General features: G+C 38.9%; 9 protein-coding genes and 1 long non-coding RNA gene across 13 annotated transcripts; 5 read left to right on the plus strand and 5 right to left on the minus strand.

Moving 5' to 3' along the window:
* Window positions 1-1,761: 1,761 nt before the first annotated feature.
* Window positions 1,762-6,881, minus strand: LOC110058392 (uncharacterized). The gene is made up of 3 exons (XM_020765043.2): window positions 6,061-6,881; window positions 4,037-4,641; window positions 1,762-2,217 (listed from the first exon to the last, which is right to left on the minus strand). Exons 1-3 carry the CDS (start codon window positions 6,119-6,121, stop codon window positions 2,131-2,133), a joined length of 753 nt encoding a protein of 250 aa, XP_020620702.2. The 5' UTR covers window positions 6,122-6,881; the 3' UTR covers window positions 1,762-2,130.
* Window positions 6,882-12,096: 5,215 nt separating this feature from the next.
* On the plus strand, window positions 12,097-19,522 carry LOC149111563 (uncharacterized). Its single transcript, XM_089289069.1, has 3 exons — window positions 12,097-12,271; window positions 13,766-14,193; window positions 16,992-19,522. Exons 1-3 carry the CDS (start codon window positions 12,196-12,198, stop codon window positions 17,160-17,162), a joined length of 675 nt encoding a protein of 224 aa, XP_089145195.1. The 5' UTR covers window positions 12,097-12,195; the 3' UTR covers window positions 17,163-19,522.
* Window positions 19,523-20,411: 889 nt separating this feature from the next.
* On the minus strand, window positions 20,412-27,488 carry LOC110058508 (uncharacterized). Its single transcript, XM_089288823.1, has 7 exons — window positions 27,443-27,488; window positions 25,698-26,017; window positions 24,991-25,161; window positions 24,318-24,458; window positions 23,927-23,995; window positions 23,289-23,420; window positions 20,412-20,959 (listed from the first exon to the last, which is right to left on the minus strand). Exons 1-7 carry the CDS (start codon window positions 27,486-27,488, stop codon window positions 20,645-20,647), a joined length of 1,194 nt encoding a protein of 397 aa, XP_089144949.1. The 3' UTR covers window positions 20,412-20,644.
* A 1,009-nt stretch (window positions 27,489-28,497) lies between these two features.
* LOC110058354 (uncharacterized) lies at window positions 28,498-36,572 on the minus strand. Its single transcript, XM_089289035.1, has 7 exons — window positions 35,701-36,572; window positions 34,454-34,618; window positions 32,649-33,872; window positions 31,875-32,514; window positions 31,245-31,596; window positions 30,713-30,761; window positions 28,498-30,490 (listed from the first exon to the last, which is right to left on the minus strand). Exons 1-7 carry the CDS (start codon window positions 36,317-36,319, stop codon window positions 30,192-30,194), a joined length of 3,348 nt encoding a protein of 1,115 aa, XP_089145161.1. The 5' UTR covers window positions 36,320-36,572; the 3' UTR covers window positions 28,498-30,191.
* Window positions 36,573-37,451: 879 nt separating this feature from the next.
* Window positions 37,452-62,348, plus strand: LOC110058334 (uncharacterized). Of its 4 annotated transcripts, none has more exons than XM_089289042.1 (8): window positions 37,452-38,051; window positions 40,958-41,257; window positions 43,739-43,936; window positions 49,578-49,952; window positions 51,242-52,363; window positions 58,721-59,169; window positions 60,417-60,599; window positions 60,928-62,348. In XM_089289042.1, exons 1-8 carry the CDS (start codon window positions 37,961-37,963, stop codon window positions 61,090-61,092), a joined length of 2,883 nt encoding a protein of 960 aa, XP_089145168.1. In that variant the 5' UTR covers window positions 37,452-37,960; the 3' UTR covers window positions 61,093-62,348. The 4 variants fall into 4 exon arrangements, with proteins under 4 accessions (XP_089145168.1, XP_089145169.1, XP_089145170.1 ...); XM_089289043.1 differs by having other exon boundaries at window positions 51,254-52,363; XM_089289044.1 differs by lacking the exon at window positions 43,739-43,936 and having other exon boundaries at window positions 37,453-38,051.
* On the plus strand, window positions 53,091-58,411 carry LOC149111564 (uncharacterized). The gene is made up of 2 exons (XR_016207064.1): window positions 53,091-56,575; window positions 57,026-58,411. It is a non-coding gene; the product is annotated as an uncharacterized LOC149111564 (long non-coding RNA).
* A 921-nt stretch (window positions 62,349-63,269) lies between the features above and the next one.
* Window positions 63,270-77,363, minus strand: LOC110058335 (fatty acyl-CoA reductase 1-like). Its single transcript, XM_020764976.2, has 15 exons — window positions 77,079-77,363; window positions 74,291-74,577; window positions 73,562-73,737; window positions 73,030-73,102; window positions 72,297-72,403; window positions 71,759-71,936; window positions 71,141-71,185; window positions 68,037-68,155; window positions 67,458-67,525; window positions 66,985-67,066; window positions 66,339-66,428; window positions 66,155-66,227; window positions 65,654-65,710; window positions 65,410-65,537; window positions 63,270-64,702 (listed from the first exon to the last, which is right to left on the minus strand). Exons 2-15 carry the CDS (start codon window positions 74,495-74,497, stop codon window positions 64,543-64,545), a joined length of 1,563 nt encoding a protein of 520 aa, XP_020620635.2. The 5' UTR covers window positions 74,498-74,577; window positions 77,079-77,363; the 3' UTR covers window positions 63,270-64,542.
* Window positions 77,364-77,421: 58 nt separating this feature from the next.
* On the plus strand, window positions 77,422-84,582 carry LOC110058336 (MOB kinase activator 2-like). The gene is made up of 5 exons (XM_020764977.2): window positions 77,422-77,628; window positions 80,361-80,518; window positions 81,161-81,257; window positions 81,797-81,930; window positions 82,417-84,582. Exons 1-5 carry the CDS (start codon window positions 77,612-77,614, stop codon window positions 82,659-82,661), a joined length of 651 nt encoding a protein of 216 aa, XP_020620636.1. The 5' UTR covers window positions 77,422-77,611; the 3' UTR covers window positions 82,662-84,582.
* Window positions 84,583-89,047: 4,465 nt separating this feature from the next.
* On the minus strand, window positions 89,048-100,297 carry LOC110058333 (general transcription factor IIH subunit 1-like). The gene is made up of 16 exons (XM_020764973.2): window positions 99,844-100,297; window positions 97,903-98,101; window positions 97,395-97,491; window positions 96,892-96,951; window positions 96,277-96,370; window positions 96,019-96,053; window positions 95,630-95,750; window positions 94,842-94,918; window positions 94,556-94,668; window positions 93,839-93,914; window positions 93,029-93,151; window positions 92,734-92,835; window positions 92,511-92,601; window positions 91,923-92,038; window positions 90,705-90,791; window positions 89,048-89,686 (listed from the first exon to the last, which is right to left on the minus strand). The coding sequence occupies exons 1-16, from the start codon at window positions 99,986-99,988 to the stop codon at window positions 89,594-89,596; spliced, it is 1,629 nt and encodes a 542-aa protein (XP_020620632.2). The 5' UTR covers window positions 99,989-100,297; the 3' UTR covers window positions 89,048-89,593.
* Window positions 100,298-101,623: 1,326 nt separating this feature from the next.
* LOC110058330 (serine/threonine-protein kinase BRSK2-like) lies at window positions 101,624-120,522 on the plus strand. Its single transcript, XM_020764968.2, has 24 exons — window positions 101,624-101,978; window positions 102,068-102,162; window positions 106,402-106,487; window positions 107,498-107,576; window positions 107,703-107,764; window positions 108,150-108,234; window positions 108,555-108,589; window positions 108,677-108,710; window positions 108,853-108,921; window positions 110,164-110,211; window positions 110,325-110,423; window positions 110,620-110,654; window positions 110,816-110,864; window positions 111,268-111,380; window positions 111,734-111,840; window positions 112,325-112,385; window positions 112,806-112,877; window positions 113,806-113,999; window positions 114,390-114,438; window positions 114,707-114,770; window positions 115,026-115,097; window positions 115,511-115,577; window positions 115,849-115,959; window positions 117,923-120,522. The coding sequence occupies exons 1-24, from the start codon at window positions 101,909-101,911 to the stop codon at window positions 118,195-118,197; spliced, it is 2,031 nt and encodes a 676-aa protein (XP_020620627.2). The 5' UTR covers window positions 101,624-101,908; the 3' UTR covers window positions 118,198-120,522.
* The last annotated feature ends 1,123 nt before the right edge of the window (window positions 120,523-121,645 follow it).

Below are 121,645 nucleotides of genomic sequence, written 5' to 3' on the forward strand. Positions count from 1 at the left end.
TTTAGGGAGCTTAAGCAATGACGACGGCGCGCCTAGGACGACGCCCCTTTAAAAATGGATTTGCATTTTACCTTCGAATTTTGCAATTATCTAGATCTGTTCAGTGCGCCACGCCGATAGGTCTTTTTTGCAGAGGAGGGCTATGAAATGCACAAAGATTTATAACGCACGTGCATAGCCATAGTCCTGTAAAATAGACTCTTTGTTTGATGACGTTCTAGGCCCCTTCCCATTTTTCGAAAACGATGGCGCCAGGATAACCAAGTGATCTTCCTGACCGAGTTTTTCTCAAACACAAATCCAAAATGACCGGTGATTGTGGGGCGTTTTCAAATTCCTCCGGCGTAGTGTGGACGGAAAACATTTGATGCTTTTTCAGAATGAATCCTCCAATTTCAAATTATTCCAGCTAAGTGTGAACGGTGCCCTAGTTGGCGTCGCCTTCGTACTTTGCTTAAGCTCCCCTTAAAATCAGCCGTAGTCACTCGATATACCGATTATCGATTGCAATCGATTGCCGTAAGAATCGATGAGAATCGATTGCCGATGGTAAATTGGTAACGATTGATTACATTGATAACGGAGCTCCGGCGGCCCGAATTCGAATGGCCACCAAGCGACGCACCATAAATTGATTTTTTCATGGTTATTATGGCTAGTGGCATTGCTCGTGGGCGCGTGCGCACGACGACGACGGCAGCGCCGGCGACGGAGGCGGCCAAACTCCAGCTAACAGGTTGACAGTGACATGCAGCCCTGGTTTACACCGTACATCTTTGATAGTGGACATCCCTGGTATGGTCGATTGACACCTGTCAAAAGAGGGTATCCGCTGACCAGTATCACGTGACCATATCGTGGGCTCAAGTCTAGAGCTCATTGAGCTTACGTGTTTCTTGAAGTTGACCGTTGACCAAGTGCTGCTTTTCGATTTGATCGCGTGCTCACGTCAGGTTAACTTGTTGTAATCAGGGCCGGTTTGTTCGGAAACCGGTTAACGCTAACCCGGGATTAAAAGGTAACAGAGGAATAAAATTTTCCTTTATAGAAATGTTTTTCACTGCTTTTATTTTGTGTATTTTGAGATTATTCAAGCTCAAAACAGAAAGCCAAACAATATAGACAGAAAAACTCACCGCACAGTTACAAAACTCAAATCAAAATTCTCTCTTATCCTGGGTTAGATTAAGATCATTCCCCAGTATTGCATTGCACATCCCTACTGCGCATAATCTCACGTGTGATTAGCGCGCGCGCATTAAATAAATGGCGGCTTTTTCTTTACGGCTGGACCTCGCCATAGAGATAAATCGTCATTTTCTCGCAAACGAGTATGGTGACCTATCATTTTTTTCTCTTGTTTTGAATTGAGTAATAAATGTCTCTGTGTAAAATAAATATGGACCAATTCTCAGTGTAGAACAAAAAACAATCGTCGGAAACGTGAATTTAGCAAGCAATCGTGACTACAATCATGGTGCTATTATAATGATTTATTTGGTATAAACAAGGTGCTGTTGCTCCTAAACAAACATGGGGACCCCTCATTTTTATTTCAAAATTTAAGTTCCTATAATATAAGCAATCAATACGCAGATTCACAAAAATCTCAGTGCAGATTCTATTTCAGTGGAATGACCTTAATCGAGCTTTGAACAACCCCACCCCGGGAATTCCACTTTTAGGCTTGACTAAATCTACATATTATTGATAACCTTTTCAAGTTACACTGATAAAATCATTTAAAAAATTTGTCTGCAATGGTTTTATGGATTCATTTAATCTCCATAGCCTGCGTATCTTTTACAATCATCATCAAAATAATAAGAACAGAAACAACTAACAGAAACTTTTTGGGATTTGCATCTTTCCTCGCTGGTTTACGACAGCAGAAGAACGTCAGGCCACATTGTAAGATCGGCATTTAGATGAAACAAAATAGGCAGTTACAGTCAGTGTTCTAGTGATTTCAATTATTTGCGTTAGAAAACAAACGTAAGGCTCGATCTCAACAGCAAAAATCGATAACAATCGATATTTCTGAAGACGGGAATTATCGGTTGTTAACAATTTGTGTCAAACGATAGTAATCGATAAATGTTTTTCCAACTCGAGAGAGTCAGCGGCCAATTAAGCAATTGAATATCCCATGTTTTTCTCTCCAATGTTGGATGGCGCTTTTCCAGCTTCCCTGTTCCTCTTCTTGGCACGTAGGAGCTGGCAAAATCAAAGAAACTTAATAATTTAGTCCTTACGTGAGAAAATGTTTGTACGAATACCTTTAACACTTGTCCCCAAGTTATCAACCTTCATAACATTGTCAATTAGTGCGAAGCAAACAGGTGAGGAGAATGAAGAAATCATCAGCTGAAGAATTTTCCACTACTACTGATCTGCTACTTAATTCTTAGCACTAACAGTTAAAGCTTAGTAAACAGAAGTAACAACTTGAACTTGATACATAACAGGATAGTTCTACTGCCCTGAAGGGTGTGAGGTACTTTCTTAGCTTGGGGACGTTCGAACTGTTAAGGCGGGGGTGGGGGAGGGGGGGGGGGGGCGCAGTTCTGACATGAGAAACTGAGGGAAGCCGGTTACCTAATGGTAAGTGTGCAGGAGTGGTCTGGGTTCCAGGGCTGGCCAAGGCCATTGTCTTGTGTTCAAAGGGACACGTACTTTACTCTCGCAGTGCTTCTCTTATCTCCACCTAAGCGAAGAAGTGGGTACCAGCGAATTAAACGCTGAGGGTAACCTTGCAATGGACTAGCATTCCATCTAACGAGGACTAGAAATACTCTTTTTCTCTCAATTCTTTTGAAATTGGGATAAGCGTCGCCTGTATGGACCAGTAGGCTCGACGCACACTTTATCTTTTTCCATAACATAAGGGTAAATGACCTGGTGGTCATCTCGCTTAGCAATAAGAGGCGTAGCGTGATTAACATTTGAGATTTTGAAGCCCTTTTCAGGCTAAAATGAGAATATTTTTTGGGGGGACTGGTCTTAAATACAGAAAAAAAATCACATGTTTTGGCCTGAAACAATGAAACTGGGTAACCAAAATAACAGCTTAAATAAGCGAGCCGTGTGTCGCCAACAAAACTTTTGGAGAGCACCCCTTAAGAGTACAATCAAATATGCATATTAAGGACGTTCGCGCGAAAATGTTCTACCCGGGATAGATTTTCTTCAAACTTCTACTGCGGACAGGTAATGAATTAATTGTTTCAGAAGTGAAAAAAAATTGGGGTCACGAACTTCGTTTCAGAGATAAAGCGTGTGGAAGACTAGTCTGATTTTGACAAACTGGCGCGCGTAAAGCAGTATGATCTCCAGGGTATTAAGCTTAAAATAGCAACGATGAATCAAAGATGAATCAAATGAGACAATCCATCCTAGTAATATTTTGTATAAGTGAATCTGTTACCTTGATAACTCCAAAATGTTGCCAAAGTTTTCACAAAACTTACCCCTTCAAGAGGCATTTGAAACCACCGCACAGATAAACGAAGAGCTAAACAGAACGGGAATTGGATGGTGCATTTTGCGAAAAATTCCAACTTCTAATCGATAGATTTTCTTCACTTTTTTTCGCTAAACGTAGAAAATCGGTAGAGAAAATGATCCATGAAAAGAAAAACAGGGGTCACCGAACGCCCAAGACCGTTAAATCCAGGCAAAACTATAGCAGCTGCCATCTGCCCTATCATTATTCCTTTTATTACTTAGCGCACGCTCAATGCATGACGTGCGTGTGAATTTGTGTGCGCAGTAACAATTAGCGCGAACGTCCTTAAAAGCTGATTGGCGTTGAGCTCTATTTGGTAAGGAAATGCTGGATAAAAGTCTGAAAGTCTTTACCACGAGAAGCAGCCACACAAGAAAACATTTCGCACCTAGGGTAAACAACTTGATTACGCTGGGTAGCACGCCTTTACGTTCTGCTGAAATAAGTGTAGTGGAAAACGTTACCTTATTTTTTTCTTTGGGAAATCGTTTTATGTGCAGGAAATGTAGGTACAACGTGACAACTTACTTGTTTTATGACAATCGCGGCAATTATCGTGATCAAGGAAGCCACTGAAACAGCGACAGTCGTCGGTATCGCCCAACGAGGCAGGGAATCTTTCTGTTCATCTTCTTTTCGAGCTTCGACTGTTGCCATTTTTGGGAAATTTGCCATTAAATTTTGAGAAGATGTGTTTGATCGAGCACCTGGTGTCGACGATCTTCGATTTGACAATTCGATGGTTGTCCCGGATGTCGACGATCCTGTGTTTGACATTGTCCCGGAAGTTGGTGATCCTGTGGTTGACATTGTCCCGGAAGTTGGCGATCCTGTGGTTGACATTGTGCCGTATGTTGGCGATCCTGTGGTTGACATTGTGCCGGAGGCTGGTGATGCTGTGTTTGACATTATGCCGGAGGTTGGTGATCGTGTGGTTGACATTGTGGCGGATGATGGTGATCCTGTGGTTGACATTGTGCCGTATGTTGGCGATCCTGTGGTTGACGTTGTCTCGGAAGTTGGTGATCCTGTGTTCGACATTATGCCGGAGGTTGGCGATCCTGTGGTTGACATTGTCCCGGATGCTGAAGATCCTGTGGTTGACAGTGATCCTGAAGTTGGCGGCTGGATTTCTAACAATAAACGCAATGGAATGATTTTGTTAGCTTTATAACCTTCTTCGATAATAAGATAAATTGCTCTGATATAGGTACGAAAACTGGAGAACAAAAATATCACATACTAAATTGATATTCTTCTAAAATATCATTTTCTTTTCATTTGCACTACACCTTAATTGACCTGCGCGCAAAGACAGCAGCTACGTGTTGGCGAAAACGATTAATTCGACCAACATTTGAAAAAGAGGAGCAGTGCTCTCTTAAAATGTCACGTTTCTTTCTTTTGAGTCGAGTTGATCTCAGTGGTGCTCGATTATATTTGATAGCTTTCAGTGTACGATGAATCTAAGAGGGCAAGAAACAGCGATAACTCGAATGAACACGTCTGTAGTAAGTTTTGTATGTGCATAAACGTAGCATTGTTTTATAAACATTTCAGATATAACGTGATGTAGAAGGAATAAAGTTGCAACTTTTTCATTCCTTAAACTATTTTTCATTGTGCTAATGCTACCGGTATCCATCTTAATTCTTAGGCGGCTTGCGAACTTACAAGTATGTTCGATCAAGACGAAATGAACTAATTGTAAAGTCGAAATATAAATGACGAAAATCTTTCTAAGCTTGTACTCACCAGCTGCAAAGGCAGTGTTGAGTGTGATTCCACACTAGAAAATAACAATAGCTGTAGCCATGCTAAACCAACAGTTAATATTCTCTTCCCTAACTTGGAACGTTCGTATCCGTGATCAGTTAAAAGGGAGGGGAATTGAAATTGTATTAGCATTGATTTCAATGGCGCTAGATTAAAGCAAAAGCTTTGAATGTGCGATGAATCTAAGAGTAAAAAAACAAAGCGATAACTCGAATGAACAAGCCCTGTAGCAAATTCTGTATATGTAAGAAATTTGGCGTCGTTTTATTTACAGCTTAAATATGACAAGTCATCTTATATTTCTTGGGAGGGAACCTAGTTTCACAAGCCTCGTGGTTTTTATTCCGTTTCCTCGCCATTTTTGTTTCTATTTTTTCATACTAATAATTGCAATTTCTTTGTATCTCTTTATGTGATAAATGAAATAAAATAAAATAAAGTAAAAAATAAAAGTGATGTAGATTTAAAGCTAGGAGCTTTTATAGCTAACATTCACAGTTTTGTTTAGTTTTGCTTTTTTTGTAATTAAACAAAGACCAAACAGTTCGTAAGTATTAGTAAGTAGGCATTTAGTTTGATCCAAATTGAAACATTCCCTCTTAAAACTTACAACCTTTTTCTTCCCCAGAACTATTTTTTACCGTGTTAATGCTACAGGTATTCATCTCAGTTCTCAGGCTTGCTAAATAAGAACAATGTTCGATCATGACGAAATGAACTAATTGTAAAGTTAACACATTGATGACGAAAAATCTGAAAAAAGAGCTGATACTCACTAACTTCAAAGGCAGTGTTCAGTGTGATCCCACACCAGAAAATTACAAAAGCTGTAGTCATGCTAAACCAACAGTCAAATATTCTCTTCGCTTACTTCGGAAGTTCGCCCCCTTGATCAGCTGAGCATGTGGTGAATTGAAATTGTATGAGCTTTCTTGGGGTAAAACTTGATTTTCTTAAGACTGATTGTCTGCATTACCTGCGGATAAGATAATTTAACTTTTGCTTTGCTCAGCGGATCACTAATGACTTTGAGTCCTGTTGTGTTTTGTTTTCAAAAACTGACCTGTTTTGCATGTTTATTGTCTATATTCAGGAGTACCCGACGGAGCCGCTCGACAGAAAACCCGCTCGACAGGCTGCAATTACGCTGGCTGGGAAATATTAGCATTAGATTATTTACTGGCTGGGATTTTCTTTCAGCGTCTGGCTTGCTAAAAACTTATTTAAAACACTGTCCCTAGCTGGTAAAAAAGTGACTTTTTTGTTTTTTTTGGCTGTGACTTTTTCGAAAAAGCAATCAATCCCGCCCTGGGACGTAAAAAACGCGAGACGATAAACCGCAAGCGGTCGTACTTACTCCCAGCGCCACGCTCTGCAAAAAAAAAATAAAAAATAAAAAAAAAATGCAAATCAACGCGCGCGTGATACCATGCCCGAAAATGATGGCTCCACTGTCAGATTGTTGCGGTTTATCTTTTTCATCAACCAGTAAAAATTGCATAACACCAGCAGCTGTCATTTTCAATGACGTAATAACACTAGTATCTCGAATGGCCGAATCCGTTAAAAACGTTTTTTTCAATGGAACACGGCCGATCTCCAGGATCTCTGCTCGTTTGTCGTTCCAAAGGCCTTAAGAAGCCGTCACTTCAGAAAACCGCTACTGGCGCTATTGTGCCGCAAGCAGTCAGCAGTTATAAAGAAACAGTGGAAAGCAACTTAAAGGTTGGTAAATTCATTCCTATAATTCTCTTGCTTGCACACGGGGCAGTGATGGTACATTGTGCTGGAATCAGTGACACTGTTCGCTGTCTGTTTTGCATTAATTCTTTCATTTATAGACAACTAAATTTAAAAAGGTATCGGAGGCATAAGAACCTAGACTCTAAGGTATCCATTTACATTCCTATTTTGCAGTCATTCTGAGTTATTTCGAGGGCTCCGCAGGTAAAGGAAAGAAACGAGATCTGCCAAATCTGAGATCTGCTGTGAAAGGGACTTGGCGCAGACAAGCAAAGCAGCTGGATAAAGGGTAGGCAAAATGTTCTGTTTATATGCGCTAGTCGTCTGCATCGGTGGTCAACTTTCCTCTCTTGATGCTAAAGTAATCAAGTAAAGTAATCTCATTGTACCATACACTCATCGTTTCGCTCATAGCATTTTTGGGTTGCTATAAATCTGCAAATTTGCTTAATCGAAAATTTCCCGAAGGTTGCTGGAAGACGAAGGACAATGGTTTGCCCTCTTTTCAGTCTTATTGGGTACATTAAATGCCTTAATCGTGGTTCAGTACCAGCATAACGAGTTAATGTTTGTCCTCTGGAAAACAAGGGACTATCGCGCGTTGCTCACCGGAAATGGCCGTCGGGTGAATTCATTCCACACTGTTTGCTGTCTCTTTGAGAGAAATGCTTTTATTTTGAGACCCTAAACTTATTAATGTATCGGCGATTCAAGATTGCCGGGAGTTAATTTACATTTGCAGTCATTCTGAGTCATTTCAAAGGTGATAACAATGGGGTGACAGGCCTACACAACTCCTATCCACGTGTAATAGCCGCTTTGAGAGTTTTGCTCGAACTAGTATATCTTTGAGGATCTGCCCCTTTTGTATTGTACGATAGGGGGATCTTTGAATATTTCGCTAAGCAATAATCCTGTTTTTAGGAGGACATTTCACCAGAGTAGAGCCGTTAGAGGTCATAGGTCTGCGTGGTTTCCGCTGCTATCCGCGTGTAATTTGTTGAGTTTGACACCTCTGTTTTTGGCCACGTGCTATTTTTTTTTAGCTCATTTGATTGCAAGATATGTTTTAAGCTCTCTAAATATTAGCTCTGGAGGGACAAAGTTTGAAATATTCCGTGAGCATGTTGGTTACTTGCATTTTGTATTATTTCGCCGGGCCCGGCTGTTTGATTTACTGTTGCAAGTTATGCTGCTTGTTATCACGGGTGTCATATTTATCTTTGTCCGGCTTCGCCAGAGATAGCTGTAGCTTTCCTTGTTGAAAGCTATGAGTCTGTCTTAGAGAGACGTTCTTATGCTTCTTGCATCAATTTCATCGAGCTTTTTGTCCTTCCAGTTTGTTCGTTCTGGAACTGCAAATGTAGGTGTTCACGCGCAAGTCTGTGGACTTTTTTGCGTGTTGTTTACGATATTGTGTGGTTTTATTCAGGCAAAAGCTCTGAATTTAGGAGTTCTTCCTATGATTGTTCATCCAGCTCCACGTTGTGGTTGTCATTGCTCTTATTTGCGATGCTGTCAGGTTTTCTTGAGACTGTTAATAGTCTCTATTTTGTTAGGAGGCTCGAAGCCTTGTAGATCAGGCAAGACCGCGGTTTCGATCCTTCTGGATCTCATCAGTTGCCGATAAAATGGAGTGGTAGAGACCAATACTCGGTAACACTCCGCACCTGGCATATTTTTTTGGTATTATATACTCGTTCGGCGGATCGAGAATTCTTGATTGTGATTGGTAGTTTTGCCACTAGCGAATGGTGGGCATAAAGTCTTCGATCCTATTGTACACAGCTTGACACTGTGTTTTCTATGATGGCTATAACGCTTATTTTCTCCAGCGTACGGTGGATTTTCTTCAAAACTGTCGTTGGGTACTCCTGTATATTCTTTTCCACGACAAAAAAATAAGACGACTTGCTTGTAGTAAAGACTAGAGAAGATGCATGGAGTGCCAGCTTGCAAGTTTAAGAGTCGTCTTTAAGTAAACTCAACGTCCTTTTATTTGTTTTTGGACAGGCTGCGTTTAATAAAGGTGTCACGTTCACTGGTTACAAGATTCCTGTTGGTGTCGCAACTTGATCTATCACTTTTTTGAAACAAAAGATAATTTCAATGGTTTGAACAAATACTCCACTCGTTTATGTACCATCTGTTTTCTTCATATTTAGCTGAACAATATCTGTCACTGCAGTGTTCTCGCTATGTGTGATTACGTGTAGGTAAATGCAATGTCAGTTTCGCGGGAAAATCATTGTCCTGCAATGGGCTGCGTTATTCACACTCATGCTCCTAGCCGGTAATATCCGTTCATTTGATATTCTTCCCGGAATTTCCCAAAAATCCGCTTCGGGAATTTTCGCATCTAACGATTTAGGGATTTGCCCGAAAATTTCCCGAGGAAATTTCCGTTCCATTTGTAGTTCCGGATTTTTTGGTTCAATGCGCGCTATATGATACTCTAAATGAAACAGAGTGCGTGGTAACTAAATCATCATGAACTGGGATCAAAAGTTTCTGAAAACAGCCTGATCACAATACTAAATAATGCTGAATCTATTTTCATTTGGCTTTGTCCGCAAATACACTTGTCATAAGATCTTTTGCGTGAAATTTAACAAGATCTCGAACTCTCACAGTTTTGTCAAACGACAGGTTTTTTAATCGGCAAATGTTTAAAACTTCCTGTTTTGTGTATGTGTTGCGACATCCACCGTTATAAAATATTGTAATTTCATTTTCATAAGCTAAACCTGAAGAATGTTGGCCTCTGGTCAGCCGAAATATTGCGTTAAATATACTTAGTTGTATCAAGCTTGCAGTAGTCTTTGACTTATTATCATTCAGTTACTATTCAAGTTTGGCTCATTAGATCTCCTGCGAGATCCAAGATAATCGTTCACGGCTTTCCAGTTAATTTAGTGGTTTTGTTTTTGTTTAGCATGGATTGTAGGGTGCAACGGCTCAGCCCAGGGTCGGCAGAAGCTCGATTTATGCTTATGGCAAGCCCATTTTTTGTGTGTTTTTTTTTAAGATTCAATGGCAGTTCTTTTTAATAGTCGGGTAATTTTTGCGAATGCTTTAGGCTTCCTTTAATTTGAGGAACAAGTCGCAGGGACTTGTCCCAAAAATTCAGACCAGTTTGAATTCGTGGGACTAGCCGCAGGGACCAAAGTTTAGTCCCTGCGACTAGATTTTGTGGCAAAAATGGTTAGTTCACACGATGGGACTTGTCCCCGCCACTTGTTGCAGGAATGTACGGAAAATTAGAAAAATTAACTGAGCGTCTTCTAGCTAGGCTATATCCTTCAAACTTGGCGAATACAGTCTTCCAACTTGTATTTTAACATTGCAATTCACAAATTGTACAAAATTCGATTTTGCAAAAAGGTTATTTGCCATGGGATTCCCATACAAACACTGTCACGAAATAAATTTCGGACCGCTTTGCCTACCCATTAAGATGGCGTCGAAAATCCTGATAAGGTCACTAGTAGTGCAGTGGAAGCTATCATTAAACCTGATTATTATATGGCTAGCTCCGCGAGCGGGCAAGATGAAACAAATCCTGCGCCGTGATTGGCTACCCGAGCGGGCAAGATGGAGCTATCTTGCCCGCTCGGGACTACCCGCCGTGTCCCGCAAGAAAAATTTCCCCGAAATCCATATAATAAATCCTTTATTGAACAAGCTTGTTCGGTCAAGATGGCTGGATATTGGCCTCGTTCTTTTTTTGCGAGTTTATGGACCTCGACTCCGTCTCGGTCCATAAACTCGCAAGAAAAAAACTTGGCCAATATCCAGCCATCTTGACCTCACACTTGGTCAATGACCCATACATATAGCTTTAATTACAGCTTCCTCTAAAAGCTATAATTATAAAATACAGCTTTCCTCTCAAGCCTGAAATTTGCATTCAACTTGCAGCTGTTTTGTTTCGGAGAATTTGCCAACACATCAGGACAACACTTGAACAGTAACGAGATGGTCTTTATTATTTCTCTGTTCGACAATGACTACACAATGCACGTGATCCAAGCGTGATATAAAGCATAGTTGTATTGTCGAAATGTTCCAATTTGGATACATGAAACTTGACTCCGAGGTTTGAAGCAATACAGCAAAGCGCGTGGTTTAGTTAGAAGTATTTTAGGGTGACTCAATCTCAAAAGATAAAAAGAACTCTCCGAACCGAAATTGGGATCCATAACCTAAAGGCTTGTTTTCACTGAGGACGAAGCGAGTCGCATTCAAGATTAGAGCGATACGATCTTGTGAAAATCATACCGACGAGTCGGAGGTATAATAAAGCTGATTGGCTGGTTCTTAGCTTCCGCTTCTGCCTGGGACTCCGACAATCTGTTGTCACTGAAAAATAAGCAACGGAGTCATTAGCGGAATCGGAAAAAATGGAAACGTTCTAATTCTTTGCTTTATGGCTACACTTTGGACTCTGGTTTTCGATTTTTACTAGCTCGTTAGCGCTCTTCTGACTCCGACCGCGACTCCGACTCCGACTCTGACGTCGACTTCGACCGTAACTCCGATTCCGACTTCGACTCCGACTCCGACTCCGACTCAGACAGACTCCGTTGCTCGTGAAAACCAGCATTAAAAGATTCAGTTGCGAAAAACAACATCAAACACTCCTTCATTTCTTTAATAGATTCATGGCGTTTGTTTCTGTGGCTAAGGTAGGGTTAGCAGAGGAAACCTTTGTTACCACGTACACTGACTGAACAAAGTATGTTAAGCGAAGCAACAATAGATCTTTACGATTAAAATATTAATGGCTAAGAAATTATTAATGTCCATGGTTTCAGTACCTTCAAAGGGCAGAGTAAAATTATTGCAGCAAGAAAGTCGAAAACACTTTTTCGAGAACGCTTATATCTATATTCCAATCGAAATAAAGCTTTTATATTCTAATTGAAATAAGGCCATAAAACCCCTACGTGAGATGCAAAGAAATAACTCTTCAAAACAAAACTCCCAATTAATTTTATTAGTTAAGAAAAACATCTGCAGGCCAAAAGTATTTTGAAACAACCAACCCTTATAGCTCTCCCACAGGGAAAACATGTTTTTAACATAGCCAGGTGCATATTTAACGAGCTGAATTAAGCTCGACCAAAATCGTTGCTCAAATCAAGACATTTTTGCATTGATGAAACATGTTTTTCGAAGGGATATCACCACACCTCGTCAGCTTGCTTGTTTTGACAACACTGACTGTGTCAGCATGGGCGGGTAAGTTTTGGATCCTTGTCAGTATTTGGATGAAAAAAGCAACATTTCGTAAGTGAACTCAAAACATTCTTCGTGACTTAGTTACTTGACTCCAAAATATTATAAAAAGTTTTCTCTCTGACCAGACCTTATTGGTTCGTGAAAGTCTCTGGGCGAATTCTCCTTGTAGTTTCTATTGATACCTAAATCTTGCAGACGTACTAAATATTTTGAAGCCAAACAGCGTACGGGACGTGACTTTAGAGATGTTTCAGTGCGAATTTTAAAATATAAGATAAGCTCAAAATTGTCGAATTTAAGTAAACGTTGCGGAAGAACATACAAAGTAACTGACTTTATTTCTAAGCATAAAAATTTCTAGAAAACGACCTGAAAGGCAAACATTTTTTGATTACTAAAGTAATCCTTTTTAAATGCTTCATTCTTTTTGCTATGACTAGAAAATGTTTTTCTTAAAAACTGTTGAAAACTGACGCATACTCTGTTTGGAACGTTTGACTGTTTCTTTCTTTGTTTCTTTCTTTGTTTGTTTCTTTCTTTTCACCTGCAAGTCTGTATGGAGCTGAATGTTTTACTCTTATTCGGTGTTTAATCTACAAGTTTTCTTTATCATCGGTCGATATCTTTGGGCTTGGGTTTATAAATTATGAAAACCTTCAGTGTCATAACACGTTATGAACTATTTCAGACAGTTATTAATAATAAAGACGAGGCTTTTACCATAGTTCGTGCCGTCACTGTTTCAGTCATTTCATTAGCTGACAAATCATTCATGAGACAATCCTTAAAATAAACGTTTACTAAGACAGAAAAACATAACGTGTTTTTTCATCTTTTATAAGAAAGTCACGGTCTTTATAGAACGTCAAGGCTTAACGTTAATTTTTTTCAACGATTCGAGGCAGAAAATGTTCGTAAAATGTTCTTTATAATTCTTTTTTGTCAGGCTTAAAAAGATGGCATTAAGTAAATCTCTTAAACTGGTGGAATCCACTTGAACAAAAATGCTGATTCATGCTGTACATAATTGAATATTCTAGGGCTTTCAGGCAGGGCGAGCAATTAAAAGTCCCTCTATTTTTCAACTTAAAGAATGTCTAAAAAAGTGAAGCGAGCGTAAACGCAGATCAAGAGACTGGTCGCCCCAATCCTTTGGCGCTTCCGCTGTCATGTTTGTGGCCTGAACGATCCAAAAACATAGGATGTCATGAACAATAATTCGAACGAGGATGATATGAGGGAACTTTTAGACGAGCTTAAAAAAATTCGGCTACATTTCTCAAATATCAATACAGAGGTAAACGTACAGGTTTTTGTAACAAAAACTTGTCACCGAGCGAAGATTTTTAATTTAATTTTCTTCAACACTCCGACAAAAACTCTTACAAATGTTTTGCTAAACGAAAACCGTCGATGTGAGTCAGGAGAGTGAGTATGCTGGACAAATGACAATACTGTAAGTGCTCTCTTTTTTTCATTTTCCTGGTCTCTTAGATGATGTCGGAGTTAAATTCAACATTACAGTGGAGGTTAAACGAAATAACATGTCGATCGCATGGGACAAAGAGCTGTCAGACGAGAAAAGCAAGAAATTCCAGGAAGTGTCACTGGCTGTGAAAACTCAGTTGGAAAAGGATCTTAAAGACCTACCAAGTGTAAGTCAGATCAAAGTAAAATCATTCATGGAGAAGCAAGGAAACACGTTCTGCGAGTTTGAATGCAGGGTGAACTCCACGAATGTTACCAAATATGTCATCGAAAAGACCCTAAACATGACGATCGACATTGGTGCTGCTAAAGGGACTGGTGTGGAAAAAAGTCAGCCCCAGCAATCCCAAGACCAGAAGGATGAGCCTCCAGTAGGAGTGATCGTGTTTGCAGCGCTGATAATGGGTGCCGTGACACTAGCTTTCCTTGTTCTGGTAAGTGCATTCATATAAATTGCAAATGAATATTATTTAATAAGCAATAGGGCACTTTTCCCTTGTTTACATAGCCTCATCCAAACACGATGGGGGCTTGGGGAATTCGAGACAGTTATGCAAACCAGAAACTTACTCGAGGTTTTGCATAACTTTCGAGAATTCTGCAACCCCCCAAGTGTTTAGATGAGACTATGTAAACAAAGGAAAGTATTCCATTGCTTTTATGAAATAATTCTCAAAAATACGCGCGAATCTGAAACGTCACAACTGTGTCTACATACTCTCATTTAAACACACCTATCGACCAATGAGAACAGGCGCAGTATCTCAGTTATCGCTCAGTAAGATATTAATTGTGAAACCCCATCAAGACTGATTGTATTTGGTTTTACTTTGTGAAGTGGGAGTTGATGGTAACCTTGTTGTATTACGTAGATGTATATTTATGTGAAATGCAAATTGAAAATTATGACTGTTTCTGAAACTCCTCATAGTTTGCATTTACTTGCAGAGGATTTTGTACTGGTTGATGCCATTAGGTTTAGTTTTCTTTATCAGCAAATGCGGAATATACAACTATTTCGGATATTGCGATATGAACGCCTCCAGGTTTATGACATACTAGGTATAAAAAGGGTAAAGTCTGCATACGAACCAAGTGGCTCATCAGGCCGGAGCTTATCCCGGTTTCAGTAGCATGAAGCGACCAGGAGTAATTGTACTAACCCCTGAACGGGATACTAGTCCTATGAAAAAATGCGTCGCACTTAAGAAAATGCGGCACACTTGGAAAAATGCGCCACACTTAAGAAAATGCGGCACACTTGGAAAAATGCGCCACACTTAAGAAAATGCGGCACACTTGGAAAAATGCGCCACACTTAAGAAAATGCGGCACACTTGGAAAAATGCGCCACACTTAAGAAAATGCGGCACACTTAGAAAAATGCGCCACCCTTGGATAAATGCGCCTCACTTAGACAAATGGGGCACACTTAAATAAATGCGCAACACTTAAAAAGATGCATCACACTTGGAAAAATGCGCCACACTTAAGAAAATGCGGCACACTTAAGAAAATAAGGCACACTTGGAAAAATGCGCCACACTTAAGAAAATGTTGCACACTTGGAAAAGTGCTTCAACCTTGGATAAATGCGCCTCACTTGGAAAAATGGAGCACACTTGGAAAAATGCGCCACACTTAAGAAAGTGCGGCACACTTGAAAAGATGCGCCACACTTAAGAAAATAAGGCACACCTGGAAAAATGTGCCACACTTAAGAAAATCCGGGACACTTGGAAAAATGTGCCACACTTAAGAAAATACGGAACACTTGGAAAAATGCGCCACCCTTGGATAAATGCGCCTCACTTGGAAAAATGGGACACACTTGGAAAAATGCGCCACACTTAAGAAAATGCGGCACACTTGGAAAAATGCGCCACACTTAAGAAAATGCGGCACACTTAGAAAAATGCGCCACCCTTGGATAAATGCGCCTCACTTAGACAAATGGGGCACACTTAAATAAATGCGCAACACTTAAAAAGATGCATCACACTTGGAAAAATGCGCCACACTTAAGAAAATAAGGCACACTTGGAAAAATGCGCCACACTTAAGAAAATGTTGCACACTTGGAAAAGTGCTTCAACCTTGGATAAATGCGCCTCACTTGGAAAAATGGAGCACACTTGGAAAAATGCGCCACACTTAAGAAAGTGCGGCACACTTGAAAAGATGCGCCACACTTAAGAAAATAAGGCACACCTGGAAAAATGTGCCACACTTAAGAAAATCCGGGACACTTGGAAAAATGTGCCACACTTAAGAAAATGCGGAACACTTGGAAAAATGCGCCACCCTTGGATAAATGCGCCTCACTTGGAAAAATGGGACACATTTGGAAAAATGCGCCACACTTAAGAAAATGCGGCACACTTGGAAAAATGCGCCACACTTAAGAAAATGCGGCACACTTTAAAAAATGTGCCACACTTAAGAAAACGTGGCACACTTGGGAAAATGTGCCACACTTAAGAAAATCCGGCAAACTTGGAAAAATGTGCCACAGTTAAGAAAATGCGGAACACTTGGAAAAATGCGCCACCCTTGGATAAATGCGCCTCACTTGGAAAAATGGGGCACACTTGGAAAAACGCGCCACACTTAAGAAAATGAGGCACACTTGGAAAAATGTGCCACACTTAAGAAAATGCGGAACACTTGGAAAAATGCGCCACCCTTGGATAAAAACGCCTCACTTGGAAAAATGGGGCACACTTGGAAAAGTGCGCCACACTAAAGAAAATGCGACACACTTGGAAAAATGCGCCACACTTAAGAAAATTCAGCACACTTGGAAAATGCGCCACACTTACGAAAATGCGGCACACTTGGAAAAATGCGCCACACTTAAGAAAATGCACACACTTGGAAAAATGCGCCACGCTTAAGAAAATGCGGCACACTTGGAGAAATGCGCGAAACTTAAGAAAATGCGGCACACTTGTCCATAGTCCATACCAAAGGTAATTTTGTCTGTGGCCAAAATAACCAGAATTTAATGCTAGGGGTAACCCTGCGATGGACAAGCATCCCATCCAGGGGGGAGTAGAAATACTCCTAGTCGCTTCATGCTACAGAAATCGGAGAGAAGCGTCGGCCTGATTGGCCCTTAGTAGGTATGCAGACTTTACCTCTTACCCCAGTGCTGTAGCCATTTGTTTACCGTGTCTTGCTCGCTCTCTAGAGTATTGCACGATGCATAATCTCTTGGCTGTCTTGACAGGTGCTCTATCGGAACTGGAAGTCTGCTAAAGAACACGCACCGGAAGCAAGTTTTGAATCGTACCGGGAAAAGAAACATCGTATCCCCCCTACTCTCGTTACAGAACAGCCCGACACTACCCCTCCTAGTTATAGGCGCACGGATAGCATCATTTTGGAAGTAGATGAATGACCAGTATCCGATTTGTAACGTGTCTTAAAACGAATGAACATTGTTTGAGTTTACAATTCTCCATACCGAGGGGGTCATTGGGATTTGCAGTATTGCGTACTGAACAATTTCTCTCACGGAATTTCGGTAATTTTAGCCTTGAAATGCGCTACTGCGGTATTTTCCGAACTGGCGGGTTGCGGCTTTTAGCATATTGGATGGTATTAATAATTATCCCTTAAGTACACTAGTCCTCCAACGTTTTCCGAGCCTTTTCCAATTTCCGATCGGAATAGGGTAAGTTATTTTTTGTTAATTATTAGCCAACACGCCAATGGATGTTACCTATTTTGTTTATTTTTTTCTAAATCGAAACTTATCTTACTTAACGTTCATTAGCAGATTCCTAATTGTTATTCCCGTGTCATTTGCTCTAAACTTCAGATCAACTCGGTATTGAAGTGTTGCGGTATTTGGCGATTCTTTTTGCGGTATTGCGGTATTTGTCAATTTTTTTTTTTGCGGTGCGGTGTTCAGAACACACCCGCCCCCCAATGTCCATATCCCCCTCCATACCCCCACTCCACAATAGACGAAAGTGCTCCGGATTCCAATTTTGATATGTTAGCCGGATTTGGAATAAATCCAAGTATGAATCTGTACTAACTATATATCGTACATGAACACTTTTCTCTTGATATATGTAGCTACTATTTGTTTATTCGCATAAACAAGCATGTATTTCTACAGAAATATTCAACTGCTGTAACTTAGTGTCGCTGTGGCTTATATTGCAATTTGTACATAATAGAATTCGTTGCGAGAATCAGAGCTGTAGCCAGAACAAAATTATGACTGAGGCAGTGACCATGGCTAAATTAAATTCTCTCCCTTGGTATTTAGGGAGTTTATGATGAGTACATTTTACACCCACTTTCAGTGTTACGTGCGTAGGCGACATCTTTCGACCATCTTTCGACATGCTATGTAAACGGCTGAAAGACCGTTTAACTGTGAAACTGGCAATTTTTCTAGTTATAAGCAAAAGAAATGGCAAATGAATGATAATTACTGACCTCAAATGGCTGAAGAAGGTGGTGGAGTTTGCATGTTTCCCGATTTATGGGAAAATTCAAACGATTTTAGTGTAGTCGATCGATTCTAATAGTGACTTCCAGAAGAATTGGACCGCTGCCGCTTTTAATATTCGCAAGGTGTAAACATTCAAAACGGTCGATTTATTTCTCCCGGAATGACTTCCTGATACTCCTAACTTTAGTTTGATGTCAAACAAATCGATCTTTCATCACTAAAATTCGAGTTCGACCGTAAAAAAGTCAGTTGTGCTGCCGTAGCCCAGGTTACATGAAATGTGGAAAGATGTCACCTATCCATGTAACACTGAAAGCGGGTGTAAAACACAACCCTGGCATTACGACAAAAATGACTAAGGCACGTGCCTCGGTTTGCCTCATACTAGCTATGGCCCTGATAATATTTCAAAGAGCTTTCCCCTGTGAGAAGATCGGAATTACAGTGCGTTTACAAAACGTTTGCGTTTCTGTCGGTGCCGGTTTTCCTACTTGAAGTTTGCTTGCATCCCCTTTCATCCCAGGTTTCACTTACATCGAAAATAATCCCTTTGCAATTCGTACATTTCGAACCTGAACACACGTGAAACTGCTCAGAGGCATTTTAAGGGCTTTTTTTAAAGACGAGACAATATTCAAACCTTGCACTAGGCAGTTTGTTTTACACAGCTTTTGCTTTCATTTATTTTCTAAATCAGACGACGACCCCATAATGACTGAGTGCAGCATATAATTTTTCTTAAACCCACAAGCACACCAAAGAACTAACGGTTTAAGGTCGACATTTAAGCGACACCGTAGTCGCGTAAGCATCACAACGAACAAGTTGAGATTTCTGTTTTGTACCGGACACTTGATCCGCTGGATTTGAAAATGTTGGAATCTATTGTTTCAGTTCTTCCTTCTGATTGGAATTCATTGTCTGGGTGACCCCGGTTTTGGTAAACGCACTGTAAGATAAAAAGTTACTTCTCGTGTTAAGCAAGCTCGATTCTATACTTAATATCTTAGCTGGTGTTATATAATTCAAAGGAAAGTGCTTTTATGAAAGAAAATAAAAATAAACGGCCACGTTAAGTTTCAGATTAACTTCATTTTAAATGCATCGTTTGCGCTCATTAATTGCCTTAATTACAGCAATTATCAGTGTAATCAAGCAGTGTACACTACAGTAAATATTACCCTAATACGTGTATTTATCGTAACAAACGGTGGTAGAAACAGTTAATTTCCAAATTGACGTTTCTTCCTCCGTAACGCATTTGTTAAATAAAAAACATCTAAAGCTGAGTTCTGATGAATCATTCGTCAGTTAGCCCATGACACTTTTACACTTCTTCTAGAACAATTGCCCTCGACCTTTTTAGAATATTTGAAAATATGCTAAAGGCTTTTTGCAGCAGTATGAGACCCCGCCTCCACACTACGCCAGAGAATTTTGAAAACGGCGTTTTCACTCTGAAAACGCATCAAATGTTCTCCGTCCACACTGAGCCAGTGAAATTTGAAAACGCAACAATCACCGGTCATTTTGGATTTGTGTTTTAGGAAAACTCGGGCACAGAAATCACATAATTTATCGTGACGCCATCGTTTACGAAAATCTCCGCTTTCAAAATGTTTTCCGTTCACACTAAAACGCTAAGCCGGCCTTTTCAAATTCCTCCAGTTTGAAGAGCATTTTCGAAAAGCTCCGTTTTCGAGACGGATTATTCTGGCTCAATATTCAAGTCAAGTAAACATCTAAACTAGCAATGTGCCAAGATCCTCGAAATGCTTGGAGATCTCATATTTGGTTTTTAGTAAGTGCCATTGCATGCCTTTTTATAATTATAGTGCTTGTTTGAATCAGAGTTGGTCAGTCTCTACTTTCATGTCGCCGAGGTTTTTGGAGACCGAGTGACCATGTTATTTAAACTGCTCAGTCATTGTTAATCTCCAGTAGTCTCGGATGCAGGCGGGCGAAACGGATTCACAGTAAATCTCTGTAACAGAAGTGAAACAAAATCAAAATATCGATAACACCATGATAATGCGAACAAACCAGTTTCGAACATTTTTTGTCGTTGATTTTGTAGTTGGGAGAAGTGTAATATACGTATATTTTGTTTAAAAACCTTTTTGGAAAAAAATCGTTTTTAAGATAAAATTCTGAAAAATCTTTATCTTTGACAGCTTAAATCGTGTTTTGTGATTTTCTTTAATCCCATCTCCGAGTTTTTGCTAATAATAGATTAGTATTGAAATGAGAAATCAGGGTTTGATCGCCCCTGGGTTTTCATGTTAAGGGCTCCTAGTTAAAGGAGCTACGTCACGGTTCGTTGTTTGTAATCCGTGTCAATCTTCTCCATCCTTAACCATCCTTGTTCCTTGCTCAAAGTAACGTGACTTAGCCCCTTTAAATACTCATCGCTATTTGGGAATGCCCTGAATACCAACCCTAACAACGCCACCAAGAGGTCTGATCTCCTCCTCGCGTCTTTTACGCGCTGCTATGCTTTCAAGTTGTGATGAAGCATTGTGAAACGAGATGTGTTTTAATTTCTTTGGTTCTTTTCTCGTTTCTTTCCTTGTATCGCTGGCTCGTTCCTCGTCGTTTCCAGTGGTGGCTGCTTGCTCAAAAACTTGCACTTGAGAAAGTATCTTCTTCGATTCATTCAGCTGGTTCTCAGATTTATCATGGGATGTGAGGTCTTCATCATTTCTCCCTTCTGGAAGTCCGCGATCCTAAAAGAGAATTATACATAGAGTAAATTTTATTTATGACAAGGCATGTTGCCTACAAATTATTTCATGATGGAGTCTCTCTACCAGGTAAATATCTTTATAGTGCACTTTCAGAAGCGGATCTAGGAGAGGGGTTTAGGGGATTACAACTCCTCCCCCTCCACTTTGAGTGGCATTTTATTTGTTATTTCATTGACTCACCATAGAAATAATAGAATAAAATATTTTTACGAAATTTGTTTCACTTCCACCGATTGACTGATTGTCAAGTTAGAAAAAAACAGATAATGTACATTTGGCAACTACAGTATTATGATTACACTATTATTCATTTTCTGGCTGATAAAAGGGAAAGTCCAGATCTTATATCATGCCATCACAAACTTTTTTCAAGTGTCAGAGATGCTGGAAATAGTGTTTTAAAGAGTAAAATCGGAATTTTTTTCGAGCACTAGATCCCGGACCCTACTGTGGTGGTCGCCATCCACGCAGTGGCGTCGAAAGTGAAAGTGTATAACCCACACCTCTTCCCCCCGCCCCCCCCCCCCCCCCCCCGTTTCAGGAATTCCTGGATCCACTCCTGGACTTCTTGTTCGTGGAACAGTAACAATATTCGGCGATAGCCTGATTGCTCACAAGACTATAGACTGCAAAACAGTCGTTTTCGGACGTTTGCGCCGTAAGCGCGATCCTTGCGTGTGAGGCGCGCGAGCCTCATGCGTGTGAGGTGAGAAAACGACTGTCGGCTTTTCATACTATGAATTCGTTCTAAGCGGGGGTCGTATAATGTCACTGAGGTGACAGAAATTCCTTGACAGCTCCACCCACATCTTCCAGCGGTTATCAATCACACGCGGCCTTCGGAGCAAAAGCGTCTTGACAAAACCAAGACAAAACCTAAGTTTTGGTGGACGTCTTGTTGCCGACTGTGTGCAAAATTTACCTGAAAAAGTGAAACCTTAGCGGTCCACTCGTAAAAATTATCATTTTACTTTTGGTATATACAGCTAGCTCACTAAATACATTGGCACTAAATATTCCTTGAAATCTGTAAATGAAGACCTTTGTCGGGGTTTTCAATGGCCATTCGCATGCATGAATGACCCCGAGAGCAAGCAAATCTACACGCAAACAAATTATTTCTGCACGTATTTTTCTTGTTTTTCTTGGGGCTACAGACTGAACAATACTTAATCCTATAAAACTTATAACTTTACAAAATTATAAGGTTTATAAGATGTTTAAGTCTTCTTCAGTCCATTGCCCCAACACAAATACAGTAAATAAGTACAGAAATAATTTGTTTGCGTGTATACATTTGCTTGCTCTCGGGGTCATTTATGCATGCGAATGGCCGTTGAGAAACCCGACCTGCCCGTCTTCAGTTATAAATTTCAAGGAATATTTCCAATGTATTTAGTGAGCTAGCCGTTCTTACTGAAAGTAAAATGATAATTTTTACGAGTGGACCGCTGCTTAATCGCTCGCAAGCGCATCCAAGTCAACGTCGTCCGTTTTCCCGCGAGAATTACTGTCTTTACTGTAAAACTGATACGGCGTCTATATCTTTTTGATGAGGTCTGAGTGACATTTGATGACAGGTTGCGTCAGAATTAAGCCAATGGGAATTTCCCGTTGCTGGAAGAACGGGTAATTTTGAACGAATTTAACATATGCAGGGCGGACAGTCGTAGTTTTTAGCGTCTCGCCCCATTCTCCCTCGCCGTTTTCACAATCGCTTCAGACCTTTCGTTCGAATATTGACCGTCGCTCGCGTTCGCAAAAAATACGACTGTTTTGCAGTCTAACAAGACTATTGAAACAAGCTTTTTCCGAGTTACCTTTTTTCGGGTGCTTGGTCCTGGACCCCTACTACGGTGGTCGCCATCCACGCAGTCGCGTCGAAAGTGAAGGTGTACAACCCCCCCCCCTTTCAGGAATTCCTGGATCCGCCCCTGGATTTCTTCTTCGTGGAACAGTAACGATATTCGGCGATAGCCTGATTGCTCACAAGACTATTAAAACAAGCTTTTTCCGAGTTACCTTGTGCCTCCGTTTCAAAACGAATCCTCGTGCACTGATTTGCGTGAAATGAGTTTGATTTGCATGAAAATGAAATATAGGCGGAACACATTTCCATATGAATGGTTTCGCGCGAAGACTCGTTTTGACACTGAGGCAAAAGGCAACTCGAAAATGCACGTATTTAAGTCCATTTCTCTTCGTCCTTCTCACAATTGTCTCCTCCCCGCTCTCCTACTTTTGAGGAGAAGTGATTCAGGCCCTAGCTAATACTTGCTACACTGACTAACGTTTCCCTGTTACACACCTTTTGTTTTTCCTCTCGGGTTGGTAACGGTGTTTCCTGCAATGGTTCAGCAAAAGAGACTTTAGTTTTTGATTGGGGATCGTTTCTTGGCTTAATGTAGTCATCCCTGGAGCCGGAGGTAATAAAATTGTCCTGAAGAAAGAGTGACACAAACAAGTGTGTGAATCGTATAAGTTTAACAAGCATTTTATCTGTCAATCAATTATCAAGAGTGACCAGAATTAAATTTCTCCTTACAACATCCCTAATTTGTCAAGCAAATAGGTGAGCTATAGAGAAAACCATCATTGAAAGGATCTAACTTGACAATAGAAAAACTGCCTAAAAAAATTGTCGGTGTGAGCAGTTTTCGATACCTTGACGTTAAAAACTCTCAAGTTCTTTCACTGCCTGTAAACGCGCGCGAATAGCCCCTAGGGCTGGGTACGAGCGCAAAGTGTTAGTAGTAAAGTGCAACACCTTACGGCTTTTCACCAGCTCCTGTGAGCGGGGAAAGAATTGAAGACGAACTATTGATACAGCTTAAAACAAGGTCGAGGCTACAAGAGAAAAGACAAAGGTTTAGTTCGATATATAAAGATTTTGCATAAATTAATTGTGATCAGCTTCACAGAGGAAACGTTTACACATGCACGCACCTGACGTGTTGACTTTGCCTGATTTTCGTTCTTCGTGTCTTCAGCTTGTCTTGATCTTGACGGCTGAAACTGTACAGGATAGTGTCCAGCATTAGATAACATACTGAAATCTACCAGAATCAACTACGCGCAGCGGGGCCACCTGTCTTAGCGCAATTTCCATCGCAGCTGTTATTTTTGATCGTCACGCAGCAATGTTATAATGAAGCGTTGGGTGACAATCGAAATAACGGTTGCAAAAGTAAGTGCTCGCGGATCAAACGTGCAAGACACCTCGTGTTTTGCCATGCTGTCCAATGTTACTGACCTGTTACTCACTTATTGTTAAGTAGTATTTCAGTACATTTTGAAAAGCTCAAACACTTGTTTGATGATTGATTGAGGCACTAACCTGCATCTCGTCATGAACCCCCAGTGTGTCTGTGCTTCTGTGATGTCGTTGTATCTGTTCAGAATTTCTCAACAGATCCGCAAGCCTATCCACTGACCTTGAGGTTCCCATGGAAAATGTGCGACTGTGGAACTTCTGGCGCTACAACAAAACATATCATAGCGTAACAATGGAAAAAAAAAATTGAAGTCATTTCACCTCGTTGTTCGAAAGCCAGTTAACGTTAACCCTGGATTAAAAGTTAATCGAAGTATTTATTTTCCTTGTATACAAATGTTTTTCAAATTCAAAACTGCAAAGACAAAAAACGTAGACAGAAAACCTCAGCGAAAGGTTACAAAAATTACATCAAAATGTTCTCCAGGTCTAAACTTTTCACGTTACTGATGTTGTTCGTTCTCGATCTAGAATATTTACGAGTAAACCATCAAGGCAAAGTTGGCGTCAAGTTCCAATTCAGCTTCATTTATATTATGCTGTTATAAGCTTACTAACCGTATCACAACAATTTCTATATGCTTTTTCCCTTATGTAGTTCAATTTCAAATCGTAGCAGTAAATATAGGTCTAAGCAATAAAAAAAAATCCTGCCTGATTTTTTTCTGATTTGCGTCAATAGGCCGGCTTGCAAACCTTAAAATTAGTTAATTTCCAATTTGTATGTTAACAATACCTTCGCTCCGTGTTCATCGTGAAGAAAAGTTGACAGTTCATTTGTAGATGACGCTGCTGCTATGATAGAAAGTGCTTCTCTTGTCTCCACCTGCCTCCGCTGGCGTTGGTGCCGTTCTTCAGTGTTACGTCTCTCTCGAGTTAAAGCGTTTTTCAACAGTCTGTTTCTCATCTGAAATTTTAAATTTATTAGTGTCATTAGTATGGGTATCCAAATGGTGACGAGTGAAATTAGTAAATAATTTCACGCGCGTTTTGTCAAATTCTTAAAATTTCCCGAGCCTCCAGGACAGGGAAATTATTTGAATCTTGACGAAACGTAAGTGAAATTATTTCCTAATTTCGCGAGTACATAGTTACGCTTACAATTGCGGGCTTTTGACTTGTTTATTGAAACCAGAAATTTCGCGCCAACGTTGCCGTGGCAATTTTGTAATTTCACATGTGGAATTATAAATTAACGCTGAAATTTCGTGCTAAAATGAAGGAGTCACCCATGATATTATTTGCAGTATTGACTGCTGGTGAAATGACGTGCTACGTAATAACATATCACGTGATTCACATGAAACAACTTGGCGTACCATCATCAAATGAAAAAGAGTTTTTGTAGACGAAATGCTGAAAAATGCCGTTGTGGGCCTTCATGTAGAAAATGATTTACTAGTTTGTTTGTTTGTTTGTTGTTGTTTTTTATATATGACTTACCAGCAGACCTAGAATGAAGATCAAAAGAATGAAAACAATTAACAAGCCACCGATCGAAATTATCTTCCACAGTTCAATCAAGAGGGGAGCTTCAGTTTCTTCTGTTTCTTGGTTGTCTTGGTCACCAGCCTCCTTGTTTTCTGTGGGGGATTCAGATGATAATGACGATGATGATGATGATGGTGACGATGATGGTGATGATGATGATGATGACATCGTCACGAGCGTTTGCTGAGATAATGTCACCGACGGTGCTATAGTGCTTTCATTTTGCACGCCTTGTAATAGCGTCGTTAAGACTGGAATATGAAGGAGAAAAACTCATGTCAGACTGAATGGCTAGTTATGGGGAAATGTCACATGAAACTGACTGTGTTACAAATGGTCCTTTTAACCGATGTCACACATTTCTGATTTTTTATTAAAACAAAAAAAAATAATTCTAGGGTTATCCAATATTTGTGACGTTTTTAGTCAAATATCCAAGAAAATGGGTTTTTCGTACAGCTCTTACGACTTCAGTTCCACACACCTGGCAACTTTGTTCAGCCGAAACAAAAGAAAACATTATGTCGGCATTTTCATTGTTAACACCTGTTTTATGAGACTCGAAAGCAGTCACCAATTTTAAAGGTGACCAATTACTTAGTCACTCAGCTTATCGATGATTTTGTGATTGTAGCATTAAAAGCCACGGCTTTGAGGAATCGTGTCCATTATTTCGCTTGTATTACTTCCTTTTTTCATGATTTTCACCTGCAAACTTTTACCTCAAGTAACGACTAATCAGTGTTGTTGTTCAAGCATGTTGTTTACTTGAGATATCATTATTGAAGCCTTTGAACTATTTTAAGAGGGAAGCGGATTAAAATTAACAAAAACAAATGTGTTAAATGACTTCCCCAAACACCTCACAAAAATTAGGGCGTTGATTTATTAGTCTATGTTACTTGGTTGGTTATTCTCTTTGTTGACGATTTAAAAATTACTGTTTTATTTCCTTTCATATCTGGCGTTTTGAGCTCGACAGTAAAAGAAGAAGCAGGAAAATACCAAAATTCCACGACCAAAAAGCTGTCCGCTCCATATTTCATGCATTGGTACTATGTCGAATATTCGTCAAGAGGCTTGTTAACTTAGAATTTACCGGGACTTCTTGAAAGTAACAAAAAAATTGATATCGAACACAAAAAAGTTGTTTTCGAATGGCATCTGTTGTGCCGTAGGAAAACAACACAAATGCCTTGTGTTCTAAACGTCCATTCCATAATTAATGAATTCCGATTCTAAAAACTCATAACATAGTTCAATCAACTTCCTTTTCTGGTAAATCATTTCAGCTAGAGTAAAGCAAAACTAAAACGTCGCTGGACCGAGTATATGGACTGACAAATTTACATCGAGTAGTTATTTTTTTAACCACTCCCTTTTAAATAACGTGATATCTTGCAGGCAGTTACAATAGTGATCACTAGCCCCCATCAGAGACGGACTTTGAATACGTGTTCTAGAATTAAAGATAAAATCGGCTTTGTACTGTTCGAGATTCCTTTTTCATGTTATAAAATCTCAGTTGTTATCGGAAGGCGCAAAAAATCCTGCTGAATTATATTGTTTTCTAGGAATCTATATACGTGAGTCAACCGAACTCATCACAGCAAGGACACAATTTCGAAGACAGCTTCTTGGGATCAACACTCGTAAAATTACTTGAAAAGTCGAATACAAACTGGTTTGTCACCTACCTCCGATTGACAGAAATAGCTGCCAATACATGCGAAATTTCATCATGGCGGTCAGTGTTTTGGAACTGAGTCGAGGTAACTATCCAGTCAAAACATCATGCTCAATGGCCTAAGAATCACTGACTGGGGACACGATGTTGGGTTCTCCCCGCCCGAGTCCTGGGGTCTAGACAAGGAAAGAATTAAAATTTTATAAGGGTTGGCTCTCCCGACCCTTACCTAGAAATTTGATGGTTAGGAGTGACGAAAGAAATCAAATTGCGTCCCATATGAATTCTTGGCGACCTGTAACCGAACCATGAAATCTGCACTGCTATCTTTAAAGCGAAACTAGAGGGGAGGCGGGTGGGCTCATGGTTAGTGCGCTCGACTCCAGATCCAGTGGTAAGGGTTCAAGCCCTGGCCGGGGACACTGCGTTGTGTTCTTGGGCAAGACACTTACTCTCAGTGCCTCTCTTCTCCGAGGTGTACAGATGGGTACCGGCGAATTAATGCTGGGGTAACCCTGCGATGGACTAACGTCTCATCCGGGGGAGAGTTGAGATACTCCTGGTCGCTTCATGCTACGGAACTCCAGCCTGATGGGCCACTTGGCTCGTTCAGACTTTATATTTACTTAAGGGGGGGGGGGGGGGGGAGGGGGGCGGAGAGAAGAGAGGGGAGTGCGAAAGGACGACATTTTACAATTACTAATCACTAAGAGGCCAGTTATCAGTCCCGAAATTATTGACAGTAAAATAATATGAATAAAATCCCTATTGACCGGCCACCTCTATTAAGCGGCCGCGGTCACCTTTTGGTCGTCCCGATGAGGGTTTTTCTATTGTCTTTACCTTTTTTAAACGTCCACCCAAAATTTAATACAAGTAAATTGACTTTGTTTTGAAAAAGGCGATGGCAGATAAGAGGATGACGAGTGATAAAAACATTCAAACACACGTTTATCATGATTGTCTTGAAGTGACTCCACGTTCACTAAGAAATTAACCCGATGGTGAAAAAAACAAAAACAACATCAACAACAACAACAACAACAACAAAATACACAATACTAATGCTGGACATTTTCGTGGTTTTATTGAAAAAAATATTAACTACTATTACATGACTACTGTGAAGCGTACACAATGATCCAAATGATCTGTGATTGGAGAGACAAGGAAACCAAAATGACAAGAAACAAGCTCAGCGATATGTAGGAAAACACCAAACAATTTTAAAAAGGCGAGGGGTGGGGGAGGGCAACTAAATGACATTTCTGACTGCTCACAGTACTTCTATTTTATGGAGTACAATCAGTTAGTGCTGAATACACCCTGAAGGTGAACACGATAGAAACAATCATTTAGACGTAATTCATTTGAAATTAAAATCGCTTTAGATTCTATAATAAAAAATTTAAAACATGCCTCTCTCTTACGAGAAATTGAACAATTCTGGCCTGAATTATATTAACGTTTTATAGTCATAAATTGCCTGAATTAGATAATCACTACACTATCTCTATTTCAAAAAACATACTATCATAATATACGTCTAAAGGTACTAATCGTATCTAACATAAGGTCTTTGAATGGCCGTGTGGGGGCCGGAATTGACTAAAAGATTTTCCTCATTAGCATAAGACGCATAAGCCCTTTGGTTTCCTATATTAAAAACTAAAAAAAATATCAACTATCAAGATTGAAAGGGCTTGGCATGACTAACTTTTCCAAGTTATTTGAGCCCGTTGTATTAACCCTTTTTGTGTGACGCGGGTTTAAAACTATTGAAAATATTATAATGATTGCATGGGCTTATCAGCGCTTCTTCCACCCCAAACTTTTGTAGTTTTAGAAAGCTAGTATTTCCTTCAATACTAAAACGTTCAGCAATAACTAGATTTCACCGTTTTTTTTTTTTTTTTTGTAGTATTTTGGGTCACTTTCTCGCATTAAGTAAGAACTGTGATACTGTATATAAGAACTGTGATATATGGTGCTAGGCCGCTTGAAATTTTACATTTTACATATATTTGATATATTTTAAGCTTTTTATGTCTTACTTAGCTCATATATTTCATTTACTTATTTAGTTACTTATTTATTTATTTACCGTCAATCAAATGTTCGGCGGTTCCTCCCAGCTTCCGACTACTGCCGAGCGCGCTGTAATCAAAGCAAATCGTTGAGCACAGTTCAGACAACACAGTCGGAAGCTGGGAGGAGCAGCCGAACATTTGATTGACGGCAGCGAAAAACGCATTTGTCGGTTGAGCTTTGAATTTTAGAGTCCGCATGCTATTGAAAGGCGCAGTAATGATGCCTTCTCTACGCAATGTAGTACGCTAATGGGTGAATCCATGGCAACAGTGACGTCGGCTACGATGCCCTTGACTTCATGTTATATATTGTGCGATACATGCTACATATTACATACTGCACACTTCCCTAGTTCCTAGGCATAGATATTTCGCCGCGAAATCAATTGACCGTCAAGGCCCAGGAGAAAATTGTGCAAGGAACAAGACAAACTGCATACTACATGGTATCAGTTGTATGCTTCTGAAACTCTGGAACAAACTGCACCAGGGAGGGACTTCCAACTGAAAAGATCGGGGATGCGCGTAGCCTTGCTTAGGGGTATAAATCATGGATTTTGGTCTGACTCAGTGTTCAGGATGAAACGGAACTTATTTTTCTTTGGGTTGATAGCAACCCCCAAATTTACGAAACAGTAAACATGGTGACGAGTTATATGAGGTTCATCTTCACTCTGAGGTTGCTGTTCCTTCGACATGGCGTTCGCCTAGGTGTCCATCAAATCTCTCCATAACATTTACATCACCAACCTCTTGAACTGCTTTCATGAGCGAGTGCGCTGTAGCTTTAGAGCCCTTTGATCGGCCCCAGCTATCAAGGACTTGATACGACCTCTCTTCTTGAGACTCGTTCTCTGTCTGGATGTTGCGGATGGTTGTTTCTGGGACAGCCAGAGATCTGCCAAGCCACTTCCATTTGTTTGCCATGGCTTTAGCAACTAAAGCAAGACAACAAGCCTCGACTGGCCCTGGTCAAAACAGCCATAAGGAATGAAGCATCAAAATGAAGGAAGAGCTACTGAACATATTTTTGTTAACTTGAAACATGACGTTTTTATTTATGGGCCGTATTTCGCCACAGTGCGTCGTAAAATGGAACTGTCGGGTAGCTAGCAAACACTAGTTGCAACAAAGGTAAATGCATATTATTCTATCATAATTAAGGAACTTCTTAAAAGCTGTCTACTTACTAGAAAAACATGGAGAATCCTCCGGGACTTTTGAGACAGCATTCTGGGGCTGCACAAAACAAAAAATAACAGTAACTGAGTGAGAGTACATGTATCCATGTCTCTGTGCTGCGCTTGTTAGAGAAGAAAATATTGTAAATGTTTTGGCATAGAAACCCCTAGGAGCTGACAGAACAACTGCTAGTTGCTTGTTTGTCTGGCAACTGTCTTGGAAGTCTTCCCAAGGTTCCTCCACATCGGACTTCAGCATCTACAGTAAAAACGTCTGCTCCTCGACACTACTGGTGTTGCCCCCTTCCCAACTCTATCACTCCCAACCCCTCACCGTTTCACCGTGGTTGGGTGCTAGTCCACTTATTTGAAAGCTTCCGTACTGTGCAAACTACGCCCACAAGGAAAACGTTTTTTTCTAGTCGTCGGGGAAGAAAGAAAAAGTTCGTATAGCCCAGTCCTAACTGCCAAACTCCATTTGGGAATCTTTGGAAGATGAAAGTATGAAGTAAAGAGCATTTCTAGAGGCATGGTCCCTTACCTTAACAAGCCACTGCTTGATTTCTTCAAACTCATGAACTGGCGTACTATTGCACCATAATGGCCTTGTTGGCACCGCTGGATCAATGCATATCACGTGGTGACGACGCTCCCCTGGGGGGCCAGCACAGTCTTCATCACATGTGGAGTTACCGTCATTGTCCTCATCACTTTCATCAGAGGATGGGTCCAGAGAAAGAACCTTGCCATCGGACGAGGATCCAGGGCATCTTGGGTTTGGGCAGACAGGTCCAAAACTGAACTTAAGAAACCGGAACTGGCGCTGACAAATGTCTGTCATGATTGACATTAAGATGTTGAACAACTCATGGAGCTTTTTCCCATTTTTGTACCTAACGACGAAATAAACGAGGATTCTACTTTACAAAGGCCACAATTTGCTTTAATTAACTTGTAACTATTTACTTAGTTCAAACTTAGATATAATTAAAATCGTAAAACTTCTTTATATTTTCCGGTTCTGAGAGAACAAACTTGGCATAACCTGCCATCATTATTTTAATAGCCTCGTTTACAATGCCACCGTCTCCTCGATCATTTTGTGTAATAATACTTAAAACAAACAAACAGATAAGATGGCTGGCAGAGGTCAAAATTGACATGGACTTACCTGGCACTTATTCGAATCTGACTGTATTTCTGGCATTCCTCTGCAAGAATGAAGTAGCTGTCTCCAAAGGAGAAAATGGCCATATCTTTAGCAATGACCGGCCTCATACCACCGCTGGATTTGCTCTTTGCTCCTGTGCGAACAATAAAGTAGTGGAACAAAGCAGGAGGCCGAAAGCTGTGGAAATCAAACATTAACACTTTATCTGAATTGCAGATTCCATTCCAGATTTTTCGACAAAGCCTTTGCCACTTTCCTTTCAAACATTTCTTTTTTAGGTGAAAAGGAACGATGTACTGGCTAACTGGATCAGATCCTTCACTTTGATCTTGCTCACCACAGTGTTCAGGGTCTTCAACGTCTACCAAGTTCAAGATGGGACATAGCATTCCCGAAGCTTCCAAGATACCAACTAGTTCTGTGGCAGGGCTATCAAAGCCTTTCCATAAATGCTCCAGAATATTCATGTCTGCTCTTCCTTGTTCTTGCAATGTCTTCCATTGACCACGATGCTCACGGACAACATCCAAGTGCGTGGGAATGTCATGAAGGCAGGTCATGACATCAACCAGAAATTGCGGGTTGATGACTACCAAGTCCTGTAACTCTGAGCTTTGGATCTTTGGTCCGATTAATTCTTCTAAAAAAAGATAATAACAGGATTTATAAATATCTATCGATATTTTCAATCCGGTAGACTATCACCTCAAGCTGTACAATCTGTATATTATCAAAACAAAGGATAAATAGAAAAGGACAGAAGACCGCGATTACCTGGCAGGATGATGACACCACTGTCATGGTAAAAGTGCAGCATACTTTGGAACTCTTCTTCTTCCACGACACGACAGCTTCCCTCCATCATTTCTTTCAGGAAGGCCTTACTAACACAGGATGGGCAATCTGGCTTCTCCCTACGTCTGAGGATTTCTTCTTCAAAATGAAGCCACAGGACGGGAAGTTCCTCATCCGTTAGCATCAGGCGAGAAGCCTCGTCTTCGATGGCGTTCTTCAATTCCACAGCACCATCGTCATCACCGCCAAGGGAGTTTTCTACGGCGAACAAAAAGCTATTTACTTTGCTTTTCACTAGCTGTTGCCCAAACTTCTCAATTAAATCATTGTGCAGAATTTCCTCTGCACGAGGAATATCTTCCTCGCCAACTTCATTACGACGGGTTCCCACCAGGAACACAGGTGTCGTTTGAGGAGTGTGGACACGTATGGAGTTCAGCCAGAAGTGAATTTCTGTTAGTGCCTTCTGGGTAGTCTCAGGGTTGCAGAGCTCAACCAGGTTAAAAACCACCAGATAGAAGGAGCGTCTGTTGAGGAAAACATGGTGCATTGCTTGATACAATGGATGACCAGCAAAGTCCCAGATGCTGATTTTGGCGTACTTGTTTGCCTTCTCACCCAGCGAAGCTTCACTCATTCTTCTCACAATTTGCTCGACTGGTATGTCTCGTGGAGGAGTCTCTTCACATGTCCTGATACATCTGGTAGAACGCATTGAAACCATGCTTGTACCCTCACCTGAAGTATCATTGCTTTCTGATATGGGTGGACTCTCGATGCTTAAAGGACGTCTTAGAAGAAGCCTTTCGGTTAAAAATGACGGACCCGGGTCTGAGGAACTCAACAGTTTCCCCTGGCTATTGCATGACTGGTCACCACCTGGGGAATACTTAATTCCTTGGAATACTTTATCTGCCAAAATCTCATCGACGTAGGACTTGCTCAGGTCAGCAGTATGCCATGAGTCATCTAACTCCGTCTTCTCAACCATAGATGTATCAATTCCATGCGTCTCTTTTCGTTCCTCTATAAATTCCTCTCCACTGAGAGTGCGTACAAGGCTTGTTTTGCCTGCACCCACTTCTCCAATCACAGTAAGCTGCATGCGAGACACACAGGCTTTGCCTTCACGTAGGGCTTGATTGAATATTTCAACTGCCACTTCTCCTCTAGCAAGTACTTCATAGGGTTCACTGCAAGGTTCTGGGTACAGAAAAAAAGGTACTTTATGGGTACAATTAAATGTCTTCGGATAAAAACGAACCCCTATTAAGCGGCCACTTTCAGGGAAATGGGAAGTACCTTTTTAAAATAGGGATTCGTCACGAATTAGCAGGAGGCGTGGTAAGAAAGTCAATTTATTCAAATACAAACATGCGTTAAGGCAACATGGCATCACGTGAAGAAAATAATAAAAAGTACGTTTTTATCAGTTGTCACTTTGAACTCTCTACCGCCATCGCCTTTTCCATAACAAAGCCAACCAATGTGTATTAAATATTGGGTGGCCGCTTAATAGAGGTAAGGATAGTAATCGGGACGACCAATAGGTGGCAACGGCCGTGTAATAGGGATGGCTGGATGATATGAAACCATTTTCCAGTGCATTGTTGCAGCTGACAGCTTATGATGCAGTTTCCCATTAAAATTCCAGGGTGGTAGGAGGTACTGTGGGAGGTTAGTGTCCTGGCCAGAGCAAGGACCTGGACTGCTAGATCAGAAGTTCACTGTTTCCTAACCATTGGGCCAACCCATTTGCAAAAGATGTGAATTCATGCTTTTACCTCCACTTCCTGTACTGATCCCCTCAACACAAGAAGATTCTTGAAGACCACTCAACTGCACAGGATTCCCAGAATGACTCTCACTGGAAAGACTGCTCAATACAAGTTCCATCGACTTTGCTACTGCCTGGTAATAAGGTGCTTTGAACTGACGTGATTCTATCTCTATGAACAACATTCATTTAAAACTGCAAATTAAATGGTGTACACTAATATTATGCAAGAAATTACTTTTTAAAATAAAATAGATTATTTAGCGATCCTTGCTTTGATCATTGGCACCCAAAATAGACAAGAGTGTAATTCAGCAGTCAGGCCTGTAAAATTTACAATTTTGCTTCAACTTGAATATGATACGTTGCCTGCCTCAATGCATTTATACAATTTACAGATCATGTGTACTAAAGGCATCCATAGTCAAGTGTTGATTAATAGCCTCGATTGACCCATGATCAAAATTCAATCAACATCTCAATCAACACTCAATCCCCATCTTAATCGATACTCTGTCTACACTAGATTGACACTTGATCAACATCTCGATTGACACTTGATTGACAGTTGATGGACTGTCAGTCAATAGCTGGCATGGTGTTGACCGACTCATGTATCGATCAACACTCAATGGCCTGTCTGCGAAGATTAGTCGACGGTGGACCAAGATGTCCACTGACAGTTCACCGAGTAGCAATGGAGATGTGGATTGAGTGTTGATCGAGATGTCGATCTAGTGTCAATCGAGGCTTGGTAAAGGGTATGGATTAACACTCAACCATGGATGCCTTTAATTCACATGATCCCAATTTACTTATTGGCAAAAACAGCTGAATTAATTAACTACGCAATTATGAGTTCTGCACCAGTAAACCAGTGCCACTTGGAGAAATTTTAAATAATTAGAGTATGTGCTTTTGTAAGATTGCAAAATCTCTTTACCTAGTACTGTTGTAATGATGTCATCAATACCCTCACTAGTGAGGATATGGAAGTCCTAGATGTAGTTTCTTAAGAATTTTACAAGTGGTGTATTTTCCAATAAAAGCTTGTGTCTATATAATAAATATAGTTATCACCTTCCCAAAAAGTCAGAGATACGTATGCTTAAGTCCAAATCACATGAACAGCTCAGAGCAATTTTGTACCCTTTCTGACTACATTGAGAAAATATTTAATAATATTGCCACCCTCCCCCACCCTTCCCTCACAAAGGCATCTTTGCTCGTTGTCAACAAACAGACTGAACTCACCAGCGAAGTAGTATATAATAACTAACAAGCATGACTCTGTTGCTAAAGATATCGGAGTGTTCCCTTTGTGGTCACGTAGAAGCGAGTCACCTCCTTTTCGCAGTAACAGTTTGAGACATTTGCCATGTCCCTTCCACGCCGCAAGATGAACTGGCGTTCGCCCGTCGTTCGGATCAACAACATTTGGATCACCATCCGGCCAACTGAGCATGATCTTCAAACACTCGTCATGACCACCAAATGCGGCACAGTGCATCGGTGTATAGCCCGTCTGTGACTTTGACGAGGGCACGTGTGAATCTCCCGGGACGTTTGCAAACTCGTTCCTCATGAGTTGATCTACAAGCTGAAACTTTCCCGAACATGCGGCGTGGTGAAGATCCTTCAGATGATGTCGGCTATTTTGAAGATGTTGAATTAAAGCTCTTGTACCTGAAAAGGACCTTCCGCAATGACCGCAGCTTTCGGGTACGCTACATCTAAAGATCTGATGTTTTGTGCTCTTCTGTAAATGTTGTATCAAGCTCTCTTTGGAATCTCTTCCCGTAAATCTTCGATTGCATTTAGAGCAGTTGTGAATGGCCCTTACGCAGGGCTCCTCCTTCTTGATGAACGGCATTTTCTTCCAAATAAAAAATACGAAGCGAATAAAATCACACGGCAAAATTAAAAAACAACGTGTAAATAATTATCTAAATTTAACACCAAACCAGACGGCCCGGCGACGGGAAGCTAACTTTCCATGAATCCTGGCAAAATAATGCAGGCGGAAGCTATTGTTGTTACCATTCCCTCGCGTTTCTGAATTTCAAGTAAAGAATGGAACGAGCGGTTTGTCCCAGGTTTCAGAGAGTTTTCCACAGTGGCAGTCCGGGGGGCCTGCCCCCCCCCCCTCCCTTATTTTTGGCAAAAAACGAAAAAAACACAGAAGGAAGAAAACCCGGCAGGGCAAGCAAACAAAACCGCCCCCGTCCCCGCACTGCTCCAGTTCTTCTTTCATTCGTTGTCTGCGGATCGAATCATGAGAAACGAGAAGAAATTAAGAGGATAGAAACTTCTACTGCAAATCACAAAGTTACTTCCTGTCATCATGTGATTTCGTAGATTTCGATCCTTCTGACATCGATGACATGTGCTCACGCTTCCCGTCTTAATATTTCCGTTTTACTCTTCTCTCGCGACATTTTCACCCAGCACATAATAATCGGTAAATAGTTAAAGCAATAACATTTGATGCTCCGCGGGACGCCCCACCCCAAAGCCAGGGAAGAGACCCTGGGAACGAGGTTGAACTAATGGTAATTTGGCACTGCAAATTAATTAATACACCCAATTTCCATTACCACTGAGCTTGTTAGTAAAATAGCTGTCACTCACGCGAATCACGCTTGAACGGCTCTGGTCAAAAGAGTTTGATCCGACGTTTAATACATTAGACAGAGTTTTCTTTCTCATAACTGAGTGATCGTTGATTCGACATGATAAAGTGTCCTTTGTTTTTTTTTTGTTTTTTTTTTTTCTGTATTTGGGTAGCTGCACTATTGTAAACAACGCATTGTATATTCTTTAGGTATAATTAGGCTACGATTAGTAATTATAATTTGTTGTATGTAATCTATTGTAGTTATGACGTATTGTAAGTATTGTAACTAGTGTTATGTCTTGTGTTGTATTGTATGTATTATAACCCAAAATGTTGAAAAAAAAATAAAAATTACAAAAAAAAAAAAAAAAAAAAAATGATAAAGTGTCCTATAGCTAAATGTAGCCTTTTCCTCGGTCAGCCAAAATTTTGTCGACCTGGTCCTATGGAATGCGTTCAGTGTAGTCGCCAACTGCAGACGCCATTGTGCAGTTTGTTTATATGCGGCTATGTAGACGTATTCAACAAAACAAAGCAGTCCTTAATCATGTTATCAGCCGCACCAATCAATGCAATCACGCACCAGACACAAGATAAATATACATGATTTTTTCTGTTTCTGGTTTCAATTTTCATGACTCATTTCCGTACCAGGTCTCCTGAAGTGGCAAGAGAAGGAATCCACGGGGGATAACTCGAGCTCGTACAACAGTTATATGTTATTTGCTTTTTACCGGCTGGAAAAGTTTGCGACAACTCCAGTGATCCGCTTCGGGAATTTGCTCATCGCTTATTGAAGACTGTTAAGCTTCCTGTTTCAGCCCCGAGGGTACCTGGGAACTGCGCTGCGACGAGGAAAGAACTTCAAAGGACGTGAAGTCTTCTCAGCAACGTAAAATGGATCCGATCAAGCTTTGCTCCATTCTTTCCGTGATGTTTGGGGCCACATCTTTCTTGGTTGTCGTTGTAGCTTCTCAAGTATCGGAAGGTAAACTAAGTTAACGTCTGTTTCCGCAGGAAGTTGCTTGCGAGCACGGAGTATGCTTGTGCTCCATTGCTCACACTTTCAACTAGTTTCGTTCCTGTAATCTCGATGCTTTGCCTTTCCTTTTCTGGCTAACGTAGCTAGTAAGGAGTTTCGTCGTCTTTTCAATTTGCTGATCAGATGTTCAGATGTTCCATTAAGGTTTCAGCAAAAGCTTGCACAAAATCTCAAACTGTAATTAGATTCTGATCAATGAACACAACAGGGCAGAAGCTGGCCTCTATGGCGCATCAAAACAAGCGTCAAAGGTCAATTCCAAATTATTTATCGTGGTGAAATGATAGCTGTGTGAAGAGAATAGATCAAATGACTATTTATCCGTGATTTGTTTCCTTAAAGTTATTAACCGATTGGACAATACCGAGAATGAGGGATGATTTGAACTGACTGTTTAAAGATAAAGACATGTTATTAGAAATACCAGGCAGGCTGGCAGAGTATCTTTAACATAGTCGCCAAATATATGAATTATTTGATATATGTAAGTATTACTTCCCACATTCTCGAATCCTTCACTAAGGCCAAATTACACAATTAGCATAACTTACTGCCAATAAGGAAGTGAAATAACCATTTCAGCAAAGAAGAATGCGTCGCCGAGGTCGTTCACTTAACTTCACAGCGCAAGAACAGCAACGACAAGGTCGCTAATGAAAACAAAAGATTTAAAGAACACTTTAAAATGAGTTGGAACATTTCTATGCCGGCCGTTCTCCGCAAAATTCCAGCGACGAGTAAGGACCAAAATCTGCGATAGGTTGCGATACGCGAGAACGCGAACCTCAAAGACGAAGTTAAATTCCTTTTACGACTAGACCTCTCTCTTATATAGATACTTCGGTATTGGAATAGCTCTGGCCGTAATGACCCAGTGATAAAAAACTAAATGAATCTTCATTATCACGAGACTCATACGAAAACTATAATTTTCTTTTTTTAAAAATAGACATTACCGTCGACGTGACCATTTTGGTTGTTTGAAACTCCTTACTAATACAATGAACAAAACTTATGCACCTCACGGTGCTGTGTCCATTCATGTCTAGCAGTGACTGCTTTCTCGAGTGTTTATTTTGGCTGAAAACCACCTTACCGTGAATGAATTAATTTCCTTTGTATTTTATTCTAATTAACTGCCCGCTGACTGTCGCAGACTGAAAGTATGGGAATATAGCCTGCAGGTGTATTCTGTTGTATTGGAAAGAATATTATCACTTCTGTATTAGATCACTTTACGATTTTCTTTTTTCTACCATTGTATGATCCTTCACCTTGAGCCGGTAACATCCGGTATTACAAGCAAATTGATCACTGAACCAAAGACTGTTAAGATGACGTTTGCTAAGAAACCGAAAACGAATAAACACTGGCTCAAGGAAGGTACACTATCACAAATCTCTATTTTAGCATTCAAATTTTACACACGCGTTTTGTGACTGGCGACGAAGGACAATTTTGCGAAACATGTCTTCAGTGTAAACTAAAAAGCGGTGTACTTCATCTGAACGTCAAATCAACCAACCAAAACACACACTCAATCTGTGCTTGTTGGATCAAATCTTAAACGAGCCAATTGTATAATTTCAATAGTTTATTCAGGAATTTCAACCCAAAACGGTTACAAAACATCTTTGTCCATTCGGGAACTAGCTTAAGAGACTATATGATCAAGATAATAGTGTCATTGTCAGAGAAAATCGGGCAGTACCAAAAGATCAAGGGCGGCCGTTTACCTTTATCTTTCCACAGTGTTAAAGTTATCCGAAAAGATTAACAACCATGACATTTGCCGAAGTAGGCGTTCGTTTTTCTTCGAAACATTACCACATCATTATTTTGGACTCTCTGAGCGGTCGAAAATGGCCGAAATTTCGGGCAACTTTAGGTGAGCCTAAAAGATACTTCGTACAAATTTTATATACTCTCATTTTCGCGCGATAATATTTGTCCCTTTATTAGTTGACTTTCCGACCGCGGTGTATTTTTTACGATTTTTTCTCTATTACAGTAACGCTACTGTTGTCTTCACCATCTCTATCTTTATTACCATCAGCGTCAGTATCTGTATCTCCATCTCTATCTTAATTTCTATTTCTACATCAAGGAGGCAGATGGATTTGAAATCTGGAGGTCCCTGGTTCAAATCCTTTACCCTACCGCTATCTGGATTTCTTCTTAGTAGTCCCGAGTTCAACTCTTCCACGGTGCGATCTGTGTAAAAAGTCAACTGATCAACCTTCCCCCAGTTGGGATTCTATATAATTTCTGTTCTATTTCCAATATGTACTTTTTACTTTCAGTGCTTCCTATTAGTAAAAAGTGCTAAATACATTTAACACTTTAATATAAACGATACTTGCTGACACCTACACCAACGAATTAAAGAACACAAAGGATCGGCAGTTGAAAACCGCCTAAGAGAGCAACATGATAGGAAAGAGCAAAGTTTTAAAATTTTAAGGAAGTTTCAGAACAAATTGGACTGTCTTATTATTTTTTCTCTTTATCAAAGAACTAAAACCAACACTGAACAGACAGTGTGATTCAATTCGCGCTAAATTTTTTGTTTAGTCCTCTTGTTAACTTCGTAAATACTTTTACCACTTATCTTACGCATTTTATTGCATTCTACCGTTCGTGATATTCTTAACTATATTTTTATTGTTAGAACCATATTTACGGTTATTTTATTTATTTTTATTCGCACTTGAAAATGACCTCGGAGAGGTCGAAACGTGGTTTTTTATCGTTAGTTTTTATTGCAAAATCGATCTCAAAGAAATTACTCATCAACACTTAAGATAAAGTTATTTATTTATTATTTATTTATTTATTTATTTTTCCATCAGCATCAGTGGTATCATCAGTGTCGGCGTCCGCGCCACCATCATCTTCACCACCACCTACATCTTCGTCCCCAGTAGGATTAGGATCAGCACCACCATCTACATCTCCAACTCCATCCCCACCAGCATCGTCAACATCATCACCATCATCTTTTCCATCTTCGTCACTATCAGCATCACCATCTGCAGCTCCTTCTTTAACATCATCACCGTCACCATCTCCATCATCAAAAATTTTGTTGCCATCCTCGACTACAAATCCTGTGCAATCAACGACGGGACCGTCCACAACACCGTCAACAGGTAATAATAATTAATGAACATATAGCAAACTCTAGAAAACAGCAATATATATGTTACGTCAGGAATGTTACATGAGGAAGTACCTTACACCGACCACCACTGAACTACTCGTTCATATTTTTGTATCTTCAAAGTTGGATCACTACTGCAATGCCCTACTGTTTGACCTACCAAACTGTACTATAAAAAGGTTACAACGCGTCCAGAATGCCGCTGCTTGCCTAATCACACTTACAGCAAAGCATGATCACATTACTCCCGTTCTTTTTAATCTTCATTGGCTTCGGGTGAATCAACGTATTATTTTCAAGATTTTACTTATAAGAAACACTATGGAATGCTCCACCATTTGAAATTTTAGACTAATGTTTTTAATTTTTAGATACTTTTTAGATTTTCTCTGTATTGTAAAGCGCCTTTGAACTTTAGGATACTGGCGCTATGAAATCTTTACTATTATTATTATTGTTATTATTTGTGAGTTTGCGGAGACATGACATCCATGCATACCTCGGATGTGTAACGTATACATCCAACATGATTCAAATCTGTGGTATTAATATCATCCTGTTGCATTGAGGGAAAAATTAACTGAATATTTTTTAAGCCAGTTGGCCTTTTTCTATCATTGTATGATCCTTCACCTTGAGCCGGTAGCAACCCGTATTACAAGCAAATTGATCACTGAACCAAAGATTGTTAAGATGACGTTTGCTAAGAAACCGAAAAAGAATAAAGACAAGTTCAAGAAAAAAAATCAAATGTTATTCCATTTTAAATGTAACGCCCACTATCACAAATCTTTATTTTAGCATTCAAACTTTACAGACGCGTTTTGTGACTGGCGACGAAGGACAATTTTCCGAAACATGTCTTGTAAACTAGAAAGCGTTGTTCTGTATCTTTACCTGTGCTTGTTGAATCAAATCGCAAACAAGCCAACTGTGTTATTTCAATAGTTTATTCAGGAATGTCAACCCAAAACGGTTACAAAACATCTTTGGCCATTCGGAAACTAGCTTAAGAGACTATATGATCTAGATAATAGTCTTTTGATGATACAATGTTGGGTGTTATAATTAACTATTATTCCACGAGGGCGCGTTGAATATGAGATGGTAGATTGTTACAGGTATCAATAGCGTCCAAGTTGGCCTTACTGCTATTTTTACATTTTAGTTTTTCTCGATGGCCTTTAATCAAGATCGATCTGTTAACACGATAAGACGTAAGAATCTCTGTCATAACATCCTGGTAGAATTTGTTGTAGAACGTCATAGACTGAAAAGTTGTCTGGGTTGAGGTTGTTTTTGTGTAGGCTCCTGCCGCTTGTTGCATTTTTTACATCTCAGTGCCACATACTGCTCTACTTCGGCTGAATCTGGGAACTGGCCTCTTCCCTCCCCTCTCAAACCCTTGTCCCCTCCCCACTTCCGTGTCCATGCTCCCCTGCAATTTGTAACTTCTTCAGGTAGAAAGCACAATACGCGCTACAACTTAGACAGGTGATGCAACCCACCCTTTCCGACCGCGGTGTATGTTTTACGATTTTATCTCTATTACAGTAACGCTACTGTTGTCTCCACCATCTCTATCTTTATTACCATTAGCGTCAGTATCTCTATCTCCATCTCTATCTCAATTTCTATTGCTACATCAAGGAGGCGGCGTGGCAGAGTGGCTTAGGGTAGTGGATTTGGGTAGTGGATTTGAAATCCGGCATGGAGGTCCCTGGTTCAAATCCTTCACCCTACCGCTATCTGGATTTCTTCTCAGTAGTCCCGAGTTCAACTCCTCGACCGCGCGATCTGTAAAAAGTCAACTGATCAACCTTCCCCTAAATAATTTCTGTTCTATTTCCAATGTTTACTTTTTTACTTACAGTGCTTCCTATTAGTAAAAAGTGCTAAATACATTTGACACTTTAATATAAACAATATTTGGTGACACCACCAACGAATTAAAGAACACAAAGGATCGGCCGTTGGAAACTGCCCAAGGAAGTTTCAGAACAAATGGAACTGTCTTATTATTTCTTTTTTTTTTTTATCAATGAATTAAAACCAACACTGAACAGTGTGATTCAATTCGAGCCAAATTTTTTGTTTAGTCTCCTTTTCGACTTCGTAAATATTTTTACTACTTATCTTACACATTGTATTGCATTTTACCGTTTGTGATATTCTTAACTATATTTTTAATGTTAGAAACACATTTACTACTAATTCCTAGCTCTCCTCTGGGAGAACAGGAAAACACATTTACGCTTATTTTATTTAATTTTACTCGCACTTGAAAGTGACCTCGGAGAGGTCGAAACATGATTTGTTGTCGTTAGCTTTTATTGCATAGTCGATCTCAGAGAAATTACTCATCAAGACTTAAAATAAAGTTATTTATCATTTATTTATTTATTTATTCTTTTATTATTTATTTATTTGTTTATTTATTTATTTATTTATTTATTTATTTTTCCATCAGCATCAATGTCAAAATCCGCGCCACCATCATCTTCACCACCACCTCCATCTTCGTCCCCAGCAGGATCAGGATCAACACCACCATCTACATCTCCATCTCTATGCCCACCAGCATCGTCAACATCATCCCCATCATCGTTTCCATCTTCGTCACTATCAGCATCACCAACTACGGGACCGCCCACGACACCGTCAACAGGTAATGATAATTAATGAACATATAACCAACGCTAGAAAACAGCAATATATATGTTACGTCAGGAAGTACCTTACACCGACCACCACTGAACTACTCGTTCATATTTTTGTATCTTCAAAGCTGGATCACTGTAATGCCCTACTGTTTGGCCTACCAAACTGTACTATAAAAAGGTTACAACGCATCCAGAATGCCGCTGCTTGCCTAATCACACTTACATGTACAACAAAGCATGATCACATTACTCCCGTTCTTTTTAATCTTCATTGGCTTCGGGTGAATCAACGTATTATTTTCAAGATTTTATTTATAAGAAACATTATGGAATGCTCCACCACTTGAAATAAGAAATAGTTCGCCTCTGTGTCCGTCTTCAAAAATAGACTCAAAACTTTCTTTTCAAAAAAGCCTTTTTGCAATTTATTTTAGACTAATGTTTTTAATTTTCGGATATTGTTTTAGATTTTCTCTGTATTGTAAAGCGCCTTTGAACTTCAGGAGACTGGCGCTATGAAATCTTAATTGACATCATTATTGATATGTTTATTATTACTATTACTATTATTATTATTATTATTATTATTATTATTATTATTATTATCAGGAGCCATAATCAGGGACGGAGACCGTAAGCGCGCGCCATTTCTAGTATTGGGGTTGTCCCCATGATATGGGACAATAATTCTATTTTTAGAACAAATTGCGCCATCACCTGCGGCACACGCGCGTACATGCTGCGAGGATTTTTGCGGATGTCGCGCGGGGGAAATGGCGTCCGAAATTCCCGAAATGTTTCATGTTTTTGCCCCACAACTCAACGCGTTTACGTCTGTTGGAATTTTGCTTCAGTATTTTCGTCGTAAGCTGCTCCAGTTTGAGTGAAGTAAGACAGTGTCGAATTTAGGTATGTTCCGCTGTAAGCTTATATATATCGCTGACCAAGTTGTGTTCCGACTGATGCTTCTTTTACATGAGTTGTACATTACTCCACTTTAAATTTCACTTATGTTGAAGATTAACAGCTTTTCCATTACACAGCAAAAAACTAGGTGGATATATTTAGATATAGCAGAGCTTCAGGACTTCATAGTTTCATAGCTCCTCTTGCCACACGCTTGCGAGGAATTTGTCAGTCTCTCGCGACCGAAAAGTAAAACACAATAATTGCTAGTTTGAGTTTCGCTTGAATTGTAAGCAACGCTTGATGTTTCATCGAGGCTTAATAACTGTACGTCCGTAGATAGTGCTCAGTTTTATTCGTGTAAAAATCCAGTAAATTCTCTGTTGTCGATGAATGAGAGCGCCCGCCGATGCGTGTTTTGTACAGTCACTAAACATGACAAATTGTACTTCCGCCGCACTTTCGTGTGAAAGCGTACATCGAACTCAAACAATAGCTCTATGGTTTTTAAATACGTTTAAGATTGATAAATGTTTCAGAACATATTAAAAGCTAAGCTGAAAATCTGTGAATAAAGCAGAAACAATCAGCAAAGTTACGATGACGCTTTCTTTAATCAACTTGGAATAACGATTTCGATTTTGTTGATCGAGTTATCAAAACTCCTTGTCTATTTTCATTTTCGCAGTGTAAAACTTCACTATGCTTATGTTGAAGAAACACACATGATGTTAGTAGCCTTTTTTGCATTCGTGAAATTTGTTGCAGCATCTCAGCGCAAAAGATAACGAAAGAAATCTTTGTCAAGATTTGTTGACAATTGAAAACACCGACTCGGACTTGAAAGTGCACGAGCTGCACTATGCAAATGAGCTAATTGTACGCGTCAGACTTTCCTTTCAAAAACTTTTGCAAACTCACCAAACAAGCAGAGACAATAAGAAACCATCAAAACAGGTTTTGGTTATGATTAAACATTGTCTGAGAAACTCACAAATTAACTCGATACCAGAGTAGAGAGTTTTCTTGCTATATTCTTAAGCATACGCGTAAGCTTACAACTAGCGAGAGCAGATCTTATTATTCATTCCCAGCGCGAGATTGAAGTCTTGTTTTCGACCTTGAAAAACCCACCTTTTCCGTTAGCTCAGAGCATAAAACTACATATAAGCGCCCTGGTTCGTATTCCCTGCCTTATTCCCTGCCATCGCTGTGAAAAATACGCAAGAGAATCTCTCAACTCTCACCATTTGATCACGCAACGTGACAACATCCACGCGAGAGCTCCTGACATGTGCGTGAATCCGCGCGGATATATGACGTCAGGATGGCGCAATTTGTTCTAAAAATAGAAAAATTGTCCCATATCATAGGTGCGCGCGAATCCCGAGACTTACGGTCTCCGTCCCTGATTATGGCTCCTGTTATTATTTGTTAGTTTGCGGAGATATGACATCCATGCATACCTCGGATGTGTAACGTATACAACCAACATGATTCGAATCTGTGGTATTAATATCATGTTGTTGAGGGAAAAATTAACTGAATATTCTTTAAGCCATATGGCCTTTTTCTACCATCGCATGATCCTTCACCTTGAGCCGGTAGCAACTGGTATTACAAGCAAATTGATCACTGAACCAAAGATTGTTAAGATAACATTTGCCAAGAAACCGAAAAAGAATAAGGACAACTTCAAGAAAAAAATTAAACGTTATTCCATTTTAAATGTAACGCCTTCTATCACAAATCTTCATTTTAGCATTCAAATTTTACACACGCGTTTTGTGACTGGTGACGAAACAAAACATGTCTTGTAAATTAAAAAGCGTTGTTCTGTATCTTTACCTGTGCTTGTTGGATCAAATCTCAAACAAGCCAACCGTTATATTTCAATAGTTTATTCAGGAATGTCAACCCAAAACGGTTACAAAACATCTTTGGCCATTCGGAAACTAGCTTAAGAGACTATATGATCTAGATAATAGTCTTTCGATGATACAATGTTGGGTGTTATAATTAACTATTATTCCACGAGCGCGCGTTGAATATGAGATGGTAGATAACCAGCGCTTTAACCATCTCATATCCAACAAACGCGAGTGGAATAATTGTTCAGTATTAAAAACGCCCCTAAAATATAGAAAACTAAACTAAAACAAAACTGAGTACGAACCAAAAAAAAAGGTTCGCAATGCGAACTTGTGTGGGATTTCTGTCAAATAAAAGTTGATGCGCTATGGATAAATCAGAGAAATTGTAGCTTTACAGTAAACATCTATACATTTTGTCGTGTTGTAGTGATGAACGTCGAGTAAAGATACTGTAGAGGCCTGGTTATAAGATCCCAAGCTGCAGACGAAAAACGGTTACATGAGAAACATGTTTGGACTTTAGTTTCTAGGAAATTCGCTCGCTTAGGGTTCGGTTACATGGAACTCTTTACCGTGGAAAAAGGCCCTTTTACCACAGGAAACTGCATTTAGTGAGTATGACCAATATTTCCGGAGGTAAATTTCCCGTGGTTAATACCCATGGATACATAAAAAAGATCACATGCAGCGCCCTTGACATTTAATGTGGTAAGTTGCATTGGTGTTTTGATGTCCAAGGTATTACGAGCAAATCACGTTTCTCCGTTTGTCATTAATATGTAACCGAAAAGGAAAAATGGTTTTCCTCCGTGTGCCATTTTTGTTACCTTGGTAAAATCCCGTATAACCGTTGTTTCACAACGTATACTAAAACCCAGCCAAAAACAAAAAAAAAAACAACAACAACAAAAAGGTCAGCAGACATATATTTAGCCCCAAGTTATTGGGGGGGGGGGGGGGTGGAGTTTCATGGAAAGAGTCATTGAAGTAAACACAGTTTGTGCATGTTAGGCAGCAGCAGGGGCGAAAACAAATGACATCATCGAAAAGCAAGTGCAGACGAGACGGTTTAGTTTTTGGTTGTGACTCTGGGCCGTACAATAAACAATAACGTGGCCTGTTTCGTCGGGATACCAGATGACCTGCTACATAACTGGGACAATTAATGTTCCCGAACACAACTTTTGAATGGCGTTGGCTTGGGGATGTTTACTGTGGGAACAGTTTTATTTCATTGACTACATTTGTCCTGGGATTCGTTGATTAGTTCCAGTGGAGACAAATAGTTCAGGTAGCCGTAGCTCCCCCTTCTCCCTCATGAATAGTTCAGTCTGTATCCAGTCGAAATTGTTCGGAAAAGTACTCTAAAGCCATAAGAGTAAGCCTGAACCAAGGAACGGTAATAGAAATGTTGTCTACTTTTATTCATCAGCGGAAATATTCGAATCGGTCGCTGGTTGCACGGAGTTTGTTTACGATAAATCAGCTCCGGTTGCAAATGTCAGCTAATATTCGTGCTTCCAGCTGAGAAAACTGTTTGTAAATTATACTTCTAGAAATGAGCTTTTGTGGTTAATCATGACCAATAAATGTGAAAATGTTTAGCGTGAAGTTTGAAGGCCACTGCAAATATTTAGTCCTTTTAAACTTGTGAGTCTACGGAAACAGCACCGTCACGCAACGTATCAAGAAATCACGGTTTATCACTCAGTCGAGAGGACCTCAACTTGCTAACCATAAATACACAGGAAAATACTGGGCTTTGTCGTTATGTTATATCTGTCCGTAAAACTGCAGTTGTTGATATAAATGTGCTGATTTTAGCAACAGACGGGAGTTGAAAGTAATGAAGTCAATCAACTGTAAATTTTCTTCCGACAGTTGCAGACTGCGCGGCGCGACATGTACAATGTTTAAATTTATTGTTTACTAGAATTCATTTTCCGCAGAAATTGTCGGCATTTTCAGCTGATCGAAAGAATTTCAATGTCGCATAATTTAAATATGTAATTGCAGAAAGTTCTGTCCGAGAACTGGAACTTTGTATGATTGTTGTATGATTGATTGATTGTCCTATTCATCCAAGAATTTCGCGCGTATACAGAAAGCGAATGTTTACCCACCTTATAATAAATGGCGCGTCAAAAATAAATATGGCAGCGACTGTCTAAAAACACTAAGACCTAAGGTCTAGGACTCCCTTCGAATCTCAGAAACAAGTCAAAATTCGCCAAAAAACAACACCCGGTAAGAGTAATCACACTGATGGCCGCCGCACAAAAACACTCAACCTTTTCCTAGTGGAACCCAGTCTACACGCCAAGTAGAAACCACGTGACAAACGCTTTGCTCTCGTGGACAAATAAATGAATAAATAACTAAATGTCGCTGGCGTTGACAAAGTGTGGGAAATCCCACACAAATATCACACGTACCGGCGGAACGCTAATACCTTCATGATTGTACCATCATTGTAGAGCATGGTTTATTTTATGGCTAGCTCCGCGAGCGGGCAAGATGAGTCAAATCCTGCGCTGTTATTTGCTACCCGAGCGGGCAAGATGGAGCTATCTTGCCCGCTCGGGACTACCCGCCGTGTCCTGCAAGAAAAATTTCCCAAGATTTCCAAATTTCCAAATTTTTATTGACCAAGCTTGTTCGGTCAAGATGGCTGGATATTGGCCAAATTCTTTTTTTGCGAGTTTATAGACTGAGACGGAGTCAATATCCAGCCATCTTGACCGAACAAGCTTGGTCAATAACCCATATATAATGGCGCGTACTATGATGGTTTAGCCAATGAAAACTCTTGCATTGCATTATCCAGTGATCCAGGTTTTAATAATGACTGTTATCGCTCTTTTAGGACCATCGACTACAAAGAAATTCGAAGCAAGGATGACGGTGAACGAAACGTATGAACCTTGTTACAGCGACTCCAGTTCAGCAGAATTCCAAAGATTTGCAACAAATTTTAGCCAAACAGTAGGGGAATTCTTAAGTAAGAAGCTGTTTGGTTTTGAACGTGTTGAGGTTAAAAAGCTAGCAAATGGAAGCGTGGTCGTGGATTTTGATATCGTGGTACAGGAATCGTCGAATGCGACAGTGGATGATATAGTTCAGGCTCTGGAAGCTGGTAATGGATCAGAACTGGGATACACTATTCTTGGAAACGTCAGCATCAATGCAACTGATCAGCAATCCACTTCAAGTACTCCATCTCCAACGGCTACTGTTACAGGTATCAATAGCGTCCAAGGTGGCCTTACTGCTATTTTTACATTTTAGCTTTTCTCTATGGCCTTTAATCAAGATCGATCTGTTACTACGGTACAATTTGTTGTAGAACGTCATAGACTGAAAAGTTGTCTGGGTTGAGGTTGTTTTTGTGTAGGCTCCAGCCACTTGTTGAATTTTTTACATCTCAGTGCCAGATACTGCTCTACTTCGGCTGAATCTGGGAACTGGTCTCTTCCCTCCCCTCTCAAACCCTCGCGCCCTCCCCACTTCCGTGTCCATGCTCCCCTGCAATTTTTAACTTCTTCAGGTAGAAAGCACAATACGTGCTACAACTTAGTCAGGTGATGCAACCCACCCTTTCCGACCGCGGTGTATTTTTTTTTTATTTTTTTTACGCTGCTGCTGTTTTCACCATCTCTATCTTTATTACCATCAGTGTCAGTATCTCTATCTCCATCTCTATCTTAATTTCTATAGATCAAGGAGGCGGCTTGGCAGAGCGGCTTAGGGCAGTGGATTTGAAATCCGGTATGGAGGTCCCTGGTTCAAATCCTTTACCCTACCGCTATCTGGATTTCTTCTCAGTAGTCCCGAGTTCAACTCCTCGACCGCGTGATCTGTAAAAAGTCAACTGATCAACCTTCCCCAGTTGGGATTCTAAATAATTTATGTTCTATTTCTAATATTTACTTTTTTTACTTACAGTGCTTCCTATTAGAAAAAAGTGCAAATACATTTGACACTTTAGTATAAACAATACTTGGTGACACCTACACCAACGAATTAAGGAACACAAAGGATCGGCCGTTGGAAACTGCCTAATAGAGCAACATGATAGGAAGGAGCAAAGTTTTGAAATTTAAGGAAGTTTCAGAACAAATTGGACTGTCTTATTATTTTTTCTCTTTATCAAAGAACTAAAACAAACACTGAACTGACAGTGTGATTCAATTCGCGCTTAATTTTTTGTTTAGTCCCCTTTTTAACTTCATAAATATTTTACCACTTATCTTACACATTTTATTGCATTCTACCGTTCGTGATATTCTTAAGTATATTTTTATTGTCAGAAACATATTTGCGCCTATTTTATTTATTTTTACTCGCACTTGAAAATGACCTCGGAGAGGTCGAAACGTGATTTTTCATCGCTAGGTTTTATTACAAAATCGATCTCAAAGATATTACTCATCAAAACTTAAAATAAAGTTATTTATTATGTATTCATTTATTTATTCTTTTGTTATTTACTTATTTATTTATTTATTTATTTATTTATTTTTCCATCAGCATCAGTGTTATCATCAGTATCAGCATCCGCGCCACCATCATCTTCATCTCCATCTCCATCTACATCTCCGTCACCGTCAACACCTCCTCCTGAATCAACATCAATATCACCATCTCCATCTCCATCAACGTCAATACCTCCTCCTCAATCTGCATCAACATCACCATCTCTGTCACCGTCAACACCTCCTCCTCAATCAACATCAACATTACCATCTCCATCAACGTCAACACCTCCTCCTCAATCAACATCAACATTACAATCTCCATCAACGACAACACCTCCTCCTCAATCAACATCAACATTACCATCTCCATCAACGTCAACACCTCCTCCTCAATCAACATCAACATTACAATCTCCATCAACGACAACACCTCCTCCTCAATCAACATCAACATTACCATCTCCATCAACGTCAACACCTCCTCCTCAATCAACATCAACATTACAATCTCCATCAACGACAACACCTCCTCCTCAATCAACATCAACATTACCATCTCCATCAACGTCAACACCTCCTCCTCAATCAACATCAACATTACCATCTCCATCTACATCTCCATCTCCATCTCCATCACTGTCAACACCTCCTCAGTCGACATCAGCATTACTATCTTTATCTCCATCACTTCCAACACCTCCTCCTCAATCAACATCAGCATTACGATCTCCACCTCCATCACCGTCAGTGGCTCCCTCTCAATCACCAACAGCATTACCATCTCCACCTTCATCTCCTTCAACGTCCGTACCTCCCCCTCAAGCAACATCTGCATTACCATCATCACAGTCAGTATCATCAATATCACCTCTACCTCCATCCCCTTCACCATCTTCATCACCGTCAGCACCTTCTCAATCAACAGCATTAGCATCTCCATCACCATCCCCACGAGCATCGTCAACGTCATCACCATCATCTTTTCCATCTTCGTCACTATCAGCATTATTATCTGCAGCTCCGTCTTTAACATCATCACCGTCACCATCTCAATCTTTATCTCTTTCTCCATCAGTATCATTATCACGATCTCCATCATCAAAAATTTTGTTGCCATCCTCGACTACAACTCCTGCGCAATCAACGACGGGACCGTCCACAACACCGTCAACAGGTAAGGATAATTAATGAACATATAGCAAACTCTAGAAAACAGCACCATATATGTTACATGAGGAAGACTAACACGTTCTAAAAACAAACGGGATATTATAAAACGCAATTTCTGAAACAAATAAAGGAAATCGGCTTTTTTCCCGATAAAATTAACAAATCTGGTATAATATGCCCTTTTTGGCTATTTTTTTTTGCCAGAGTGGTAAATATTTTGGCACTATTTTGCCATGAGAATTGAAAATGTTAGCTGGTAAGAAATGGGTAAATAACTGAAAACTTTACCAGGACCGGAGCTTTGAAGACAGCTATGGTAAAAATGTCACGAAAAGTTAAGATTTTTGCCAAGATATAGTTGCAAGAATCAGCTTAAAAGAGGAGTTTTCTGCAAGGAAGGCAACAAATATGGTAAAAAGTAAGCCTAAATGTTTATTTTTGGTAAAAAGGTTGTAAGAGGCAGCTTTCTCTTGGCATAAAAAAACGCGTATTTTGTTAATTTTGCCAGTTTTAAAAAACGATTGGCAAATTTATCGGTAATTGAGGTAATCTCTGCCAATTTTCTTCTTCTACGAAACATCTGGCAAGGTACATGGAAATTTCCATGTACCTTTTACAAAACATAAGGCAACGAACATGGAAATTTCCATGTACCTTGCAACGAAACACATGGCGACGTACATGTAAATTTCCATGTACCTTTTCATGTGTTTCGTTGCAAGGTACACGGAAATTTCCATGTACCTTGCAACGAAACACATGGCAAGGTACATGGAAATTTACATGTACCTTGCAACGAAACACATGACAAGGTACATGGAAATTTCCATGTACCTTGCAACGAAACACATGACAAGGTACATGGAAATTTACATGTACCCTACAACGAAACACATGGCAAGGTACATGGAAATTTCCACCTACCTTATGACTACACATAGCAAAACGTACATGGAAATTTCCGTGTACCTTGTGGTACACATAAACAAGCATTTCCCCATCTGATAATCAATTGCTCAAGTAAATCTTGGGAAATATAAAATCTAACTACAGCTTGAAAATTACTGAAAAATTAAATAGTTTTAATTAACCAACGGAAAGATGCGTCGTGATCAATATAGAACAATAGTACTCTTCTCTCTTTGAACGAGACATGGACCTGGAAATTAAAGAAACAAAATACATCCACGCAGATGGTTATACATACACTTAACTCTAGTTCCCTAGCTCTTGAGCATTATTTTGGTTCAAGTAACAATTAATCTAATGATCTATTCACTATCGAAATATTTCAGTTACCATTTCAAAATGAGGTAAAGCCATCTCCTTCGAAAGGTTAAAAAGACTAGTTCTGTTGGAAAAAGTTCAGATTCGCTAACAAAAATAAAGTCAAACTGGAAGATACCACTTCCCGGGTGCCACTTCCTTTGAACGACCTTTTAACCAGAGCTAGTCACCTTCGGAGCCGTTTGGGGCTGCGAAGGAGACTAGAAGCAGTACTAAAATATTATAGTTTTTTTTAAAAATTGATCTACAGCGTAGTGATTACTTAAATTATATCGAGTCCTACTGTTAAAATGACCAATACGCGTAGCAGAAAGATTAATTAATATATTATGCTTTTCGACAATATTGACCGTTGAAACCCTTTTAGGAGACCTCACCGCGGCCCCAGGTAACTACAATTCGACGTTTACGGCAAACGGCAAAAAAATTGCCTCTTTGATTTTGCAGATTTTGTAATCTTTTCTTTAAATATATCACACAAAAATAGCAAAACGACTTCTAATTTTCACCTCAAATACAAATCTATATATCCTCAAATACAAATCTATAAAAAGCACAAACAGCCAAGACAGACGGCAAAAGTTTCACCTTTGCCGTTCGCCGCGTAAACGCCATGCTTTATCTCACTGATAATCTCGGTCAATAATAGATTTCAGGAGATCGGGCGCGATTCATTCCACTTACTTATACACAAATGTTTTGTCTCCTAAACTCGGCAGTACGTCTGCGTAGGTCCCATTGTAAAAACCAAAATAGAGCAGACCTTCTTCCTCGAAGCTCCCGCTCTAGTCGTTCTTTGCCCTTTTGACCCTTTTGGCGGATTGCAATACGTGATTCCGTTAAACCGCAGTAACATTATCTCACTGACATTTTGGGCGTGCTATTGTTCAGGTTTCCGTAAAGGCTTAGTAATTAGGAGCAGCTTCATTCATTTACATGTGTCGGTGTGCTTTGAATAACGAGGCATATATCATTAGTTCTTATTCAATGGGATGCAAATAAGTGCCCGGTTTATTTGAGCGCAAGTTGCGTATGTGTTAAAAATAACTAATTTTTATTTTACATTTCTCCAAAAACAGAGAAAAGCAAAACGCTACACTTTAGAGAAAGTGTTATTTTGAGAAAAGTGTTGGTTTTGTTCGGATTCGCAGAGTTCTAAATTAGAATCAGCGGGATCCGGGTGGATGTTACTAAAACTGGGAACGGGGAACGGGGAACGGGGAACGGGGAACGGGGAACGGAGAACCGGGAACGGGAGTCTGGGAACGAGTGTACAGCGGTAACCCGCCTAAGAATTCAACATGGAGGACAAAGGAAAAGAAAAGGGAACAGAAATGTGAGGAAGTCTTACGGTTGTAAACGTGGGTTTCTACCGGATATGCCCTAGAGTCCAATATAGTACTGGGCTAAACAAAGCATAAAATAGCGCCTGGGCAGAAAATCGAATCGGTATTATCACGTGCTTTCACAATAGGTCAGCATAAAATACAGACTGCAGACTGCAGACCGGGTACAAAATGCACACTGTTTTTCGTCTGATACGTGACAACATGTCATCTGAAAACATACCGAGTGTCACGCAGTCGCTTTTCCGCGGTCATCTTTTACCAACATTAGCATTATTGTGGAATGTTCCTTGCTCATTTCTTCGTATATTTTGTCTTGAACAAAGCGGCCAGGCCCCAGGGCATTTATCTGCTGCTCACCTGATTTGCCAGCTGACTTGCCGATCTCCGAAAGGCCGCCATGCTAGTTGCCGAATGCGAAGACAGCGGTCGATCCACGTTAAAAGATGGTCATGTGTTATGTCACTTGTCCTCGATATCCTATTGCGTGTTGCTATTTTAAATATTGACATGAGAACTCGCGCACAGAGTGAGAAGATATGAGAAGACTATGAAGGCTTGAAATTCTATTTAAGAACGACTGTGGCCTGACCGAATGGGGACGTAGCTTGTGATAATACCGATTCGATTTCCCCCCCGGGCGCCATTTCATCCTTTGTTTATCAGAGTGCCAATCGGACTCTGCTCTTACAAGAACGTACTGGGCACATGATCTGGGGGCACAGCCTGTGATAATGTGCTAATTTATGTATAAAATGTACAAGAATGCACGTACAAGAATGTGCATGAGTGAATAAAAGCATGAATAAGTATGTCGTAATTTATGCGTCCTTAGTCAGTTGTATCATGTAACGCGACGGTTAGGATCTCTTTAGCATTAAAGCGTTTCTTCTTCAAATGCTCTTCTCATGCTGTTAAAGATCTATTAAAACACAGACGGTAGAAACTCACATTTACAGCCATAAAAAAACTTCCTCGCATTTCCCCAAATTGTTCCCTTTTCTTTTCCTTCGTCCGCCATGTCGAATTCTTAGGCGGATCACCGCTGTACACTCGTTCCCAAACTCCCGTTCCCGGTTCCCCGTTCCCCGTTCCCCGTTCCCCGTTCCCCGTTCCCCGTTCCCCGTTCCCCGTTCCCCGTTCCCCGTTCCCCGTTCCCAGTTTTAGTAACATCCGATCCGGGTCAGCCGGATGCTTTTCAGTAATAACCGCAGAAATTAACCTATCATTGCGGTTTCGGAAACGAAACTGTCAGACAAGCTGCTTTCATTTCCGCTGTGCTGTTTAACGGTCGAATTTCATCTTATGAGCTATATTTTTGAGAATCGTAGTGCTGTCCCGGCTAAATATTGAACTGGCTTATTAGTATGACGAAACAAACGTATTCTTGCGGTGAAAATAGACGTGAGCTGGTAGCCTTATAAGCTGTAAGGAAGCAGGTCAGGGCAAACGGCAGAAGCGGTACACCATTAATTGTTGTGGGACTGCCAGCAAGTGAGGTTGTATCCCGGGGGTTGTATATCGAAACTCGGCGTTAGGACAGTCCGTGAACATGCTACAGTTCACAGTTCATCAATTTACAGGTAAAAAAAAAATATTCATTTTGCCTTGTTAAGTGTTATATGACTAGAATTAAAATAGTCGCGGAATGAGCCCATGAACGTGTCAAGTATCTTTGTGGGTCAGTACTCGGGTCATTTATTATCCAAAAGTGCGCTATTTCTGTAATTTTCGAAAACGTACATGTTGCATTGAAAACCTAATCATTCCCTTCATATCAAGCTAAAAAAATATCTTAAAGTGAAAAAACGTTTTGAGACCGATTACATGTAAATATATAAAGGAGATGGCGTATTCTGAGTAAGCAGTTTACAAATATTGAGTCGTTGAATGCTGAAATCCAGACATGCAGCCCAAGATAAACACAGTGAACACGAAGCAAACAGAGACTAAATCGAACTCTTCGAAACGTTAAAAGATTTCAGAACATTGTTTTACGATATATTGACATGTGTTGTTTCTTTAATTTCTAGGTCCATGAATCTTCCAAAAAAAGCTGTCTTGCTAAGACCGTGACAGGGTGTTGTGTATCTTACAATAAATTTTGTGTGATATCGTATATTTTCGAAGCATCTGCCTCTTCTCACTCACTAAATTTCGTTTAAGGGCTATCTGACACGTTCATAACAGGGAACGATTTAAGAGCTGTATAAATATGCCTCATACATTTTATGTGTCATCTTAAGGTAGAATGAAATTTCCATGTACCTTTACAGAGTAATGCACAAAGGTACAGGGATTGGGTGAACGTACAAGGAAATTTCCATGTACCTTAACATGTGTGGTGTAGGAAGGTACATGGAAATTTCCATGTACCTTAACATGTGTGGTGTAGGAAGGTACATGGAAATTTCCATGTGCCGTAGCATGTGTAGTGCAAGTTTTTCTTTTCACCTGCGTTTGAAAGAAATCATGCTCTCTTGAGGTAAATTTTACCATAGGAAGTGACTTTGTTGCAAAATTTAACTTCTTCTTTAGAAATATTGCCAGCCTTACTTCGCTTTCGACCGCACCTGGTAAAAATTTCACTGAAGTGGCTGATTATTGCCAAAAAATCGGCGTTTTAGAATATCCCATTTGCTTTTAGAACGTGTAGTACTTACACCAACCACCACTGAACTACTTGTTTATATTTTTGTATCTTCAAAGTTGGAGCACTGCAATGCCCTTCTGTTTGGCCTACCAAACTGCACTATAAAAAGGTTACAACGCGTCCAGAATGCCGCTGCTTGCCTCATGACACTTACAACAAAGCATGATCACATTACTCCCGTTCCTTTTCAGTTAATCTTCATTGGCTTCGGGTGAATCAACGTATTATTTTCAAGATTTTACTTATGGGAAATACCATGGAATGCTCTACCATGTGAAATAAGAAATAGTTCGTCTGTGTGCGTCTTTAAAAATAGACTCAAAACTTTTCTTTTTAAAAAAGCCTTTTTGCAATCTATTTTAGACTAATGTTTTTAATTTTTAGATATTTTTTAGAAGTTCCCTGTATTGTAACTTTAGGAAAACAGCGTTATGAAATCTTTATTATTATCATTATTGATATTATTATTATTATTATTATTATTATTAGTATTAGTATTAGTATTAGTATTAGTATTATTATTAGTATTAATTATTATATGCGAGTTTGATCTTATCGAGACATGACATCCATCCATCCATACCTCGGATGTGTAACGTAATATATCAAACACGAGAGACAGTGTTTCATCGGGACATCCAAACACCGAGAAGAGAGTTGTAAATACGACGCGCAGCGGAGTATTTTTGACGAAATTCGAAGTGTTTGGATAGCCGTTGAAACACTGCCTCGAGTGTTTGATATGTCTTCTCAATCGAAACAAAAACTAAGGAGTAAACGGAGAAGTAAAATCGTCAAAATCTATGCTAATTAAGACCGGGTATCCAAACCTCCTTCACGGTTGTGATTTTCTTTGTTTTAACTTGCTGAATTTTTAATGAGTTTGAGAAGTATATATCCAACATGATTCAAATCTGTGGTATTAATATGATCCTGTTAAGGGAAAAATTAACTGAATATTTTTTAAGCTATATGGCCCTCTTGAGGGCGAATCAGAGAATCCCTGACCTGCACTAAGTTCCTCAAGAGTCTCTTATTGATGAGAGTTTCTTTTTCCTTTCACATGCTCTAACAGAGGACTCCAAGGAATTTAAAGGAAGTGGGTCAATAGATAGACCATGGGACAATGACTATACCAACAGCAGTACAACTGCGTACAAACGACTCTCCAGCGATCTGGAAAACCATTTAACGTTAGTCCTCAAGAAATCATATAAAGAAAACTTCATTAAAGTAGAAGTGAGTAACTTTACGGAGGGAAGCGTAAAATTCGATTTTACAGTTTACCTAAAGGCAACAACGAATGTTGACGAGGACACACTGAAAGATGCAATACAGAAGGGAGAAGGAGGTTCAAATTTCACTATCACTGGAGTTAGTGTGAGACAGATCGCTGGTCCCACGCCAACTACGAGCACAACAGAGAAGCCTGAGGCAGAGTCCGGGTTAGAGAAATGGAAAATTGTCCTTATTGCAACCATGCCTGTGATTGTAATTTTACTGATCGCATTATTAGTCGTCGTGGTAAGTCTTTAGTTTAAGGCTTTGGTCATCATAACCTTAAAAAAAACAAATATAACCCATTATCTTTTTCCCAAGCATCTCAGCGGTCCGGAATCCGGAATCCTGAATCCTAGTATTTGATTGGCTTATTACGTGGGCAGTTTTTCACGATACAGACCCCGAGTTACCGACCTCTCACATTCCCTTGCTAGAAACTAAAGGTTTAGGTTCACTCTAGACTTGGCTGTGTAAACGTTAAAAAAATAATAACAACGCAAGAGTAAACGAAAACAAAATCGTTATATGCTGGCTTGGTCGGTCCTTATCAAAAAAGAAAACTTTGCCTTTGGCCCCTTAAAACGGCCCTCGCCTACGGCCTCCTCGTGGCCGCAACTAAGGTGTTGTTACGAATAAGTAAACAGCACGTCAGGTGTAACACTGGTCTCGCTCGCGTTTGATTTGCTACTTCCTCATGGTACTGGCTAGCTTGAGGTGGAGTCTACAAACGATTTCACACGCGCGTTTGATTTCTCTTTCTTTTATTCAACCCGAAACATTCCATATTGAAGAGATCTGTGTGGTGTTTCTTATTGGTTGTTCCTTGGTTAACAATTTTCGCGCACAAGTAAAGCCCCGGACGAACGATCGCAACATTTCAACGTAACATATCGCAACATTGCTGGACGCAACATGTTGCGTGCGTTTGGCCACATTATTGCGAAGTGTTGCGACATGTTGGGTGTTGCTGGCTCAATTTTACCCATTTTCAAACTTGAGCCAACAACACACCAGGTCGCAACAAGGAAGCCAATTACACGCGACATGTTGCGACATGTTGCGGTGAAATGCTGCGATAGTTTGCCCGGAGTTTAATAATAATAATAATAATAATAATAATAATAATAATTTATAACTAATTTATAACTAATTTAATAACTAATCAGAGGACACGTAATCAGTTTGATTGGTATTTTTCTGGACTGGACTCTGATTTCTCCCTTGAGGGAATTGATTGTAACAAGCACAACTGATTTCATTCCATTTTGAAGTTCCATTTTATTAAACTTTGTTTCGGCACTCATTAGAAATTTACACGAAACCTTTTATTAAATAAGATGGTATCAATCAGCCAGTGAACAAACGTTAGGAAATTGAAAGATTACTCTGATTTTCCTTGTGATCATCTTTGTCTCTTGTTTTTTTTTTCTTGTTAGTGCTTGATTACTAGCAGTACTAATTTCATATTTCATCTGCTTTTCAACTCAAAGTACCAAAACAGAAGATTAAGAAGTGTGCAGAGAAACTTTCCTGTGTTGCATGTTGACAGTGGTCACTCTAGATCTGTGCAGCCCCGTATGTACACGTACAGTGTGTCCTCGAACACAAAGGAAATGTTCCAGTTAACTGGCCCTGGAGAGAACGCAGGCAGCAAAAATAGTCATGGATTGACGGTGGGTTCGCTATTATATGTAATGTGTGTTTCAAATAGTGGACCTGAGAGAAGGCATTTTTTTCACTTTAGATTCGCCTTTGGGAGGCAGCTTTAGCGACCTTCAAAATAGGCAGCTAATGGAAGAAGTATTCACACAGTTTTACACTTCTTATCGTCATTATCGTTATGCATGACAGCCTGATAATCACGTTACTTGAACTCGTCAGAAGGGGGAAACCTGAGATTAGACCGTCAGATGACTGACATTTCAGGGCTGGTTTTTTTTTTCCATACTAAGCTGTTAATCATTGCTGCTTCATTATTTGCCTTTTTTTTTCTTTAAACAGACATTTAGTCCGGATAATCACGGCCTCAGTGGCGCCAGTAACTCAGGTTACCTTACACTGGAAGGTGACAAGTCAGAGCGAGACTCTCAGTGGCTAGACTGGAACAAAAGTGATGCTTCAGATGAAGACAGCGTGCGCCACTCACCTGGAGTGGGCTTCATTTAGCAATTGTGCAATTTACGTTTTTAAGGAACAAGAGACAGGAATCGCAATCACTCAGATACCCCCAAGTGATAGGAAAAGAACTGGACAGAAAAACCCGAGAATAATTAGACCGACAAATAGTTTCTACCTACAATGTCTACAGTGTATAAATTTGTTGCTCTATGTAAATTAGCGAGAAATAGTGTGAGCTAAAAGATGCTGTCTTGATCGGCACCCAAATCTCCAAACTAACTTAAATTATAGACGTTTATTGCAGCCAGTAGAAAGAATATCAAGCTTGCGTTACTCCAACCAATCAACTGACATTTAAGGACTAAAGTACGTTTAAGAGAAAAGAGACATCCTTATATATATGTTCGAGCATAGCAAACTTTACAGAAGTTCGACAGCACAGCTAGGGAGCGGTAGAGACGAAGACAGCTACAGACAGGGAGGGATTGTACCATACTGTCTTCGAAAAGCCCCCATGGGGAAAGATAATAAAGGATGTAAGTATGTATGAATCACGCTTGGCTGTTCTAGGTTTTAGGTCTGACCTTAGCTATATTGTGAGATTATCAATTATTTTCGTATTTTCTTTGCCGGTACTTCAAATTGAGAGGCTTTAAAAATCGTCATGTTGAAAATGAGATTTTCTTCACGTGATCATGTCGTGGTGCAAACACTTTGCATAAGTGAGGCCCAACGCCAAGCTCGAATAAAGCCATAAGAACAAAGGCAACAAACAAACAAACAAACAAACAAACAAGCAAACAAACAAACAAATTAGCAAACAAAAACACAAACACAAGCAAATAACCTGCAACAAAAAACAAAGATAATCACAGGTAAAAATCGAACGTAAAAGGTTAATTCAGTATAATTCCAGTAGGCTCATTTATTTATGGTGGACGTATTAAACAAAATGCCGATCGTAAAGACTTTTGTCGTTAACGGCAAAAAATTTCGGAAACGTTCACGTCAATTTTTTTTCTGCTGTATTCAAGTAACCCAGTGTATTTATTTTTGATATCAACTCGGAAGAACATTTGGCCCACGACCCATGACCTCGACCCTAATCTCATCTGGATCTCGGATTTTTTTCCGAGTTGATATCATTTCTACATTTAGTATTCCTTACTGTAATATTTATTTTTGGTTGACGTAGTATAATTTTTTAGGTGAGGTCATTGTTAATAAATTAGCTGTAGTATCAACATGTAAACCGACCGAAAATCCTGTGTGTGCTAATTTAATTAAACAATTCAATAGTTATATACAGTGTTTTGTATATTGTTTATAGTCCACAGTGACCGGGTGGTGTTTCAATTCTATCGCTTTAATATTCGTACAGTAAAAGGCAAAACCGCGCGCATTGCGACTGATTCGAGCCGGTCGTCGAGACATCCGAGTTTATTGGTTTTAATATCAACGAGGTCTTTATGGTACGTGATATATCAACCAATCACAGTCAAAGTTTGCAACCAGCGCTAAGCGTTCGGGTCTTGATACTCCTCCTGGACGGCCTTCTGTCAGTTCACTGGTAACCCACTTATATGTTAAGATAATTTCCGCAGAACATTCAAGTAATAATGGCAAAAATCAAGTTACCAAAAAACTTCATGACATGGTAATATTTTGAATACAGTTAAGAAGAACTTATCGAGACTTTAAAGGCTCTTAAGCTGACCCCGCGAGGGAAAAGTGGACTTGAAGTTATCCATATTTCAATAAAAACAGACGCTTCACAATAACACACGCTTCATTCTTACGAGGTTTGACTTTAACTTTCTCGAGAATGCTTGAGAATTTAATCGCGGGCCCCTTAGGGAAGTGAACTAAAGTGAGTTGTTTTAAATAGAATCCCCAAAGTTACCGTGCTACGAGTAAATTTTTAGTAAATAATATTTGCACTCATTGCTCGAACTTTGTGCGAAATGCGCCTTAACTTCCGGGGGGGGGGGTGGGGAGGGGAGGGAGAGGGTCTGTGGGAGTAAGGAGTCGCCGAAAAATCAATGCGGTCAACACTCCAAACGTGCTCGAAAAAAAAACAATTGTTCAAGTATCACCATCTCTACATCCGTCTGTTTTAAAATGTATTGACATGGTAAGGGAAAATCAGATGTTAATCACTCTTGGGAAATATAGGTTCAGTTTGTACCAAGCTTATTTGAGCGGAAAGGAAGAACCACAAGGGATTCTCAAGTTTGTATCAATTTATTTCGTCTGATCAATATCGTATTTGATAATAAATTTAACCTACCATTTTGATACTCAGTGTTGTGTCTAACTAACTTTTAGCATAATTTTCGCCTTGGCTATATTATTTTCCACAATGACTTAACTTACAATAGCAATATAGCACAACACGCCATGGTAGAAAGTGACGCTCGATTACCTGGAATCACAATTGAATCCTTCTTAGCGATAACAAGATTTCAATCTTCTTTTGCCACATTGGGCATTTTAAGACACTTTTACATGCCAAACAGTTTCAAGAAACTTTACTTCTGATGAGGTAGGGTTAGGGTTTTGGCTAACCCAAGATCATACATTATAGTTTCTTACTTACTTTGACGCCAATGCGCACTTTCATTCAACTCTTTGTTACAACAAAATTTAAACTGAAGTTTCTTAGTTTAGAAAGCAAAAACTATGTTTCGCTCACATGCGAATCAAGGGTTTCAAATGTACCTTTCATAAAGTTACAAAAGTTCAGGCCAACTTGGCCTGTGCAAACCCCTAAATGGTCTACAACTTATCTACTATTCTAAAGTCAGAGCCATTTGCTGTCTTCTTAAATTATTCCCTTCAGGTTCAGGACCAAATTTCTCCCAACTTTTCTGAAATATTTTCTTAAAGTCGGCTTAGGAGAATTAGGCAATGCATCAGGTACTTCATTCGCATAACTTGGGTACTTGAATTGTTTCAAACACTTAACGAAAACCCCCTATCACGACCACGAGTTTACATACCAGTACAGTCCTTAAACTGGCGTTCAGCGAGTGTTCCTGCGAGTTATACACTCAGTTAATCTGACTTTGCACGAGCTGAAGTTAATGTCTTTGTTACATTTCACACAATGCTGCGAGCGATCATCTGACTCTAAGGGACCACAGCTTCTGGGCGGCAACCATCCAAAACTTAATTACCAATTATCAATTATGAAACTCTAAATATTAAATATCAGTAATGTCAATTTTAGAGTGTAGACTGCTATACCTCAATACTTGTGCTTGAACACTGTTTTTTTGGTCCCTCTTAGAAAACGTAGTTACAATATACATTACAATTACAAAACGTTTGCTTTTAAATCTGCGTCTAGATTGTACAAAAGTATCATGTAATGGCCACAAGGCCTATGTTCTACGGATAAACGTACAAAAAAAAAAAAAAAAAAAGAACAACAACAAAAAAACGAATAAAGTTCTGCTCATAATTTTTTTTTTTATCATAATTTATAAGTAACACCTAGTTGGAGAGCTTGAATGGTTCCAGGGCCCGCGCCAGCCTGTGAACGCCGGATAAGCACTGGGCCCAAGCAGTCTGTGCGGCTGGGAACCTCTTGATAATGAGCCATGAGGAAAACAGGAACAACACAAAGTACGCCGTCCAACGGATGTTACGCAGTCTGAAAATTAAGATGGGAGAAAATGTTACAAGCTAGATTCTCATACTCATTAATAATTCATCAAGTTTAAAGAAAGGAATTCATGACCGTGACGGTGTTTGGATATCTGATCTTAATTGGCATAGACCTTGACAATTTCATTTCTCCGTTTTTCCTCAGTTTTTAGATATCTCAAACACTCAGGTCAGTGTATGACCACATTTCCAAACACGTCGAAGTTCGTTAAAAACACTCCGCTACGCATCGTATTTTTAACTCTCTTTTCGGTGTCTGGAAAGATGAAGATGAAGGCAAGGGAAGAGGCCCCTTGGCTCCAAAATAAGGCGAATATTTGCTCAATTTAAAAGCTCCGACATACGCTACAAGTACCAAACCAATCGGGCGGGGGGAGCTATCAGCCTCCAACAGGATCTCGCGCTAATAACGTCCACTCCTACATAGGGACGGAAGGAAACGTAAGGGACTATTCAGAGAAAATGCACAAACGCTTTCAGTCGTACAATATCAATAAAGGGGTTGTGGTTCACTTTCCACAAGCCCCTGCTCTGGTTACACTCGCTCGGGTCCCCCTACTCCGGGCCCCCTACCATTACGCATCTTCTCAATTTCGCGCTCGTCGACCAACTGGCCAACAAAATAACGATGTCCGCTCAGCGGAAACTTGTTTAAAAGGCGAAACGATGAAATACTATAGAGAATACACTAACCTGCGAATACGGCTCTGCGCCACAGGAAGGTTCGCTAAATCTTCCTTCAAAAGAAACTGCTTGATTCCAAGAACAAACCGCACAAAATATGTGTTCCAGTCAAGCTTCTCTACGTCAAAATTGAAAGTCTGGGAAAAAAAACCCACATCAGTTAGGTTTTCCTGAACAATTGCGTGACGATTCAAAAGGTCACGCCACGTTTGAAAGTGTCTGGATCGAAATGGTAAGTAAGGTTGATATTTACCTCTCTGTCCTGGGGACTCATGTCTTGAATTAATCCACGATAGTTATCCATTGAAAACTGCAAATTAAAAGAAAAGAAGTTTGACCTCTTGTTTATGAACTGAACTGAGTGCGTGACACAGCTTATCTCCTCTTCATTACCAAAGTCACCACCACCACCACCACTACAAGAGCAAGAAAAACAACGAAAGCTTGTACAAAATTATAATAACCTTAATTTGCAATGCAAGAGAAAAGCTTTGTGGAAATTAAGTTGAGTAATGACTGCCTGGAATAGTCATAGGGGCAAGAGGAGCCATAGTCTCTAACGCAACCTTTTTAAGGGATGTCACGCAACACTCTTTGGGGGAGCGTTACGTGATATTCCAAAACAAGTGGCTGCAAAGGAGACTAGAGGAGCGAGAGAGCCAATTACCACTAAAGTTGTTATCACAACACGACATAAATTAATAAAATTTGTAGAAAACAAATACACCAGGAGAGAGAAGTAACAACCAATTACCTCCCAGCCTCTTGATGTGAAGTAGATCAAACTTCTGGTGGCTCTCTCTATTTTCCCGTACAACTTGTTCATTCTGTTGAGCAAAGAACAGTAACATCGGCAAGTTCATTAAACTTCTGTTTTCACATTAGGAAAACAATTTCTTTGGACACAATGTCTCATCAACAGGGTTTTTTGTTCTTACATTGGTCTCTGTCCAGAGCAAAATGATGTCATGTCAGCGATGAAGGCAGGGATTTTGTGACTGATGTAACACCAGTAGAAGTGCATCAGTCTGTAATGAAAAGATACAAGTTTAAAACATGATATCAGTGATAGAATAACTGTGAAGATTGCTACACCATCATCATTTGATAAAGTTTTAAATTATGTTTGACAACTTCTTGATACCTTTTTGACAACCTTATGTGAGATTTGTCTCCCACAGTTCTTGTAATTTGATATGCCAGCTTAAATGAAAGTGGACATAAGCTATATTTAAAACTTGAATTTTAGAGTAGCTACATAAAGCTAGTATCTTCGAGTTAAATAATAATAAAGGTACAAAATTACAAATTTACGATAATGATAAAAGACAAGCCTATGAATATTAAAATTGCTAAAATTTACAAGATTGTTGAGACCACTCCATTAAGAAAACTGAGGAAGAAAAGTTTCAGTCTGTTAACTTGACCTCATGACAAAATCAGCACCTACTGACCATTATTTCCATACACTCAATCTGTTTCTTAGTGCATACAAGAAAATCAGTCCTTGCTTATCCCTGACAAATTTAACTTCAATACATATTCTATGTTTAGTTTCTAACAACATAGACAAGGCACTCTTACTTTCTTGACTCAAAAGAAAAGTTTGGTCGTCTGAACACACCCTCAAAAGGATAGGTCTTAAAATGACGACTCAGGATTGTACCTGCAGGTAAAATCACAAGTCAGTGATGGACTTCTCACAGGAAATTGTAAATAATATGGATATAAATATTGCTATATAAAATTTGAGACCTAAGACTAACAGACAGAATGATGTTTTTTCTTAGCCCCAGACTTGCTCAGTGTTACAAAAGAAATCCACAATCTGAACTGGAAGTAAAATTGAGGCTGTGAGAACTCAACTGTGAAATCTGGCTAAATTTATTCAAGATGAATATTATCTGAGTGATAAATTGACAACTCTTTGGATTTGAATGCAGTTTAACAATTTCCCTAGGTTTATCCTTTGAGGGGAGAAATTAGAGTTGCAATAAAGGGATTTTTTTCTTCTGTTTGTTGGCAAACTAAGTAGATGTAGATGTGCATTTACTTACACAGGTTTCCCCATGTACATCCATTCAACATTCCTGTCGTCAGATGATAGATTGGAATAGTTGAATGCCTAGGGAAAATGATCACAGTTTGTTAAACAGTGAATCAAACTGGCCACAATGTAAAAGTATTCAAATCATTGCTTGCCCTTGATGAAATGTCCATTACAAACCTCCCAACTCTTAAGCATTTTGTTATGCCTCCATCACCATCAGCCACCCGGAGCCACTTACCAGTAAATCTCTGGGCGGGAGAGGCACTGACAGAGGAAACTGTCTTGTTTATCATAAGGACACTGGCCAGAGTCACTGCCTCCTGGATGGGTTTCCAGTTCCATTGCTGGGAGGTTGGGGAGGGGAAGACGCATTTAAACCACTCAGACACTTTGTTGGTAAGAGACTGTGTATTGCCTGATGATGGAGAGCAACAACACTGCCAGAGCTCAAACTCCAGGACTGCTAGGTCTGAAGACTACCACAGTAACCACCTCACCACCCAATTTGACTTATGTTTTATCTGACAATAGCAGTCACTGCCACTCCCATGCTAATTTATGTAAACTACTATAATATACTGTTTACCTTTTCACAACTCTGTGCCAAGCAATGGCAAGCATCATGTTGGCAGAGAAGTCCACAGGGATAATGTCCGCTATGGCATTCAAGTCCCCAATCATCGACCGCAGCATTCCTTTTCCAGCCTGTAAAAAAGGGAACATGACTTTATTTCAATGGCAGCAGCTCAGTTTGTAACACCTTCAGCTCTAATATTAATCATAAATTTATTTGTATTTTTTCGTAATTTCTTGGCACAACAAAGAAATGCTCAAGAACTAAAAATCACAGGCATAAACTTCAAACAAATGCCAGTCACTGTAATTTTAAATTAATAAGGTCGTGCTCTTGTTAAAAGAAGATTCCAAAAGGTGTCACAGTATTTGAGATTTTGTTTGAAGTAGATTAGGGGTTGAGAGATGAAAAAGGCAACCTGCTTCCACCATTTTGTAAATGATGCACCCCAAAACAATGAAAGTTGTAGGAACCCCTTTCCATGCCTAATGACAATGGACTTTTCATAACATGAATCCAAACACCTACTAGGCTGACTACACTACTTAGCACACCCCAGTTGCCGACACTACAATGTAGTGAAGAAGCTGAAAACTTAATTGTTGGTTTATTTTGTAATTGAAAGGCCGCGTGCAAGAACGTCCCCTAGGTTTTTCGGCCATTTTTGAAAGTGCTTAAAACTAGCTGAATTTTAGCATGTGGGCTTCGTTTCACCTGAGAAACATTGCTCTGAAGCTTTTTTCGCTGGGTTGCTTTTCGTTCTCGAGAAATAACGTATGCAAAAAAGGCACACAGGTTGGAAAAACCGAGTGGTTTATTGCATACGCAATATCTCGAGAACGAAGCGAACTTTAGCGCGAAAACTACGGGACATTGCTTAACATACCTGAACGAAACTGCATGCGAAATTTGGAGCGTTTTCGACAAAGTTCACCTTTGATTAAAATACCTGACGCCCTTTTCCCGCCGAGTCCTGCAAACAAACGAAGCCGGGCCTTTGTTATGACAAACAGAGCCAATCCTTTGTTATAATAGCCAAGCCAAGCCTTTGTTATAAGTCGAAGTCTCGCCTCGGTTTATTATAACAAAGGATCAGCCCGCCGCGACTGCAAGGACTTTGATTTTACTTAGAAACCAGGAAAATGTCAATTTCATGCAGCTTCTATAAGCTCAAATTTGTTGATTTCAGGTCAAAAGTGCTTAAAATGTTGACTCATGTTAACACGCGACGGCAAGGATATTGATTTCTCTTAGAAAGCAGCAAAATGTCACTTTTATGAAATGTAAAGGTTCAAAAATGTCGATTTTAGGTCAAAAAAGGTTTAAATGTTGATTTCATGTTAACACGTGACGGTAGGGATGTTGATTTCACTTAGAAAACAGCAAAATGTTAATTTTATGCAGCGTATAAACTCAAAAATGTCGATTTCAGGTCTAAATAGGTAAAAATGCTGATTTCACGTTAACGTGTGATGGCAAGGATGTTGATTTCACTTAGAAAACAGCAAAATGTTAATTTCACGCAGCGTATAAGCTCAAAAATGTTGATTTCAGGTCTAAATAGGTAAAAATGCTGATTTTATGTTAACGTGTGACAGCAAGGATGTTGATTTCACTTAGAAAACAGCAAAATGTTAATTTCACGCAGTGTATAAGCTCAAAAATGTTGATTTCAGGTCTAAATAGTTAAAAATGCTGATTTCACGTTAACGCGTGATGGCAAGGATGTTGATTTCACTTAGAAAACAGCAAAATGTTTATTTCATGCAACGTATAAGCTCAAAAATGTTGATTTCAGGTTTAAATAGGTAAAATATGGCGGCGGGAAAATAGTGTTAACATCTGGAACTTACTTTGGTTATCTGGGACAATGATTATCTGCACTGAACAAATAAACATCAAATAAGCACTTTTCCAAATACATCAACGTCTTAACTGGCTAAAAATCACGAGATAAATACATATTTTTCCACAAAGCGATCCTAGCTTTATGTCACGCACCGCCTAACAGATTAACAAATTAACCCTTCTGCGCAACGTACGGGTCTCCATACATCTGCATGTCCGCTGATCCCAGAAGTTCAAAACACTACAAATCATGCTGATATGAAATAAAATCAACGCAACCTGGATCACAGATCTATGTTACAATCAATCGCTACTTGTTGGCCATTATTATCTTTAAATGAAAAAAGCCGAAACAATCTAGTTACCAGTTCGAGAAACGCGAGCAGAACGTGATTGCAATGCATGCCGGGAAGGGTCTTTACACCTTGTGCGCGGGAAAACATGGCGGTCAATACAAGACAAATTTCATAAGTCAAAAACCAGTTCTCGCTTTCCAAACTTTGACACTAGCAACGCTTGGCCAATGGGCCACAACTCACGAGAGGGTATTTTTCTTGGGCAAGAACTGCTCTTGGACTTTGCTGCCTGGCTCGATCTGACTTCGAACGCCGATAACATGATTACGGTATATCAGCTACCTTCGAAGTTTCAGAACACATTTTGATTCTTTAAAACATGCTGATGACTTACGGGTTTATCGAAGCTTTATGATGCCTCTCAACCACCAGGCAGGCATACAAGGTACTTTAACACAATGCTTAAGATATTAGTTGACAGAGCTCTAATGCAGCACATCTCTTTTTTGTTCGATGGTATTTCGTTTGCCACTCAGTCGATTCATGTGTTGTGTTTACATGTATGTCACAATAACCGATGTAAACAATCTGTTCCCAGATTTCCGCTCTATATACTATTTTCCTTTGACTTTAAGACAGCTAAGATTCAGTGGAATACACTATAAACAGTCTGCCTGTTTGCTGTTCAACAAAATAATAAGGTTTCTTTTGTTTTTTGTTCAACAAAACATCTCCAAAAGATGCCGCTTGGAAAACTGAGCTTTTTGCATATGTTATTTCCCAAGAACGAAGAGCGCCCCAGCCCAAAAAAATTCAGAGCAATGTTTCTCAGGTACAACGAAGCCTACATGCCAAAATTCAGCTATTTTTGAACACTTTCAAAATGGCCAAAAAATCTAGGGGACGTTCTTGCACGCGGCCTTTCAATTATTATAAAATATATACGGAAGGTAGTTACAACATTAAACTTACAGCAACAAATAGTCCACTTGGTCCATTGAAATTATCAACCCAACCCTAAAGAAGAACACAATAAATTAAAAATGAAACAGATATACTACTAACAATATTATTATTATAATTAAGTCTTCTACATGTACATTTGTTTGGTGTGGAGAATACTTTGAAGAAGCCTAAATTTCTTAAAAGTAATGAGCATGTACTTAGAATAAGCCAAAATTGAAGGCACCTACAGAGTAATACATTTATTCAGGGTTCTTGACCAAGATTGAATAGGAAAAGTACATAATTTTGACATGCAGTATGGTGGCGAGTATCTGTAAGAATTAAACTCGGAAATGTAGCTACAAGCTGACTTCAGCAAATTTCACTAGCTGTCAGATGAGACCTTTTCCACAGCTTTGCATAATTTTGAGAAGAGCAAGCCAATTACATGCAAGTCTACTGGGCTTGTTAATGTAGATTTTAAGTTACATGTAAATTTTTACACTTAGCTTTTTTCCTGAAAGCCACCATTAAACTAGAAAATCCTTATAACATACACATAAAATAAAGACACAGTGTGACAAAAAGAAAATGACCAACTTGTGTGTACAGTAATGTAATTGCTATCTAGACATGTGGACTCACTTCATAGGGCTCTTTCCATGCAGCACCAATGATTGATGGTCTAAAAATTGCTATGGGAAAATTGTCAGCCTCTTGAAGTAGCACGTGTTCAGCTAAACTCTTGGTAAAGGTGTAGGTGTTAGGTCGCTTGCCGATCAAATGGGGTGTGAGCGCATTCACCATGTCGTTATCCATCCAACTATTTGACACGACGAAAGAAAACAGACAATGATAAAAAAACCAGTGCCAAGTCATTTTAATTAGTATTGTAAAGTGCCATGGAAAATTAATGGCAGGAGTATGGTGCTCTATAAATGAATTTTTAATTATAATTTTAAGTGATGTAAGAAGTTTTTTAACAAAGGCCAAGCAGTGCAGTCAACAAGTTGTACAACATTGAATCCTAGTTGCATATCATGTTGCTGCATCTTGCACCACTGTTGTTAAGACAGTCAACAAATTTCAACTTGCAAAGTAGCATTGTTGAATGACAAATTACCAGAAAGATCACATTTGTTGGCCTTTACAAACAATGTGTTATTCTACAATGTAACTGTACCCAATTGAGTTGGCGAGCCTGTCTGGATCCACAGAGGGAGGGTATATTCTCTCTTCAATGGTATCTCTGTCACAGTTGGCATAAGCAGTAGAGACGTGAACCAACACCTGAACCAAACAATAATTAAGGAAACCATTCAGTGAGATGTAAGATGAAAAAATTAAAATAACAGCACAATCAGATTATGGCTAAAACAAAGTTAAACAAATTTTGCAACTGACTTCCTAACTAGTTCACTGTTATTTAATAAGGATCAAGGACAGCCATTTCCTTTGATGTTTATTTATCAAGAAAACAGTAGCCTTTAGTTGGGCTAGCCAAAACATGTTGTAGTCACTCTCCAGGATTGCCTTAAGACCCAGGGGTACAAGCATATGTAAACAGAGACAACTTGGTTTCCTGAACGAGACCCCAGTTGAGAAATGACCAAATTGAATAACTCGCAACAAAATAGCCTTTGTCCGAATATTTATTTTATATACACTGATTGAAAACAACAATTTAAGTGATCTGCATTTTATTAATTTCTTCATGATTTGGATTAGTGTCCAGATCTGAATACTTCATTCCCTTCTTAATGTCTTAGACGTGGTTACACACAAATCCCTGTTTGAGTATCTCCTAATCCCTCCCACTCAGTTTTGAGACATAAGCTAGACTGCTGTATATATGACTTGTACCAGGCTACAAAAAGCACCAAAAATGTAATTTAAAAGTAGGTTAAGTATACTACCTCAAGATGTTTGATTCCTTGGCACAACTTGATAATATTCTGTGTTCCTTTAAGATTTAAACACATTGCATCCCTGCAAGATAAAATGTTGTTTAAAAGAGATGATCAAAAAATGACCTGACAACTAAAGGGTAATTAAAAAACAATATGCTATGTGGCTGAATAAATGGTGCCTAATAAGTATAGTTCTCACTGGCAAGGCTAGGAATTTGTTGTAGGAAAAGTATGATGACAATAGAAATACGATAATAAAGGACTGTTCACATGTACCCATTTATATTTGTTTTGTCTTTCATTCATTGGTGAAAGGTTAACATACATGTAAGCCCTGGTTCACCACCAAGGAAGAAACAAAAGACACAACAGGAAATAGTATATGTACATGTATGCAGCCTGAACTGTATGAAGTGAAGTGAAATTGTAACCTGGTGATTACAATGCAATGGTTCAATTCAAATTAAACCACTAGTGTCAGTAACTAGGGCCACTAGCATATGTACAGGTGAATAGAACTAAAATTCTTTAGGCTCACTTTAAATCCTCGTCAAATCTGACAGTTGCTGCTGAATGGAAGACAATTTCAACACTTTCTTGAAGAGTCTCCCAGTCCTCATCTGACAATCCAAGATTTTCTTCTGCAATGTCACCCTTCACTGGCACTATTTTACTTCTCCAGTCACCTCCCATGTCTCTGACTTTATCAAAAACCTTCAAAACAGATTTATTTATACCTTAAGAATCAACACACTTTCTTGTCAGTTGGGATCAGTCTACAAATGAAAATGATGCCTTCGAGGGACAATACATGCAGAAATGGGAGGTAACGACAGTATTCCAAAATACAGCCCATAGAGGTTGAAATAAAATCTAAGGTTGGAACAAAAACGGTATTTTGGGGGACAAATACTGTAAATCCTAGGCCAACAGAAAGCTCTACATTATATTCACATGCCATATACATTTTATGTAATTTGATGATGACTCTACAAAGAACTGATGTGAAGCCATGAACATGTCACAGTCAAAATAATATAAGTAATGTATTGTACGACTGGCTGTACTTAATTTTATAAGCCTTCTAGGATTAGAGAAAGCCATCCACTGCGAGCCTTTATTGTAAGAATACTGACTCAAGTATGTTGTTTTGTAACAACATTAGATTCTAACCAGTTAAGAAATATGTACAGAAAATTATCAGTTACATGTACATCTGATAATAATTTTGTGACCCAGAGTTGCTACGACCTCCTGTAAGACTTACCCCACTGTCCAAAATATTATCAATTCTTTGCTGAGGGTTCACGCCACGTCTACTCCTCGTCAGAAGGAAAATCTTCTTTACAAGAGGACAATCTCTCAAGAGCTTCTCTATCACTATTTTACCAAGAAATCCTGTAGCACCAGTAATAAATATAGTTTTCTCAGCATAAAAGTCACTGATAGACAGCAACTCTTTAGCTTCAGCCATCACTACTAGAGCAAATTTGGTTGTAGCTTGTAAACACAGGACTTTCCTTCACTGCCGCTTCTTAGAATGTGAAGCTTCACCTAGACACAGGGATATATATATTGCCAAAATTAGTCTATTGCCAAATCATGAGTTGTGGAAGTCAACTGGGTAAACATTCATTTGATGCAATGTCTGGAATAGTGGCATCCCACAGAGAAGATATCATAAACCCACAACTGTTCCCAGTGTGGGGCAAAAGTCAATAGCCTGGGTGAAGACATCATAGGTCTTTTTTCCTGATACTTCCAGTTTTATACAATTCAGCTCAAAAAAAATGTAACCTTTGGTGACCAAACAACCAAGCAAGTTTTTAGAAATTACTTTAAATTCCTTCAAGTAGCTAAAAGTTGTTCAAAATAATATCAGTTTGTGTACACTTCACCGACATTTAATTTGTCCAAAGGGCAAAGTTTTTACACCTGCATGAACTTTTTGTCTGCCTGGAAATCATAACAGGTTACAACACTTCCACATGTACATGTACATTCATCACTCAATGGTCAAAGGGCAGGCTCTCAAGTAGTAACATTGGATGGTTGCATGACCAATTCCCGACGCAGGTGAGATGAAGTGCCTGTAGCCATGCCAGACAATACTGTCTGGAAAAAGTTGCACAATGCACACATGCAACGGTACATGTAAATTTAATATACCGCCGACAAAGACATTCAACACTGCCAGTGGAACTCTTCCGCTGTTGACATTGTGGAAGGTAAACATAAAATCACAAATGCAACCCAAAATCAGGCTCAGGGTTTAGCAGTCGTGCATAATCACTTGAAATTTTCTCTAGGATTGTTGCAAGATGGCATTCAATTCACAGTCTGACGAGTTAAAAAAGTTCAAACATGTCTACTTTTACTTGACAAACACACTACAAGTAAAACTGCTGACCATGATGCAGCCAGTGCAAATTTTATGTCCTAAAGTACTCTTGCAAACTGTGCATGGGCTTAATAAATTTTTGAAAATTCTCTTCACCAACTTTAATATCTTGTAAATACCAGACAGAACATGATGGCATGTCGACATTAAGTTGTCTAAGTTGGGGAGTTTCTTTAGCCTCATAACCTGTCTGCTTGACCACTAGAAATCAGATCTTGATAAGTTTACCACTTGCAATTCAGGTGTTACCAAAATTATTGTGAAAAAAAGTGAACATATTTTTAGTCCTGTTAACTCAGAAGAAAAGCTTATTGATTATAGCAATATATTGACTGGTGGTTTGGAAAGCATGAGAAATATTCCTTAGTTCCATTTTTGATTGAAAAGTAGACTCGGAAAAATCTGTCATTGAATTTTAAAATTAAATTAAATTTGCTTAGACAAAATGTTGAATTGACTAGAATTTGACTTATGCTGAGTGAAACATGAAAGTAGTGAAAAAAAAAAACATAAAAGGACATAATTTGTTAATATGTGTGTTTCTTATGCTGGTGTAACTTAATTTTAAAAGGTGTTGGTTCAGTAAGTTCAAATAGAACATAAATTTTGTGTTCCCCATTAAATTAAATTATCTAACTGTTTTTATTACCATTAAAAGATTCAACCTTTAGATAAACACTGGCCCAGCTGAATTAGATGGAATTAAACCTTTTAAGATTCTAATGAGCATCTAGTCTAATTAGTGAAAATTTAGGAATAAATTTCACAATGAATATCAAGGCTAAAACACGACGTTTTGATATCACCTCGACATCATTATCAAGTTAGGAATAAAATAACGGCAAGTTGTGTTTATACAAGCTTATGCAGAGCCAAGGTGTGAACATTATTCAGCTTAAAAATATGCAAAAATGTACAGTTTTTAGGATAGTGCCTGAATTGGAAGGACGAACGTAGTTATGGATATCTCCAACTTTAGAACAAAAATACTGACATAGCCTATTACGTAACTACAGGTTAATGTTTATAACTGATGCGCGTTTCCATAACACGTTTAAATTATAAATCTGGGCGGAATTCATATAACATGACGAATTAATTATAACCTTAAACATGTACAATTGGATATAATTGTCCGCGAGATCTCGTTTGCGGTTTCTACATGACTTGATATATGTACAATTTAGCGGCTTAACTTGCATAACTTCAAGGAAAACATAACAGGAAAACAGCTGAAGGAGACTCCGAGCCCAATAAGTTATGCTTACTTCACAAGACAGTTGTATGAAGCACGACCAACGAGCCGGCACGTTTCCGGGAAATGTGAAAAATCATTTTGTTTTGGCGCGCTCACTGGACGAGAACATCAGAAAACGTTAAGCAAACACAGAAAGAAAAAACTTGGCAAACTTTCAGGACAAAAAAAAAAAAAAAAAACAGTGATAGCCAACTCGTGTTTTGACGTACGACCATGAATTTATTATTCACAGCAAGCCACAATAACGAAGTTGGAGCATGTCTGCGGACGAATAGCCGAGCACGTTGCAAATGCTAAAGAATGTTGATATTCCCGGTTGAGGAGGTATCATAAAACGGACATTCTTGAGTAGTTAGCAGCAAATTCTGTTTCACTTCAATGACGTGACGGACTTACCCGTTTCAAAGACGGTGGAAGAAATGCTTGTAACGTCGTCGCTAACAAAGTCGAATAACAATTTCAAAATCGTTGCCTCGCTTCCCAAGCTCATTCAAAGTTTCCCATACGTCACTGAACTAAAACCTTTCGGCTAAAATCAGGACAGTTTGATGCAAACGGCTTGCGGCTGTCAGCCGCGCTCAAGTTCAGCCATAAGAACACAAACCGAAATTAAAAATACCTCCAAGAGTGACCCGCCATGCGAGCACACAACACCCTTCACATGTCACACATGACCTTATCAGGTGATCATCGATCATCGCTTTATAAGCTATTTGTCAGCGGTCAACCGCTTGAACCTACGGCTAAGGGCCTGGGTCCGAGCACTTGACACGAATTTCCATGAAATTTCTCCTCGGAGTCACCTGAAAGGTTACCGAGCTTTAGAGCTTTTTATTCGTCTCTTTTAAGCGATGTAGGGCAAAGATTCGTGTTGAAGACTCTTCAGATGTGTAAGCTGAATAAGTCAGCCTTTCTAGCTCTCCAGAATCATGGACTGGTTGATGGGGTAAGCAAGTTGGGCAACCAGCTCAATGTTTGCATTGTTGCATGTCATGTCCTCTTTACCTTTAGTAGTCATATTTGGGTGCGGCCTAGGCAATAATTACGAAACAAAGAAACAGAAATAGTGTTTACTTGCTGCTTTGTCGAATGACAGGAAATCGCTGGTTAAAATCTCGGCGGAAACTCAGGTTTTGACCTTTGGAAAGCGAACGAGTGTGTGACGATCACGGTGCGATTGGCAATCTTGAAAATTTGGAGTTCAGCTCAAATATCGTTACTGTTCGCAATCTGTTTACTTAAGTTCATGAAATTACTCACTGAATTACGTGTCCACTCCACTAATTTTTAGTTCCGATTAAAGAATAACTAAGACTTGATTTAGAAGCATTAAAGACAGCCTTGAGTCCAATCAATACTTTATTTTGTTCGAAAGCTATATTTTAAACACAAAAATTACAATGAAGTGCGACTGTATATTTTACACATCCGGTAATCTGTTTTAATCCAAGAGCAAACTCGTCTGAGTTCTGTTAAATTTCCTCATGAGTTTTTTTCGCTGTTCAATAACAAGGCTACATCGAACCAAGGGAATTGAATTATACATAAATTTTAGGTTATAATTGAAAAACTTGTCACGCATTCATTAACGAAATTGAAATTCATTAATCAGTAAGCTTGACGAAGATTAATATCATTTACAAACGGGGAACTGTGGGATACAAAGCTATTCATAATTATATAATGTGACATTTAAGTTTTTGTAATAAAAAGAAGATATATTATAAATCTTTCATACATGTATATTGTATGATCTACATGTACTGTATATAAGATTTTTTGATGGTATTTGTGACTTCTAAATGTACATGTACATAAATTATGTAAATTGAGGTCATCTGGAAGAGAGTTTAATATCTTACTACAGTATAGCTGAAAGGTTGGAAATTTTTTGCATAACTGATAATGAGACAGTATTCCTGTTACCTCATAATTTTACACCTATACAGAAACTGCAGTATTTGCACTTGAAAATGCCAAATTGAATAAAGAAAATATTGTTATCTAATTAGTGTCATGGCAACTAACTAATATTGGATCATGATTAACGCTGCTTCAACACAGTTAAGTTCAATCATTAGGTTGCGGTGATTTTAGGTCTGAGTAAACAGATGCTGATAATGATACAAAGATGCTCCCTGACGTCTCTTCTTTTCCTTAAGATTCCAAGGTTTAATTCTAATAGTTATAAATACTGATAATCAATGTTTGATATTTCTCCACTTGTAACTTGGTCTTCTTGTTTTGTTCAAATTATTTTTACAACAAGTTAACCCATCTTGGGACTAAAAAGTAGGAGAAGATTTCAGCACAGAAAGAGGGATGTACATGTATAATTTTGAGTATTTTGAAACCAAAAGCTCTTACATGTATGATCTATTTCTTACAGTCGTCTTGACATTTCAGTACCTCATGCTCTGTGAGATCATTATTGGATCAGTGTATTACTCAAGTGTGATAGTTTTGGCCTTTATATACATCTTACTAACAAAGCGTTAGGGCCGTACAGGGAGGATATTGGCCCAAAGTCTTGACAGTATGAAGCAAGTACAGCAAGGTCCAAACTAAAAAGACCAGGTGCTGATGTTCTCCTTGACTGAATCTACCCGAAAATCTTCAAGAGTAATCTTGCTGGGTCATTTAGGACAGTGCCTGGTCTAACACTTAGAAAATATTGGACCAGCAATGGAGCAATCTGATTAATAATTGTACATGTAGTTATTGACCCTCTGAACTAACTTAATCAATGTAATAAAAATTTATTATTGAATCATACTAGAGACTTATCTTTTTTGGTAAAGCTGTAGTGAGCATGATATAAGTTATGTTTGGCCTTGCTTTTGGTGGCAGTACAATACTGGATATTTTGTTTGTTCCAGAGAGAATTGTATCATAGTTCGAGTATTCCAAGGTTATACATGTAAATAGGGGTGATGTAGTGGTGAGGGCACTGCCTCTTACCAATGTGGCTAGGCTTGAATCCTTTACCCAGTGTCAAGTGTGTTGAATTAGCTGTTGTTTCTCTTATCTTGGTCTGTTTTTCTCCTGGTTCTCCAGTTTTCTTCCCTGTTCAAAAACCAACACTTCTAAATATTATTGTTACAGTAATTTTAGCTGGAAACAATGGACAAAGAGCTTCTCTATTGGATCATGTGCAGGAGGAAATTCCTATTTAAGAAAAAATCCGTTAAAAAATTGAGCGATTTCAGTTTTCAGTGGACAGAAATCTGGTACCAGAATAATTTTAAGTATTTTATAGTCCTTTTTACATTTTCTTAACACTAAAGATATAAATAGTTGCCTGAAATAACACCAGAAACAAATTCCCATGGGAACGAGAGAAAATAAATTTCAAAGTTCAGAGAAATATTATTGTGCAAACACAGGTAAAATTTCATCATCAGTTTCATTTCACCAAAGTGTTTCATAGAAATGATTTTTTTTGAGAAGATATTTAAAACAGTCATACAAAAGTTTGCAATATGATAATTATAAATAATCTCAGTAGAAAGTTTTTGTCCACTTGTTACTCAAACTTCTGGTGGATTCCATCTTAAGTAATATTTTTTGACATTTATTTATTATTTGTTTTTATTCATGCATCATACAGGATATTCAAACTGTTTGGATTATCACGTACATGTAACGACTTCTTATCCTCGATTTTGTCATTTATAGGAAGGGAAAGAAAAAACCTGTTGAGCCAGAAATAAAAGAAAATAAACCGTACTTGGAGGAGCAGTACATCAACAGTTTCATCAGAGAAATTTCAGAAATCAAAGAACTTGTGCCTCTACCTCCAAGCATTGACCTTAATGAGTGGATTGCCACAAACAGTATGTGTTGAAGTTGTAATGTTTAACTTCTAAAAAATAATTAAAATTATTCAAACTGAATGGCATGATTAGCAGACTAGAGTTTACCTAGTGATTTGCCAATCTTTAAATCTTTAATTAAGTTTGTTGTTTGTAATCCTTTTCAATCTTTCCCATCCTTGTTCCTTTATGGTTTATCTCTTTGGTGTTTTTCTATCTTAGTAAACTGGTATTTTCAGGTTTCCTTCAATTTAAAGGTAATTTTGTACACGGCCAAAATTAAACTTAAAATACCGTGATTGAGCTCCTTTAAAAAGTAAGAATGTGTATGTCGTACAGTGTAATGGTTAACTTTTGTTTTCAACATTACGATGTGTTTATTTATTTCGATCTTAGTTTAAAGTTTACCTAGACAGTACTTTTTTTCAATTTGACCAGGGATAAATTGACAACAAAAACTGATTATTAATTTAACTACATGTAACAAGAAGAAAATGAACCACATGTAGTTGAACTAAAAAATTAACTACTGTAACACTGAAAAATTAACTACAGCAGACATGTATATATTTACAAAATTAATAAATATACAGTTATTGAAAGATTATTAAATGAAAGATTATGACACGTGTAAAAATACACTGGATTTTTTTCTCCACACAGCCTCAGCATTTTTCAACCAAGTTGACCTGTTGTATGGCAGCGTCAGTGAGAGGTGTACTGTTGCTTCTTGTCCTACGATGTCAGCTCCAGGCTCTGCGTAAGTTGTCACTCAATTTTTCTGAAAACCAACTAATCTTTGAATCCCTTTTTGTTGATTGTTAAGTTAAATTTGTCAGCTTTTTAACAACTTTGTTATTAATTATGTGTAAGACTGCATTTCAGTATTAGGTGTCTGTGACAGGTTGACACATGCCCAGCAGGCTTTTGTTACTGTTCTGCAGTACAGCATTGTATTGTGTGGACTTGCTACCAGTCTACCTCATGCATTTCAGGGTAGAATGCTACATGTACATGTAGCTAAGCGAGAGAAGCTAGCTGCAAGATTTCAGGCCGTGAGCGGCATTGTGAAGTTCGTGAAGCAACTTGTTTTTGGGTTGCTAAAATTGGCGCCAATCAAGTAGGAGAAGTCCTTGGTCCAGTGGGTACTGAATAAATAAGACGAATGACTTTTCTGAAAGTCTATGTATTGTGGAGTTGTAACCCTAACAATTGACACCTCTTGAAGGTGGGTTCAATTGAGAACTATGCTGGACAATTGTGGTGGTCGTGCAATTATTTTTTGTTCATTTGTTGCAGAGTTTATTTGTGGCATGATGACAAGGGAAAGAAAATCACAAAAACAAATGTTTCAGCGCCGCAATATATTGATTATGTTATGACTTGTTGTCACAAGTATCTTCATGATGACGCAGTGTTTCCGACAAAATATGGTGAGTCTTGAAACTGCTATTTATAATTATATGTCTTGAATAATTAACTTTTTCCCGTGTGTACCCATAAAACTGCAGGCAGTGGGAAGTTTGCTAGCCTGTAAGTAGTAATAGATTTATATTCCACTTTAATATGGGATTTCCTTTTTTTTTTCAACTCTGGTGTAAATCTAGTAATACCGTTACTGTTATGAGTTTTCCAGAAGCCACATTGTATAGTATAGGTCAATAGCAGCTATATAAATGTAAAACTGAATTTTTACTTGTCTTTTCTTAGTTGACTAATATTACTAATAAATAATTGTAATACAAGAGGATCAGTTGCTGCGTGGCACAGTAAACAGTTCAAAAGTTGTAGATAGTAATAATTCACTGCCAAATTAAACTCCTTGTTTATAGCAATATCTCTAGTCTGACAAATCCTGAATGGTATGCTAGGATTTCTCTCCGAACCAGCACTCATCTCTTATGTTGTTTTTCCAACAGGTATGACATTTCCACCAACCTTTATGACAACAGTGCGCAAAATTTTCAAGCTTCTTTTTCATGTGCAGGCTCACATGTTCTATGCGCACTTCAATGACTTGTTAAACCATGGACTGAATTCACATTTGAATACGGTCTTAATTCACTTTGTCTTATACCATCAAGAATTTAACTTGTTGGACCCCAAGGAAACAGTGCCCTTGGACGACCTTCTACAAGCAATGGGCGTAATTCATCAGAGTTAGTTTTATAAAATATCTGGTTTGGGTATACATGTATTTTTAGATAAATTTGTGTGTACTGAGTATATTTTCAATATTGGTGTTCATATTTGTGAAGATCCGAGATGTTTACAGTATGTATACAACATGAAAAAATGACTCCAATTTTAAATTTAATTTAAAGCATATTTTAGTGCTAGTATATTTTAAATATGGTTGGTTATTTTGATGTTTCATGGCTTTACATTACAGTTTGGTGTAGTTTAAGAGCGAAATATTTATAATTACTGTACAAACTTGGATTCTTAAGAATACAAGTTTACAGTTTACAGTGGGGCCCAATTGTTCATAGTCCATGTTTTAAATTATTCATCACATTCCATAATGCATTACATTTAGGCCTAGATGATAAACCTTTGTTTATTAAACTTTTTGTCTTAAAATTCAAGGGCTTTGTTGTTAAAAATGGGACTAAACTAATCTAGGACTAGTGTTATTATTAGTGTTACTCTCCTGCCAATTACATGGATCTTAAGAAAAAAATCAAGCCAAAATATCTGTGCAACTGTACCTAGTTCTTTGTAAACTGTTTCATTTTTCTCCAAGGTTTATTTTAGTTAAATTTTTGAGGCTTGGTCGATTGAAAGACCCAAAGGTGACCTAAGCAATCAATTGGTGTACTTTAAGATAATTCACAGTTTACTTAGTGCACCTGTCATTACTACTATGTCTGCATCAGTGTTAATTAGTATTTAAACAACAGAGGCCTGATCATGTAACTTACAAATTCTTCTCAAATTTAGTTTCCATGCATCCTTTAAACTGCTTGGCAGAATTCAGTTGATATAATACATTGTAAAATATAATAAGAAAATTTTCCCGAGCAGTTTATTCATTCATTCATTCTTATCACATACACATTTAGATTTGTATTCATGTCTAGAGATCAAAACCATTAGGGCTCATTATAAAGGACTAAGTGTTTTACAATTCTTTACTTGAAGGCTTAGTTAATTGATCAAGATTTTGTTGTACAGTGTAATTTCCACTTATTTAGAGCTCAAGGCAGAAAGACGAACTTTTAAGGATGTAGTGGTTTGTATTTGTATCTTGCTCTGATCATGTTTGATTCTGTGTGTTTTGGTCAGAAAAACCACTGTAGTTTTAATTAAGGACTTTGAATACTTTTGTAACAGCAGAATGTACTGAAACTAAGAAAAGTGAATGTTCCACTTTAGAGAAATGCAGGTCTTTAAATAGATAGTCTGCTGCTTTCATTATTACCAATTATGAATTGGCTAAATTGTTAATGGTGGTTACTTAATTTTTGATAACTTAGTATGCACACAGTGATGTGTTGTGCTACTAGATCTGATGTTGCTCTTTTTTCTAATATGTTTGCAATGTTGTCACAAATTCTGATGGATAAAGCCTTTGGCCTGGTATGGTCTTTGTCCAGAGAAAATTTCATAGGTTAGGGTTCAGTGCAGTCTCTTGGACCGAAGTTCGCCTGTAGGTGACCGAGGAACAGACCATTATTTTTTGAGAGAAGGGCCAACGATTTCTTAAAGCAGTTTTTACTGTGCAATATTTTGTTTTTGGAAATTGCCCAACGCCCTCCACCCCCCTCCCCCTCAAAAAATTTATGGACCGTCCCTTACGTCCCTCTACTGCGATGGAAAAGATGTCGACATTCAAGAAATTGGTTACTACGTTATAATGCTCAGTTCTAGCCCGCCTTGATGGTGGAGTGCTCTTTGTCGCAGGTCACGACGCATGCGTTGTAACATACTTTCATCAAATGTTTGTCTTGGGCTTTGGTTTTCTCTGAGGAATGTTTTGTACTTCAGGGACGCTAAGTTGTAGGGTTATTTGTCCGATCTAAGTAACGGTTCTGCTACTTCTAATTTGTGAAAATAAAGGAAATTGTCTAAACTGACAGAAATGAAGTTGATGTTGTCTCAACAGACATCGTTTCGCGGTTACGTACGTTTCTTCTTTCAAAACGTTGATGCCATCGTTCTAGAACATAGGCACGCAAGGCGTGCAAGAGTTATTTTTTTGTGAACTATAAGTCTCGGAGATAGGAGCATTCATGGAACTGTTTACAGTACTGATTTGGTTGATTTGACAAGTTTTTTTGGTTGCGATGTACAGCAAGAAAGAAACTGGGAGTTAATGATGTACATACGATGTTACATCGCTAATGGTAAGATAACTAAATAGTAAGCCATAAAATGTTTGACTGAACAAACTATAGTAATCTGACACGTCTCCAGATTAATGTAGATACCATCTTATTTTCTAACAGGCAATTTTATTCTTTCTTTGATACAACCCACACTGTGATTGGTCTGACACGCGCACATGCATAACTCCCTCACTCACCGATCACGTAGCCCTTCCCCCGGGGAGGGGGGACTCCCTTGTATGGGCTATATAGGTCTGTGCGGCCCCGAAGGGCATGGTTTTCCAGCCGTTTTGGTCATAAATAGGGTATCGATTTTAGCTAATTTTGGTCATTTTGGTCATAAATAGGGTACGGCTTTTGCACTCTAGCCTTGATATGGGTATGCTTTAAGGTGGTATGGTACCCCAAAATATGGCGATGTTCATGAAAAATTCAATTTCTTGGAAATACAAGACTTAAGACCCTTGAGGACTTGTCAAAAACATTTTGAAACGATCTTACCGAATTTCCTTCCAGATGAGTGTGAAATTTAAGGAAAGTACACAGTGGTATAAGTTTTTTCACGTGGCAACGGCCATAGCAACGACTGTTTACCATAAGAACGTGACCAAAAATATAGATTATTTTTAACTTATATGAACGAAACTATTTAGAAAAAACTTTTAAGACATGCACAACTCGATTGGTATAATTATTTGTGAAAAGCTTTGCCTCAAATTGCCATCACAGGCTCATTCATTTCCCTTATGACAAGGAATATTTCCCACAACTGCGGTAACTTTTTACAAAATAGAACAACCATTGCACCCCCTCCCCCGAGATCCAATCTGCACCCCCCCCCCCCACTATTTGAGGTTCGTTAAATGCTTAATACTTCGTGTAAGAAACTTAAAGTGCATTTTTCTCAAAAGTTTACCTTTGTACCGACTGACTTCGCGCCAACATTTCTACTTTGCAAGGTTTTTAAGTAGAATTTCTGAAACTTGGGCTCATCAAAGACCAATAGTGTCGTGATGATATAAACCAAAAAAATCGTAACATTTTAAGGTCTGTCACGTGACATGAGATGATTTGTCCACTGGTAAAAAATAAGGTTATTTCCAAATAAAGCTGTAAAAAGCACTGAAAATAAGAGTTAACTGTCAAAACTTAGGTTCATATCACAGAACAAAACAGAAACTTACATGATATGCTTATTTGACAGTCAATTCTTGTTTTGTAAAAGAGCAGGAAGAGTTGGCGTCAATACTATAAAACACTACTTCAAAAGGCTGTGGCTGGTTTCCATAGCAGTCATTTTGAGTAAAACTCTAGAAATTTAATTTCTCTTCTTGAGTGCAATAGCACACAATTGATCTTTCTTTACCATATTTAAACAAACTTTTTGGTCCGTATTGAGGGTACCATACCACCTTGAGAAGAAGCCACTTTTTCATCATTATCGAAAAGAAAATCAACAAAAGCCCTTCACAAATTTATATGTTTACGGTAATTTAACATTGGTTTGAACTAGGGAGCTAATTATAACGCAGGTCTGAAACAGGGTTTTGATTTGAGGGTCAGGTCGTAAATAGGGTTTCGAATTTTTGGTCAGGTCATAAATAGGGTAAGGAATATCGCAGATTTTGGTCATAAATAGGGTTAAGGGTTTTGGGAAGCGGGCCGCACACCCCCAACCAATTTTTCTGGGAGTACCCCCTCGGGAGCCCTTCCAGCCACCAAGAGGAATTTTTGCTCAAAAATACTCAAGTTAAGAGAACTTTTCGCATTTTATACGAGTAGTAAGTTTACCCTTTTTACACGACACAACGCAACAACACTACTTCACCGAAAATTTAAAGAAAGAGAAAAAAACCTCTCTGATACGTTGAAAGTCTGATTTAATTAAATTGCACTTTAACTTGGTGCCACACAGTCTTCAAAGAACTTTTGAACAGTTTTTATACTTTTTACCTTTAAAAATATCGGACTGAAAAGAATGTCATAAAATGCCCATCAAATAAAAATATTAAACTGCTACTGCAGAGACGTAAAAACACTCTAGAAAGGAAAGCTTCTTTTTGTCTAATATCCTGGGAACAATAGCCGATAACTTGTAAGCTCTAATTGAATTTACTCCCATATGAAAAACAAAAGTGTCGAGTTACCATTTGTAACTAAAAATAGCAAACATCTCGTTGGAACAAGTCGCGACGATTCGTCAGCTCTAATTGAATTTACTACCTTGTGAAAAACAAGAGTGTCAAATTACCCATTGTAACTAAAAAATAAAAATATCTCGTTATATTTGCATGCAATAAGAACAAAACAATCGTTACCTGCACTTACTATTGTAAACGTTAGAACTGCTTCAAATCTAAATAGTCTCGTCTCCTCTAAAACATGTCCTAAGAACTAGAACCGACGATTCGTGACCTCTAATTGAATTAACTCCTTGTGAAAAACAAAAGTATCAAGTTACCCTTTGTAATTAAAAATAAAAATATCTCGTGCCATTTGCCTACTACTCACGAACTGCTTCAAAGCTCAAGACTCATCTCGTTCATAACTAGCCACCATTACACTGAAAATTATACACTCTAAAACAACCCAATGTACGTATGTAACTGTCACACTCCCCTCCAAACCGGACTAAAAATCACAAACCAGCAACATACACGTCACTGTTTATTTTTCAATTACCAAAGTCCTTGTGTTTATACATACCTTGTGTTTCTCACGTACCATTTACCTTTACAACAAGAAATTTGATTGGCTGTTCATAGTAGATCCAATCTGATTGGTGTGACATACATACATCTCTCACTCACTCACTCACTCACCCATTGACCCGTCCATAACATACCCGACGCGCCGACTAAGAGGTATTTTTTTTACAAAAAAATAACTCAATAAAGCAACGTCCACACTAAACCGTCACGAAAACGGACCTTTTCGAAAACGCTCTTCAAACCGGAGGTATGAAAACGAGGGGCTTTCCGTTTTCATGTGGACGGAAAACATTTTGAAAAAGGACTTTTTGAAAACGATGACCTCACGATAATCGTGTGATTTCCCTGCCCGCGTATTTGCTGGTGATTGTTGCGCTTTTAAATTCCCCCGGCGTATTTTGGACGGAAAACCTTTGAAGCGATTTCAGAGTGAAACCCCCGTTTTCAAATTCCTCCGCGGTAGTGTGGCCGGGGCCTAAGTGACCCACAAACCGTCACTATGCACGCGGAATCGTTTCCCGCTTAAACAACAAGACCCGTCACCAGACCCACCTATCCCTCTTAGTCGGTGGTGGCCTGTAGATGAAAGTGGTCAAGGAATCAGCTCTAGGGACGAAATACCCTGCAAGCAAGAAACGATTCCACGTACACACTGACGGTTCATGTTCGATTCTGTTCTGCACAGTTGCGTCCCTTTAAACGTCCGCCCCAGTCTGGTGACGTATCTCCCGTAGGTCGATATCAATAAAAAGTTGACCTCCCGTAGGTATATATGGTAATTGCAAAAACTTCATTTTAAGCCCTCGAACTTCGTTCTCAAGCTAATATTTGTTTTTTACAACATAGAATTTCCGCGGGCAACTATCAGCCCGTAGCTAGGCCCTTGACTCCCTATTGTTAATTACTGACGGTCACACATGGGCCATAGTGCGGTTCAAGGAGAATATTTTCTTTTCGCCCTCTTCCTACATGCTCAGCACTGAGGAACCACTTGTCAAGCTGTTGTAGCCTGCAAGCAGGCTGACCTTAGCCTGTGTAGCAGGCGGTCCCGTACAAAGGGCTTTTCCGCATTCTGACCGCGCGAAAACTGGAGCGAGAGCAAAAAATTCGACGAATTGCTTCGTCAAATTTTTGCTCTCGCTCCAATTTACGCGCGGCCAGAATGTGGAAAAGCTCTTTGTGCGGGACTGCTTGCTACACAGGCTAGCTGGTCTCATCTTTGAGTCACGCGCGCGAGCGGTGAAGAGCAAAGTGATCCGGCGGGGAGGAGTCTGCTGAAGAGGGGGTGAAGAGGCGCCAAGACTCCTCTCGTGGCTTCGCCGCTGGATTTCGCGCTCGCGCTTACGCCGCGCGCTTGTGCTGCAACGTGAGCCTGCTCGCAGCCAAAAGCGATTGCTTCAGACCTGGTTTTCTCCCCATTCCCCCAATGAGCCGCTCGGCCCTCTCTTTTCCCCCAAACGAAGAGTGTAAAGTCTTAAGATTGGTTATCGACTCAAAGATGCAACTGATTCACAATAAGGTTTTTAATAGATGTTTAACAGACAAAAATATTCCAGATTACAAATAGTGGCATAGTACAAAAGTTTTCCCAAAAGCTTAGGAACCATTACTTAATTTTCTTTTCTATTCACTATGGCTATAAACGAGAGAACATCATATGTTTACATCTCTACAAACAATCGACGCAATTCAAATCCTGGAATGTGAGGGTCAACTACATGTCAAAAAAACTCTTTTGAGGTAAGTTTTCTCAATGCCCGAGTTGGCCGATCACCTCCTACGTTTTGCCAACGTTGAACTTCGTAAAACCTGAATTAAAGATTGCAGACTGCACATGTCCAAATATTAACAAAACGATTTTTATTTTCCACCGAGAAACGCCCTACTCGAACTGCAATCCAGGAAAAAAACCAACGCTGCTAACGCTCTTGACAAAAGTACAATTTTACCCTTGGTTTAAACATCAATGCATGCAGGTCTTTTCTTCCGTCCATTACCCCTCGAACCTATCATAAGCTACAAAATTAATTCCTTTGAATGTTGTCGATTCAATGTCAGCTGGAGATTCTTGTGGCAGATTTCTTTTCTAACCATGTTCTGTATTTTGTGAGCGCCGTGTCCAGCATCTCTACCAAGTGGTTCGCCAACTGCGTGGAGACAACAATAACAACGACAATAATAATCTTAAAAGGATCGGAAGACAACAATTACACAAAGCGACAAATCAATATAGAAAGCTAGGTTACACACCACATAACCATTTCCCGATTGGACCTCAAAGTGTCACTCTTTTGATCAATAGATCAATCAATTTTGACACCGTCAATTAACATTCCCCCGATCAAATACTTTATCAATACTTGTCCGGTTTCGTTCTTGTCTCATTGACAGACGTCATTTGGGCTCGTACACCCTGACATGCGCACTGAGCAATAAAAACGTCAGTGTAGGAGGGCTAGTACAGTGGAATCCCGATTTTTCGAACCTCCCAGGGAAACGAAAATTGGTTCGAAAAATCGAAAATTTCGAGAAATCGGGGGTAAAATTACAGTGTTTGACTGAGGAGGGGAAACGACTTTTGGTTCGAGTTATCGGGGGGATTCGAAAAACTGAGGGTTCGAGAAATTGGGATTACACTGTAACTCCTTTTCGACTCTCGTGAATTTCAATTGGGTGGCAATGAATACAACAACCTTAGAATTAGACAGGAGGTATAAGGCAGGGGGATGGGAGGGTGGGTGGATTTCGCGTTCTTAACCTCTTTGGGTGCAGTTACAAAGAAAATAAGTGGAATCCCGATTTCTCCAACCCTCATTTTTTTCGCCCTCCCGATGCCTCGAACCAAGAGTCGTTTCCCTTTCCTCAGTCAAACACTGTAATTTTACCCCCGATTTCTCGAGCTATCCGATTTTTCGAACCAATTTTCCTTTCCCTTGGAGGTTCGAAAAATCGAGATTCCACTGTAGGCTCGATTTCCTTCGTTCTCGCGAATCCGGTTTAATTCCCTCCCCGAAAACAGCGGCTGGTAATCGAGTCTACAAAGATTATGATAACAAATGAAAGGGAATGAGTAATGCCTGGTATTAATTAGCACTTCTGAAACAGTTGTTGGTTATGTAGGAATTTTTTTTCGGTCTGACTAGGTTATCTAGATCTTACACGTACGCGAGAATCCTCCATTGATAGTTGACTGCGAAATTGCTGCAACTTAACGTCCTTATATCTTTCAAGGCTTTGACCAAGTCTTACCATCTGTTGAAATAACAACATCCATACTTATTATTTCAGAATTACCTTCTGCTTTGCTATACTGCAACTGGCCTGCAGTGCAAGCGTATTATTGGGGCGAGTTAGCGTTACAAGCTTGCGACCGCCATGTTAGACGGTGGGGGATGGGGGAGGGGAAAAATGAGAAGACCTCGGGCAGGCGAGATTTTCTTCGCTCCACCCCCTCCCCTATCCTTCCTCTTGCCTATCATTCACTCCCTTGATAAAACTTTCTTTCTCTCTCCAGTCTTCCACTTCATGAAAAATTCATGATGGCGGCTAAACTTTTTACGATGTGAGCGCTCGCTCGAAAAAATCTCGCCTGCTCTGCAGGCTATACTGCAACACGAAAACGAACAAATTTTGGTTATTTGATCCAATCTTTGTCGGGTGTAACACCATAACATAGCTTGCTGAGCCCACCAAACAGAGGATTTTGCGGTGCTTTGTTTTGATGACGTCTCTTTTTTAAGTGCAAATGATATTGTACCTTTTGGTGGGAGAGGTAAGGCATTGAAGTTTTCCCAAGTTAGAAAAACCTTCGTCAATCACCTAGCTTAGTGCAATTCATTTGTGTGTGTGTTGGGATTAGGGGAACGAACGAAAAGAATTGGGACCCACTTGCCAAGTTTCGCCATCCGTGCCTAATTCCTTGGTGCCCCGAGCACACTACATAAGTTACGCGCTTGAAAAAGCATGACTTCTTTCATGCGTTTTCGCCTATCGTTCACACTAAAACTTGAACGACGGAAAGCGCTGATGAAAACGGAGGCTTTCAAAGTGGAGCCTTTTGAAAACGCTCCGTCTCTTTTGTTTATAGGTGAAAACGGAGGCTTTTGAAAACGGTACCGAAAAAAGGGTCATTTTCTCTCGTTTCCATCAGCGTTTTCGGGGGTTTTAGTGTGGACGATAGGCCAAAACGTATCAAAAAGTATGCGTTTTCGAATGAAAACGAATGAGTGTGGACAGGTGAAGAAAAAACGAAACGCTAGTGTGGTCGACAATATTTTGCTTCGCTTAAGTTGAGACGAAAACAAAAAATTATAAAAACACATTAGTTGGGGCTTAAGTTTCGACTTGCCCGAATCAACATTGATCAAATCTGATAGTTCTGACCTTTTCTTCTAAGAATTGTGTCTTGACAGGAAAACATGACCAAAAATGTCTCAGTAGCTCTGCAAGTGAACTGTACTGAAGCTTGACTTCTGATTGCAGTGAAGAGGAGACTAAATCTGAAGGAACACAAACAAAAACATGTTATCACATAGACGGTTCAACTGTAAAACCCTACTTTACCCTGTAAGAAACTGCGCACCAAAAGTCGTAGTTCTGTACTGGAAATAAACGAGTAATTTTCATTTCTTAATCTCGCAGTGTTTCCTAAAAGTATTTTTTTTTTGCCGTGTTATATACTGGAGAGACTTTGTGAAAGTTTTCCCGTTCTTGCAAACTTCCTCTCGTGTTCACTCGACGCTCATGTTTTATCGCCTGAACTGGAATTAGCTGGGAATGAAATGTGACCAGAGAAGACTATAATTACGAACAGCTTGACGACATATCCACTTGGGAAGATTACGTTTAGTCTGTATACTTTGGAAGCTAGTTGTTCTGGTTTAAACCCAGGACACCCAGTTACCATAACGACATACAGCACTGCGTTATGTTACTTGTAAGATCAGAGTTGACAGAAACTTTCGCACTTACGTTGCATGCTCGTTTCAGAAGTTGTCGTCATCAATGATCCTCCAGGGGACATTTCTGTAAGCACGTGACAGGCCATGTCACTGGAAAGGGCCTTGGTAACACGAAGCAAAAGGCTCAGTATTAGATTATTATGTACGATTACATTTCAGTTACAAGTTTCAATTTGGTTCCACGAGCAATGTTGGCGCGAAACCTTTAGAGAGATGTACAATTTACCACTTACCCCCGGTAGGTCGGGCTGCCAATGCTCTACCTCTCTTTGGTTGCACTGCACAGCTAACGAAACGTCTGTTTTGCTTCGTTTGGAGTGAAGCGATCCCCTTTCCTGCGAAAAAAAAAAACAAAACAAAAAGGAAACTGCAAATCGAACAGCATTTAGCGTTTTGCGGTACATAAAGGTATCATCTGTTATTCCAGATCGACTCTCTAGTATTCATTTGCATGCTTCAACAAGGCTCGGTTTAGTTAAACAGAGAGTGGTTGTCCTGCACTTAACCTTGGTTTATTATTTTCCTTACCTTGGGGACTGCAGGTATTAGACCTTGGGAAAATTTTGACGAATCAGCGATTTTTAAGCTGGGTAGTTCTCTGGCTTGTAGTTCAGCCAAGTCATCATATTCCACCATCTCGCGGAGACGACTCTAAAAAACACGAAAAGTGAAGAATTGTGTGCTTGCTCGGTTTGAGTTTGTTCATGATTAAAATGAACTGGCTAGTGAATCTCGCCCAAAATGTCCAAACCAACGTCAGTAGACATTCATCATGTTCCATTCCAACTCAGGCTCCTAGTCTAATTACATTGTCTTTCTAAAGCAGTTTTTATTTGAATATCGAAAAGCTTTTTCGTTTTGCATCAACTACCTCACATGTTTGGCTAAAAAAACTCACGCCACTTTTTCATCCAATCAGAAGTAAAACCAAAACCAATCGCAACTCGCTCGCACGCGTTTTCCCGCGCTTTGCGTCAGCTACATGTAATTGCCTCGAGTTTTGATTGGTTCACTGTATTGTCTGCGTCCTTTGTGAATTACTTTGGTTTTGGTTTTACGACACTCAATTGAAAACCGTTCTATACTCGACACGACCCAACTTCTTTCACGTTGGGCGGTAAAAGGTGAGAGACCCTGGGAACGAGGCTGGTACATGTAACAACCTTTTTCCGGGTAATCTGATGCGACATCGTTTGCCTTGCAGGGCATTCCCACACTTGTCACTCCTAGCTGATATATATTTTTCTTTTCGCAGAAAACAAAGAGGGAAATGTTAGAATTGACTTGATATTCACTGCAACGTTATAGCAGATGGAAAACAATTGCCAACATAATAACCTTTTTCGCAGGGGGAGCTGCTTCCTTCGAATCACCGTTTTTTCCGTTTTTCTCCTTTTCTGCTGTTGTGCTGGACCTGAGGAAAACAAAAAAGAAAAACAACCAAATAACCTTTGGCTATAGTTCCTACTACTAGTAGTGTCTAAATTTTCGCACGGTTAGTAGCTTAGGCAAGTAAATCTGTGAGCGCGACGCTCGTGCGAGGAGATTTTAGCGCGCGTACTCGTGTGTGCGCGACTAACCATGAAATAAATGAGCGACAACTTGGGACCCGTCCACACTACCCTGGAGAAATTTTAAAACGCAGCTTTATTTCAACGGTTAGGCCTATCGTTCACACTAGTCCGTTACGAAAACGGAGCTTTTCGAAAACGCTCTTCAAACCGGAGGAATTTGAAAACGCCGGCTTTTCCGTTTTCATGTGGACGGAAAACGCAGCTTTTCGGAAACGATGACATCTGATCACAATAGTGATGTGATTTCACTGTCGGAGTTTTCCTCAAACAGAAGTCCAAAATGACCGGTGATTGTTGCGTTTTCAAATTTCTCCGGTGTACCGTGGACTTTTCCTGGAAGTCTACCGATCGTAATTCGACTTATTCCAATTTTCCGCCCCACGCCCATCACTAGGTGCAATTTGTTACATCAAGTTCCACTTTTTACATTGAAAAATTAATTAATACACTCTTTTAGCTAATAGCTCTCACGAGTTCCTACCCGGCAGCTGTGGTTTGTAGCACCATAAGGCCATGGTGGTTGAGTCTTCTAAACAAAGACTGGCTTGTTGCATTGTTCTTGGGGTCTGTAGGTTCTGCAGTCAGCCCGTAACCCTGTTAATTTGAAAGACAACTATGCTTAGTTGTATTCAATGTATCGAATGCTTCGGTTATCAGAAAAGTCAGAAATTAACGATAAGTAACAATATAGTACATATCAGGCTATTGGCCTCGGTGTCCAGCAATGTAAACAACTTACATCTTTAATTTCAATACATGCTTTTTACCTCATCTGGAACCGGCGAGTCTCCAGTAAGATCCAGTAAGGGATCTTTAAAAGCTGAAAGTTTCTTGGACAATTGCTCTGGATTGAAAACAGAAAGATCATGGTCAGGATTTAATAACTGCCTGTTTAGATCAGGGGTTTCATAGGTACCAGGCAAATTGACCGACTGTGAGGTTAATTTTGCCTGGCTGCTTTGACCATCTAGAGCACAGTTTTTTCTTATAAAGAAGTTCACAAAGTTTTGCCTGCCTGTGAAAAACAGTTGCTCCCCTACTGAAAACTTTAAAACCTCTGTCAGATTACAACTAAATGCATTGCAGCAGGTCAAATTGCTTTGCAGATTAAGAATTCATTCCAAGCTTTAAATTTACAGAATTGGTTTTTGAGTATAGAATAGTTCTAATCAATAGGTTTGATTGTAAACTTTTTTAACCAGTAAAAACACAAATCAGATTTCATCTAATTGCTTATGAATGAATACAAATTGCTTAATTACAACATACAAGTCAGATTGAGGTTTATGTTAGCATGACAAGACCTTAAGCCTATGTGCAAATATTTAGTATTTAGTTTATCTACATGAAAATAGTCATTGATTGTTATTTCTGATTGGAACAAAGGAAATACGACATCTGCACACAGGCTAGATAACACCTTGAAAGTAACATAGAAGAAAAAGGCCAAAAGTGGCTGGATTACTTTTCAAAATAGTCTTACAAATCAGCAAATAATCTTGTCTTACAGTTTTTTTAACCCTAGCCAGGATTTTTGTGTAATCAGTCGTCTTACCATGTTCATCCTCCTTTGCGCATTCAGTAAACATGTCACCTGGCGTTGCTCTGGAGTTGACCCTGTCTCTGTGGAAATAATGCGACTGGAAGAACTTTGTCCAAAAATCCTTCTCTGGCATCTGAAACAAAGAAACAGCATTGAGAACAAACAAACAAGAGAATGAAAAAATGAACCGATGAATGACTAAACAAGAGAGGTATGAATTAACAAACAAATAAAAAATGAAACAAACAAACAGGCTGCAGTTTAGACAGTTAAGCATAGGTATACAACAGCAGTGACCAAAATCAATGTGCTTTCAGTAAGCAAGTAATTCTCTGATGGGCATTCCAAAATCTGATGAGCAAGTAAATATTGTTTCAGTGACACGCAAAGTTGACTTATACCTCATGTGGAACAACCTCTTGGTGCTTTCTTTTCACTGACAAAAAAAGTAAATAATTAGATAAAGTTAGAGTGCATGGAAATTGACTTGTGCACTGTCTGACACACCATGATGAAAGGGATCTGGGTCATTATTTTGAAGAACTTTACATTTATTCATTTTCTTTGCCATTCACCATTCTGCTATGATACAACACTTAACTAAAAAAAACATTATTAAAAGTTATATACATACATGTACTGTACATGTATTTTCTCACCTGCAGGATAAGTCTTAAATATTGCCTCAATGGTGTCAACATTCAAATTGTACTTGACTTCATTACAGCCAGAACTTTCTGGCTGCATATCAGCCTGCACAGAAAGAAAACATGCGTAGACACTGAATTTACAACTGTACAAATACATGTAGAATGGTCAGCGTCATTGGGGAGAAGGGATGGCACAGTGGTAAGAGCACTCACCCCATCTCCCCCTCCCCCTCCCACCACCAGCACCACCACCAATGTGACCGGTGTTTGATTCCGGCCCGGTGCCACATGTGGGTTGAGTCCCTTGTTGGTTCTCGCCTTGCTGTGAGGGCTTTTCTCTGGGTTCTCTGGTTTTTTTCCTCCCTCCACAAAAACCAATATCTCCAAATTCCAATTCAACCAGGATAGACAACTCGCATGCATGAAAACACCCTAAGGCTGATGTCGCTTCCTCTCTCTAAATATTTTAATTTATATATTTGTACAATGTACTGTACCTTACAGGCTTAAAAATTACACATATCTTGAACATGGACTTCATGACAATTGTGCTATTAATAGTACAAAATAACTAGCACAAAAGTGTATCAACAACAAGCAAAAGGGGCATCAAGGTTAACATACAAGTAACGCTGATGACAATCCCACAGCCTGCTCTGACTGTACAGCCTGGGTGTCCTGGGTCTGTGAGAAGAAAAACATTCAATTATGACAAAGTGCAAAATTTTCAGAAATTATTATAATAATTACATTGCCATCTCCCTCAATGGTCGGTGTCATGATTTTTTTTTCTCATTGGCATACACGTAAGAGACATTGGCAGAAAGGGGAATATGCTACTTGCCTGTGCCTTCAACATACAGTAGCACCTTCCACTGCACGCTATTATAATACCGACTGCCGTTTTTCAAACACACATCATCTTCCTAGCAGCCAGAACTTTACTAAGATATACATAATTATTAAAGAGGAGAAGGAAGTTCAATTTTGAGTTCAGTTTTGGTCATTGTGTAATGTTCTTGAGCATAACACTTTACTCTCACAGTGACTCTCTCCAGCCAGAATAATTAAATCAACACCACAAAGTTTGAGACTGAATGACTCATTATGCCATATCTTGCAGTTACCTTAGTTCTGTTAGCCCAGAACTCTTCAGCTGTGATGACTCCACTGACAACTAGATCTTTATAGAGTTGATACAACTCAGGATTGTCTTTCAGCACTCTGTGATCAAAATTAGGAAAGCAACAAAATTGTATTACACTGGTACACTGAACGCCAAACGTGATTCAAGAATTACTACCAAATTGCTAGTAAATGATTTCTTTTCTTTCTGGATTTTATGCATGCATGGCCACCAGCTGAAAAGCTGAAAATGTGATAATTACATCTATTAATAATCATTATCTATAAGCACTATTTCTAAGTATACACAGTTTGTATGCAAGCCAGTTCTTCCATCACATTGAAGATTAGTCTGTTTATAGGTTAGCTTTTTTTGTGAGTTCTTAATTGGATTATTTCTCATGTGTCATATATTGCCATGAGTATTTGTTTGGATGATTTCACTCATCATTTTGAAGAGTTTGTTCAAACCTTCAAACCTTCAAATGAACAGAACAACATGTATGGTACCTGTTCTTTTCTTCAAGCTCTTTATTTGCTTTTTTCCTGTGAGCTGGGATAAGCTGTGCCAAAAGCTCTTTTATTTCATCTCTTTCCTTTTTAGCATTCACAGGTGAGTCATTGGTAAACTGGAAAGTGAAATTGTTTCCATCATGAAGAACAAGCTGTATTTGTACTTTAGAGCTTCCTTCAGGACTTATCCGTTGAACTGTTGGCAATAATTATACCATAAATTATAACATAATAAAAAAATATAAATTATATATGATTTATAATAATTATATTATACCTTAAATCCTTTGTTCAGCATCACCTGTTTTGAAAGAACATTCCCTCCCTAATTAGCTCCCTCTTTATAAGCCCCATTCTCTATAAAGCCCCACCTTGTCTCCACTTTAATGAGCCTCCCACCCCTCTAATGGACCCCCTTCTTTCTCCTCTTGGATCAATAAATTAATTTATCCCCTTTTCCTTCCCCTTTTTCCTTCACAACCAAAACAATAAACAACAGAATTTATCATTTACTGGGTACATTTTACAATGAGTTCAGGCAGCCACATTTCTCTTTCCCCTTCCCATCCTATCACCCAGCTGCTTGGTACAAATTTTCTTTCTCTTCCCAACCTTCCTCTGCTTCCAAAATTGAAGATGGTGTCCCAAACATTCTACAAAGAAATATGGAGCTTTTGCTAAAATACTGTATGCCTGCAGTGCAGGTTATACCAATGCAGGTACAAATACACATCATACAGTGTTCATGATCTTTGTGGGAAAATATTACCAACGCTAGTCCTTAGAATAGCTGTAGTTTGTTTTTTATTGGACAATATTGCCAAAAGAATGACATATTTGATTCTCTCACTGGGGTTAAAAGCAATTCAGCAACTCTTTAACACCAATGATGGAAAGAAGAGGAATGAAGCACAAGAAGATCCAAGTATTAATTTAAAGTGGTTAGGGGAGTCTGAGCTTTCAATTTAAACAGTGTACTAAATTATGAAAATAATACGACTTGTCAAACTATAAAAATTGGAAATCAAAACAACAACTTCTAAATGCTTGCAACAAAACAAAGCAGTTCATGTTATAAATGTTCCTTTAATGGAATCAATAACTCCACACTACTCATCCTTAGGCTTTCTGAAATTTCCTGATATTGTTAAACTGAACACGTGTATGCTTTTTTATGATTATTTCCACCATGATAAGTTTCCTAATTTACCTGTTTCATTAGTATCTGAACTACATAATTACAGTACCCGTAGTGTGTCATCCAACCAAGTTGCAATAACTTCATTTCAAACTAATCTTAGGAGATTTTTCCCCAGTATTATTGGAAGTTTCTTTTGGAATAATATTCCGTAATCCATTAGAGACAAACCATCTAAAAAAATGTTTAGAAAAGCACTTTTACGCTGGTACCTTGCTCAATACTAATGAAAACATTATCTCTTTATAACTTTCTGAGCTATTTTGTCATTTTTCCTCTTCTTTTTTCTTTTTCTTTTTATTAATAATCTCAAGTCATACATAACTTTGAGGGGCACAAAATTAGTTTATCTAGATGTGCCCCTCTCCTCTCCTTCCAATATACAAGGTAATTCAATTTAAGTGATGTAATTTCTGTTTTTACGCGTTTTTTTTTTTCTTCCTTACAAAGCACTATCGGTTACTATTTACTTTCTTTACGTTATATTTACATATCTATGTATTTGCTAAGAATTGGAGGAATAATAAATAAGTAAATAAATAAATAAATAAATGCTTGCAATAAAAAAGTCTAAATGGAGCATTGTGAGCGATATCTTAAGATTCTTCAATGGATTCTTAGATAACGTTTTAACCTTACGTAACTGTGCCATATAAATAACTTACACTGAAAATTACTCAGGCAGACTAAACTGGTACACGTGACACGAAAGCTCAACTCACTTCGTTGACAAATTTTACCTTTGATTTCGGAATATGCACACGACAGCTTGGGATTATCCGACCCGTAGGGAACCCAAATCAAATTGTTAGACATCAGACGCAAAGTTCCACCAGTCTTTTTGTGCTTTGTGTTTATAACTTCAAGAAGAACCCGGTCCGCCATCTTGGATGGCACTAGGAAAGTAAGCCGCTGATTCTGTAAAGTGCATTCTCAGTTCCTAGGTAATTAGAACCCAGTCTTTTTAAGTTAGCTTAGCATGGCATGCGCATGCAGATACCGTATAATATCCCAAATGACTTGACTATTCATAATACAATTTTTAATATTGTCTTAGTGTAATAACTTTCATCTATCAATATATACAAAAGATACCAGAAGAAAACAGACATACCCAAGCCGAAAACAAAAAATATAAACAAAATGAAAAAATAAAAAATATAAAATAAATACAGTGTTAGGGGGCTTCTGATAAATAACGAACTGAAAATGAATAAATAAGTAAATAAATGAATGAATAAATAAATAAATAAATAAATAAATAGATAAGTAAATAAATGACAGCAGCAAAAACAAACAAAAAAAACGAGCTTCCGAAAGCCATGTTATGACTAGGCTGGCTGTCCACCATCTTACTTAGATGATCGAAGCCCAGAGTAATTTTGCACTGATGGTAAGTGGCAGCTTTCGACAGTTTCTCAGCAGAATACCCACCCCCCCCCCCCCTCCTCTCGTGATACCACCCTCGTCCCCCTAGGGCGCTAGGGGAACACGATCACAGTCCGGTAGTAGATAACACGGTAAAACAAACAGGAGAAAGACAGGCCAACCGTGTAAAAATCTCTTGTTTTCTTGGAGTATAAATTTTCCGAGAGCCACCGTTCAAACCAATTCAGGCCGCAGTGGTAGAGGGCCTGTAATTGGTCGGTTTTAAACGCACATGGTAAAATCTATTTTCTCGTGCGTTCTCGTCAAAATTGACGATTTAGAAAGCAAGAAATATCAAAAGAAAAAAAAATAGCATTCCACTCCGGCGCTTTGCCATTCATTCATGATTCTTTGCTTGACAGTGCTTCAGCATATTTCCGTCTAATCTGAAACTATGAAACACGTAGAATATGTATTCGTTCAGTTATCATTGATGGAACTGATAGGCAGCATGGCAAGAATCATTATTACAATTGTTATTATTTGTAATATTTCCCAGTGAGACTTTATAATTATTATAACCAGGGGAGCCAAACATATTTAAAACCAAGAGTCGACCGATTTCAAGAAAATCTATTTTAAGGGAGGCATCTGCTTTTAAACGTTTTCGCAGTAATTGGAGTCTGATCAAACATTTGTATTATCTGAATACCCTGAAGACATGGAAAGTAATTTTTTCTGCCTGTTTTTTTAAGTTTTTGCTTTGCGTGACCTGAGAAGTCTTTTGCTTATCAGTCGAGTAAATTTTGTGGTGATAACAGTGACTAATAGGTTTAAACCCTTATAAGACAAAGGACGTTTGCGCCAAACAAATGGATTTTCTAAAATACAGTCGACATCGATCAAATTTACATTTCCCTCAATATTGTAACAGCAATTAAAACGCTCTTGAAATAGTTTAACTGGCACAGTCAAGGGGCATGAGACATCTGCTGCACAAATTCGAAGGTTTTCAATTTGCTTTAATAGGGAAATAGCACAGTGGTGAAAATATAACATTTAAATTTTTAAAAGATTGTAAGTTGATCTGTCAGTAAAAAAAAATTGCGATTAGAAATTGCTTCTTTGCCAGCTGCGATGAATTATTCCGGATGGATCGCGCGATCCGAGATCATTTGCCGCGAAAAAACGCGAATTGATTGTTGTTTGTTGCTGAAATAGCCGCTAGCCAATCATCTTGCACAGGGAAACAATCGCTTGTGATTGACAGATCCCGGATAATGAGGTTCAAAACCAACGGCTTTCCAACCTAAAGTTTAAGACTTCTTTTGAGTTCCTGTGGTCGTAGAAAGGATGCCGAAATTCGGGAGATTTGGGGCGTATTTAGTTTTTTCTAAATCAGTCCGGTAGCGGAGGTGTTAAAGATTTTGATTTGCCATGGCAGGATGTGAAATAAGGTCTGTGGGACCCTACATTCTGGAGGGAACTTTGGGCAGAGGGCAAACCGGTACGAATCGATGACTTTGGCGCTAAAAAATGGAGTCTGTGATTTCTCAGTCTTACCGCACGTTTAACCTCGTTGTTTCGTTTAAACAGGACTGGTCAAACTTGGAGTTAACTGTGTCACCAAGAAGAAAGTTGCGGTGAAAATCATCGACCGGACGAAGCTAAGCGAACAAGTTTTAAGCAAGGTAATAATTTCTTCCAAATAGGTCGTTCCGACGCAAAAATAAACTTCTGTGAAAATTGAAAGATTCTAGAATATTCCGAAGATGTAAACATGCAATTTGCATCTGATTGCGCGATGGAAATAACAAACGGCTTGACAGATCTGCATTTACATTGAGATTATCCTGTAACGGCCTTATCTGGCTTTCTCTGAAGCCAATATCCTTGTACAACAAGGGAAACAATTCAGTTTGCCTGAAGCGTGGTCCGTAGTATCGTCCTAATGTGCATGTTTGTTACTATTCCAGGTCATAAACACTTGATTTCGGTTAAGTTTTTGCTAAAACTTCCCCGTTTGAAATATTTATGAGTTTCAGGCTTGCTTTGTTTCCCTTGGAAATGCGGAATTGGATATTTCATTTGGCCTGGTTATTTCTGATAAATCTACGAAGTATCTGACGGAAACTGGTCGCTTTTTCTCGATGGTAAATCTTCCGTGACGAATATTGAGGTCCGTTCGGTGAGTCTGCCGTCAACGAGATGACATATGACGGTAATTTTCGACATGAAATAAAAACTCAAAACAAACATTCGCCTTTTCTATATCAACGCAAAACACTTTCGATTGTTTTGTTTTGAGTCACAGATGGAAATTTCAATTTCGCTTTCAAGCACGCATTTCGTTCCATCGGTTGTCGTTGGTTTGGAAGCGATTTCATCGTTCTCCGTGAAAGAAAGTCGAAGTTGAATCAGGACAGAGCTTCATCCGAATAAATAACTCTTGACATACGTGAAAAATTTCAGAAATTGCTTCCGTTAATTTCTACGTTGTATTTTGTTAGTTTTAGTCGACTATCTTTCTGTCAACTGGCCAATTAAAGGACTTTATTGCAAAACACCAAGATGTTGATTTCATCTTCTGTGTTCAAGAGATGTAGGTTATCATTTAGATTCGGTTTCAAATCTGTTTGTAATTTTCTGATTTCCAGGAAGTATATTTTAAAGAGTTTCGCTATGAATCATTTCCCTTTTATATCCAACTTACGAACGGATCACCTTTTTATTTCGTGGTTATGCATGGTCCGTTGTTTTTGTCTAATTCGTCCTTTTCGTTCCTAGCTACAAATTTTAAAACTGCAATGTAATTCTAGCTGACAATATGAGAAATCGCCTGCTTTTTCTCATAATGTGAAATGGTTTGGAATATTTTTTTAAATTTATTTTCCTGTTCACCCGATTCACAGCAAGTAAATTTATCTTTGAAATTTCGAATTCACTTCCTTCAATTCATTACAAATTTATTGATCACACGTTTGCAGGGTACATTGTGCATCTAGTAATTGTACCCCTGATTGCGAGATTTGGAGGTTTTGTTTTGAGTTTGCTGTGGGTACATAAAAGAAAATTGTAAAATACATCATGTTTTCACTGCTGTTTTAAATGAAGTCGTAATCTTTGACAAGTAATTTTTGTCAGACTGGCAGCAGGAAATCGAAATATTATCCTTCCAGTGTGAGTGCTGCTGTGAAAGTCTATGGTTAACTCTTGTGGTTATAGTGTTTGCATTGTACATCCAACTGTGTTCCCATTTTAGTGATTTTGGTATAGTCTTCCGAGCATATCTTCTTTCTTATAATTCATATGCAAATCTAATGTGTTTCACCGCAGCCGATCATACTTGAAATACACAAAAGACAAAACAACTGGTCAGAGTTAATGCTGATCTAGACACCTTGTTTTGTAATTTAGCAAAGTTTTGCTCAAGAAACTTTTTTTGTTCTCAGGTTTTAAAATTAATTCTATTATCACCTTAATTACAACAGCCATTACGTTCTAACATGGGTAGAGATATGTTTGATACATGCATTACATGGAACAATTTCTAGAAAAAGTGTACAAGTGTACTGTAGCAAGGGGTCTTTGGTTTGGAAGAATATATTAAAAGAATGATCCATCACAAAACAGGATTACAGGATTAGTGATGGAGAGTGCTATACTCGATTTCAATTATTGTAGTTAAGCCATTTGCACCATTTTATAATTTTAGTTCCTACACATAATTATACTAGGCCTCACTTTCTTTATGAAGACTATTCTTTTAACGCAAGACTATACACCATATTTTAGTGAATGTGTCAGCCCTCAAATTATTTAGATCTTCTATTTACTTTAAAACTTGCGATTGGAGGCTCTTCTAACAGTAAAAAAAAAAAAAAATAAGGAACAACAATTTGACTCGCATACTGGTCTCTGAACATATTTTTGTAGACTGATGTGATTACGTAGAATGTGAAAATAGGATACTTATTACCAAGGCAACCAGAGAACAAGATATTTTTAGAATCAGAATCATGATGGCCGTTTCACTCTGTATTTGTATCCAGTGAGTTCTATATTAAATATACTTGTATCTTCTAAACCTGATATTTGTAAGAGTACTGTACATAAAGAGAAATCTATAAATGTATTTACCAAAAATTGGATATCTTTGGTATTGCATGACTTACTGGTTCTGTTCTGATATAAATAAGGAAACCACTTATTTTTAATTTCCTGTGCCGATGGTGAAAACATGATAACATTTTGTCATTTTGTACATAAAGGAAATAAAATAGAATTCAAGTCTAATATCTTAACAGTGGCAGAAGGAAATAGATCAATTAACTCTAAGATATCAATATTGTTTTGGAAAGGAAATAAGGAACACGGTTCTTTATTTCTTGGCTTACATATTTCTTTAATGCCAAAATTTGCATTAACAAGTGGAAGAATTTGATTGCGTAGTAACAAATCAATTCTAGCAAGTGTTGATTAATTATGATAAAAGTTCTCAAGGTTCTAAATTTCTCCTTCTGGATCACTGTTCACTTTACTTTGTATAGATAAAAATACAATAGAGTGGAAGTACATGTACCAAATTATTAACATCACAAAAAAATAAACCTTCTGGAACAATGCTGGCTATTATTTTAATTGTTGGACTAGCTGAATAACCCTGTAGTTCAAATAATTTATACAGTTCTACCCAGCTGTGTTCGTTTACATTGCGTATTCTGGTTTAAAATGAAATTACACTGTTTTTCAATTTCAAGTAATGTTTTTAGCTTTGTTCTTTGGGAATAAAACATTGTTTAGAAATAAAGATTAAAAATGCTTTAAGGATATTTCAATGAAATTTTCCTAAAGTTATACGCTGCATTAGGTGCAGGTGTGTGGTGGTATGTGAATATAAAAGCATGACCATGTGTTATTGAATACAGACTACTGTTTAAGAAATTAGAATATTTTTCTCTGTTTCTGTTTAATAGTATCACTAGTTAAAGTTTAGTTGAATACGAAAATAATGCTGTGTCCCTAGCTTTCTCTGAGAGTTTTTGCAAAGTTTTCATCAGTAAGTGTTTTCTGGTAGAAACATATAGAGAGACACTGTAAGAAACAAGGAAAATTATCAAAAATGCAAATCTCTCCTGTGCACTGAATCAACATATCTAAAGCTTGCGCTACAGAATTCTTTGCCTCTAGAACTACAAAAAAAGATTATGCAATATACGTAATATATATGCATTAATTTTTAAACTATTAGATTATGAGCTCAAGATTTCTATGAGTTGATAGTTGATGCGACCAAAGGCTGAATCATAGAAATCATTTTGAATCTTGAATGAATAATTTGAGCGTGTAGTAATTATTGTCTTAGTAGAACTCTAAATTTTCTTCAAAAAATTATTTCCAATTACTAATAAGTAGTTTTACACCTCAAGCTCTTGCAAAATCGAATGTAGAGCGAGCTGACATTTCAAACTTGTAGCTGTTCCCAGACACCTGTCAGTTCATTGAACAATTTTGAGGTTTTAAAGCCACACTTGTAACAGTAAGAGTTCAATTTTCTTTTTCTAGTATTCTAGTCTTCTTGAGATTTGAATTACTGTCCAAATTTTCTTTCAAACATCTTCAGAGAATTGAGAAACAGGGTTCATACAGGTCCTGGAAAACCTGGAAAGTCCTGGGCGGGGTTGTATATGGTTGCTCAACCGATCAGATTGCTACATTTGCATTAGACAGTATATGAGCAGAATTCTTACTAAGGACTATTCTTTGTGGTGTGTGCAATCTGTACTTCAGTTGGGCAGTAACCTGTCAGGAAAAATTTCAGTGTGTTTCTACATTGTAACATGAGCACGGTGTTCTTCACACAAGATTAATTAATAAAGCATGTATATTGCATGCCGAAAGTGTCCAATTGGTTTTGTTTTACATTGTAGGTTGAAAGAGAGATTGCTATCATGAAGCTTATTGATCACCCTCACGTCTTGGGCCTCTATGATGTTTATGAAAGCAAGAAACATCTGTGAGTGGATGTTGTTGTTACATGTAACTCTTTCATTTTAACTTTTTAACTCTGTTACTGTAATTCCTCAGGGGTTTCATTAAGGACCAGGCACTGGGCAAATTGAGTGGCTGTGAGGACGGTTTTGCCTGTCTGGTTTGACCATCTGTGAAATTGAGTTGCCCTCCTGCTAAAAATGTTAATGAAATCCCTGAATTCTTTCAGTTGGTGTGTAATTCTGTTCTGTGGCTATTGTTGGAAAGGGGGGGGGGGGGGGGGGACGGGGTGATTATAGATACCAACATTGTCAAGAGATTGACCTTAACTTCTAAACTTTCATCTAGTAGCAAACCAAAATTTACGAGGTGTCTTTCACCTCAGCCTGTTTCAAAACGAGCCCTTGCGTATACTACATTACCTTTCATATGGAAATAAGTTTGATTTGCAAGACAGTGAACCAAGCTTCAAATGAAACTCATTTCCATTTGAGAGGTTGTGCACCAAGAAATGTTTTCTAACAGAGGGAATAGTCAACTCGGAAATAACCCATTAGGCTGTTGAGGTATAAAATTGGGAAAAAAAATAATTGTCTGGTACTTGCCTTTGTGTGTTGATCAGCAGCAATTTAACTGATTGCCCTAATTTTCCCTTGCTTTATTTTTTCCAACAACACTTCAGCTCGAGTCATCCACTGACTAGTCAGAGGTTCTCAAATTCTGTTGGCCCAAACCCAGTTTCTACTAGTCCTGGACCAGTGGACTAACCACTAACCGGGCTGTAATTAAGTTTTGATTCACCCTAAGCCTTGATCTTCACACCTGTTGATACTTTATCTGCATGTATTATGGGTGAATTATATAAACTACAGCCAAGTTCACCCATCAAAACAAGGGCCCATCAAGGTGCATGCTCAGCCATAAGAGGTGCTACTGGTTACATCCTTTATTGACAGCCCTGACTACATGTATGGTTGATAGCTGTTAGTAAATATTAACTGGTTGCTGGCTGTGATCACGTTTTTTCCCTTTCAGATTTCTGGTATTAGAGCATGTGTCTGGTGGTGAGCTTTTTGATCACCTGGTGAAAAGAGGACGGCTCCCATTAGGAGAGGTAACTGTCTAAAAGTCTGTGACCTGGCAGGCTTGTGAAAAGATGAAAAGACATGTCTAGTAATTAAAAAGGCATCGTCTATGGCGTCCAAACCTTATTAAGAGATACTCTTTTTTCCTGTTAAAGGCAAGAAGATTTTTTGCCCAGATGATCTCAGCAGTTGATTTCTGTCACAAGCATTGCGTTTGGTGAGTACTGTACATATTAATTATTTTCTAATAGTGCTGTACTGATGTTTTGCATCCTGTACATGAATAAGCTATACATGTACAAATGCAATATGTACATGCATATGATGGAAGCAATTGTTTCCTCAACCTAGGGCAGTGACTGCTTTGACTGCATTTTTCACTGCATAGGAATCCAGGTTGAGCAGCCTTGGTATGCCCTACAATGGGTTACTCCCCCTTGGATCAGGGTTTCTCATCCAGGGAGTGGAAAAAAATCAATTTAGTCTTGCTACATGATGCTATGCAGAAACCAGTGTCAAAGTACTAGTTTGTTAGCCTCTACACTGTACAAATAATAGTGCCATTTTAAGTTTGTTCATTTTGTTCATTTTGTTCATTAAAGCCACAGAGACTTGAAACCTGAGAATTTGCTTCTGGACAAAAAGATGAACATCAAGGTTGCTGATTTTGGAATGGCTTCTTTACAGGTAAATTACAATTATATTATTGATTGTTTTTTTTAATTTGCATGTACAGCTTATGTTTGTTTGTTTGGTCTCAAAGTTTCCATCTGTTTCTTAAACACAGATGAATATTTAGTTATAATTATTATTAAAAAAAACTAGCTGTGTGACTAATGTTAGGTGTGTTCTCTTTGTAAACTAACAGTAATATCTTATCATTTTTTTTAATAAAGTCTTTATGAATAGTCTGAGAAATTCAAGGCAAGTAATATGGAGCTGCCCTGAGTTCTTTGTCTCGCATTTAATCTAACCTCAGCTTTGTTTGTTCTCTTTATTGTTACTAGGTTGGAGATAATGCAATGCTTGAAACAAGCTGTGGGTATGGACATCATTCATAATTGCTTCTTACTTCCATGTTGCTGCCATTAATGGTTATAACGATTGTTTCTTAAAACTTTTTCCACAGGTCTCCACATTATGCTTGCCCAGAAGTTATTCGAGTATGTACCAGTCATTAAAAACAATAATAATGTGATCATAATCTGATTAGAATCTAAACGATTCATTTTAAATGTTAGTTATTAAATGCTGGTTCATAGAGCACTTGATTGCCTGATGAATTGTTTGATTTTTTTTCAACAGGGAGAAAAATATGATGGTCGCAAGGCAGACGTTTGGAGCTGTGGCATTATTTTGTATGCTCTTTTAGTGGTAAGTTATCTCAGCTGACAGTAATTTATGCCTACCTAACTCCATGTCTCTTTATTGCACTGATATGTATGAGTAATCATACAGTTTCGAGTTCAATTTGGAATTAATTTGCACGAGTGAGTTTTTCAAAAAGCTGAAATTGCACGAGCCACTATGGCAATTTCAGGTCTTTTAAAAAACTCACAAGTGCTAATTAATTCCAAATTGAACAAGAAAAACTGTATGATTACTTATTAATAATATTAGCATGAAAAAATTTGCGTGAAGGAAATGCTGGAAGATCTTTCTTGAAGCCAATTTTTCTCATTCAAGAATGTTCAAAGTTTCCACACTAAATTTTTGCCGTCATTTTGCGTGATATCATTGGCTTAGAAAATTTCCTATTTTCTTTCAGCCAATCAGAATCGAGTATTTTTTTCATTTATATTGTTAGCTACAAAATATGTAGATTTATTTACATGTAATACTTCATTAAGTCCATTGCACCTCAACAGTAACTGGCTGTGGGCAAAAATCACCATCAACTTCATGGTCTCTGCCGGCTATTTAAAAAATAATAATAGCCCTGGTTGAATTGGGATTTGGAGTGTTGGCTTTTGTGGAGGGTGAAAAAATGGAGAACCCGGAGAAAAACCCTCAGAGCAAGGCGAGAACCAACAACAAACTCAACCCACATATGGCACCAGGCTGGAATCAAACCCGGGACGCATTGGTGGGAGGCAAACACTCTCACCACTGCGCCATCCCTGCTCCCCATTCTGTTTGATATTCTGTTGGTTATTCCAACCATTGAATGATTCTTTTGAAAATGGTGGCGAAATCAGCTGCCACTCCAGCAATAGTGCCACCTTTTCAAAATGTTGTGACAACCCTATCAGAGAGACTTTTTATACCATTATGTGCATTGAAGAAATTTAATTGCCATGTACATGTAAAAAAACTGTTTGGTATTTAGTTTCCCTCACTGACAGTAGAGTACAAATATCAAGTAAAGCATGAAGTACAAATACCTGGCCACAATAATAGTTGTTCTATAGGAAAGGAGTTACATTGTAATCTGTTAGTTAATCTGTTCACTGTGAACACAGTTCAAGTCCAGATATTTTCTGAAAAGCCCAATTTTTAGTTTGTCTAGTTTCACTTCACTGTTTGCCTATATCTAATAAGTCAAAATACATGTACAATGTTTACTAAGCCATGTAAAATTGAAATCCAATGATTTAAATCTATTTTTCTTGATAGGGTGCACTGCCTTTTGATGATGAAAATTTACGAAATCTGTTGGAGAAAGTGAGTGAATTTTAAAGTGGTTTCATGATTGCCTTGTGTTTGCAGTTAAAACGTTTTGACTTAGATCGGACGCTAAAATGTTGGTAATCAAACTGATGTTTGTCTAACTTCAGGTGAAGAGGGGGCATTTTAGCATTCCAGTCTTCATTCCAACAGATGTTCAGGAGATGATCCGTGGCATGATTACTGTTGACCCTGAAAAAAGAATAACAGTTGAGTAATAGCACTGATCGGTATAATTTTGCCATTTTGTATTTATTCCCCCAACCCCACAAAAAAAAGTACCTTCCAGTCCCGGGACATAGGCTGTCAACAAGTGTCTTCCTGGCATCTGTGTCTACATGTAGGGCTTTCCTCTCTTGGGCATGGCAGTCATGGAAAGTAACATTGCTTTTATCTTACTTGCAGATGGAAGACATTAAGAAACACAGCTTTCCTAACAGGTATGTGACTTTCTCTGTAGCAATCACAGTGAAGTGACATTAATTAGTTTATTTACATAACCAGTTAAATTGAATAGTTTTGCTGAAGCACTCCTTCAGTTCTCATTGTAATATTGAGTGCACACTTTATATAAGTTACTCTTCATGTGTCCTTCTTGCAGTTTCAAAGACGAACTTCCATGTGAGCCACATGTTGTCGACATTGTCAAGGTATAATGTAACATTCACTCTTATCTTGGTCTGCTTGTTTAATGACATTACCTATAATTGCCAAGCCTGTATTATTTCTGTTAGAACTTATTATATTTTTAGCTTAGAAAGATGTCTTGAAGCAAAGGCATTACAAAATTACAGTTTGTTAAAGTGAGAAAATGATGTGCAGCTGAAGTGAGTTGGGACGGTGATCCTACCTGATCAATGTGACATATCCGCGGTGCATGATGGGAAGGTTGGATGTAATACTTCCGAATATACTGTGGCTTTCCTGCATTCTGATTGGCTCTATTTTCTTTGGCATGTTATAAATTAGTATATTATTATTTTGAAGAAGTGTACATGCGGTGTCAAAGTCTTGAGTGTGAATGTTAATGACTTTGTTTGATCTTTCCGACAGACGGAGGTTATTCCTGGTAAAGAAGAGATCGACCCTGATGTATTACACAGTATGTCATCCCTGGGTTGTTTTAAGAACAGAGAAAGACTGCTACGCAATCTGCTGAAGCAAGAGTAAGTCCTCTATAAGAGACTACACTTGACTACACAGCTAGCACCACTGTACCTTAACAGTTTTAAAATATGCATTAAAGAAGGGCGTAGCCCTTCTTAGCCCTTCTTTAGTGTGGAAACTTTTAATTTGGGTTCGGTTCGCGCGACTGTTCATTTGAAAGTACCGTATATACGAACTGTTCGGAGTATATTTGAGTACCTCCACTTGGAAGTATTTACTAGTACTAACTACTTTACAGTACGATTTGATAGAAGGTTCGTGAGAGGGTGTTGAAAGACCTTTTAGTAGTCTCTTTTAAGGTCATATAAAGGTTTATCTTTAACCCTTTAAGTTGTGTGCTTTGATCCTTTAGAAAGACGATAGAGAAAGTCATCTACTTCATGCTACTGGAGAGAAAAGAGAGATCACCGACTCACGAAGATGCGGCAGTGGCGACGATAAAGAATTTGAAAGAAATTTGTAAGGCATTTTGAGCAATTCTATTTTTGAGTATTTTTTTTGTATATTCCAACCAATCAGAGCACAGCATTTTGTTTTCGACCGATCAGATGCAAAACAAACCTTCCCTCGGCGCACTTTGCACGGGACACTCATTTTCGCGCGCTTTTCACCTGTAACACGTTTTCGCACGCTGTGCTAAGGTGACTTGTTTTCCCGCGCTTTGGACTGGTTACAGTTTTTCCCCGTCTACTGACTTGTACACCACTTACACGTTCCCGCGCTTATACGTGTGTCATGATACTGCTTCAAGATCTGACTGGCTTATTATGCCCTTTGTTAGTGATTAGCTGTCAGTCATTTCTTTGGTTTTAGTTAAGTGAAAATGTGCAGAGCAATAAAACCAACTATTTACTATAGTAAAGAGCTAGTCGTTAACTTTGGCAGGTGAAAAAACGATGTGGCCGGTATTAATTTATCACAAGAATATTTTCTTGTTTTGTAGTGGAAGATGCGCCGCGGAAAAGAGTCGATTCTTGTGGATCTCCAAGATTACAACGACCAAGGTACCACATGCTTGCAAAATAATCATTGATTGCAGGCCAGTTTTTCCATATGGCCCGTGGAATTTTTCAAAAGGACTTACTTTTATTTCAAAGTAATAAACCAAGATGCAATCAAAACATTTAGCCTTCCCCGAAAGTAACATGAGCTAGTGGAATCCGTCTCAAAACGACAAGAACACTTATTCCTTGTTATATTTCTTTACTCTCTAACTAAATTTCAGTCTTAGCAGCTCGCAAGGAATAGTTAATCATAGCGGCATGCTGCGTTCAGGATAGGGAAAAAGCTCGACAAGAGTAGAAAAAAAATAGTTGGCCTTGAAGTCAGTACTTATAAGCTTGTCATTGACGTATTTCTTTCTCAATCATCGTCTTTTCATGTCACGATTTCCTTTGAGCAGTTTGTTTTGATTTTGTCTGTAGAAAGTCGTCTCTGTCGGCTTCACCACCTGTCTCTCCAAGAACCAGAGCAGAGACTTATACGGGAGGTGTGAGGTATCGTGAGTACTTGGTGTAAATACTATTATGTGTAGTTTAAAAAAAAAGTTGAACACGTCTACAAATCACTGAATATTGAGTACATAATGTTTGCGCACTTGGGCTAATCCAGTCTCCATCAGCCTGATATAGGGGTTGACTGAGGAAGGAGAGGGTAAAGTTAAGAGACTTGACAAACTTTGGCACTACCCGGCAGAATTGTGGCGGACTCATACGTCACGATGCTACAACCAAGAATCTAACGACCATGAAAATAAGTGACTGCTGGGTCTCTTGTTTTGTTATGTAAGCGCAATTTCGCACGAAAATTTCCTTTTTAGTCGCCGGTAACTTCTCAATGTTCAGTGTTATAGAAATCGACCATATTTTCCCATTTGTACATGTACACCCTTTTAGACAACTGAAATTTCCAAACCTCATGTAAATGCACAGGCAAGGTCTATAAGCGAGCAGACTATTAAAAATATTAGGTCGACCTGCCAAATAATGGATTTGTTTAAAAAGAGGCTGTTTCAGTGAGTAAACTAGATAGGCCATTTCCGAATTACCTTTAGCCTCTTTCTCAAAGCGAGTCTCAGTGTCCATCCTTTCATATTAAAATGAGATTTCATTCACATGCAAATTAAACTCATTTTCATATGAATGGTTGTGCACCAGGCCTCGGTTTGATAGAGAAGCTTAGGACAACTCGAAATGGGCTGTTGTTTGGTAACGCAAATGCACCTGTCTACTGTCTACAAATGCACCAGAGCTGCTGGCTACAAGTTGCACTATGTGGAGCTGGAGTGCTTTCATTCGTTTGTTCCTCAGTGTTCTGGTTAACGATTTTTACTCATGCTCTTTTATTTTCATAGATGGGTGGACCCTTTCCATCAAGGAACTTTGTCTGCTCTTGTTTCATTGCTTTGTATTTCAATGTTTGCAGTCCTTTGGTACATGTGAGTCCCAAACACCAGCCGTCCAATCATTTACAGCAAGACAGTCCCCTTTCTAGCCCCCCTGAATCACCTACACACCACGCCACCACGCCCCCAGGGAGCCCCTGGAGGACACGACTAGCCACCTTCAAGCACGCAATTGTTGGGTCGCCAAGATTCCACAGGAAAAAGCTATCACAGAGTACGTTTTGATATGTTAGAGCAGATTTCTAATGATGACAGTTCTAACAGCATTAGAATACTGCCATGGTCGCTGTTTGATTTCGCGCCAGATTGGCTGGCCGTCTTGAACAGCGCGTGAAATATCTTGGCCCTGATTGGCCAGAGCACGTTGCGCGGGTTTTTCAACCAATTGTGCATCAAAAGTTAGGAAATATCGAACCAAAACAACCACGATAATTTTCTTTGAAAAGAAATATAACGTGAGTTCATTTAGTCCCCTTCATATTTAGCAAAACATTTGACAACAAAGCTAGGAGTTACAGCCTTCGTCTCAGTGTAACTTTGACTATCTAATTTGCTAATTGTGTAATCTAATCCTGAATTTCGTTCTGATTTCTTTTTTCTTCAGATTGTGCGGAAAGCAGTTCAGTTTCTGCCTCACCAGACTCATCCCCTGAGTAAGTTTTATTCTCACATTTGTAACAAGGAGCGCGTGTTTCAATTCGGTAAATCCCAAAAATCCAATTGTGACTCTTTTATGCGAGTCCTCAGGTTCTGTGCACGCTCGCTAGTAGAAGTCTCGGCTTGTCTTCGTAAGGATTCATCATTTTACTTACATGTAGTATAAACCTACTAGAAAGCCGCGGTAGTCGCGGGCTCATTTTCAGTCCTAATACAGAATAAGTAAAATGTTTTGAATCTTTTTTTAACGATTTCTCCACGCAGCATCGTGAAGCGCTCATGGTTTGGTCATTTGATGTTAGCACACAACTCACACCCAAGACATGGGGTAAGACGAATTTTTTTGTTCTAATCCGTTTTAAATACTCTTTCCATTTACACTTAGGTAAAACCAGGCAATAGAAAAGTGGAATCGGTAAAATGCCAACTTCATATAACTATGTGCTTTTTTAAGCTGTAAATGAGATTTTTTATTGGACGTTGTATGCAACAGGAGTGCCTAGCATAGCCTACCCTAGCCTTAAAATGCCAGCGTGTTTCATAATTATGTACTGAGATGACCTTTGTTGTTTTTATCTCCTAGCCATTCTTTATCATCACGAGAGAAAAACCCTTTAGCACCGTTAAAGCCGACGTTGTTCATGCATTTTTATCCGTAAGTAAACCTTTACAAAGTTTTATTGCGCTTGTTGAAATATAGTTTTTTTTACGTTACGTCAGTGCTGGGTTGGGTGGGGGGAAGGGGGTCGATATAAGGAGTAACCAATCAGAGAGTTGTATTTCGGAGACGAGTCCAAATGAGTCCAATCGGAGGGAGGCTTTGTTGCATGCCACAGCTCACGTGTTCAAAACACGACACTCTGATTGGTTTCTCCCCATATGGGCACCTCTTACTACTGATGTCTCTCTCTGTGGCCGTTTTGGTATTGTCAACAAGTGAATTCTCTCCGTTCGGAAGAGAATGACCGTTATAGCACTGTAAATGCTCTATGCTTTGATTATAGTGTGTGGCAATTATGATTCAGACAAACTGAAGGTACAATCTTGAAGCTATTTTATGTTCTGCAGGTCAGTCACTTAACTCACTCCGTCCTTTCACAAAACGGCTTTAAAGCGGAATACAAGAAACCAGGAGGTATGTTGAAACTGGCCTCATGTGGACGTTTAAACATTGGGGAGGGGCTGTCAAAGGGGGGGGGGGGGGGAGGGGGAAACAATATACCCGACGATTTTGAAGCTACTGAAATCATAAATTATAGCCAACAATGTGGGCCATTTGCCCAGAGTGCAAACTCGCTCATCTTATTCAGACGCATTTGGAAATTACATTTTTAAAGTTAAGCTCGGAAGAATGTCTGCACTTCTGGTTTCATAGTGCTTAAAGTATTTCTTATTTCTTATTTCAGGCAAGACGATGTTCAGGAAGACGGTCCGTATATCGGTCAATATTTGTCCAACAGATCAAGCTAAACAGGAGAACAGTTCCATTCACACGATCTCGATTGTACTAGAGTCTGGTAAGTAAGTGTTTGTAAAATCAAGTTCTCGATAGGATGGTTTTCAAAACTTTGCGAGCTCTGGTATAAGTTTCAACGTTAATAAACATTTGCTGCAGCCAAGTGTACTTACGAAGCGAGAGGACTTGGCAAACAGGAATGTTGAAAGGAACTTTGCCAAGTTAACTTGCGTATTAGGGAAGATTCATGAGCGAAAGGGATGGGATAAGTGGAGGGACATGAGCGATCGTCAGAGGATTGGGGACAAAGACTGGTCCCCAATCCTTTCACGGTTGCTCTTGGCACTCGGTTCGAATTTTCAGTTTTCAGGTGCCGAAGTTACAATTAGCAGCAGCCGTTGATGGTTATCGGAAATTCTAAGTTCCTGTATTTAAGTATGAAAATTGTTATTCGGTTTTTCTAATGTAGCGCGCGAATTCAGACGGCCGCCGCAGGTGTTTCTAGGCTACCAGATGAATATTACATTTTGGGGGGGGAGGGGGGAGAATTATGACACGTTGAAAAAATCAAGGCAAATATTCAATAAATTTTTCCTTGGAAGACTGTGGAGCAAACAATTAAGTATTTCCTCTTTCCTCTAATGGAACTTTTGTCTCGTTCTTTTTTTTCCTTTGGTTTTAGGAAACGTGACTTAAAGACTGTAGTTGATCAATATTTTAACACTGTTTTTAACCGCAGATGTTTTTCGGAGAATTCTTCCTTGTATATTTTTACTGCAGTCAGTTTTCTGGAACAAGGAGTGTTAAATAATTCACGTATTGCCTCCATCAATTTGTCAACTAGGCCTTACATGTTTATATATTAGAGTCACGTCCGCTCTTTCAGTTCCTGATTAAGTTCAAGTTCGTTTTTTTTTCCCCAACATTGCTAGTGTAATCACGTGATCAGGGACATGATGTCTTATGTCACGCTGTTTAACCTTCCATCTTTGTAGTCATGCCATCCATTGGTGTAACTGTTTTATCCGACGCTTATTGCTAGTAGAAAGGCAAAAAAGAGAGATATAACAGAAAACGCCGACAGGAAGTTGTGTTCTGAAACTGAAAAAGTCTGGCAGACTTCAACTTCTCAGTCTGTCGAATCGCTGATAAGTAATTACAGTTTCGCTCTCCCGTCAGCAGTCACTTGATATTTTCACAAGCACATCGCGTTGAAGCAAAGTAGTCAAGTCATAATTTTAGCACTGCCTTGATCACAAATGCGGCAAAATCGTCGTAAGTGTCCCGGTAAAAACGACGACCATGTCGGCGAAAAAGTGGAAAATAAGATGTCAATATATACGAATAGAAAATTCTTATAATATCATATTATCCGTACATCATGATTTTGCAACAGTACTACAATTTTCGCACAGGCGACAGAGTCTGTAAACAAAAGTAACGGAGGATGATAGATCTCATGTGAACTTTGATCTCACTCTCTCGTGCTCTTGACTCCTTCTTTCCTGTTTCTTATAAGCATCTTTTTATAAGAATACCGAAGCTGAAATTTGCGAAATGTGAAGAATATTTTATGAATAAGCCCGAGACTGAGATTTTGAAAAGAATTTTATTTTGTGTGTTGAAAAGTTGTAAATACAATACAACTGCATGTTTTTAACCAAACCGTATAAAATTCTTCCTTTCTGTAAACGGCAAAACTAGCCAAAATGCAGCAAAAACAGCTCTAGCCGTATGTTCGATGCTAATAAAATTTCTGCAAAATGTTAAATGTGCGTCGTATCAGGCTTCAATGGTGGCTCCAAATTAAAATTAACCTAACACCATCCAGACACCAAATACATTCGAAAACAGAAATATCATTCGCTATAACGTACGAGTATTCACAAGAATATTTTCAGCCTAAAATCGGCGGAAAAGTAAGAGTATTCAACAATATTCTTATATAAAAAGGCAGAAGCATATCACCTGAAGGTGATATGCTTCTGAAAAACGTGTATCCACAATTTCTTTCTCAATTTCAGGCCCTGTTCATCGATTCAAGAAACTGTGCGAGAAACTCCAGCTAATTCTTCTGTCCAACACGCGGCGAAGCACAAGCAATTGCCGGGCAGAGGACAACAGCAATGAGGAAAACCCCGCATCAGACGAGAAGTGTGGCAGTTCTCAGAGTTCTAAACTGCTACTTGCTCAGTTATCAGACACAGAGAGTGAAGGAGAGCTCTTAGACAGTCCCAGAGCATCGAGCAAACCTCTCGCTAACAACGTTAATGGTAAAACCGCTGAAAAGCTAATTTGAAAAGTCGAATAAGGAGCTATCAGCGACGTTCATGGAAAATCAATGTTCGTGTCAAAACCAGATCCCGTCAGAAGTGAAGGAATGTGAAGAAAATAAGAATAAATTGAATGGAAATGTAGTTAAACTTCGAGGTGACATAACGATGTACACTTTCGACTGAAGCAACTACACATGAAATTTAAGCATCTAATCTCTTGATTTGGATGCAAATTATTTATTGATTGCTGGAAATCCACGACAATCGAATTGAAAATGTTACAAAATGAAATTTTCTTAAATCTACCTGTGAAAAATGATTGGATGTTAGCTACGAGATAGGATGACTTTGATGATCGTGATGATAATGACGACGACGAAGATGATGACGATAATGCAAACATGCGGTGATTTTAGAAACGATCAAGACATCAACTATATTACAGTTATTCACCAAAGATGACAATAGCTCAGCAGTCCTTTGAGTAGTGTCTCTATGAACTAAAAGAAGTTTTAAGCTTCTAACACCAGTTCAGAAGTCCTTTGAGTAACGTGCCTCTATGAACTATAAGAAGTCTTAAGCTTCTAACACTAGTGCTATTGCTGACGAGCAAGAATATAACTATTGGCCCATCCTGTAATGCGACGAAGTTGACGATGGATCGGACCCTGACAAATCTACCGCACTTCTGTAAAAGGTAGTAATAAAGTAGTCTAACAATGAATAATTATTCCGCTCAAAAAGTTGATGTCGGCTGCAAGTCGCTGTCACTAGGCACTATGTGCGTTTTACTCTGTAAATCGCTGATATCAAGACGCAAATTCTTATTACAAGTCTCCATACATACTTTGTTGAACAAGTTGGGAGATTATGATGCAATCTCGCCATGTTGATCAGTCGCTGATTTTCACAACTTGCGACTTTGTTTTGATAGTTTCGGTAACAGTAACAAGGCAGGGCTACTGCGCATGCACTCTCAGACCGACAACGACTATCATAATTCAATTAATGAATTTAAGGGGGCATTGTCCACATTTTTAACATGATTTTCAAGAGGCTAAAAATTTGAAACCCAACAATGATCAGGAAAAGTAACAATGTCGACGGCTAAAGACGAGTGATTGAACGGAAATTCTTGAAAGCATAATACTCCACAATTGAGTGTTTGACGTTTAAAATTTCTCTTCTCAGCGATCAGGTTTTGTAAATGAGTACAGATCTCAATAGCAACCTGTTTAATGCAGTAGGTTAGGGTTCAGCCATTGGCACTGCCTCTTTAAATTAGTCATTCTTATATCCACGAGACGAATCTACTCTACCCTTATTCCTGTGCTCAACTCCAGCACACAGCAGTCACACAGTAGCATAAACATACTTTTATGAGATTTTCCGATTCTGAAAAACGGTTACTCCCTGTACTTCTTTGTTGCCTGTCTCTTGATTTGTACAATTTTTTACTTCTTTGACCTCTGACTCAGGCAGGTTCGGACAACAAAAATCCTATTTGTATTTATCAATTGTACTTTTTGTGAACAACTTTATTTAAGAGATCGTATGTTGAAAAAGCAATCTGCGTAAACTGGATAATTTAATATTAGTATCAGTACCTTTTTCATCCACTCGTTTTGTAAACTCTGTTACTGCTTGGTTTATGGAACCCAGTTCTTTCGTCCAACATCATTTGGGTTTGGGAATCGAGAGTGAACTCTTAGGTTTTCCTAGAGAATTGCTGGCAAGATAAAGCAAGTGTCTGCTCCCGTCTTGTAAAACCTGATCTTTTAACCAAATCAAAAACAAATTGCTTATTTAGAAAGATACTAGAAACGTATTAATGAACCGAAAACGGAAAAGGGATGGATACGATTTGGGAATACTGAGAGGAGTTAACGGATCTCAGTCACGGTACTTTGAGTTATTTTGGCCGTGTACAAAATTACTCTTAAACTAAAGGAAACCTGAAAAAAGTAGTTTACTAAGATGGAAAAACACCAAAGAGATAATATTAATCCATAAAGGAACAGGGATGGTTAAGGATGGAGAAGATTTACACGGATTACAAACGACGAACTGGAAAAATTTAGGCTGCACTTTTCAAGATGCTCAAACGGTGACGAAGCATAGTTAAACTAAGGCTAGAAAATGTGGCACAACCTGCTTTTAAAATATGAAACGCAAAGGCAGGCACTTTCTTTTTAGATCACGGAGGATGCCTTGCGTTCACTCCCGAAATTCTCGACATGTTACTCTGTATCCTATTGCTAATCTCTAAGTTCACTTCAATACTATACACAATGGACACGAATGAAATGGAATTTGTCATTATTTATTAAACGTACAACTCTACTGAAGTATTTTATTGTGCGTCACTTATTAGGACAAGTAAAGGTCTGTCTGTCTGTCTGTCTGCTTTCTCCGCAGAGGCCTCTTTCGTGCTGCCTTGACCGTAGGCTGGTAGTTCGGAGGCTTTCCCATAGGGAGTCTCTACGGAGGAGAGAGCTCTGTCTGTCTGCCTGTCTGTCTGTCTGTCCCCAGGTCACGTGACTATTTTGTTATTTGTTGCGAGGAAAATGTCATAAGGTGGCGTAGAGGAGCATTTGGAAACCATGATCAGCTCAACGAGACTCGTTCAGGGTTATCTACTGTGGGTGCTCTCAAAATTGGCTATATTTAGGGTGCGTTCCATTACTTTTTCTCAGATTGACCAGTCTGTTGTAAAATAAAGCGAAATTTTCCAATCAAACCCGGCCCACCAAGAAGAACGGGTCTTACCATTTTCTATTCCTTTCATTAATCCCCAGCATCAGTGAAAATCTGTTGTGCAAGGAACTGCTCTGTCCAAACAAAACGTCAAATTTCGGTTCGACTGGTCCGCTAGCGTAGACTAGAAGACCTTCAAAGATGATCCCTTTTCGTTCGGACATTTTCCGGTCGGACGCAACCGTTCCATTTGATTTCCAGCCGAGATTTTTTTTTTTTTTTGGCATAATGGTAAGTACCCTTAGCCTGTAATTGAGGTAGAGAAGGTAAGCCCTTCGACACCCTCCTGCCCCGCCCAATTTCATACAGTTATCACGAAATAGCGGCAGACAGTCGGGCAGCCAAGGACACTGGGGGCGCGATCCATTCAAACAAACTTTCCGGAAATTTCGGTCTAAAACTGAATGGATTGGCTCGGTCCAACCGGAAAAGTTTCGAAAAAATCGGTCTACCTTTCGAGGTGGACCACTTTGTTCGGTTGGACCGGTCCGATCGAAATGGACCGTTCCATCTGACCATTCCGACCCATTCTCAATCCCAGCACCTCGCTGTTCGGTATTTTCCATGTTCAATTGCAATTGTAACTTTTATGGATTGTTAACAGCGGATCTATCGGTGTTACTCGTACATCTATGTGCGGTTACGACAGGTCTGTGGTTGCTTCGCAAGCCAAGTGTACGTTTTGGTTGTTAACAGCTCTTAAATACGATTTAT

Source organism: Orbicella faveolata, unplaced genomic scaffold (assembly GCF_042242905.1).
Source record: "Orbicella faveolata isolate gen_17 unplaced genomic scaffold, um_ofav_v1 contig_2, whole genome shotgun sequence".
NCBI lineage: Eukaryota > Metazoa > Cnidaria > Anthozoa > Scleractinia > Merulinidae > Orbicella > Orbicella faveolata.

Bases quoted from the DNA above. Each gene is read 5' to 3' on its own strand.
- LOC110058392 (XM_020765043.2), bottom strand. From the start codon at position 6,121: ATGACTACAGCTTTTGTAATTTTCTGGTGTGGGATCACACTGAACACT. The intron at 4,642-6,060 runs GTGAGTATCAGC...GTTTATTGTTAG, and splicing joins GAACACTGCCTTTGAAGTTA to AAATCCAGCCGCCAACTTCA. The intron at 2,218-4,036 runs GTAAGTTGTCAC...TGATTTTGCCAG, and splicing joins CCGCGATTGTCATAAAACAA to CTCCTACGTGCCAAGAAGAG.
- LOC149111563 (XM_089289069.1), top strand. From the start codon at position 12,196: ATGTTTTTCGAAGGGATATCACCACACCTCGTCAGCTTGCTTGTTTTG. The intron at 12,272-13,765 runs GTAAGTTTTGGA...CTGGTCTCTTAG, and splicing joins GACTGTGTCAGCATGGGCGG to ATGATGTCGGAGTTAAATTC. The intron at 14,194-16,991 runs GTAAGTGCATTC...CTGTCTTGACAG, and splicing joins CACTAGCTTTCCTTGTTCTG to GTGCTCTATCGGAACTGGAA.
- LOC110058508 (XM_089288823.1), bottom strand. From the start codon at position 27,488: ATGATGAAATTTCGCATGTATTGGCAGCTATTTCTGTCAATCGGAG. The intron at 23,421-23,926 runs GTGCGTGCATGT...CTCTTTCTTCAG, and splicing joins AGGCAAAGTCAACACGTCAG to GACAATTTTATTACCTCCGG. The intron at 20,960-23,288 runs GTGTGTAACAGG...ATTCTCTTTTAG, and splicing joins CCCGAGAGGAAAAACAAAAG to GATCGCGGACTTCCAGAAGG.
- LOC110058354 (XM_089289035.1), bottom strand. From the start codon at position 36,319: ATGCCGTTCATCAAGAAGGAGGAGCCCTGCGTAAGGGCCATTCACAAC. The intron at 32,515-32,648 runs GTAATCGCGGTC...ATCTTTTTTTAG, and splicing joins TGGTGTCATCATCCTGCCAG to AAGAATTAATCGGACCAAAG. The intron at 30,762-31,244 runs GTAAGGGACCAT...TGTTTTGTGCAG, and splicing joins TCAAGCAGTGGCTTGTTAAG to CCCCAGAATGCTGTCTCAAA.
- LOC110058334 (XM_089289042.1), top strand. From the start codon at position 37,961: ATGGATCCGATCAAGCTTTGCTCCATTCTTTCCGTGATGTTTGGGGCC. The intron at 38,052-40,957 runs GTAAACTAAGTT...TTTTTCCATCAG, and splicing joins AGCTTCTCAAGTATCGGAAG to CATCAGTGGTATCATCAGTG. The intron at 59,170-60,416 runs GTAAGTCTTTAG...TTCAACTCAAAG, and splicing joins TCGCATTATTAGTCGTCGTG to TACCAAAACAGAAGATTAAG.
- LOC110058335 (XM_020764976.2), bottom strand. From the start codon at position 74,497: ATGGCTGAAGCTAAAGAGTTGCTGTCTATCAGTGACTTTTATGCTGAG. The intron at 66,429-66,984 runs GTAAGAGTGCCT...TTTTCATTACAG, and splicing joins TTTTCTTTTGAGTCAAGAAA to ACTGATGCACTTCTACTGGT. The intron at 65,711-66,154 runs GTAATTGGTTGT...TTTAATTTGCAG, and splicing joins TCACATCAAGAGGCTGGGAG to TTTTCAATGGATAACTATCG.
- LOC110058336 (XM_020764977.2), top strand. The intron at 80,519-81,160 runs GTATGTGTTGAA...TTCTCCACACAG, and splicing joins TGAGTGGATTGCCACAAACA to CCTCAGCATTTTTCAACCAA. The intron at 81,931-82,416 runs GTGAGTCTTGAA...TTTTTCCAACAG, and splicing joins AGTGTTTCCGACAAAATATG to GTATGACATTTCCACCAACC.
- LOC110058333 (XM_020764973.2), bottom strand. From the start codon at position 99,988: ATGGCGGACCGGGTTCTTCTTGAAGTTATAAACACAAAGCACAAAAAG. The intron at 93,915-94,555 runs GTAGGAACTCGT...TGTTTTCCTCAG, and splicing joins CTACAAACCACAGCTGCCGG to GTCCAGCACAACAGCAGAAA. The intron at 92,602-92,733 runs GTAAGTGGTAAA...CGTGTTACCAAG, and splicing joins GGCAGCCCGACCTACCGGGG to GCCCTTTCCAGTGACATGGC.
- LOC110058330 (XM_020764968.2), top strand. From the start codon at position 101,909: ATGGCAGGATGTGAAATAAGGTCTGTGGGACCCTACATTCTGGAGGGA. The intron at 101,979-102,067 runs GTACGAATCGAT...TCGTTTAAACAG, and splicing joins TTTGGGCAGAGGGCAAACCG to GACTGGTCAAACTTGGAGTT. The intron at 110,424-110,619 runs GTTGAGTAATAG...TCTTACTTGCAG, and splicing joins ACCCTGAAAAAAGAATAACA to ATGGAAGACATTAAGAAACA.